Below are 109,162 nucleotides of genomic sequence, written 5' to 3' on the forward strand. Positions count from 1 at the left end.
AAGAAAATTGCCAGACGGAGGAAGCCTCGGAGTTGAAGGGTAGAATAGGGATTTCTACGAAAACTCTAGAAGGCTATGTCCGCATCTATAAAAGGGAGAAGCATGCAGGCTGGAGGGACCTTCTCGGTGGAGGCCTCACTAACAGCTCCTTGCTCGATTCACCTTTCCACACACTTGACTCCGAATTCGCGAGAGATTCCAGTTAACACTTGGCTGGTGGTTCACGTTTAGCTTTCCGACAATGGTTCGAGGGTTGTAACACCGTCCTAGTTCAAGGGCGAAGAAACAATTTACATTTCCGTTGCTATTTACACTGATTCCGCCGAGCTTCGCTGTTCGAAGCTCGGTTTTCTTTTGACAACCAATATTTCCGGTTTTATTCCAGATTTTACTTTCGCTTATGTCTATTGTGTTCATTTCTGGTTTGCTGGTTGAGTTCGATTGTTTTCGAGTTAGGATTGTCGGAGTTAGTTATTTTTGCAGTTGGTTCTGATTTATTGCCGAAACTTGTTGTTTGGATCTGAAGAATGGTTCTATTTTTTGGATGAATCGGAGGTTGGGTTTTGCTGGAGTTTGTGATTTGTTTGCAGATTGTTCATGATTGATTGAGATTGGAGTAGATCTGTGAAAATCGGGGTTATGGCGTTGGTTTTGCCGTTTGTTGGGTTCGGATGGCTTGGATCCGGAGTGGATTAAGCGTCCGACGTAATCTGATAAGGAGTACTTGATTTCCATGCCTAGTTTACGTATTTACATTTCATTTCGCCTAGTTTACGTAGATCTGTCGTATCTTCGAGTTATTGTAAGTTTCCGTCGACCAAATCTGTTTATTATGTTTGAATCTGGGCATTTCCTCTGTTTTCTCCATTTGCGCATCTGAATTAGTTAGAAAAGTGCATGAAGATTGTTAGCTGCAGCTTTACCGTACGTTGTCAGGCTTGGCTTTCATGGTCCCCACTGTTTATTTCCTTTGTCTAGTGGTTATCGGTAGTTATGTACTCGGTCTAGGAATTGTTTAACTTTTTCTGCCTGTTACTTGGTTTAAGAGTCCTTTGTTCTTCGGTCTAGTATTTACGTTTTGTGCCTAGGTCTAGTAGTAATTAAAATCTCAACCCCTTTTGCGTGGCAGCAGCCATTTTGTCCAAATTCTCTCAATACTAGCCTACGAATCCATCTCTGTGGGATCGACTCCACTTCCCTCTACTAATCCATAGTATTCGGGTTGAGGAAATTTAATTGTTGAAGGAGAGTCGTGAGTGCCCAACGACCGGAGCGCCATTCGATCCCTCGAGTTACTGGACCCTGTGATTCAGTTAATTCGGAGAAGCGTGGTGTTTCGACCTAGCAATTGCTTAGATCGAATTTTGCAAGCGCACACACTCATAAGACGCTCAAACTCTCTACTCCCTTCAATAATTCCGCAGCTGTCTTCTTCTCAAAGAACGATAAGTACTCGAAGGGTGCTAAGCACATGGAGTTGAAATACTTATCGGTTAAAGAAGAAGTGCAGAAACAAAGAGTGTACTTTGAGCATATTAGGACGGATATGATGATAGCGGATCCGTTAACTAAAGGACAACCACCCAATATGTTTATTGGCCATGTAGAGCGTATGGGTATTATAGATAAAGCCTTGCTATTTTAGATGTGTGCTCATGTATTGTAAAACACTCTTGTGAATTCAATAAAAGTTATGTTTCTGCTTGTTTATATGTTATCATTAAAGTTTGTATACAGTATGGATGTTTAGATAACATATGTTGAATTGAGAATTAAAGTTCATCTCAATGAAAGGTTTATTCATATAAAACATACACACACTATGTTGCGTCTGAATGCAGTTGTTCTAATTAAATTGTAATTAAAGGTTGATGACCCTTAAAACAAATTCGAGTATAGACAAAACTCATCTAGAAGCATTGCCTCTCTATTGAAATTCGAACACATTTTACACTTTGAAGTTATAAATTCAACTAATATAAGTCTAAAATATCATTTAATAGAGGAAGTCAACGGAATCTGCATACTTTTGTCACGACTTCACACATTAGAATTTCACAAGTACTCGGAATTTTAAAGTAAATTTAAGTCAATAAATAATTAATTTGCTTGAATTAGTTTAATATAATAGTAATATTGTAAAGTTTTAATCATGTTGCCACTTACCAGAGATCTACAGTGACTGAGTTAATCGTGGTTCGGGTAAATGAATGATAAGAGTAATAATAGTCTTGTGATTAAAAACTATTCATAAAGAAACTAGTGGTGCCTTAGTGGTATATTATATTCTTACTTTTTTGAGACAGATATTGTAGGAATATTTATTCCTATATGTGACCTATGTAGATATTGGTTTAATAATAAAGATCAAGTTCAAACATATCAGTTGGATTCTAATATAAAAGACGATACCGTGATGGATCGGTTTCGATTAAAGAATTAGAATCGGGTGTATTGATAACCCTCTTCTCTTGCCTTGCATAGATGATATAAATATGTGTATATTAATGTGTATAGAATATTAAAAGCTGTAGGATAAATCTGATGTTTATATGAAAAGGTGTGAACGAACGAACACGACTCTTCTTGAAAGGTTGTGTGTTGCCTATATATACAATCAGATTTTATAGCTTTAGAGACACAATTTTACTACAGAATTCTATATACAGAAAAGTCATATTGATATTGAATTCTTCTTCATCAAAAGAATTCATAAAGGAAAGGCCAAAGAGACGAAAAGATCAACCGCAACTTTTAGGGGAAACATCAACTCGTGGAATACAACCCTACATCAAATATAAGCTATGGATGGAGGTTGGTATATCATCTCTTTGATGTGTTATGTGTTATGGTTGAATTAATACGAATCTAGAATGTGATTTCGGTATAGAAATCGGTAAAGCATCAAAAGATGGCTAACAGATATTACTGCAGTCTACTCCTCTGTCAACCTTGGAATATGGGATGCATAAAATTTTCATATCTAATTATTTTGATTACATTTCTACAATCCTATTCTCATAAACTTTATCATAAACTTTCTTGATTATATACCATATAAGAACTGCTTCAACTCATCTTGACACATACTCCAAAACAAGCAAACTATACAAGTTTCTAAAAAACATAGCAAAATAGCCGATGGAATTTATCCTCCACACATAAAGTAATTATACCTCAATAATTCTAGTAATTGTGATCTCTTTCTTTTTAGAAATTCTTTTAGTTCGTTGATACTCACTGTCACTGTATTTGAAGTACAAATTAATTAGATATTGTGTCAGTAAATGGTGGGCCAGAAGAATAAGTATTACTCTCGAAGATCGTCAATAAGTTTGTCATATGATGAAGCAGTTGGCTGATTTTAGAGGTTGGATGAGACATTGCCATCATGGTTGGTGAGGTAGTAGCAAGAATGGTTATGTTATGGAGCTCATAATCCATGCTCTTATGGTTGAACAATATATTTTTTTGGATGGACTTAGTTATTTTGATCAGATATAGTGTTATTTTGTTGCCTATCTGTTTGGTGTTTATTTGATGTCTTAATTTAATTCAAGTTTAGTTATTTGCCGAAATTAAGGCGGATTTAATTCGCAAAATGTTTTTCAATTTAAGAAGTTAATGAATCGAGTTACATAGCTAAATGGTAAATCATTATTGAAATTTTTAGAAAAATGCGAATTTAATAGTACTATATTATTGTTATTTTTCAAAATTAATCCTTACAAACACAAGCGCTTGTACGATTGGAAGAATCAACCAAACTAATAAAAAATTAATTCGAACACCAGACTGAATAATAAAGCAAATCACTCAAGTCAAATAATAATAGTAATAACAATAACAATAAAAGCAAAAACACTAAAAAACTGTAGAAACAAAAAAACACATGCATGTAGGACTGGCAAATCGTGCGAATTGGGTCGTTATCGGGTCAACATGATAACGACCCAACCCAATAAGGCCTAACCCAAACCCGACCTGTTAAGGAAAACGTAAATCCGAACACGAACCCCGACCTGCTATCTTCAAATCCGAACACAACCCGCACCCGACACGAACCCGTTATCGACACGATATAATATGGGTTGACATGACACGATAACGACCCGGACCTGATATTACACTATTAAAATCTGATATTACACGATTAAACCTTAATTTTTAACCTAATTTACACAATTAAAATTCATTTTATACTATTTAAACCTAATTTATAAGAAATTAAAAAAATTAAAGTAACATATATTTTTTAAAATAATAATAAAAATAATAATATTATTTCTTAATGGGTTACCCGCATCCGACCCGAACCCAACCTGAAATTATCGGGTTCTTAATGGGTCAACTTGATAAGGACACGGACCCAATAAGACTTGACCTCAGCCCAATAATTTCGTACGGATTCATGTCGGATTATCGTGTCATATTGAAATTGTCAGCCCTACATGCATGTTAAATCGGACTAAAATCTAAATTTTGAAATTCACATAATTCTAGAATCTATAATAGTCACATAATTTGTCAATCGCTTCATTAAGTAAGACTATGATGCCAATAAATAATTTGATTTTATCTTTTCCGAGGAAAGACTACATAATTCCATTTGGAAGAAGGTGAAAACATAATAAGTTAAGAAAGTGAAGAGTGAAAATCGATTAATAAGTTAAGAAAGTGAAGAGTGAAAATCAAATAAAATGAAATTAAATTGACGCGCCATAGTTCGTACCATGGTAGTAGCACCGACACTTCGAGTTGAGAGAAAAAAAAAATAAATGAAATATAGTTTGGACAATGAACGTTGGAATATGTTAAGTGATCTTTGACTCATAATAATGTGGGGAATTTTCCAAAGTGTCTTTTCTACTCAACTATTCTATAAAATAATAGTAGTAGTAAATTATCATGTTTTTATTTTAAAATTACGTTATTCTTTTATGTCGACAGTGCCCCTCGCATAAATCTATCTACCAGTATTCTTTTTCTAGCTTTTCTAGTTTTAACGTTATAATAACTTTTGCTTTAAATGAACTTTACACTTGGTAACGTTGTCCTCTTTCAAGTTTCACCTAAAAATTTAGAGTGATGCTAAATGGCCATAATGTGACTAACCATAAACAATTTTTTTAGAAAAAATCGGACCAGTTCAATCACAATTAATGCACATGAAAAATATCAAATGTCTTAGGACGATTATATCCTTAAGCCTTAAGTCATAAATATTAAGCAAGGCTCTTAAATATTAAAACTGGAGACTCGAATACCAACTCAGTTTTCTTCGGATATATGATTACGAGACATGGTTTTAATCAAAATTCCCCACGACACAATATAGCCTGTCATTACATATTTTGTTTGAATTTTTACAGCAATATCCAAATTTATTTTATAAAAAAATATGTCTAAAAAAATCAAAACTAGACACCCCACTCATCGGCTCCCTCTACTTTCGTTACTTACTATCCTTCCTTTTTTTATCTTTTCAGATTTTTCATTTAAAAAAAACATTACACCATAATTGTAGCCCCTATTATAATCTTAAATTTTATATCATAGTTAATAACTAAATAGTACTATTAATTAATAATATTGTGATACCATGCAGTTATTGTATTTCATATGAGATTATTAATTTTTAACAATTCATAATATTATATATGTCAAATCATAATAATGCCTCATATTAAAAATTATAACAACATTTTAGTAGGAATTCTCAGTTGTTCAAATCAATTGAAAAGAGCAATTTAATTATCAACTATATATAAATCAATAGAAATATCTAAGTGATCGGTTGAGGTTAAAATCAAATAAAATTCTTAGTTGTATACTTCAGTCAAAGATTATTTGAATTGAAGATCAATTGGGACAAATTAAATCGGTAATCTATTGAAATCCTCAATTATCCAAATAAAGCAATAATCAATTTAAATTAATAGTATAAAATTAAATCATGAGACTAATTAGTGGGTGACTTTTTATTGATGATTATTAATATACATATATAGGTTTTAGATTTCAATTTCCAAATTAGTAACTGAAGTATTTTATTATTGTATGACTAGTTTAATAGTAGTAATACATATACTCCCTCTGTTCGTGAAGCCATTTGATGTGTCCATCTATAGATCTAGCTTATTTGCATGAAATTGGAATCGAATGCATAATCACCTAAATAGATCTGTAAGGACCTGTTTGTTTTCCGTGTCTTCCGCTGCGGTAGTTCCATAAACTACATACCTTATGTGAGCACCGCTCGACACATATTTAATGTTGTTTGTTTTGTTTTATGTATTTAGTTTAATCTAATATATTACAAAATGTTATTAAAATTTTAATTTCACAAATTTGTAAAATCAAAGTTCGAGTTGTTATTTTAATTTATTTGAAGTTACATAGAAAATGAACAAATTGAGCTTTGATTTTTATGAATTTTGCAAAATAAAAAAATTCAGTAATATTTTTTAATGTATTAGAATCAAGCCAAATACAGAACAAAACAAACAATGTTAAATTTTCGTCGAATGGAGCGGTGCTCACATATCTCGTGTAAGCATCATACTTATTTGATACTTCATATTTACGGTTATTTGTTTTGTTTTGTTTTATGTATTTAGTTTGATTCTGATACACTAAAAAATGTTATTGATATTTTTTTTATAAAATTTATAAAATTCAAATGCTCTGTTTATTTTCTTTATTATTTTATTCATCTATTTCAACTAATAGTGAAAACGATAAATCGAGATTTAAATTTTATTGCAGTGTAATGCGAGTAACTTCTCAAGAAGTTATCAAATTGTATAAAAAATGTTACTATAAAATGTTGTTCTAGTTAAACTTTAAGGATCAAATATATATTTAACGCCACATAATATAAACATAATTTTATAAATTTTATTATAAAATAAAAAATATCAATAATATTTTTAATGTATTAGAGTTGAACTAAATATATAAAATAAAACAAATAATGTTAAAAGTGAGTCGAACGAAAGTAGTGTTCACATATGTAGCATATCATTTTCCTTTAAATTATTAGATCATTTCTTAATTAAAATATGTAAGAATATTCTTTGTAAAATAAATATTCTTAAAAAAATTATACATCTAATTACTAGATTCTAACCAATTATAGATATTAACATTAAAATAGAGTTCTACTAATTCCTTTCATCAGGTTATTATCTTCTTTTTTTTGACTGATTTTAATAAATAGAATATTTTTTTAAAATTTATTTTATTTGAGTCTGTATAGTGAATTAGATATTAATTAACTTTATTTGATTGGGTTAGTTTAGAATTAGATGAATTGAAATTTAGCAGAAAGGAGAAAATGACTAAAAGTTGGGAATTTAGCAGATTGTTGGTTCATGGAAGGATATGTGAGAACATATAGTGGAGAAAACATTTTTTTTATTCTCCCGCAAAGAATTGAAAAGGAATTAATGAATAAAGACTTGTAGCGATTCAATATAGATTGGTTAATAAATGCATAAAAGAATCTAAAACAAAATTTTGCTGTAAAAGGGCTATTTAGTAAAACCACTACAGCACTCACAACTAAACTTATTATATTTAATGTTTTAGAAGCTGAAATTATTATTATACCCTTGTGTGGCTGGTCATAAACTTATTATATTTAATGTTTTAGAAGCTGAAATTATTATTATACCCTTGTGTGGCTGGTCATAATGTGGCTGCATAGTATTTCCCAAAAATTTAACATATGATAATTGATATGAGCCATCCCCAAAATAAAAAAATGATAATTACTAGTATGGATATGTTTTTTTTTGTATTCAAGTCAATTATCCAGAAATGAAATACTTGACCAATGAAGTGATATATATTTGGGAGAAGGAAAAATAATATTTTACTATTTTAATGGAAAAAATGTTAAATTTGAGATTAAATATATGTGGAGATATTTCATCTATCAATATTTTTATTAAAATATTAGCAAATAATATGATCCTATTATTTAATTACATGATTTTCTTTGGAGCGTCATTATGCTAGCTAAAATATCAATTACTTACAGATACTTCATGAATATTGTTACGTAGAATTTCATGCATGTGAAGGTGGCCAAAAACGACATGGCATTATTTTAAGATATGGGGACACTTTTTTAAATAAATTGCTGCTAAATAATTTGTTACTATATAAATAAAAAAACATTTTTAGTTGTTATGGAAAGAGAATGTGGACTGATTGTTACGTAAATAAATGAATAGTAGGAGAGTAGGAGAACTTAATAGCCAAGATGCACCTAATTAATGGAGGCCATTTTGTCTCTTCATTGGAACAGGAAAACCCAAATTGTGGCCGACAAAATTTAGTAGTAATAAACTACACCATATAGTTATTTATAAAGAAACGGTATCGATGCGCATTACCTCTTTTTCATAAAATACTAAAATAAAGAAAATACTAGTAAAATTTAAGAAACGATTCTAAATATAATATGTTCGGATGTTAGCTCTGTTAGGGTGAGGTTACTAATTTAGAACGCATTTGGGCTTTTACTTTAGTAGTATATTTAATTTATGTGAATATGGTCAAATAGTCACACAATTAATTTCAAACTATACACTAAATTAATAAAAAGGCACTGTTAAATTTCCGTAACATTTCGTTAAGCTAGATCAAATAAACAGATTCACTTTTTTAGGAGATATAATTTTAATACTTTAACATGCATGGAAACCGAACAAAAATTTTAGGCTATGTAAAAAAATGCAACTTTTTTTGTCAGACGAATAAAGTATATGTATAGTAAGATTTCATCTTGATGAGGATGCTTCGGATTGTGCATATTTCGAAGAATATACATATCCTTGATGAGAATGCTTCATGCTATCCTTGATGCATAAAATATTTGTATAATGCATGCCAATGTATTTGACTTATATATTTGTGGTCAACAATGAGAGGTTCATTAATAAGCAGTGGCGGATCCAGGACCCGAAAATGGCGGGGCGGAACTTATATTTAAATATTAAATATTTGATTTAATATTATTTTTAATAATAAAATAAATAAATATTATATTAATATTTAAGTAGCACTAGCTTCATTAATAAAATATAAACATGCTTCAGCTTGCAAATATGTATTATTCATTTTAAAATAAAAAAATATATAAATATAAACATGCTTTAGCTTGCAAATATGTATTATTCATTTTAAAATATAAAATTATTGTAAATATATGTACATTTTAAATCACTGTAAATATTATATACAAAAGTGATATAAGTAGAGCACTAAATATTTATATTTCAAAAATATTTAAAATGTTTATTTTGTTACATAGAGAATAATTAAGATGCATGGATCAAATTATAAGTACTATAGGATAAAAAAGACTTTAACACAAGATTAAAAATGATTTTAACTAAAGAATAAATATAACAACATAATATATGCAACTTAGTAAAAGTTTAGATTACATAAAGTATTTAAAGGTATTATTTTGATAATAAGAAGAAATATGAATGGATAAAATAAAAAATGAAAAATGAAAAAAAATATGTTTTTGTTGAGGATTGAACCCTAGACATCTTAGTTAAAAATCCAACAAACAAACCATTGAACTACTACATTTTATATGACATTTATTGAAAATAAAAATATTTCTACACTCTACAGAGGGGGGATATGCTATTTTCGGCTTGATTTAATGAAAAATTTAGGCTCTCCGGACGGTCGGGTAGGGGCGACCGCCCCCACCTGGATCCGCCACTGTTAATAAGCATATGTTAAAAATTTAACTTTTACACATTTCCAGTTGCAATTCATCAATCTTTTATGGGTAGGTGTTATAATTTTTTGGGGTGAAATTCCACCACAAGTCCAAAACTGCCGACATTTCACTGCTTTTCTATTTCGTTTTATATTTGTTAGTATTTTTTTAGGCTGCACTGACTGACAGAAGAATAGGTAGAATCAAATACTTTCTGGTTCAAAAATCTGCGAAATCCTTGTTATTGGATTCCAAACATATACAGGGATATATTGATATGGTGATTTTTGGTTAATCCATTTAAGGAAAATCAAATTTTAAGAATTAAAATAACGATGTGTTGATTTATTTTTCAAACACATACTCATAATAACGTAGGAAAGTGTGCCATTACAACATATAAATCAGATCATTATGATAGTAGTAAGGTCATTATAGTGAAAACCCGAATAAAGCTAATATAAATAGATTTAATGATGCATTAATTAGTTTCACTATTTGGTTATGCTAAATGCCTAAATTCGATTTTTGTTTTTTTAAAAAAATTTATTATATATTTGACGGAATCGAATAGACATATTCAATTTTCGATTATTTTGCTCATCGGGTGGTTTTGGTTTATTTATGTACGGATACAATAAATCTGCGAGTTACTGATACATATTACTCCTATACTACTCCATTATCACTGTGGTGGCATTGTTAAGTTCATGACCCACCAAATTTTAGCAATGACTAGAAAGCAAAGGGGCCCTGATTAATTTTAGTGTGATTTTACTTTTGCACTCAATCATAAAACCATATCTTTGCAAATCCGAGTACAATAATTACGATTATATATAATAAAAATGTCAATTAAGTAAGCTGTCCTAACGGAAGGGATGATTTAGTTCGGCATGTTAATTAATAAAGTCTAATCTGTTTTTAATAGACTAAATGTATGCTTTTGTACATTTCATTAATTTATCATAAATTGTTTCCCCTTCACGAACTATGGAGAAAATAGAGTTAATATTATATACCTTTTTAGTATTATGTCTATGAAAATTGAATATATTTGTTAGTTTTCAAATAATTCGTCATGATATTTTAGTTAAATGGCTAGCTAGTCAACGACGATATAAATTTACATTTTTCCCAAGTACTAATATTGGAAACATAGTCGATTTTTAAAAAAATTGTGACATTTAATCTTCTAATAGAAAACCTGAAAGTGACATTAATGATTAGTATACTTTTTATATCCGGCTTTATATGGCAGAGTAATTTTACGTTCACTTTTATTATATATGATTATTTCAGACGCATCATATTCATAATGATGGAACATTATTATAATCACGGTGAAATAATTGTCGCGCGCTAGTCAGCTTTCTATTATTAGAATAGAGAAAGAAGCCTTAAAACCAATTAGATCGATAATTTTCTTAGATACCTAACTACACCTACACGCAATAAATCGATAATCTTGACATCAAATCATATTAATATCATAATAAGTAGTTTAATTGACACTTCATAGTTCGTTGAATTTAGTGTTTCAATTTATAAAATACTTATATCCGCCCGTATGTTTCTATTTAAAAATACATAACAAAATTCGTGTATTAAATTACAACCATATTCATAGAATATGAATGTATATTATTTGATGCAGGTTGCTAACTAATAGTGTAACTCATGAATTGCAGCCAACATTATTTATCCTCCTTTTTTTTCTTTATTAACATTTTCATCGCCGAATCTGGACAGGATAATATTGCCAAACTTTTATGTCGCACCATATTTTTAAGATAATGTCTCAACGCAACTGACTTTTACTACACCTTTTCTAAAGAATTGCTGCACTTTTTCCTTTCGTTTACAAGCTAGTTTCATAAATACATATATAAAAAGGAAAAAAATTTGTTTTAGTTACATTTGACTCGTTTTATATCATAAAAGTGAGAGTATAGATTTGGATTAGAAGTTTAAAACCTTCAATTTCAACTCTATCTGTTACCACAAAATTGTTTAATTTAGAATTAAATTATAATTTAAAATTATAACTTCAACTTCAATTTCGAATTCCAATTTCAATATAGTTCCAATTTTAAGCTATCAAATGAAATTTAAATTCAGTTTTATAAAATTGTAATTCTAGTATAACTTTAATTCCAAGGTACCAAACGAACTTTAAATTTTTATAGAATTTCAATTCCACCAAAATTCTTATTCTATGTTACTTTGTCAAGGAATTTATAGGTTATAGCCTAAATAGTTAAATTCCATTGCATTTCAATAAATATAAACCGCAATTTGCAAAAAAAAAGTATAAAAATGAGTCTAAATGGAACAAATATAGGTATAATAATAGATAAGACAATTTTTCTTCTGCAACTTTAGATATATCGATAAAAAAAATCGGAACATGCATCAAATTGGACCATCGTGGCACCGCCATCTTATTCTTTCGCAAGGTTTATATGCCCTTTAGTAATATTATCCCTAAAATCATAAATTTTGACCAAATTTTGATATTTTCTACAAATTTTAAAACTAGTCTAAAATATTAAAAACTTTGCAGTTTGTTATTTTTCATGGCAGGTCAATCATCATATCCGACGAACTTACATGCATTTTTTATCCTACTTGGCACTGCTAAATCAACGTGGCTTCTACGTGACTTTTTATCATACTTACCATGAACTTAAAAAATGATCTAGATATCATAAATATTTCACGGTTGCCCACATAAAATAAGTTTTTTGCCGAAGATATCTTATTTGGGTTAGGCTGAGAAATAACAAACAAAATTCAAAGTTTGTGATATTTCAAACTAATTTTAAAATTTGTGAAAAATACTAAAATTTGGCTAAAGTTCATAAATTTAGAGACCAATATCCCTTTTAATATCGACAATAATTTCACTTCAATCCGAAAGTCAACATTAGCAAGGGGTGTTATTTATCATTATTGTCTATATTTATCATTAGCAAGAAGTTATTATATTCATAAGTTGGATTTTATATATTAAAAAAACAAAAATACTTGAGGAAGAATAAAATAAACTACTGAAATTATTGCCTGAATTCGGGGCCCTTCTGATTCCTTCAATAACCCTTCTCACCAACAAACTACTAGTACAATTTAATGTTGGAATCCGAATTTTAAAAATTTTAAACCTCTTTTACTATCAGTCCTAAATGTTTACTCAAAAGTCAAAAGATTTGAATTTCAGAAGATGTAACAGATATTCTCAACAAATTAAATGATAGTATTCTTTATCAGCTTAGAATTGCAAATATGACGGATATTCTATAAACAATACTACTCCTCAACACAAGACAAATATAATCCCTTCACACCCCAATACCATTGAAAGGAAAAAGGCTAACATTAATAAGGGTGTGTTTAAATCGTTTGTATCTGTCTAAACAATTAACTACTTACAGGTATAACCAATAAAACAAGGCATATGAGCATTGAACAAGTAGGCTATTAGATGTAATCAAGAAAGTAAGTATATAATCAAGACTCACTGTTAAAAATTCCATCTTGGAGATGTATGCACTGCGCTCTGCCTCGGCCTGCGTTTTTGCTGCTGCTCCATGTCATGCCTTTTCTTCATAATGGAGGAAACTGTTGGACTATAGTAGTCATTGCTCCTTTGAGATGTTGCACCTTGTGAGTACACCTTCCTCCCTTGAGTGAAGTTCTGGTGCTCCTCCAGATTCGAGCCGCGGGCAACTAAGTTTCTTGGGACAGGCCCCCATCTGTTGCGGCTCACACAGCTCTGGCTCCTTCCTACCTGATAGAACCTTCCCTCCCTAGGGCTTGTGTAGTTCCGGCTTTCAGCTGTTTCGGCCGAGTACATGGTGGTTTCTCCTTCGCTGCTGTATTCGTGTGGCAACTCCTGAAACTCAACGGGGGAAGAGCTCGACTGGACGCCAGTCTGGGCTCCATCGACAGACCCCGTTGACTCTACATCCAGGATGGGGCTTGAAGGTCCCTCGGGTGGTTTCTGAATCAGGAAATCCTTGACGTAGTTTTGATCGGAGCTTGGTGGCATCACTTTTCTTGATTGCTTAGGTGATGGTGCAGCTTTACTTACTCTTGGAGGGAAGTTGATGTCCAAAAGCTGGATTTGAGTAGTAGCAGTAGTAGCATCGTTGTTCCTAACTGGGCCTGAGGTCAGCATTGGGGATTCGTAAATCTCGGGAGTTGGGATTCCGGAACCTTGCCGATTGCCACTTGAGGTCTCATCTTGGACTTCCACTGTGTCAGTGTGGACAGCTGCTGAACTCGCTCCTGGTTGCTCTACTGGTTTGGAGGAAGATGGTGTCCCCTCATTCTCACCTTCGGCCAACTTAAAGACGCGCCTCATGGTGAACGATGCACAAGAATGCTCACTTTTCTGACCCGAGGACATCAACCGGATCAGAGGTAGTTTTGGTTTGTTGAGCTCATCAAGGTTCCCCTCCCAATGCTGATTTAGCCAATGACATATGACAGGTATAGGGATGCCAAATTGCATCGGGGTGTCTTTCTTCCACGACGACGTAGACGATGACGAAGTTGATGTGGATTTGGCATTTGGAGACGTTGCAAGCTTCATAGGATCGCAAACCATGAAGGAGAGATTTCCATGAGAATCAAAACCAGCAGAACCCGGGCTCCATGTTACTCCATCAGTAGATAACTTTATCAGATTATCGGTAGCTATCACTACCTTTCCTTCACCGACAGCCAACTCTGGTTTATCTATGTAACCTAAAAGATAAACTACAGTTCCCAGCTCCAGATTGGGTTTCGAGCAAGTCTTTAAGTAGTGAGGATGCTGCATGGGAGCATTTGACTCACCATCAAAAGCGTCAAGGCCTACCATCGTCAGGTCAAGAACAGAGCTAGTAATAAAGAACCTGGATCAAATATATCATCTTAGACAGGAAAATCGATTATTGGTAATAGCATTGGCTCTATCTTCCTTTTAATTAAAACACCAACTCTTATCAACATAATCAAATCAAGGTAAGGCATAAATCTCGCCATGACTAAGTTGAACTACCATCACTATAAAATAAATTACAGAGATGTGCAAACATAAATACACATAGACTAATAAATCAAGGCTTGATAATTGGTAACCATAAGCACGAGGAGGTTGAAAGTTGTCAGTTCAATTGCATTTCCAATTACCATAAATCAATGAAATGAATGTCTCCTCAAAAAGGAAATGAATAATATTTCATGTGTTTGGTGGAACTTATTCATTACAAAACAGTTGCAGACGAAGATACCAAGAGGCTGTGGCACCATCCATGATTGTTTTTACTGTTCTTGTTAGTTCCCATCATTGCAAAATGATAATTGTAATTGCTAACATTAACCATAATGTATCTTAACATCAATCCCATTGTTATGATCTCAAATAAGTGTAAATTAGAAACAAATCCAGATTAAAAATCATCATCTTTAGCTAACAACAATGGCGTTTACATCACAAACTTCAGATGAAGACTATCACATGAAAAAACAATCCATAATCAACTCGCACATCAACATCCAACCACATATCCACTTTTTGGGCAAATCAAACAAAAAGAAGAATCTCCAGTTACCACAAAGTCACACACTTAATACACATACATAAGGCCAAATAACAGTAGATAATGTGAAATTGTGAATAACACAATAGAAATATAATTACTTGAGAAAAATAGTAGATTAAGCATTTCAGATAAAAATCAAAACCAACCGGTGAGGAAACAGGGTAGCAGAGAGGCCATTGTGGAGGCGGATCTCGGCGGCTTCAGCGGCAGTTACAGAGGGAAGATTGGCGTGGGTAGTGAGCAGCAGATTGCGGTGGATCAAGAAGCCGGTGGCGGCGCCGTTGATTCTCGCCATTGCCGGAGCCTTGCCGGAGAAAATTGCGCCCTTCAATCTCTCCGACTTGCCCCCGCCGTTGCAGAAACACCACGAGTTCCCCAAAACCCTCATTTTCTCCCCAATAATTCCTCTACAATAGCGAAATTAGCACCCTCGAGAAACAACAAACCTTGGATCCACAATGTTGAGCTGCAAAAGGAAGCTCATTTCGCAGTTTTCCATCATCTCTCTCTATATATAAATCCAGCTGGATTTGATTAAATGAAGGTAGTAGTGATTAAATTATACAGTAGAGTAGATGAATTGGCAGTGCGAGGAAAGGGGGATTTTATTAGCGGAGAAAGTGGCTAGAATCCGAGCTCCATTGCAACGCCATGGATATGGAATTTGGGTAAAGGGAATGACGGCTGCGCTTCAGACTATTATCATCGCATTTTCACTAACAATTTTATTCTTTTTCTGCTTCTGACATTTGAGCCACCGTGTCTGCATTCATCTCTGTAATTTTAGTACTCCTATTAATTTTAGTCCGGCCTAAGGGCATCAGTAACCCCGTCCCCATTTCCGGCCCCAAGTCCCCTCCATGTCATCATTCCTTTACAGTTGCGGCCCAGGCCACAACTGCTGTAACCCTGCAGGTTGCGGCCCGGGCCGCAACTAATAAATGACACTATTCACAACTCCAACCTATTTTGAAAGTAAAATAAAAACGCTGTAAATTTATAACACGGAAAATTTAATTTCATCGAATACTGCAAAATTACAACATATAAATTTTCAAACTGAAAATAAAATACATGAAAACATAACGTCAATGCTGGAAAACGTTGTTGCGAGTCCAAATTTCTTCGATTAGATCGGCTTGGAGGCGAGTGTGTTGTTCCTCTTGGCGCATCGCACCTGAACGAGCCATGACATTGCGGATGTCGTGAGGAAGGCCCTGCACGGGCGGCTCGGTGACAACGTAGTTACTCCCGGTGCTGGCGAGCGGATCGTCGCTCCACAAAGTGACGTTATCTTGTTCGTCCTCAACAATCATGTTATGCATTATGATACATGCATACATTGTGTCGGCGATGTTTGACCGCTGCCAACCACGGGCCGCTCCCTTCACGATAGCCCACCGCGCTTGGAGGACTCCGAATGCACGCTCGACATCTTTTCGAGCCGCCTCTTGCCTTTGGGCAAACATTGCCCTCCGATCGGTTGTCGGAGCTGTGATAGTCTTCACGAACACGGGCCATCGAGGGTAGATCCCGTCTGCCAGATAGTACCCCATACTATACCGACGGTGGTTGGCCGTGAACTCTACGTTCAGTGCTCGCCCAGCACACAAGTCGTTGAACAATGGAGACTCGTTCAACACATTGAGGTCGTTGTTGGACCCCGCGACACCAAAGTAGGCATGCCAGATCCACAATCTGCAATCGGGAACGGCCTCCAACACAATCGTGGGATGTGTGCCCTTGTGCCCGCTAGTGTATTGTCCTCTCCAAGCCGTTGGACAATTCTTCCACTGCCAGTGCATACAGTCGATGCTTCCAAGCATCCCCGGGAAGCCGTGGGCCCGCTCGTGCATGTCGACCAACTTGCTAACGTCGTCGGTCGTTGGCTTTCTCAAGTACGTATCCTTGAATGCTTCGACGACTGCCCGACAGAATCTAGCGAGGGACTCCCGTCCAGTAGGCTCGCTTACATGGAGATACTCATCGAACATATCTGATGTAGTTCCGTAAGCGAGTTGACGAATGGCAGACGTGCATTTCTGCAACGTCGATATACTTTCCCGGCCCACAGCATCGGTAGTTTGGCAGAAATACGGGTCACGAGCTACAACGGCGTTGACAATGCGTATGAACAAAGGCCTCCGCATCCGGAACCGGCGACGGAACATCTGATCACTCCATCGCGGATCTCTAGAGAAATAATCCGTGAAAAGCCGCAAGGCAGCTTGTTCACGGTCTCGGTGAATATACATCCGGGTACGTGGTACCCGGGTTCGTTGTTCGTTCCGAGCTTGAATAGCAGCTTGGAAGCGTTCAACTTCGTTGTTCATTTCTTCTTGGATTGCCGGTACCGCCTCTCCTAACACTCGGGTCAATTGATCTTCGAATATTCTTTGACGATGAGGCATTTTTTCGAATTCTAGGAAGAGATTTGAAGTTGAATGTGAAGTTGAATGTGTATGAAAATGGTGTAGTATTTATAGAAAAAAATTTCGAATTTAAAATAAAAAAAAATATATTTGGTTGCGGCCCGGCCCGTCACCGTGCAACGCTGGGCCGGGACGCGGGACTTGCGGCCCGTCTCCGTGCAACCCCGTCCCGGGCCGGGACTCGGGACGCTCCCCAGGCCGGTCACGCGTCACCGGGACGGGCCTGAGCCGTGCCGCCCTTCCGTGTAATGCATGGGACGGGCCGGGACTCGCAATTTGCGGCCCGGCCCCAAGGGTTACAGATGCTCTAAATGGCATAACGTGGTCGGCCATAAAAAGTTAATTTAGTCCATTTACATGTATAAAAAAATTAGAATTACCGATATAAACTTATATGTGTGTGAATGGACTTGTGAGTTGATACTTATCTTTGAATTCCATCACGTAAAACACATTAATATCACGAATTACTGTATACGTTGAGCAACAATCAAGAAATGGCAGTAGTAGTAATAAGTTGAGCAAAAACTACGAAAGAGCAACACTAACATGTTGAGCAACATATAATGAACATGATATAAAAGTAAAATCAATTAGTATTAAACTAAAAATTTGAAAAAAAATCATTTTTTTTTTGTTATTTAATTAATTTATGGCCTGTCATAATGTGGACGCATAGCATTATTCTTAATTTTAACAGCAAAATAAAATCAAATTTTGGTACTACTATAATTTGTAATTTCAAAAAAAGTTTGGGAAAAAAGTTATTGCATTTCTAATCTCATTTAAAATCACATTTGCTTTTGTTGATGACTTTTTTAATTTCTATCTCGGTAACACTTCTACTTAAGCATGTTTATTGTGAATCAAACTGGGTGCTGGGGTGTGAAGATTCACAAGATCTTTCAACTGCTAAACGATATTCCAAGAAGTGTTGGTCATCCACATCAGCTAAATAAGATAGATGAGACTATTTCACAATATATTGCTGCCTAAGTATTTGTGTCCATAGAATATTGGCACTCCTATTATTATAACAAAGAAAAAAAAAAGGAGAGTTAGTACATTAAATTCAAAAAAGTCGTCATTTTTTAAAAAAATTACAGATTATCCTAAAATAATAGCACCCCTTTTAATGTACATTCCTAATCATCAAATAAAGCTAGAACAATAGATGTATAAAATGTTCATATTTGAAATTTATTTGTCGAAAAACAATAGGAGAAAGAAGGATTAAAATAAATTTAATATTTTAAAGTTTGAATTGGGTTATTTAAAATACAGAGAACCCATTGGAACGTAAAGCAATAATTAAATGCTCGTGGTTTTATTTGTTGAAAAAAACCTATCTAATTCACATAAAACAAATGAGTCCTTTTTCAAAAAGTCTTCTAAATATAGGCAGACACCATTTATGTTAATTTGATTTTACACCGAATTATTCCTCAGAATTAATCTGGACATATAACAAATTAATTTATTACTAGTATTAAACCAAAGGGTGTAACTTTTATTTGTCTATTAAAATCTATTGAAAATCGTAGTATAATTTAATTATCCATTATTGATGTGGGGTTGTAATTGGTTTCCAGATTTTGTGGCTATGGACAGGATTACAGCTTCATCAAACTTAGCTTTGGAGTTTGGACTTTGGAGTAACGCACATGCAATTAATAATTTGTTACATATAATATAATACTAGTATTATTTAATTTTTATAGTAAGACAAATTAGTTGGTGTTTTTTTACGATTTAATTTAAAAATTAACTGGAAACATTTGGAATTCAATAGAAATTGACTCTTAAGTCTTAACCTTATGATGATGATGACGACGGCCGATGAATTAACTATTACTTATGACTTCGACAATTACGTGCACGTCCAAGTAGTCCAACCAAATCTTGAAAATTAAAGAGAATAAATTGTGCGAAAACATTGGTCACTTACAAGCATGGCAAATTGGCAATAGACTTAATCAAAATTCATAACTAAAGTATTAAACAGGAGTATTAGTTAAATGAATTATTGCTAGTATATACGAGTATGAAATATTATTCATTTATTTTATATTAATGTTTATGAAGTAGTAGTTTTTAATACTATAAAAAATACTTGAATTTGCCAACTATGCACATGTACATTTTATCACTACTTTCAAAATTACGCCTTTTAATTGATTTAAATTTTATCCTCCTTAGTTCACTTACATCGAACAGTTTAGAGCATCTCCAATGGCGGATGTCCGACCGGGACGTCCGCCATTGTAACGAAGGCACTCGGATACGAATGTTCCGTATGGACGTCGCATGTCCTCGGACGGGCGGGTCGGACGTCCGGTATTTATTTATTTATTTAAAACTCTATATACACGGCTCGTTGAACTTCATTTCATTCGCAATTTTCCCGTATTCCGTGTCAAAATTATAATTTCGTTAAGTAATTAAATAATTGTGATTTTTTTTATTGCGGAAAGTCCTAGTGGGAAGGGCGATGGGAAGGGCGGATGCAGGGGAAGTCCTAGTGACGTGGCAGTGAGATGGGAAGTCCTAGTGACGTGGCAGGAGGTGTTTTTGGGAAGTCCTAGTGGATGTCCGAGTGGGACATCAGTGCATTGGAGATGCTCTTACTTCATAAACAAATCTTTCCCCACTTTTCGCCTTTTTATACTAATATCAAAATCTTTGATTATTATGAATTCCGTAATTGTAGGGATGGATTATAATACAATTATATTTAAAAACTAAAAATAATTGTTAATTGATTTATTTCTATTTAAAATATTTAAGGGTACATTAGTTAAAACATAAAATAAAGATATTATGTCATATAGTATATAAAAATAATGACATATAGATATTAATGACGAATTTTTCAAAAAAATTATAGTATATAAAAATAAAATTTACACTTACTTTTTTTCCATCGATTTTTCTCTATAATTTCTTAAATTTGCACAAAGATAAAAGAAGACTTTAAATAATGAATAAAATCAGTACATAGAACAATAAATAAGGATAAAAAGTTGTATAAAGTGGTTTTAACTTGTTAGATAGAAGAAGAATTGATAAAAATGGCAAATATTCATCAACTAAAAAAAGATTAAAAATTTTGTGGATTGTGTCCCGATTCCTGGAATCCAGCGTATGTTTAATTCGAAATTAAACAGTGGTGTTTACTTTAAGCGAAAGAAAAAGGAGAAAAACGCGTTTCTAGGCGACTTTGCCTTTAAAATAATGCAAATGTACCCATTTTGTTATCAATTCCATTTATGGGAAAAACGCCGATGAAGTTGGCGTGTTTATAAGTAAAAACGCCAGTGATATTGGCGTGTCTATACTGTAAAACGCCAACATAGTTGGCGTTTTACAATGGCACCGTATCTTGCTCGTATTTTTAACCAAAATACTTAAATTTGAACAAGTCAATCTTGATGGCGTCTTTACTAAATAAAACGCCAAAGTCATTGGCGTGTTTAACGTAAAAAACGCCAACCTGATCGGCGTCTTTACTAAAAGACGCCAACACCATTGGCGTCTTTGTTCAGAAACATATACTAGCAGCAGACAGTCGCGAAAAATTAACACCACAGACCCACTTCGCGATTTTCTCTAGCAGCGGCCAAATCCTTCGCAAATTCGTCCGTGTCTTTGTGATTTCGCCCTCCATTCATCAATCGGTGCTAGTTTTCCCCAAATTCGTCCAATTTATTCGGTTAGTATGCTTATCTTTTACATTATTAGAGTAATTGTTGGATACTTAGCTAGGGTTTATAATGTGTTGCGATTTGAGTTGAAATATTGTGCATATGGATTATTTGTATGACGTTAGTGTTGATTATTATGTTGGATTGTTTGGGTTAAGTGAATTTGTGTATAAATTTGATTATAAACCAAAATCGTAGGGTTTGATAGCTTAAAAATTGGGCAAATTGATTTGGTTTATGTGGGTTTTGGTTAATGTCTTTTTTTAGTTTGAAATGTTAATTTTGTGTACATTGTTAGGTTGAAATTGAAATTGTTAGGTTGGTTAAACTAAAATTGGGTAAGTTGAATTGGTGGAAAATTGATGTATATTGTTTATTTGAACTGTTACTTTTGTGTAGGTGAATTGTGTTATGATGTTGAAGTTGTGTATTGTGAATTGTTTGATATAGGTGTTCCATTTTGTGATATTGTATTAAATTGTTTGTAATTATTGAATTTGTTTAGGTTTGTTTGTTGTTTAATTTGGAATATGAATGTTGTGTAGGTGATTTATGGCATCTTCTTCAACTTCTCGTCGTCGGCTCTTATGTGGTCCTGAGGACCCCTCCGTATTATATCTGCAGAGACAACACGTCTCTAATAACATATGGGCAGGAGTGTCATCGGAAGACGTACGGTGTAGAAGATACGAAGGAATCATATGGGATGTTCCCATAAATCCTCGTGTTTTGGCGGTTATAGATGAGATGGGGTTCGGCGAGATGTTGAGGTGTGGTCAACCGAAAGACATTGACCACCATCTTATCACCGCTTTGATTGAACGTTGGAGGCCAGAGACTCACACGTTTCACTTTCCAGTCGGTGAAGCGACTGTGAGCTTAGAGGACGTGGAGGTCTTATGGGGCCTCAAAACTGACGGTGAGCCTCTGACGGGTTACATCCCCACTAAGGATGTCAACTATTGGAAGGATGTTTGTTTGGATTTTCTTGGCTTTATTCCAGATGCAGTAGATCTAAAAGAATTGAACTGGAAGCAGACAAGCTTATCAAATCAACTGCGGATTGAGTTGAGTGATGACCACGAGCAATACATGTACAATCAACGTGCTCGTGTGTATTGTCTGCTGTTACTGGGTGGTCTACTGATCCCGAACGCTACCGGTAATAAAATTCCATTCTTCTACCTTCAGTTTTTCATGGATATAGAACAATGTGCTAGCTATAGCTGGGGAGGTGCGACTCTTGCCTGCTTGTACCACAATCTATGTGAAGCTGCACTTGGTAAGAGCACCGATGTCGGGGGAGCTCTTACATTGTTACAGCTGTGGGCTTGGGAAAGAATCCCAATTATTAGACCGCAGATGCTGAACCCCACGCCCGTAGACTACTTACCATGTGCAGTCGCGTAAGTTGTCCACTAATTACTCTTTTAAGCATAATTTTTATTGATTTTTGTGTTGTTCGCTCATAATTTAATTTTTGTAGATGGACTGGTCGGGCCTCTTATGTAAAAGCACCGGGGCATTGCATTGAAACTTTCAGAGATCAGTTCTCAACAATGCATGCCAATCAGGTAATTTACGTAACCTAAATTGTTGCTAGTGTGTTGTTTTGATTGAACTTGTTTTGACTAAATAAGTTTCATATTTAGTTTATTTGGAGGCCGTATGAATCGCGAAATCTGCCGGATGTTTGTGTTGCAGGTCGTCCTATATAGACGTCGATGACAACACTAATCTGCTGGAATATGGTTGAGCCACACATGCCACAGCGGGCGTTGCGACAATTTGGGATTGTCCAACCTTATATCCCGATTGTCGACCGGTTCCACGGATCTGATTTTACGAAACAGGATCGACGTGGCAAAGCAGGTCGGAACTGGGTTCAGTGGCACGCCAATCATATACAAGATTGGCATAATAGGCACGACACGGTGTATGTTGATTTGGAGTACTCATTGGTGCCTGTTGCTACTGATGAGTACATGGATTGGTGTCGCCGGATAACCGTGGTGTACCTAACAAAACCTGGGGTGCATTCTCATGAGGGCTTCCATGAAACGGCTGCCTCTCATCACTACGCGGTAGATTTCAACAACTTTTCTTTGTTTATATTCATAAGATGAAATGTAATTAACACTGAAAATTGTAGGTGGAGACCCTTCACAAAATACGCCACTTTCTTAGGGAGCAAGACATGTCAGGACGGCCGGATTTATTCACCATTTCGAGAATGGTTGAAGATGGCCTCCAGATATGTGGGGAAGCTGAGACGATGGACCACCGTCCTTCACAGCGCTCTGAGCTGGACCTTGACATGCCCGTGCGGCAAAAAGCGAAGCGGCGTGGAAAGAAGAAAGTTGGGGGAGAGTCGTCATCATCAAGGATGGATACTCAGTTGGTTGATGATTCTGATGACGATTTTGTGGCTCCACCTCCACCAAGATCTGCCGTGCGGGGTCGTCACTCAGTCAGCCACACGGGTGGTACAGGAGAAGATTTCGGTCTCAGCGATCAACAATCTCCACCTCGGTCTTCTGCGAGAGACGACATTGATTTAGAGAATGCCGTCGTTGAAGATACTCCTCCGTCTAGAATCCCTAAGACCAGCATCGGGAAGGGAATCAGTAGTCTGTTTATGCGTAAAAGGCGAGACGAGTGAACGTTGCCCGAACTTTTTATATTGGTGTTTTTACATTGATTTGAACGCTTTATATAAGTAATTTGATATATTGTATTGATATTGGTGTTTTTTCATTCATTTGGCGTATGTATATTAGTAATTTGATAAATCCGCTTTTTATACGTGTGCATGTTGATAATTTGAACTCTTATAAGCTGGATTGGTACATTTTTTTGAAACACGCCACTCACGATTGCGTTTTTAACTTGAAACATTTTTCCAATTTTTTGCCACGCCAAGGCTGAGTTTCTGAACAAACACGCCAAGCTTACTAGGCGTTTTTTAAAACACGCCAACGTCGATGGCGTTTTTCCTATAAAACGCCATATTCAGTGGCGTTTTTTTAAACACGCCACTCAAGATGGCGTGTCTAAGTCCGAAATTTTTTTTGCAATTTTCTGCCACACCGAGGTTGAGGTTCTGAACAAACACGCCAAGCTTACTAGGCGTTTTTTAAAACACGCCAACGTCGATGGCGTTTTTCCTATAAAACGCCATATTCAGTGGCGTTTTTTTAAACACGCCACTCAAGATGGCGTGTCTAAGTCCGAAATTTTTTTTGCAATTTTCTGCCACACCGAGGTTGAGGTTCTGAACAAACACGCCAATTGGCGTTGGCGTCTTTAAAACACGCCAACGAAATAGGCGTTTCTAGATAAAAACGCCAACTTAGATGGCGTTTTTTAACACAAACCCGCCAACTTAGATGGCGTTTTTAGGAAAAACGCCATCTTGAGTGGCGTTTTTAATAAACTAAATTTTACGTTTTGCATATTCTATGACTCGCCAAAATATTAGTAAAACAGAACAATGTTCTATTCAATAAATAACTACGACGCCGCCAAAATATAAGTAAAACAGAACAAACAGAACAATGTTCAATTCAGCTAAATAGTTGTTACACATTCAATTGTCTCGCCTTCTCCGGGTAAAGAAGCTACGGATACCCTTCCCGATTCTGGCGGTGGAGAGTCTAGACGGAGGAGTATCTTGCACAACGACATTCTCTAAATCCACCCCGAAATAATCGTCTCGCACAGAAGACCTAGGTGGAGAATGTGGGATATCACTGAGACTGATGTCTTCGCCTGTACCACCAGTGTGGCTGACAGAATGCCGACCTCGAACTACAGATCTTGGTGGAGGTGGAGGCATAACATCATGATCGGCATCATCAGTGTGGCTGATAGAATGACGACCTCGAACTGCAGATCTTGATGGAGGTGGAGGCACAGCGGCATCATCTACCAACTGAGTATCCATCCTTGAAGAAGCATTCGGGCAGTTGCGTCTGTCGTGCCCTAGTTGACGGCAATGTTTACATCGGCGTCGGGCGCGTGGCTGGTCAACTTCACGGACATCCATCTGATTAGGAATCCTAGTAGTACGATATCGACCTCGACTTTTAGGCATTAACTGGGCTCGTGAACATTGCAAAGTCCATTCAGGCACAACCCAATAATCTTGGTGTCTGATTGGATTGAACACCGTAGAATACTGGTGTACCCAAACACTTGTGCGGTATACGTTATCAACAAGCGACAGCATGGGCTCGTTTCTAAACCGCGCAACTGCCGCTGCATGTGAACATGGAAGCCTCCACATCTGCCACTTTTGACATTTGCAGTTCGACTCCAAGTACTTTACCTTCCACTTATTACCGCCATTTCCACCAATTCGACGCTTTGTTCGAACCACGTAAAGCCCTGCAATTGTGTTTGGGACTCTCACATTATGTAATTGACCTTTTACATCATTTTTGCACACATTTTCATGGGCCCACGGGGTAAGTGGTGTGGCACACTGTGTTGATGCAATTGACCGCTCATTAAACCATTCTATTGTCCTCCAAAATATCAGATCAATGCAAGCTTTAATTGGGAGTTGTCTTGCGCCTCTCAACACATTGTTGTAAGATTCAACCATATTAGTGGTCATCTCACCCCATCTTTTGTGTTTGTCATACGCCAAACTCCATTTTTCTAACTCCACGGCATCAAGGTACTGCACAGCCTCGTTGTTGATGGTTCGAAGTAAACGACGTCTGATCTTAAACTTGCGTTTCTTTGTAGCAATACCAATTTTCCAAACAAGTTTTTTTACCATGATGCCTTTGTGATTCTGCAAAACATTTTTTCTAACATGTACCAAGCAAAATCTGTGATGCCCACATTGGGTTCTTCTTTCCATATGGGAGAATTCATTGCATCTATGATTCCCTCATGCCTATCAGATATTACACATATTTCATGCTTGGCTACGTGAATTCTAATACGTTCCATAAACCAATTCCAACTTTGTATGGTTTCCTCATCAACAATGGCATATGCAATAGGCAAACATTTCTTATTAGCATCAAATCCAACGGCAATAAGAATTTTACCTCGATATCGTCCACGTAGATGAGTTCCATCAACGGTTAAAACTGGTTTGCATAGTTGAAAAGCCTCCACAGCTGGACCAAAAGCCCAAAATACGTACTTGAAAACCTTGTTCATACCGTTGCTTAATCTTTCATCATGTAACCATTCGACAATTGTGCCAGGATTTTGTCTTTGCAACTCATTCAAATAACCTGGTAAAACTTTGAAATTCCACGCCCACGAACCATACACAAGCTCAATAGCTGTCCTCCGAGCATACCATGTTTTCTTGTAACTAACTTCACATGAAATCTATTTTCAATATCCGCCACAATTGCTTTTACCTTGTAGCAAGGATCGTTTTCTATCTGATGTCGAACACTCAACGCTATCATACCCGACGAAAGATTAGCGTGCCCATTATAATTACGATCCCCCATGCAAGTATGAGCAGTGCTAAACACTCTAATTTGCCAGTGTTCATCATGCTTCCTCAATGTTGCTCGGCACTCCCACAAACATGGCGGTAAGGACTTATCTTTCGGATTTCCTTGTGGCCACTTACAAACTGCATGCCATCTCTTTCCTTTACTTTCAACAACTGTATATTGTCGGATTTTTTCCAAATGCCAAAAAGTCACAGCTGACTTCAATTCCAATTTGGTTTTAAATTTAGTATGCAAACCGACATTGCTCGGATCTTTTTCACTCCAATAATGCACATTGAGATCATCAGACTCAAAGTTTTTTGGATCAAAACTATCATATGGACCTGGTAAGGTGCGAAAATAGTTCATACCAGGCTGTGGGAACTGTGGAACTACTCTTTCTAGTACTGCTCTTCCTCCAATTGATGTTTCGCCAACCACTGTTTCTCCAACCGGAATGGATGTTCTTGGAGCAACAAATTGGTCCTCATCCGACGAAGCACCATCTGAATCTGTACTATCCGGATCGACATCTTCAGAATCATAAGGTGATTGTGGATCAAGAAAGTCGGCTTTATCAAGACCAATTATGTCCTCAACCACAGCTGGGTTGTCACTGTCCCCTAAATGCACGGCTCCAATATCAAAATCTTGTGTTGTATCGAAGCATGGTTCTTGGCCTCTCGTAGACGTACCAACATCAAAATCTTGTGTTGCAGCGAAATATGGTTCTCGGCCTCTCGTAGACGTACCAACATCATTACTCATGAGATGATGACTATGTTGTTGAGTAATTGACGAATACTCAACATACAATTCAATTTGACCTCTGTAGTCATACTCTCACTAAACATTAGTGGCATGTATACTTCTTCTAGTAAAATACCTATATACGTGATTGAAGATCCATAGAATATATGACGTTTCCATACTATTTGAAGTTTGTTTTCAAATCTGTTTATCCCCATTTTTTCACAAATTGTTTCCACAAGCTTATCGTAGGAAATACTTTCATCCAACATAATCAATCCTTTTGCAAAAGGAGGATCATATGAAATAACTGTTCCGGGAATTATATTTCCACCCCAATATAAATGGACACACCACGTCATACTATCTGCATTAATGTCATACACAAATATTGGTCAAAAATATTTCTTTACAGTACACTACAATATATACTATCATAACAACCTATCAAATATGGGTAAAAAATTAGATACACTACAACATATAATACCATAACAATTGGTCAAAATATTTCAATTAATTACAATACAATTTATAATACTATAACAATCCATCAAATAATTATATAAATTACACTACAATATATACTATCATAATAATCCATCAAATATTGATATTGGTAGACTAATGTTTGGAAGAATGAGTTAAAAATTAGTTATACTAACCGATTGCGAGTACTAATATTTGGAAGAAATGAGCCAAAATAGAAATCTACACGCTTCAATCCACCACCGGGTTAACCCGACCAAGGCAAGCGTTTTCGCGTTTTTCAGCTTTGGGAAGGTTTTTCGCGTTTTGGGGAGGGAGGAAATGTGATTAGGGTCTGCGATTTTGGGGGAGATCTGAGATATATGGTTCAACCGAAAAACGCCGATCAGGTTGGCGTTTTTTACGTTAAACACGCCAATGACCTTGGCGTTTTATTTAGTAAAGACGCCATCAAGATTGGCGTGTTCAAATTTAAGTATTTTGGTTAAAAATACGAGCAAGATACGGTGCCATTGTAAAACGCCAACTTTGCGTATAGACACGCCAATATCACTGGCGTTTTTACTTATAAACACGCCAACTTCATCGGCGTTTTTCCCATAAATGGAATTGATAACAAAATGGGTACATTTACGTTATTTTAAAGGCAAAGTCGCCTAGAAACGCGTTTTTCTCAAGAAAAAGGTAAATCTTCAATATTCTTCTCTAGATCCGCTTATTGCGATTTCTACTACGATTCGATGGCTTCACTCCCCGCGCGCCTCAAAATTCAATGCATTGTCTTCGTAACTCTTTGGATTGGATCATCCAGTACTAGTTCGGATTTGGGGGAGTTGTTGGTGAAATCAAGCAATCAGCAGAGAGAATTTGATTTCTTCATGCTATCTTTTCTGTGGCCGGGAACAGCCTGCCTTTCGTCCCACGGTGAATGCTGCCCCTCCAATGCCTGCTGTCGCCGGTAAATTCAATTTTCTCTCCACCTTGTTATTAGACGTTTTTTCATGCAATGATATTACTACTCTTTAGAAATAAGTTCTAGATGATAAGAACTGAATTGAGGTAAATAGTTGTTGCTCTTTCTCAATAATCTCTGCTCAACTGTGGTTGGAATTGGTTCAGTTCAGTTGTTCCCTACTGCAACTTCTTGCGCATTAAATTAATGGATTAGAAAAACAATTGCCAGTATATGATCAAGCATTAGCACACTGATGTGTAAAGCCTAATTTTTGAAGGAAGACCTACTGTTTGCATGTTCGGTATGAAAGATTATATTCATGATTAAATATTGAGAGATGAAGATGACAGATAGACTCACCACCAGTCACCACCCACAAAAAACAATGAACCAAATAAGCTTTCTTGATAGGCAATTTTACGCGTCAAGAGATTTTAGCAGATAATGACATTAACTGTTTCACAAAAATAACTTAGCCTCTTCCATATTTGTTGATGAACGCATGTTTTGTTATTCTGACTGCTGCTTGAGCATTTTCTAATACTCTAAGAAGACTTACTAACGTTTCTGTTTAATTTGCTCCAGTTCAAGTGCCTTTACAGAATTTACTATCCGTAAGTGAAGCTATCTCATACTTGAACAAAACCATGTAGTGTTATGAGTTATCGGTAATCTGATATTTAGCAGATGCATGTCTATTTTTTTCATTCATGTTTATGTATGCAGCCGAGTGTTGCTTCCGTATTGAGATTAAGAAGGTCCTATTTCTGGTATATATTCTATGTCCATGTCTCTCCTTTCCATGCAGATGGACTTTGGCCTGATTATAATGACGGGACTTAGCCAGCATGCTGCCCTGGCAAAAGATTCAATATTAAAAAGGTAAGTTTCTAGTTTGCACTGGTTTGCTTATTTGGATGCTTTAGTAGAAGAAATATATTCTCAAGCATGTAGTAATTTCTCCTAGAATTTGATATGCTTCGTCCAATTAATTGATTTTTGTTATTTCAGATTTCGACATTGCTAAGCACCATGAAAAAGTACTGGCCGTCTTACAACTGTGAATCTTCTTCAAATTGCCATAATGGAACGGGGCTGTTCTGGGAACATGAGGTTTGTTGATGCACATTCCTTTAAAGCTGGTGATGCCAAGAGAAGAAACTAACGATTTTCCTTTGTTGCTGTTGTGTTTGGAATATTCGGATTGGAACACATCTGGAGACAGTGGGGTAAACTTCTTGAGAAATTTAGCTCTGCTTGGTCAATATCTTCCCTTTGTGTCTGAAATATTGATAATTTAGCATCTTGTGCACAAAGCAGTCTGATATTACTAAAGATGATTTAGTAGTGGTTTCAAATACTTCAACGGAAGGAACCTTATTTCATCTTCATTCATTGTTTTCCAGAAAAACATGGACCTTGTTCATTTCCAGTCATAAGAGATTAATATGATTACTTCAGGACAGTTCTTAACCTCTACTTCAAATATAATGTCACGGTAAGATAATGCTTTAACATTGAACTTTTCCTTTTCATGCATATATTTTATTTTCACAAGTGAAAAACTATGTTGTATTTTGATGAGTATCTAACCTGTTGAAGAGTGTGTTCATCTGATTACAAGAATGTATGTCATATGTAAAGTAAAATTAAAATGAAAGTCAGTTTAATAGTCACTAAATAGCATAGACTATTGTTGAACATATTAACTCCATGAATCCAGAGATTCTACTTCTACCTTCACATCTTTTCATATTGCCTATTGGTGGTATAGTCTTTACCATAAAAGGTTCAGTTAAAAGATGCAAGATCTCCAAATATGCATTGACCGTCTATAATGACTGTGTGCATGTGTATGTATAATTGCGCACTTTGTTCTGTACGTGGTTGATTGCCTGCTGGTTGATCATTAACTTGTATGACTTCAACTGGCTTATCGAACATTAAGTCGAACAAAGTCAGAAGAGCATCTGGAATATTCATCCTCTTGTATATGATATGCATATACACAAGCAGGAAGTTTTAAGAGAAGCTGTCTATGTAGCATCAAACTGTGAAAAGTATCCTCTTGGAGGCATTGTTTCAGCTATAGAAAAGGCTTACCATGCCACCCCAGCACTTGCATGTTCTGGTGATGCTGTCGAGGAACTTCGACTCTGCTTCAGCAAGGACTTCAAGGTCCGATGTTTTTGATATTGTAGCTTAATTATATATTCCATGTTTTTGTGATTTTTGTCTTTATCATTAGTTAGTTAGATCGATATACTAGGCCATCAGAGATATAATTTGCATTTTTGATACATCCTTTTTTTCTTGTTTCGAGAACTACTGCAGTTTCGGGATTGTGGCGTTGAAATCCCACCAGAAAGTTCATGCCCCGAATATGTCAGCTTACCGAAATTTATTTCATCGGGTGAGTTTTAACTTTTTTGAAGCTGCTTCTTGAACAAGTACGAGTTAAGTTAATCGTCAGATAAACAAATTCATTGCCTTCCTTAGTGTTCGTTCGTCTAATTTATTGCAGGTCTTGGGAACAAAAAAGCTAAAGCTTTAAAGTTGGAAACATGAACGATGATATCTTCTACTTTGAGAACCCAAAGATGTGATGATAAGGCGCAACTCAAAAGATGTTTTGTACTTGGACTGCACATGTGAGAATGTATTTTGTAGTACAAGGAGGCACGATTGAAAACATTTGTTATTTATTTCCATATACTCAGTCGTTACATCTTAGAGCATCCGCAGGGGTCGGATGATAATCCGTCCTAGTGTCCGCCACATCAGCATTTCTTAATCCGGCCTTTCCTTCTGCAGTGGTTCCGCCTTAGTGTTCGCCCTATCAATTAAAACCCATTTTGCATTTAATTCTTAATTTTTTTTCCGTTTTCAATTACTAAAATACCAAAATATATTCCAGTTTGGGAAATTGTCGGGATTCATACTTGATAGAGAAAAGAGAGGAGAAGAGAGTAGAGGAGTGAATTGTGTGTGTAAAAAAGTGAATAAGGGAGGGAGTTTATATAGAGTTTGGGAAAAAAAGGATAATAATTCGTTGAAATTGTCCGAGATCGTCCTCGTCCTCGTCCGCGGTCCTGCAATGGGCGGACGATCGGGTGGACGAGGGGTCGGGCATGTCCTCGACCGCGACCGAACTTTCAGTCTCCTGACTCGTACGTCCCTCTGCAATGAGCGGACGATCACAGACGAGGACGAAAAAAATGGATCGTCCGCCTGATCTTGAAACCATTGTGGATGCACTTACACTATTTTTTAATTTATTGCCAATGCTTAAAATGTGCGAAATACTAAATACTCAAGGCTATACACAATTTAATTCAACTTCTAGATTACTGAATAAATTGACAAAATAATATTCCCTTCGTCCCCCATTAATTGTCCACTTTTGTCATTTTCATCCGTCCTACATCAATTGCATATTTTCACTTTATACAATAAATGGAAATATGTCTCACATTCTATTAACTCATTTCACTCACATTTTATTATATATAAAAGTGGAACACATTCCAATAACTTTTTCAACTCACTTTCCATTACATTTCTTAAAACTCGTGCCAAAACTAAAGTGAACAGTTATTGAGGGACGAAGGGAGTAGGATACTAACCAAAATCCAATTATCTTATAACATACTACTAAGGTGTTGTTCGGTAGTCATGCCCAATTATCATATGGTAATTCATCTACGATTAAGTTGTGAGATTATTTTAGTTGGGGGAAGGTGATTATTCACATGATTATCCATCTAATAAGTTGTGAAATTCAATCTTATGAACCAAACATAATACATATTTAATCATGAGATAGAATCTTGAATACCGAACAACCCCTATGTTAAATTCTCTAAATTCTGTCCCTCATCGACTTGGTGAATATCTCATCTAATCTATATAAGTGTGGATTACCCTCCCCCCTTATAAGGTCTTTTAAGGGATGAGTGACTCATTTCTAATATGGTATCAGAGCGGACCTAAGTCGATGATGGATTTCTCTTTATCTCTTATCTATCTACCTCACGAGTGGAAGGCCGATGTTCTTTCTGGCCCACATTGATGATGGTTCTCTTATCTCTTGCATTGTCTACCCACGTGATGGAAGACCGATGTCCTTTCCGGCCCACACATAAGGGGGCATGTTAAACTCTCTAAATTTTATCTCATATCGACTTGGTGAAAATCTCATCTAATCTCTTGATGAAGATCTCATCTAATCAATTTACCCTCCCCTTATAAGGTCTTTTAAGGTGTGAGTGACTCATTTCTAATACCCTATATAATGCTAATAATATATTGAAAATGAATCTAAATATTCAAACGATTTCTTGTTGATAATCTATCAATATCTAAAGGGACAGTTTTTTGGAGTCTATGTGGCACACTTTTGAGCGGGAAGACTATCTATTGGGCAAACAAAAAGGCAGATATTATTGGATAAAAATTGGCCCAATGACATGTAGAAAAAATTGGCTTATACGACAAGTTTATGACATTTATAAAGACACAACATAATCTGCATATTTATGGACTAATTTCTCTCCCTCTCCCTTTCCCTCTCCCTCTATCCCGATCTTTCTTCACTCTATCCCTTAACCTCACTGATTCCTGCAACTCCACGTCTTCATCTGCAAAAAAAAGCTCGAATTATCAGTGGAGAAAAAGCGGAGCCGTCGATAAAAAAACGAGAAAAACCAACCTGGAGAGTCTCTGAGGCTGTTGGTTCGGTGGCGGCGGTTGCAGCCATTGGAGCCGACGATACTAGCTCTTCTGGCTTCTCTGTTTCTGTCCATCACTGGAATAGAATCAGAATTTCAGCTTGACCCAGATGAAGAAATCCAATCAGATATCTCATCAGAGGTCGGTACAGCATAACTTGCCGGAGAAGAAGAGGCTCGCCGGAAATCAAGATTCAGAATGAATCCAGCGGATAAAACAACAATCTTTTTCTCCAAATATCTTTTCCTCTCTCCAAATGGGCTCCTCCTCTTCCACAAATCCTCTAATTCAGCTCTTTCTCTCTGTCTGGCTACCCCTATAGATGAAGCTTTTTTATTCCTGCTGTCACGATCTCCTTCATCTATCATTTGTTAGAATAGAGTATTTGACATCTACAAAAGCCTTCGTGGAGAATCAGATGAGCTTGCTTTGTCACGCCAATCGATCTCAGCCGTTGAGATCGGTCTCATCTACGTCCACAGTCGCCAGCATGGCGGTATTTACTCTATGAAATCTCGAATACCACCGCTACGTGTCGGTTTCTGTCTTTGGATTCAAGCTTCCATTTTTTTTCGGAATGTATTTATATATTATATGGGAAAGCCATTTTGCTTACGTCTCTAGCATAATAAAATCAAATCCTATAAATATATATTTTTACTACTCCATATAAAATCTAAAATCAAGCATGGTAACACCCCTTACTTCAACTACTACTACTAATCTTGGTAATTAATCTTTTACAGTATTGTTAGTGAAGAAGAAATTTATCAAAGTAAAATTTGATTAATTTTTGTGACTGATCTTAATTCTTAAATGGAAAATAAAATACTCCAATAATATTTGTTTTTCTAAATGTCTAAGCAAATAAAAAGCCTTAATACACACATTGAATTTAATTAATTAATTAATTAATATCTAAATAAAATCAAGCATTAATTTTAATAATTAAAATTATTTTTATTCATAAGTAAATTTTTATATATATTTCATATTTAAGATAGTATATAATTCATAAATACAAATTTATTGAGGGAAAAGAAGTTGAAAGAGGTATGAAATATTAGAGGCATTAATGTGTGCTAGAACATAGGCCATGTTTGGTTGGCGGGAAAGTAAAGTTGGCAAGGAAATTGATTCATGGGAAAATGAATCCCGGGAATATGATTTCTAATAACTTTACTTTCCAGTGTTTGGAAAATATCAAGATTTGAAAGTATATATTTGATTTAAACACTAAACTAAAAATATACTTATCATTTTTATTTATAAAAAATAATACATACATATTATTTAATAAATTATTAATTACAAATGATAATAATTATATTATTTTATTTATTATTACGATGGATAATTTAAATATGGATTATACATCATAATATATAATAATATAATAATAAATAAGATTATTATTATTATCATTATATTTACTTAATTTTTAATTGAATAAATTTTATAATTTAAAATTTCACTACAATTTTATTGTTAATTACTAATTTATAAATTAATAATTATTATATTATTATATTTAATTATTTAATAAATTATTATTATTTTTATGATAATAAAAATAAAAATAAATATTAATAATATAGTTATAATTATGATAATTTGAATTATAGTTATTTATTATCCTAAAATTAAGTATGGTTTATACTTTTAAATTATTTTTAAAACATTGTAATAAATAATAACGATGATGATGATGATGATGATGATAATAGACTGTACTATATTGCATTAAATATGTAAGAATCCTAAAGCTTGGAAAAAGAATACCTAAGAAAAGTTAGGATTCAGAATCCTGGAAAGTTGTACTAACTTTCCTTGTTTCAGGATTTTGATTACTTTCCCAGTTTGATTAAAAACGGAAACAAACACATGAATTTAAAATTTAAGGAATCAGATTACTTTCCCAGACAAAATCCTGGCAACCAAACATGGCCATAGGGTATTCTACAGCCTAGATTTTTGTATACTACCGCCTAGATTTTGGTATTCTACATTTGTGCTTCAAAAATTGCTCTGGCATTTATGATTTTGTCTTGAAAATATGTGTGTTGGTGTTGTTCTCTTGAAAATATGTATGTTGCCTTTTTTCCAATGCTGGTATTTATATTTTTCTCTTTTTTCAGCAACTTTAATATGAAAATATAAATATATTTTACAACAAGTTAGTAATCTATCAATATATAAAGTGAAAGTTTTTTGAAACTTTTTTAAATACTAATTTTGCCCTTTTTGGTGGAAAACTGTGCATTATTTCTTGATTTTAGTGTGTTTTTTTCACCATTTTGAACCGTGTGTAAATCTGCAAATCTTGAACAGTACGCATGGGAGCAGATGCCAAAAATCTGCAGAGATTTTATAATTATTTTTATAGAGTTGGCTTCTCTAAGAAGTTTGTACTATTCCTGTTATATACACGGTCCTACAAACTTATTGAATAGTGAATACCATTTCAGTGTATTGTGCACCTCTCTCTCTGCCACTGCTCTCAAATCCTACCCATCCGCCTCCGCTTCCGCCGCCGATTCCAGTTGCTTTGATTTCAATTTCAATTTCTCAGCCACGCTGCCATCCACCGCCGCAAACTCGTCGGAACAGATGAGCTCCGCCGACGATTTGTTCTTCAACGGTCAGATCCGGCCGATATTAACTTATGATATGAGGGGAGTAAAAACTCATCTGAAATTGTAATTAAGCCCTTCTTTTTTGATGATATTCGAAGAAGAGAGAGATGAGAGAGCACAGAGACGGAAAATGGAGAAGAAGAATGAAGAAACGACTTACCTGATTATGGAGAGCTGTAGATGGTTGAAGAACTTGTGAAGAAAATGAGGAGATGCAGACGAGAAAATATAGAGAATGGGAAGAAGAAGAAGAAGAAGATAGAGAAGGGGAAAAGGAAGATTAAGAAGGGGAAGAAGAAGATAGCGGCGACGGGAGAGAGAAAATCAGGGTTTATGTCATTGTAACGCTAATGGGCTAATTAAATATATGTATTTGTTTTTTATTTGAAATGGGCTAAGAGCATCTCCAATGCACGGATGTCTTTGTCACTAAGACTTCACATCCCACTGCCACGTCACTAGGACTTCCCCTGCACAATCCGTCCTTCCCATCACCCTTCCCACTAGGACTTTCCGCAATATAAAAAATCACAAATTCACAAATAAAGCAATTTACGTTTACAGAAATAAAATTTCGCGGAAGTCCGACCGGACGTCCGCCATTGGAGATGCTCTAATTAGTTAAGACGGACTCTTTAATTATCATATGTATAATGTAATCATGCAGAGTATTTATTTGTTTTAAGATATAGACGATTTCATCATCAATATTTAGTGTATATTTTATTAAATGTATAATATATTTAAATATGTTAGGATTTTGTGTGATTTGTGAAATTATATTTCATATAATTTATTAAATAGTTTATTGAGTATTAGTTATTTTATTGAGTATGAATTGTAATATTAGTATTTAATATTGCAATTCATAATATATTTAATTTATGAATTGAATGTATTTTAATTTATGTTTGAATGTTATTATAGTACGTTTGATGTATTATAATTTGAAGTTAGTGTATATTTAATTGAATGCATAATATATTTAATATATATATATATAGTATCTATATAGGGTTGCGTTAAAGATAGAACCATTCTTACGTGTAGAACCTAGAACTCTACATATTTTATTCATTGGATGAGGAAAAAATGACGGTCAAGATTAAAAATCATACATATTAGACTATGTTTTCACAACATTCCGGACTCAACATGTGAAAAAACTCACATGTTGATGGAAGAATGAATGAAACGAAGAAGAGTCCATGCATGCTTTATTTTTTCACTTCTCTGCATTCACCCATTAATAATAGTTTTGGTTGTAATGGGAAGTTGTTGTGCAAATCAACACCATTGGATTAAAAGATCTAACGACCTCCGTTTGGCATTTGTTCTACGTTTAAGAATGGTTCTACGTTTAAGAATGGTTTTATCTTGATCACAATCATATATATATATATATATATATATATATATATATATATATATATATATATATATATATATATATTATAAATAATTGTAATAAATTATTTAATTATATTTGAAAAATTATTGACAGTGTTGTAGGGTGAATGTGTAATTTAAATAAATATGTAGTTAAGATTGAAAAGGTAAAAAAAGTAGGTTAATATGGAATATTCTTTTGAGTTTTGAGTTTGGTGTAAATAGTTGGAGTAGAATTACTGTTTGATGTAACAAAACTGGGAAAATGAGTTTGAGTTTGATGTAAATGGTTGGAGATGACCCAATAGGGATAGAAGGAAATGAAAAGTTTTCGATATATGTGTACATTTAGTATTTGTATTTCATTTTAGGGATATTGGTATCTAATATCATAAAACTTTAAAAAAGTTGAGTTTTTCCCACGAACTTTGAAATTGGCAAATAATACTACGAACTTTACCCTGAGTTTGTTATTTCCCACCAATAAAATTTATGGCTATATTAATGGATTGAAGAACAAATTTGGAGGGTGTGCTTTAAGAAAAACTATACTCAAGTATTAAAAAACTTGAAGCTCTCGAAGTTGTTGTCGAGAAATTACGAAAAAAATTCATATCATATTATTATTTTCTGTAATTTTTTCATTGGTGGGAAATAACAAACTCGGGGTAAATTTCGTGATATTATTTGCCAATTTCAAAGTTTGTGGGAAAACCCAACTTTTTGAAAGTTTTGTGATATTAAGAGCATCCACAACCGTGCTTTTGCCAACGAGTACGGTTGTGGGCCCGACCAAACTTTTTCTGTCTGCTATTAGGCAAGAGCACAACACCACATCCGTGCTCTTCCGCAAGGACGAGCACAAGGGTCTCACCATTCTATTATTGAATTTAAATAAAAATATTTCCACAATATTAAAATTCATTGAAAATAACCAAAATAATATTACAAATTACAAAAATAATAAGAATTACATAATTAAAATCATAAAATTTTAAAATTACATAATTAAAGTCTTAAAAATTAAAAATTAAAAAATTTAAATCCTAAAAATTAAAAATTACATAATTTAAATCCTAAAAATTAAAAATTACATAATTAAATTTATAAGTGGCCGAATTTCATTCAAATGGATGATGAATGTGTGTATTTATAGATGATTTTGGGATTAATTTTATAAAAAAATTTCAAAAAAAATCAAAAAAGATAATAAAACGGCTATATTTTTGGGAATCCGATTTTTTTTTAATTTTTTTGTATTATTTTCAATTTTTTAAAAAAAAAGAAAAAAAGAAAATACCAACGACCAATAGAAACACATCACGTCTCCCTCCTCGCTGGCACGGTTGCCGTTGGCAAGGACGGACGGTGAGCTTCTGCTTACCGGTGTGGATGCTCTAAGTGCCAATATCCCTTCATTTTAATGTTCAATCTGCCAATTTTGTTAGTTTGGTGATTATGCATTTTGTATTAATCCATAACTCATTTTTTATGGAATGGATCCTCTTCAGTTTCAAAAAACACAGCACCTCAGTGTTTAAAATTCAACTCAAATTGAATGGAACGCAGGAGATGTAAAAAATGGCCATCCTTTTCTGGAGTTTTATTTATACACTTCTTTACAAAATGAAACGCAGATATGAAATGTAGAGTTACTTTTTCTTTTTCTTTACACTATTTTATAGTATTTCATAGTAATATAGACATTTTTTTCAAACGCGGAGATTGAGAAAAAAATGTATAATATATTAAATAAAAACTATAATAAAATATGAAAAAATAGAGACAATAAAACAAAAGAGAGAAAAGAGTAAAAGTGAAAAATGTGTTATTTTTTACTAAAAAAAGAAAATGACTCTACTACGTAAATGGAGAAATAATTCTACTACTATGGAAAGACTTTTAAATTGTATACATGTAATCTTCACCGTGTCACAGTTTTGTCGGGAAACTGCATGTATAAGAAATCTGCAATTCTTTTGTATCTGCAACTTGCATACCTATGTTTCTCCTTGGTAAAACAAATCTTTTGTAGTTGCAGGCCAATTTTTTAAGCCTAATTCATGAACTACAAATTGCAAATTGTGAATTCTTTCAATTCTTCTACTGTTACCGATCCTCCTCTTTGCCTCTTTCAAAGAAACTTAACCTGAGATTTAAATTCATTTGCATAAGTGGTCAATTACACAAGTTATAGTTAAAACTTGAAGATAAAATAAAAATATATAAGTATATAGTACTATATGGGATTAAAATTGTTAAACAAAGTATCAGTACTATATTAATAAATCTAAACCCTAGATGTACTTTAAAGTCTGATATTTAGATTACCAAATATTCAATAGTAATTTAAAAAACTGCTTATAGGTTGATTTTGCTTTTTTCTAAAAATGTTATGTAACTCTTATATAAAAGAAAATCTGAAACTGCAATAGCTCTATTTGTTTTCAGAAAAAGTTTATTTGATTGAAATACGTTTAAAAGAAAATAGAAAATTCCAATACTTGTAAGCATTTTTAGAGAAGATTTATTTGTTTTTATTTATTTGTTTTTATTTATTTATTTATTTATTATTTTTTTGAGAAGATTTATTTGTTAAATGAAACTTGGAGTGTAAGAAATAAGTTTAATAGTAGTATATGTTTTAAAGAAGGAGCTTTGATTTGAATAAGACATTTTTTTGTTAGGTCCAAGAAGCTTCAAAATCGTACCACATGCCAATGGCGGATCCAAGAACAAAATATCGTGGGGTTGAACAAGATTTTAAATATTTATTTAAAATAACTATTTAAATTAATTATTTTTATAAATATATTTTTTAATATAAATAATTCATGCGAGTATCGATAATCTTAAAACAACACACTCCACTTTCTTCGTCCCGTTATAAGCGAGACGCTTCTTTTGGATACAGAATTTAGGAAAAAGACGTTTATGGAGCTAACTGAAGAAAGAATAAAATGTGATCTTAGATAAAACAAAGATGCAAATAAATAATAAAGTAAGAGAGAACAATTATGTTATACTACGTATTTTGACAAAAAAAAATGACATACACATAGCATAATTTTTCTGTAACATACCAAATTTTTAAAGATTTAAAAAATTGAATATGAATAATAAGGCTGAAAATTTAAATTATAAAACTAAGAGTTGAAGAAATTAAGAAATATTTACTTTATATAAGTAGGTGGTTAATTTAGATAAGTTGATTTTGATATACTGTAAAAAAATATTACTATAATATTAATTGATATTTTAAGATGAGAATATATTTTTAATGGACTTCTAAGAATTAATTCAAATAAAGAAAAATATTTCAAAGCCCATTTTACAATTAGATAACATATTTAAGATATTTAATCTTTTAAATTTAGTTAAGTTTATTGATGTCGGTTTATTCTAATTCACGAGTGAATATAGGGATGAGAAAACAATAATGACATCTCCAATACCATTCCTCTTTCTCTTCGAAAACAAAAACTGCGGAAGGAATCTTCCCCTCCAACAACTCCTTCGTTCTCGACAACAGTCTACCCATCCGACTGCCTCACTTCCTTCCTTTCTCTCCGATCAGTCTCCTCATCATCTCACACGGCGTGAGGACGTGAGGTGGGAGCGGACATGAACGCCGTAAGGTCGGAGGCCGAAGAAAGTAGCTTTCCGGTGCACTCCGGGGCAGGTGGTGGGGTCGGCCGACCCCGCCTGGATCCGCCAGTGCCACAGGCCATCAATATTGACTCCTTATGTTCTCCAAAACAGAGTTCTTTGAGATATGTGATGCTAATTTCCCTTCAAGATCTTCTCTTTTCAGCCTTTTGATGAGAAATCCAAGCTAAAGAATCTTGAAGGGGAAATTATGTTTGGTAATATCTTTAATTTATATTGATGCAGAATTGATCCCCTTTTATGTTTCGTATATACTAAATCTGTTCTATATTTTTAGGTATAATTGGAGTTTTTTAGGTATAATTGGAGTTTTATTTTTTAGGTATAATTGGAGTTTTATTTAGTCTAAATTAGAAATGGAGTTTTATTTAACATTAATTGATCTCATACTTTAGATGTAGTTTGATGAAGTTAATTAGTTTATAATCTTTTTGGATAAATATGATGTTCGTGTTTATTTGATTGAACTCTGATAGTATATCCAAGTTTGATACAATCTCTAATTATTTTGCTGAATAATTTGAAGTCGTTTGGTATTCCTAATCATGCATAGCTTTTGAAGATTGGTTTTCATGTTTTGTTGATAAGGAACATTGATCATTCTAATGAGTTGTGTAATGGAACTCTGTTGATAATCACACGTTTTGGTAATCATGTTTTTGAGGCGAAAGTTTTGATTGGTCATAACGTTGGTGAAAAAGTTTTGATTCCTATAATTTCTTTAACTTCTGATCCAAAATTGTCATTCAAGTTTTACGCACTGTCAATTCCCTTTGACTATTGTCTCATGGGTGATTTAATTTATAATATTTTAGTACGCAACCGTTGTGATTAAAGACATTAAGGTTACTATTGTTAATATTGTAATTATAATATCCGTGTTCCAAATTATTCATCATTTTGTATTACCATTTGCATTATGGGTATATAAAGAGGATAATCGTAAATATATATTTCCATGTGCATAGAATTTATTTTTTGAACACATATGTTTTGTTGATTAAAATTATTGAACTATTTATTTATTTAAATTATATGATTTTTTCGTCTCATATCCTCATTTGCACATATATTTTCTTTTATTTATATCTTATTCTAACTAACCCACTATTTATCATTAATCGCGTATCTCATATTTGTCATTTGTTTTATTTTATTTTACTCCACTCATATCATAAATTAATATTACATAAAATCGTTTGCCAAACATAAATGTTATATTTCTCCTTTTGTCACTATTTATAATATTTTTAATCCTTTATAATGTTATGAATACTTATTATAATTAACACATTTTTTCAATCATAAATATTATTAATTCTCTTTATCCATTTTTCAATCTCACTTTTTTTTTTATTTTTCTTATCTTAAAATTTAACTTCATTATTTAAAAATCTTATGTCCCGTGCATAGCACGGGTGATAACACTAGTTTGATATAAATATGGAGTATAAAAGAATGCTGATAATATTACGGATACAAAGTAACTTTATATTCAAACGATTTTTCATTGACATAAAACAGACACATGGAATTAAATAAGACAAAAAGACGTGAAAAAAATCAGTACATGAATCCTCTACAATCAATAGGTTAGAAGTTTGTGTCACCAATCACTATTGATCCTCTAAAAAAATTTATTTACGCAATTACAATTATGTTAATGCTTAATGACACTAATTGTAATTTTATATCCACCAATAGTAAACATAGTACAATATAGTGTTCAAGAATAATACTCTAACAAACTTCAAAAGAAAAAAATTATGGGTGGGAAAACAGAGTTTTTTACTACTACATATTTTCTGGAGTATCATTGGAATTGGATTTAGAATATACCAATTCCCAAAGACAAATAAGGTGCAACTCATACTTCATGAAACATTCAGACATAATTTCATTAGGAAATTTATGTTAATGAATTTAAAACTAAGAGATCTTCAAATGTACATAGGCCCAACGAAATGGCCACCATAATTTTTTCTTCTCAAGCACGTGATCATAAACTCCCACTTCCCAAAGAGAGCACACTATTAACACTTAAAATCTTTAGACCAATATGTGATAGAGAAGACGAGCATATACTTCAACTCTCACTTTCAAGAGGCAGCTACTGGCAAGTCATTGATCGACGAAGGAGCCAAATGGGGCTTGTTCTTTAAGTTCTCATTGCTAATTACATATCCAACATTTTATCAGGATTTCTGTCTTAGTTGTATTATGATAAAAATTCAAGAAAGTAGTGTAACTGAACAAGACAGAACCTGGACATTTCTGCGGTCAATGCAAATCCTCCTGACTTTCAATACACCGGACAAGACAAATAGGTTTCTACCGCTTTCCTGTTTCGTGCGGTAGTGCAACTTCACTGATAAAACCATAGGTGGTCCTGGGAAATAATCTCTCATTTAAGCAAATTCATGAAATATTCTGACAATTTCTAAAAAATGATGGAAGTGTTTTCAATATCAAGAATCGGTTTCCCCACGAACCTTGAAACATTTTAACAAGGAGCTCTCTCTGTCAAAAGGGAAATATCATGATATTTCCACTAGAAATTTGCCGAATAGTCCTAGACCAAAAAATTAAGGCACCATCTCGCTCTTGGCAAACACCCACTTCAGCCACACAATAAAGCAATGCCTTGAAAGGTGCTCTGGCAGATCCACCTGCAAAACAGCATGAGAAATCACTTTGAATTCAAACATTCTCTATATGAATACAGTCATACATTTTGTGGGTATAACACGTGAAGTTGGAAGAAAGAAAAACACATATATAACATGATATCTAATCATCTAAGACTAGAAGAAAGCCTGGGACCAAATTTTTTACCTAACACATTTTACCATTCTAAAGCAGAGCAACCTGTGGTGTCATTAACAAATAGAATTTTCATCTCAGATGTGATTTTATGGTCTCAGAAACTTTATGCTTCCCAACTTTTATCATCCAACATGAGTCTATGAGTTGATAAAAGTAGTTTCTACATCTTTTTATACATATATAATAATCATGTGATAAAGAATTTGGCAACTATTAAGTACTTGAGCATCTACAAAATATAGATGAACTGAACAACTTGAAGACTGGATGTGGATTGCAGCAACAAAAAAAGAGAGTTTTTGGACTTACACTGCTCCATACAGAAGAATAGCCATCAGTTGAGAGCAACCAATCACCCACCTTGGATTGCAGATCTAGCCTGTTATTCAATATATCATGTCCAACCAACTCATCTTCATAATCTTCAGTAGGATTGAAATTTCGCTGTCTTCTTCTTTTGTGTTTTCTATGCTTCTTGCGCTTGAGGCTTACTCTAGATCCTCTATCATACTCTGATCCATCTTCCGGAAAGTCATCATCATGTAGCATAGCATACTTGTCAGACTGGCGAAATTTTATTCCATTGTTGACAAACAAAGACTCCCAGGATTCAGTCTTGTGAAATTCTCGTGATAGCCAATAATATATCGCCCAGGACTGCACACCCAACCTTTTTATGACGACTAAGGGGTTGCTATTTAGGCCTTCTTTCAATATTATTGCCAAATCATTGGCATGATTTGACAGTTCACAAAGCTGAGAAACCACATCCTTTATCTTTTGTTTTTGTTCCTCGCTACCTTCTTCCTGAACAAGCCTCAGGAGATGGCGACCTTGACTAGTCACAGCAGTAAGCAGAAGTAGCTGATCTATGGTAGTAGACGCACTGTATTTTGAAAGTATCGCTTCAAACCATTCAGATGCACTGCCAAGCCCAACTGTTTCTGATTTTTGTGTAAGATATTTTGGTACCAGATCCAGGAAATGACACAAATCATGCTCTTCGAGAATGATCAGAAGGTGATGGCATAAGAATGAGAAAGATTGCTCCATGAGGAATTCATCAATAACTTCCCAAACTTCTTCTAGTTCCTCCTCATACATCAGGTCAGTAAACAAGTCAACAAAATATTGTGTATCACTCAGCAAAATGCTACCATCCTTTAACGACTCGGAGAACTCGCGGGATGACCAGAATTCAGGTACATACTCAAGAAAATTATCAACAGTTCGCAGAACATCTAAATCAAGGAAATAATGGGGCTTCGTTGCAACCATGGCAGGAGACTGCCCATGTTTACCTTTCCACTCCAGCTCCTCCCAACAAATATCTCGGTTTACAAAAGCAAACTGGGATAATGCTTTAGCACCTTTTCCATGATCTGAGCCACCAGTACCAGCAAAATTAGAGAACCACTGTAGGATGCGCCTAGAATTTCCTGGAGACATAAATGGGTTAGGATTCATAACAATGAGCCAGCCAATTGAAAATTTGTATAAGAGTAGTACCAACAATTTAATTAACAATAAATATGTAAATTTAACTATATACGACATGCCATTTAAAATTGCTATGAATGTCTAAGGATCCTGACAAAATGCCGTTTTGATCTGATCAACTAAACATACTACACATGTGCACTCAAGGACTGAAAATGGAAGAAAACTATAGATTATTTCTAATTGTTGGCATTTACATATGGATGCGATTATAAACATCAAACTGTTTCTTTGTAGTTAGGGGGTAATACAACATAATGTCTGAATTCAGACAATCAGCGGGGAAGTCATAAATAGCAGGTCAATGCCATCCAAACAATTTAAGCTTCCATAATTAGAACCCTTAAACAGAATCCAGCTGTTTGCCATTCAGATAACCACAATTAGAACCCTTAAAAAGAATCCAGTTTTTTCCCATTCAGATAATGATAGTCATAGTCGACATGGAAAAACTGAGTATAAACTATAATGCCATAGAGAAAAACAGTCATCAGTTGTTCATCAAATAAAAATAATTACCAATCAATATAATCATTAATCAAAGATCATTGAAGTAGCCCTAAAATACTTCTTCATGTATATCTTTATAAATTAAAATGTTATGCATGCCACTGAAATTCCAGTTAACACTCCTGAGATACAATGCATCCTAATATATCAAAGATGGGCTCAGTAAATAATCCGTGGAAGATTTATTAGAAAATTTATATCAATCCAATGTCGCAAGAAATTTATAGTCAAAATCAGCACTTGCCTTTAAAAAAATTCTCCAGCTTGCAGCATTTCCTTGCTATTATAGGCCCCATCTTTTGTGGTTGTTTCTGAAAGATCAATTGCAGAAGTTGTGATGCTAAGTTCCACTTAATTGGCTTGGATCTCAATAGGCTCAGAAATAAGTCTCGTTGGTGGTGGGGGCGGATGGAGTTTATGCCTGATATTGTGTTACAGAGCCACAGCCGAGATTCTGATCGGCTTCCTGATGAAATAAATGACCAGATTGATTGTTCTAATTCATCAAGAAGTGATATTCTCTGCTTACTATATTCATCATTCCTGGTGTCATGGTCCCAGGCAGGCTCGCAAAGGAAAAGCTGAAGCATTTCTGCAGCATCACAAACTATAAAAATTAAAAACCTCCTTACTAAATACTAATCCAGCAAACAAAATCAAGGCATTTATCAAGCCATGCTCAAGTATCGAGCATAAGCATGATATTGTGACATAACTCCATCCAACAACAAGAAAGTTAATTCATAAATCTACGATTCTGAATGGTCGCGTAAATGCTTAGATGAGAAGGCCTTAAGCATAAAATTTTACTCACTAACAAACACAGCACCTCGCGAGTATACAACTTTTCACTTCCTAGGCAGCAAAGAATCATAAACAAAAGGTTTCAACAATAATTCCTTACTTGGTGGGGGCAAAAATAACGAAAACAAACTCCATGCGAATTACCACAACTATCCTACAATTTTACTGCAGTTGCAGTTGGAGTATATATCCACACAGTCACAATCACAGAAATCTCCGTAGAAATTAGTCAATTACCACTGTCCTTGCACCCCGAATGAACATAGACACCAAATTCGAAGAAAAAAAGTCGAGCGCAATTCAAAATGGATGGTTAATAGATCAATCCGCGGGAAAAAAGAAGAAGAAAATTAGCAATATAGCAATAATGACAACACATACCTGGAAATGTGGAAGCCCTTGCACAAGAATTTCGGCTGAATTTAGGGTGGAGAATTAGGAAAGGGAGAGAGCAGAATCGCAAGCACAGGTGCAGTTTCTAGCTCCACGAATAGATTAATGAAGTTAATAATCCGGCCAATTGGATCTATTGACCGGCCACCGCCATGAATGGTGGCTGTAACCTCGAACTAAATGGGTTTTGGGGTTAGCTTGAATTTTTCATGGACACACATAGACGCGATACCCATAATTCAATATTCTTTCTCTTGACAAATTACACTTATTAATATTTTAATCCATAATTGACTCATTTAGTCCGATTTTATTCAATTTTTTTGTCTTTTCTCTTTTGCTTTATTTATTTATTCTTTTCTTATTCGCAATCTTATTCTATTAATTTCTCATTAAAATTATATTAATTTATGAGACTATTATTGAGCATCCACAATAGCGGACGTCCCGGCGAGGGGGTCGTCCGTCCGGGATGTCCACTATTGGGGCGGACGTCAGGTCGACAGACGTCCGGGACGGATGAGAGGTCGTCTGCGGTCATGCGTGGACGTCTGTCGAGATGTCCGTCTCTCGTCCGCTATTGTGGTGACTCGACGGACGTCCCGGCGGACATCCCAATTTTCGTTTTTTTTTCATAATTCTATATTGGCTCGTTGCACTTCGTTTCATTTGCCCTACGGACGAGCGACCGGCTAACGCATGTATTATCATGCACAACATGATCGTCGAAAATGAAGGCCTAAAACAAAAACATAACATACCGTCGGGCCCCATTCGGCTAGCGGCAAACTATATAGACTCAAGGCATACTAACTACTTTGTTTGAATCGTTTTTTTTATATAATGAAATTATTATTGCACTTTCTTCATCCGTATTCGTGTCGAAATTTTAATTCCGTAATTGCATATTTGTGAATTTGTGAATTTTTATTATTGTGTTTGTCGGCCAGGATGTCCTTGGGGATGTCTGCTATTGTGCAGTGGGATGTCCTTATGACGTGGCAGTGCTGTGGGATGTCCTTAGAGCATCCATAGTGGTGCGGATGTCCCTGCGGACATCCCAAAAACACCTCATGTCACGTCTTAAGGACCTCCCACTGCACTGACACGTCATAAGGACATCTCATTGCACAATGGCGGACATCCACAATAAAAAAAAAATTTCAAATTCACCAAATTAAACAATTTACGGAATTAAAATTTCGACACGAATACGGACAGAGAAAGTGCAATGATAATTTCATTAAATAAAAAAATAAAAAATTGCATTTCAACAAAAAAAATACTAAACAAATTACATTATAAACATCAACGACGACCTATCCACGTCCATAGCTCTTCAATTATATCATTCTGAAGTTGAATATGGGCATGTCGTTGGCGCATGTCGGCAAATGCACGGACCCGATCGGCCTCTTCATGGGGTATCCCCATACGTACATTGGCGGTGGCCACGTCGTGGCTTGGACCGGCAGCATCAACATTATCATTGGCCCAATCAGTCAATGCTGAACCTTCGTCTTCGACAATCATGTTGTGCATGATAATACATGCGTACATGACATCAGCGATGTTGTCAATATACCACAGCCGTGATGGACCCTTCACTGCCGCCCATCGAGCCTGGAGCACACCAAATGGCCGCTTCACATCCTTGGGCGCTGCCTTCTGACGACCGGCAAAATAGATCTTCTTTTCGTCTGTTGCGCATCTGATCGTCTTCACAAAGACGGGTCACATAGGGTATATCCCATCCGCCAAATAATAGCTCATATTGTGCTGGTTGCTGTTGGCGACAAAACTGACGGCCAGACCAACGCCCATGCACTGCTCGTTGAAAAGAGGCGACGACTGGAGGACGTTGATGTCGTTGTTCGACCCGGCTACTCAAAAATACGCATGTCAAATCCATAGCCGGTAGTCAGCTACCGCTTCAAGGATCATCGTGGGATTCTTGCCCTTGAAACCGGTAGTGTACACCCCTTTCAAGGCGACGGGGCAGTTCTTCCACTCCCAATGCATACAATCTATGCTGCCCAACATTCCCGGAAACCCGTGCTGACTCCCGTGTATATCCATCAGAGCCTGGAAATCTTCGGGGGTAGGCTTCCGAAGATACCTATCCCCGAATATCTCCCTAACGCCTCACAAAAATACTGCAGGAATTCGCAGGCAGTCGTCTCGCGATGTGGAGGTACTCATCGAACATGTCGGTCGCGCCTCCGTATGCCAGCTGCCTGATTGCGGCAGTGCACTTCTGTATGGGCGTGTGGCCGGGTTTACCAACCGCATTCTCCATCATCCTGAAATACTCGTATCGACGCTCTAAAGCGCCCACGATACGCAAAAATAACAGACGACGCATCCTAAAACGTGTCCGGAACATGTTCTCCCCAAACCGCGGCTCCGGAGTGAAGTAGTCCTCATACAACCGACGGTGTGCAACGATGTGGTCCCAGGGTACTATAGCTCGACGATGGATGGTCGAGGTACCGCCGGTTGCTGCTACTGCACGGCCGCTTGTATCAAACTATTTATCTCCCTGGACGTAATGACTCGCGCCTCTTCTTTAATTCGCCGGCGTAAGTCATCAGCACCCCCACCATTACCACCCGCACCACTACCACTAGCCATTTTGGATATACTAAAAGAAACGGAGAGAGAGAGAGAAACTTGTTAAAACAAGTGGTGCGAAGGAAATGAAGTTCAACGAGCCGTATATATAGAGTTTTTTTTAAATTAAAAATCGGGAAGTCATCGGAAAGCCGCGGAACTCCGATGTCCGCAAGCGACGTCCGCGTCCGCCGGTCGCACGCCTATGGCGGACGTCCCGCGCAGGTCCGACGTCCGCTGCTGCGGATGCTCTTATGAGGTGACAAGAGGTGTTTATGAGATGTCCTTGGGCTTGTCCGCCGGGATGTCCGCGGCTATTGTGGATGCTCACGGAAAGAGTATTTTATACTTTATTTATATCAATTTAGTTACAATACAAAATTCAGTAAAAACATAAAATTAGATTTTATTGAAACTCAAAAAATACATAATTGAGAGTTAGTATATTTTGAAAGCGATTTCAATAGACGCCACATTAGTGAGAGAACTCATTTACTTCCTCTAATTTTTTAGAGAATCTGATTAGTTCAACATGATTTGTTGTATAGGCTTGTATCTCTATATTCTTGATATCTAAAGAGACAAAAAATCATAATTGGATGATGAGCTATAACTGCTAGAATATAGCGTGATTATTAAAACAAAAGTTCAGAAAAAAGGTGTGGATAAATGGAAGGATGAGAGAGAATATCAATGACATAGAATTCCACTATATCAATGACATAGAATTCCACTATGGAAGGTCTCTGAGTCATCTTATAAAATAGTGTAAATACTAATTGAGGATGAGAGAGAATATCAATGACATAGAATTCCAGTATGGAAGGTGAGTCATCTTATAAAATAGTGTAATTACTAATTGATTCATAACCACACTTAGTTGAAAAATATTCACTACTCCAAGCATACCACTAGTCCAAGCATACCGTATGGCAAAATGAGTTGGTGTGTATAAGCAATGAGTTCCTAACAACAAGTATAAACTACTACCTCCGTCCCAGATTAGGAGTCATGTTCACTTTTCTACACTCATTTTATAAAAATAATAATAATAATAATAATAAATAGTTAAAATAAAAATAATAATAAAATAAGAGCGGAGATAATATAGAGAAAAGTTGTGACTCCTAAATTGAGGCGGAGGTAGTTTAGGCTCCCTAGTTTAGAGAATAAATTAGTTGTACTTAGAGCATCTCCAATGGCGGACGTCCGGTCGGACATCCGGTCGGACATCGCGACGGGCGACCGGGACGTCCGCCATTGTGGCGTTTAGGGTCGGATACGGACGTCCCGTGAGGACGTCGGGTGTCCTCAGACGTCCCTGCGACGGGCGGGCGGACGTCCGCCACTGTGGCAAGGGTCGGACGTCCCGCTCGGATGTCCGAATTTTTTTTTTTAAACTCTATATATACGGCTCGTTGAACTTCATTTCATTTGCACCACTTGTTGTTAATAAGTTTCTCTCTTCTTTTACTACAAATTTCATTTCTACTTTTAATGGAGAACGATAGGAACTCCCCGGCCACGAGCGAGTCGCAGACTCCGGCGTTTCCCATCGACCTGGAGGGAAACGTCAGCGGAAATGCGACAACGGTTCCGGCAATGGGACAAATGGGTGGAATGGGTGGGATGATGTCCCCTTATATGTACAATTGGATGGGACAGATGGGTGGTATGAGTGGTATGATGCCCAGGGCAGCCGGGATGGGGGGCATGACCTCAAATATGATGATGCCGGGGATGGGGATGGGGGGCATGACCCCAAATATGATGGGGATGGGTGGGATGATGCAGGGGATGATGCCGGGGATGATGGCGGGGATGATGCCGCGGATGATGCATGTGGGAGGGGGTGGCAGGGGCCCTGAACCACTAGCGGACGATGTCTATCGGCCGGTTGTGGATACGCAGTCTACTGATACCCCTTCCACTTATGTTCCGGATACTCAGTTCACCAGCATAGAAACTTTCTCTTTTGAGGAGTTGGGGATATCTCCAGTCAGGCAGACGCCCGATGATGTGGGCGGGGGCAGGGGGAAGGGACGTGGCAAGGGCAAGGGGAAAGCCCCAGGGTCTTCCTCACGAACGGTGGCAGATGAGGAGGATGAGGAGGAGACGGGAAAGAGGACGATCTGGAGCCAGTGGGAAAACGTCGCGCTTGCGAAGGCTTGGGTTGCAATAGTCGAGGATCCTTATGTCGGTGCCAACCAGCATATTGACAGACTGTGGCATCGGATCGCTGAAGCCTACCACACACACAAACCGGCTGGGGCGAAGCGTCGCGTTCCCGAACAGTGCCGGAAACAGTGGGAGCGGTTGAGGCCTAAGCTTAGTCGATTTGCTGGCCTCTACCAAAACAACCTCCGCCAGGCAAGCAGCGGTATGTCCGAGGAGGATGTCCGGAACCGTGCCTTTGCTCAGTACCCTGACAGAGCCTTGAAACTCAAACAATTCGACCAGTGGGAGGCCTTTCTCGTGGTGAAGGATTCCCCAGTTTTGTGGGGGGAGTCGAATCGGGCTGGGCGAAGCGGACGAAGATCAACGCTTCCGGTGAATACAGCAGCAGTGCTGGTTCGCACGAGCTCCCGGAAGCCGACGAAGTGTCCCCGCTACCGCAATCAGACTCTCGCCGTCTCCGTCGTCGTCGCCCGGTTGGGCAAAAGGCTGCGCAGCGGAGGGCTAGGGGAACCAGCAGCGGTAGCGGGTCGTTCGAGGTCGAATCAGAGGCCCCTGCTCCCCAAGAAGATATCGACCGCCTCGCCCGCGCGCAGTTAACGACAAGCTTGGTCCGGACCATGCATAGGTGGCATAGCACGACCGATCCGCTGTACAAGAGGATGCTGAAGGATGTCATCGATGGATGTCGGCGCGATTTGGGGATGCCCCCCATTGGAGATGATGGCGCCGAGATTAGCGGAGGGGACGACGGGGGCGGCACGGGCGACGGTGACGGCACGGGCGACGGGGGCGGCACGGGCGACGAGGACAGCGCGGAGTGAGCCGGGGATGTTTTTTTTTTTTTTTTTTTTATTACCTCCATCCATTAGTGAGCCGGGGATGTTGGATTATGTATTTTTCTTTTTTTGAATGACTATGTATTTTGCTTTTTTTCTAACTATGTTTTTTTTTATGTTTTATGAATATGTATTTTTGCCCGTATTTTGCTTTCCCGTATTCCGTGTCAAAATTATATTTCCGTTTTTACGTAATTAAATTATTGTGATTTTTTTTATTGCGGGATGTCCTAGTGGGAAGGGCGATGAGAAGGGCGAATTGTGCAGGGGATGTCCTAGTGACGTGGCAGTGGGATGAGAAGTTCTAGTGACGTGGCAGGAGGTGTTTTTGGAATGTCCTAGTGGGATGTCCGTCCACCGGAGATGCTCTTAGAAAATAAAACACCCTTCGTATCAACGCGCTTTGGGCAACTATTATTATTATTATTATTATTATACTCTCTCTTTTAAATAAGACCCTTCGTGCTTTTCTCCAGAAGCTAAGTTAGAGAATTTGGGTTCTCTGTCCTTCTCTATTTGGGTAATTTCTCCCCCTATCTTGGTTTGATTTTGACCACACAATCCAGAATAGTTCATGGAATTGGTGTTTTCAGCATTCATTATGTGTTTAGTAGTAGTTTTTTTTTATTATTATACGTTTACTGGGTGATAAAGGGGAAAGGGGAATCGCAGAGAAGATAAGTGATTTTTGTATGTATGTCTTCTAAATGTACTATTTGCTAGTTTCGGGGGATTTGTTTTGACTTTGAGCGAGTGAATGGTTGAACAACTGATGCGTCTGTTTTGTTTATTCTCCTGTTACTCGGTGTTGGCGCTGAAGAGAAAGTTTTCATACTTGTTAGGATGTTTTATTACTACTGATGGAGTTGAAGCTACTTGGCGAAAAAGTGTAGCTCTAAGGGATAGATATAATTCTGGTTTAATGTATTGTATTTGTACTGTAGTTTCTCTTTTATGTGTTATTCTTGTATTCTGAATGGAAGATTTTCTGTATGTTGTTAAAATTATGACTGGGGCATATTATATCTTTCATATTTGTGTTAAGGTTGTATGCATACCTTATTGATTGCTCGTGTTTTATGAATGAGAACAATTTGAATTGTTTTCTGTACTAATCCGATTTTCTTTTTTGTCCATTTTTGGTGTGGCTGGTTATTCAAGGCGGTGTAATAATGCTTTCACTTAGTGACATTACTTTATGGGCCTCTCTGATGCACTGAGCTTATTGTTTGCGGCTGCTGTTTGGTTCGCTAGTTACGCATTGGTTGCACTTCTTGGAGTCTTTCAAGCCCTTGATTTTCTCCGAACCTCCATTTCCAACTAACAGTAAAAAACCTGCAAATAGACAGGAGAAAAACAAATAGGAAACTATCATGGGTTACGCACAATTAGTCATTGGCCCTGCTGGCAGTGGAAAGGTTATTAACAAATATTATATCTTACAAGTTCATCTATATTTTAGCATTTGGCACATATATTTGTCCTGATGGTGGTGGTGATTTGGATTTATTATTTTGTTTATTTTCTTGTTTACTATGATGAGTAATGCTCTCAATTAAGATGCACTATATCTGGTTGTTGCAGTCTACCTATTGTTCTAGCTTGTCCCAACATTGCGAAACTATTGGCCGATCAATTAATATTGTAAACTTAGATCCTGCTGCTGAGAATTTCAACTATCCTGTTGCAATGGGTGAGACCCTGCAACTTTTGGTTTATTGATTGCTGTTAGTACTGTGGCATATTCCACTTTGCATGTTCTTAATCTGGACACTTGTTTTCAGATATTAGGGAACTCATTTCATTGGAGGATGTCATGGAGGAGCTTGGATTGGGGCCAAATGGTGGCCTTATTTACTGCATGGAGTATCCTTTACTATATACGATTCCATTCAATTCTTCATACTGTTAATTTATGATTTGGTGCTGTCTCAGTATAACTGTCTTTTACCAAAGCGAAGCTGTGATTATCAGTTCAATGGCACGTCCGTCTTTCATTACGCTGTATGAAATTTTGTACAGCCTTAACTACCACATGCACCTGGAAGAAAATCTGGATGAGTGGCTGACAGAAGAATTGGATAATTATTTGGATGATGATTATTTAGTTTTTGACTGCCCAGGTAGCACGACTGTTTCCTGACATTGTTGTCTATTTGTTCAAGATTTATGTTATGATAACATTAATTGTCATGGAGTATCTTATGTGATATAATACTATGACACTAGAGCCACTCATTATGATTGCTGAGATGTTTTGTTGCTCATCTAAGATTAAGCCGAAACTCTTAGTCCCTTTTCCTTTAGTGTCTTTATCCTTCAGAGTGTTTCTTAGTCTGTACTGGTACATCTAAAATATTGATGATCACCTCGGAATGCCAGGTTCCTTAGCAATCATTCTTGTAAACCTTATCACATGGTAAACTCTAGTACAACTGCATTCCCCTTCCAAATTAGTGATGACTTCACTGACATAAATGGCTATCAATACTCATTGCAGGGCCTTGTCAGTTAAATCCTTAGTTTTTTGCACAGTTGAATTGTCTTTATCCTCTATGCCCATTGCTCTCCCCCCTGAAGAAACATAATTATCCAACTGATATTTTCTCTCTCTTAGAATAACCATCATGTGCATTTATTTATCTTCTAGTGCTGAGATTCTGATGCCAATTTCTTTTGTCATTTAAGGCCAGATAGAACTCTTCTCTCATGTACCAGTGCTTAAGAACTTTGTGGAGCACTTAAAGCGGAAAAATTTCAATGTCTGTGTTGTGTACTTACTTGATTCACAGGTACTTATTCTAGCAAACTTATTTGAATGTATATCCATTTCAATTGTATTTATTCTGAAATTCTATCTTGTATTCTTTATTAGTTTATAACAGATGTCACCAAGTTCATAAGTGGCTGTATGGCCTCACTATCTGCTATGGTTCAACTGGAGCTACCTCATGTTAATATTCTCTCCAAAATGGACCTTGTGAGAAACAAGAGGGACATTGAGAAGTCAGTGCTGCTTACATTAAATAAATCTTGTTTGTCATTTGAGGCGCTTGTTCTGTTATTTATCTTGGCTTAATATTTTTTTTAGCTGATAAGCCTGATATCGCTTGTTGTGCTGTCTCAGTTACTTGAATCCAGAACCTCAGACTCTGTTGGCTGAGTTGAATCAGCGTATGGCTCCACAGTTTGGGAAACTTAATAAGAGTTTGATTGAACTGGTATGTTTAGATATAATTGTTTTATTTTGGCATTCACAGTAAATAAATTATATGAATGCCAAGCTTGCTTCTCATAATGGAAGTGTTACTAAACTATATTGAACCAGTATATGGAAGGAGAATGCCTCTAAATGTATCTTCTTAATGAGAGATCCGTTTGTCTTAGCATCAAAAGAGAATTGGTTGCATATTCTTGTCTGTCATTTACCTGTTTATAATAGTGAGCCGATGCTTCTGGGAAGTATTTGCTATTGTTTTCGCCATGTGCATGGATATTTATAAGAGCTACAAAATTTTGTGGCCTCAGGTGGACCAGTACAGCATGGTGAGCTTCTTTCCTCTTGATCTGAGAAAAGAGAGCAGGTATAATATCCAATTGTGCATCTTGGGGCATGGTATTTTTATAGTACTCCCTCCGTCCCCAAAGAATATGCACTTTGAGTTCGGCACGGTTTTTAATGTAAAATTGGTAAAGTAAGAGGGAGGTAGAGAGAAAAAGTAATTAAAGTATTGTTAGTGGAGAATGGGTCCCACCTCATTAGAGAGAAAAGACTCCAAAATTAGAAAGTGCATATTTTTGTGGGACAAACTAAAAAGGAAAGAATGCATATTCTTGTGGGACGGAGGGAGTAGTACTTAATAAGAATATAATATGCTGCGTTACATTTTCTAATATTCTTTTGAGGTTGTAGTTTAACCTCAGTGTCTTAAGCACAATTCTCATGATGACCTATAGTGTCGGTAGTTTAGCTTGTTAAATGAATAATGAGTTTATAATAGCAAATTTGTTTGAGATGTAGTTGGAACTAATAATACATTTGGTGATGCAGCATTCAGTACATTCTGTCGCAAATTGACATGTCTATTCAGTATGGGGAAGATGCAGATGTGAAGATCAAGGATTTTGATCCCGAAGACGACTGAACAAGAATTTTGAGTTCAACGTAAAAGCAATACAATTTTCAGGGTTGCATTCGTTTTGCCAATGTGGACTACTCTAATGCAAGAAAAGACATTGCATTTTTTTTTTACTTGGAATTGGTTCCTACATGTTGGGACGAGACGGTTTGTCTGATAATGGGTTGATGGTGATGAGTGTGTGGAACATCTCAGATAGCTTTCTTTTTGGAGCAATTGTGTATTTTGGACATGTGAAAGAAAGGAAGTGACTATTGGTTACAAATGTTAGCAGTAATACCGTGAAATCTTCAGGCTTCTTTGGGTCTTTAGCCATAACAATCATATCTACTGACTTCATTTGAAGAAAAAAGAATTAGATTAAACAAAAATGTTTTTGATCATATTGAAACTATTGTGGTAATACTCCCTCCATTCCATAGTAGTTGGGATATTTTTTTCCACTAAGAAAAAATGACTCTACTACTACGGAACGTATTAAAATGGCAAAATGACTCAATTAATAATGGAAGAGGGAGTAATAGGTACTATACACTTCTTAATTTGGACTGACGTAATTTAATAAAACGTGATAAATAGGGAAAACTGACCAAGCACGCCCAATTTTCAAAGTTGATTGCCGTCAGTTGTGTTGTTTTAGATATACATCATAACAACGATGGTATATTTAATTAATTTCACAATCATTTCAGCCTGCCTAATGTATAGAGTTTTGGTAAAGAATGTTTGTTTGGTAACAAAAGATGTTCGTACCAATATAATGATAGCACTCAAAGAACCAAGAACAAAATCAAAAATGGACACGGCAAACTCGATACCCAAATAAAGTACTCCATAAGAAGTCAGGTTAAGACAAAAGTTCAAACTCATAGAGAAGAACTACTCCAGAACATACTAGTAGTATAATTGAGAGTTCAATTCAGGTAATGAAATATTGTCAAGAAACTCAACAATCAATTGTCATACACCTACGATAATTTAAGCATCTGTCTGGATTACAGCAACAAAGCAAAATTGTAATTGGAAATTAAACACTATATGGCTATCAATGAAGTTCACTCATCGTCTCCCTCATCCTCATCGTCATCATTACCAGCAGCAGCATTCAGAGCATTTAACCTCTCAATCAACTTGTTCTTCCTCTCCTCATAAGTTAGTTTCTTAAGGTTGTACCTGAAATAATGTTATCCAAAATTCATGAACAGAAGTTTAATATGCCCCAAAATATAGTTGGAAATAATCAGATTGTGTTTTCTGCTAAAAGTTTCTTGTAGTCAAAACTAATTTAGCTAGCAGGGAATGCATAGACATAAGTCATACCTTTTGTGCTCGGTTGGCTGCTTCTTTTCAGATTTCTTAGCTGTAGGATCAGCACGAATTGCAGCATGAACCTTCTTGTACACCTCTGCAATGTTATCTGCATCAATACCCCTCTTAATGTACTCACTGAAGTGAGACTGGTACTTCTCAGGCTCATCTTCTATCAGAGTCTGCAAATCCATTCACTAGTTAAATTAATTTTAAAGGCAAAGGAAAAAATAAAGCTAGTTTAGAATGTTCCAAATTAGCCATCTGTGAAAAAGGAAAACAAACATACCTGCATGTAAGAAGCAATGTGTCCACCATAGATATACTTACGGTGCACTTCAGCATCAAGCTGCTTGGTGTCCTTGCTAAATCCAGCAAATCTCTTGTCACTGTGTGGGATGTCAAGTCCACCATCCAGAGCTCCCTATGAGACAACAAATCAAACTAATGAAGCTCAAGAACAAGTTAGTAAGCATACAACACAAGCAGACTACCTAGTTCAAACAAAGCAGACAGTAACCTCATTCTTGAGAAAATTTATACGATAATTGTAACCTCTTGCAGGTGAAAATAATCTGCTCGAGTACCATATAAACAATTGTCAAAAATTATATCCAGCTTAATACCTTGAGGGCACCAAAAACACGGTTTCCAGTAGTAGTTTTGATTAGGCCAACATCCAATAGGGCACGGAAAGGCCTTCTGGTTTCTGCAGGCTCAACTGAATAATCTTCCCCGGTTGCCTGAAAGGACAAAATTGAAGTACAACTAAGAAACAAAGTAATAAAAAAGCAACTCTCTGAACCACAAAGACATGCGATGCGACCATTGAGTATAAAAAGGTTACCTCCACATTTCCTTCATACTCCTCATCCAACTCAAGAGTCTTCAGGACTCGGCGACTTAAAAGAAGTCCGGTGCAGTAAGCTACCACATACAAACTTTTCAGATAATTCTTATCACTAAGAGATAATAGATTGTTCAAGATATATACTAACCTGCAGCATAGTTTGTGAGTCCAACTTCTAGGCCATAACGAGGCAGCTCATGTGCATATGCAGCAGCAAGAACATGATCACCAGCAATGCTCGAAGACAAAATCTGGCAAATTATGTCCTTGTTGGTCTAATAAAGATGTTAAGGCCAGCAATGCATCCATAACCAATCACAATCAACAGGCACAATCATACGAATATAATAAATATAGTATTAGTGCGGCCAAAGAGAGCACAAATCTTAGTTTTTGGAAATAAATGCACACATCAAGATATAGATGAAACTGTGTAGTGTTGTACTTATTATTATCAATCACTAAATGGGAAATTTAATAACTACAGTGTCAGGATACAAATCGCACAACAAAGCGAAACTTTGGAGTGTTGTACTTATTCTTATCCTGGTTGATCATGCGAATCCTTGCTCGATAATCAGTCTTCCCCTCTAGATTAAAAAACACAATGAGAAAATTAATACAAAAGAATACGGAACCATAGAATCAGTTGAAATAAACTTATAGCTGGTTGCTTACCTCTTCTTCTCTTGTACTTAACTTGGAAACGCTTGAAATAGGCCTTAGATTTTTGGGCTTTGACGAAAACCTTCAATTAGCATATAACACATTAGCAAATACAATAACATAAATAAAACATTGACAGGTATCTAATTCCAGGACTCCAATCATATTCTAACAGTATCAATAACCGTAAAGCACAATTAGATTTCATCCATTGTCAGCAAACTGTACAATAAGCTTTAAAACTACATGCCAAATACTCAGATTTCAGTGTAATAAAACAAAGATTTACATGTGAGAATATTCGATCAATGACTCAGCCCATATCACATCATAGATAGTTCCAATCCAGAACTAAAGCTAACCAAATCATAACAATTGCAAGCAATTAAACTATACGCTAAACTGAAATGCCTACTAAACAAAAGTCTAGTATCAAATCTTGACCTAGAACTAACAAGCCGTCTAAGTAAAAATGAGCTTGTTCCTTGCAAGAAACAAAATAGCCTAAAAGAGTTTAGGCCATACTGGAAAACTATAAAGACGACAAAACAACATGAAAAATAATTCCACCGGAATGCCCTTGAGTTCAACATAAAACTTACCATTTTCACGAATTATCTGGTGCGCTCCACAGGAGAGATTCCGCGGGGTGATGAAGGAAGAAGGGGGGCAGGAATAATAGGGAAGCCGAAAATGAAGATATAATAGGGCAAAACCCTAGACCAAACAAATATGGGCCCATAAAATTAGTATTGGGCTCTACACTCTGCAGGATATGACTATTGGGCTTTTTGCAATATTCCTTAAGCCTCTTTTTATGGAAGTTTTGTTAAAAAAGTACTTCATTCTGCAGGAGTAAATAAATTGTACTGTAGTAGTAACCTGAGATTCTACGTAAAAATATTATATATCGTGATTATATTAGTTTTATAATTTTATTATTATAAGGTAATATTAGACCGAAGTAAAAAAAATTTAGATATGTATATTTATAAATTACTCCATAAACAAATCTATATATATGGTGTGTTATAATGTTAACTTTTCTTAAATTACGAACTTGATAACAATGTACTCCCTCCGTTCTTTCATAGTTGAGGCGAAACTTTTTGTATCACGTAGTTTAAGAAAATGATGTTGAATGTGTTAAACAAATATATAAAAAAGTAAAAGAGGTAAAAAGTTGAGAGAGTAGAGTGAAAATGAATAAAGTAGAGAAAAATAAAATAAAAAGAGAGTAAAGTAAGAAAGATAAAAAAATTGATTATACTATACATGAAAATTAACTTCTCAAAATGGATAAATAACTCAACTATAAGGGAATGAAAGAAGTATTAAAAATATTAACAATAGCATATTAAAATGTCAACATAAATTTAAAATACCAACTAAATTTTATGTTAATATTTGAATGTTAGTATTATTTTTTGGTGTGAACTTTAGAGTATAGGGTTCGTTAATACAGTTTATTAAAAATAATATAAATCGTCATATATCATCAACTACCATAGTTAAAAGAGTTAAAAGCCTGTTCCGTACATGTTTTGTCTTCCTCAACGTAATACAACTTCGTTTTACTGATTGCCTTGCATCAATCCTAAATATCTCTGTCTAGCCCTAGAATTTAGCTGCAATCTCCCCAAAGCTGGGCACTGAATCTCTTCATCACCTCATCAAATTCCCAAATATTCTTAAATTGAGTTGGAAATTCAGCTGTTAAGTGTAGATTTCACCTGTCTCATCGATGGCCGCGAGTGCTAATAATCCTTCAGGCACTCAGAGAGATGGCAACACCAACAATAATAATAACGGCACTGTTCCGGAAAATACCAGCGGCAGCGGCGTGTCAGCCCAAACCTCACTCCGCCATAACCCGGGCATATCGCTTGATTGGACGCCAGAGGAACAATCGACGCTAGAAGATTTACTTACCAAGTCTGCCTAATTTTACAATTCTACTGTTTAATTAAGCTGTTAAGGATTTATGCAGTTTGCTGTTGTGCCTTTTTCTGTCTTTTGATTATTTCTGATTGAACTCTGGAAATAGGCAGGATGCACTCGCAAATGAATAAGATATAGAGAGTTGACGTAAAGCTTGTGCATTTATATAGAATTTAGGCCATAATTGTAGTTTCTTAAGAATTTGAAGCTTGACCTCCAGTAGTTCAATTTATAACAAAGTTTCTCTTGATCTTATGCCAATTTTTAATTGCTTATATTAGAGTTCTTTGAAAATGTATTTGAGTCAGTTAATCACTGATCAATTTTAAACATCTATTAACTGGTATTGAAGATTTGGCTTGCATTGCTTATTTAAGAGTGATAGAACATGTGTAGGAATATGCTCTTTAACTTACTAATATTCAGACAATTTAATACACATAAGACAAGCTTTAGAAAGCGAATACAGTGATTAAAAATGAACTGGTTCTGATTACCTTGATTGCTTGGTTGTTTGTAACCTAAACTGCCATACTCCATGCAAAATTACCGAGTTATTTTGTCCTTGCAAAAGTTGAGAAAGTGATATCCATTTGTATGATGTATTTTGATATATTCCATAGCCGAACTTTACAGAATAAGTTATGTTCAGTAGTATTATATTCATCTAATGGTTCAACTCTGAAACCCTATGTAAGCTAACTTGGTCAAATTGATTAAGTGGCCTGGATATCCATTTGTATGATGTATTTTGATCTATTCCATAGACAAAGGCTTCAAATTCTTGTCCCTTGAGCCTTACAGAATAAGTTATGTTCGGTTATTATATTCATCTCACGGTTCAACTCTGAAACCCTAAATAAGCTAACTTGGTCAAATTGATGAAGTGAACTTATGATTGTAATTTATAATAGGTTTGAATAGGAATGCTCCTAATTCATACCCCAGTTATCTTTTTCTAATTCAGATTTTAATATATGTTCATTTATTGGACCTCTTTTGCCAGTGTTTCTGTTAATTTTCTGAATTGATTTTGTTCTTAGCCTATTTGCATTAGTTGTTTCAATATGTTTTCTGGTGAAGTTCTTGAGATCTAGCTTTGTATTACATCTTGTAGATAATATTTCCCTTCTGCAGATATGCCTCTGAACCCAACATTATTCGGTATACCAAGATTGCTCAGGCATTAAAAGACAAGACAGTCCGTGATATTGCATTGCGTTGCAGATGGATGAATGTGAGCTTCTATATTTTGATGTACAAGCTTGAACATTTCTGAACTTCGTTGTGACTATTTAATTATTAACATTTCTGAACATTCAGTCATTAAGCTTCACTCAATTATTTATAATGACTATTTAATTATTAACATGAACACTGATCAAATTCTGTAACACCAGAAAATTACTCGCATTCACTGTCATTTCAATTAATTTTTAGTTTTAAATCGCTTAATGCAATCAATGAGGTTTATCCAAAGACCATAATGTTTAATTCTTGTTTCCCCTGAATTTTGAGATGGTGAAAAAAATTGTTTAACTTAAACATTTCAATAACTGATTATTAAATCCTTGAGAAATAGGACAATAATAATTGTGATTTAATGCATCTCGATTTAAATGTTTAGGTTTGTGGTTGTAAAAGTGGGCCTCACCTTCATTCATGGCCTCAGATTATTAAGACTAAGGAAATTAGAAGGGATATTCCAGAATGTATTTGAACTATAAAACTAAAGAGATTAGAATGCATATTCTAGAAATCCAAATTTTAAGCCATTGTAAATTTTGGTAGTTTGGATTATGAAGACATGAAGTTGTAGGAATCATTGCCCATTTCAGAGACACCCTCTTGGTTGTATATTTGTGTATATGGATGGTGGATGCTACATAACCAACATGTTCCTGTATTTTAATAAGCAAGAAGCATTCACCAAATTCTGATTTTTGTTGACTTGAATGGCTCACTTTTTTTTCAGAAAAAGGAAAACGGCAAGAGAAGAAAAGATGATAACAATTCGAGGAGAAGTAAAGACAAAAAGGTACATGCAGTAGTTTGTGCTACCACGATCCTCAGATATGTGTTAAATTGTTAAATATAACATAAATACTGTTTTATTATGGTCTTCTTTCCACTGTCTTATTTGTCCGGCAATATGGTGCTTTTCTTGCCATTTCTCAAGTACCAGTAATCAGGTTCTTAAACTTGGAAATTAGTGATATATAGCCTTTCTCAAGAGCTGCTTCTGAGTGAACCATTTGAGAATTATTTTATTTAAAAAAGTTGAGCTGACCAAATTAGAAATATATACTGAACAGGAGAACTGTATTTCCTGGGTTTGAGCGACTCTGATTCATCATATACAGAATGTTGTGTGTTTATATAGCTATGGGTAGCACGTGGACTTGAACAGTTTTAGGTTTGATAAATGATGCTTGTCAGTGTTTCAAGATGAGATTATTGTTAATCATGTTGAAACATTACTGATCTCTGATGCTTCTTAGTTTTGCAGTCAAGTTAATCAACATAATCTTGGAGGCTTATTACCTGAATCTCATTTTCCACATAGTAATATTGTTTAATTCTTCTGATTAATATGTGGCATTTCTAGTTAGATTATTATTTATTGTTTTAAGGACAATCGTTTTTTGAAGGTATGCGACCATGAACTATATTTGTTGCAACTAGTCTGGTGTTAGAGTTAAACATGGCCAAAAGTTTCTTGTTCTTTTTTCTTGTCGGAATTGACAATTTGTTGAGTTCATCTAATGTCTGACATTTATTGCAATATGATTTTGACTCCACCTTGATGTTTCAGGAAAAAGCAATAGATTCATTGCCAAAATCTTCTCAAGTAGCAAACCACACAAATGACCTGCCATATGTTCAGCCGATATTGACGGAAAGTGATGATGGAATTTCATATACTGGTTAGTCCTTGCTCTAACATATGATATTATGATGTATTCATTGGGAAGATCAAACAGTTTTTTCGGGGATGTCATGACATCGCGTAGATATTGTGTTCAGTTAGGTTTTATGTTTTCACAAATTTGCATTTCCAAAATATTTACTACCCTCCTCTTGATAGACCTTGAATGTGTTAGATTTTTCACAACCCTCCTCTGCTGTACCATCATTCCCTGGAGTTTGATGTTTCAAAGACAACTTAGTAGGATTTGTAACTTCTTGGTCTAGATATACTTGCTTCGAGTAACTTAGAGCTGAATATATTTCCCATGCCTTTGAGACTCTTGAATACTTTCTGGATTTGAGTTTTGATTCTATCTGGTGTATGTCAGGATCATACAAAGTTTTCAACTATTTGTCAGTAGTGCAAGAAGCATCCCAACTAACAGAATGATGCCATTGACTTTATTAGCCTTTACAGTCAATTTTATCTTTTCTAAAGAACAGATTGTTTGAGTATTATCAAAAGATACGTGTTTATCTTGTCATAGATATGTGCCACAGTGTATACCTAAGTACTGTTAATTTGGTTAATTTCAGCTATTGGTGGAGTCACTGGACAGCTTCTTGAGCAAAGTGCTAAAGTCTTGGATCAAATTTCTGCCAATTTTTCTGCTTTTAAGGTAAAGTGAATTTACAGTAAGATTCCCAATTTCCAGAAGTATTCTTTGTTCATGGCTAAAGCTTGATGCCTTGATTTGTTATCTGACAATTATTCTGCAAGTCCAATTAGTTTGGCAGGACATTATGTGGCTCATCGTTCTTTAATCATGGAATAGGTTGTCCAATATACAAAGTTATATGCTGTGGACCTAAACAAATCCTATTAATTTTGTGCTTCCAATAAACAATAAATGGTGTCTGGTTGATGTACCATGGGAAGTTGTCATAATCGTCTATATCAATATGAGGCAAATGATCAGCAAATAGATTGCTCTGAAGTTTTTGGATGAAAATTGAAGCACATGCTGTTAAAATAATGTGTTATGAGTTGTTCAAAGCTCTAGCTGTACAGCCTGTACCTATATTATAGATAAACTAAGTGCATGTAAACAGTGCTTATAACTGTTTTGAGGCTATTTTAACTAACTTATAGCTTCTGCCTTCTAACTTTCCCTCACTGAGTTAGTATCACCTCTGTTATACGGACTGTCCTTCATTTCTCTTTCTCACTTGCTTTGCCAAATTGCCATTACATTACAGTTTTATTGTTTCTTCTCAATAACAGTGAGTACTAATTTTTAAACGACTAACTCTACAAAATGAATAAATATAATACTTGCTCTGTCCCACAAAATAGTGCGCACTTTGCCATTTTCGGGTATCCTCAAAATAGTGCACACTTCTTTACTTTTCATTTTTGGACACAATTTCTTTACACTTTAGCCTCATTTTGTACTACTCCATTTACAAAAACAAAACAAACATGTCCCACTATTTTCTACACCAACTAACACGAAAACAACAAATTGGGCCCTTTCACCACTCACAAAACACTACTTAACTTTTCTTAAAATCCGTGCCACGCTTGGGCGTGCACTATTTTTTGGGACAGAGGGAGTATATTCTAATTAAAAAAATTAACTTCCAAAAGTTTGATCAAATTGTAGACTGCTGGACTTATGATTCATTAACGAGAATCTGATTTGGATAATATAGAGCTGCTGCACAAATCTCTGTCTTTTATTTTTCTTATACTGCTTACCTTTGTTGAGGAGATGGTTTGCTTTTCAACCATATGATGGGATATTATATCTGTTCTTTTCTCTTTTTTTTTGAATTTTTCCTACAGGTCCATGAGAACATCAACCTCTTCTGTCAAGCTCGGACAAATATCCTTTCAATCTTAAATGAGTACGTCCTAGATACTTTATGTATTCCTTTTCAAAGCACGACCATTTTCTGAGGCATCCGTGTGAGATTAAACTTGTTCTCTGCAGTTGACAAGACTGTTCTTTTCATGTGCTTTTTATTGTCTACCTGTTCTAACCATGCCTCGAATGATAGTGAGAACAAATTATAACAGTGCAAACAATGAAAAACAGTGCAAATAACAATGAAAAACAATTATCATAAAATAATACTCCGTACAAACTAAACTGTCACCATCAATGTGGTTATTTGGTCTTTCCTATTTCAAAGTATAAATTGTCGGATATTACTGTTACAATTTTGACAAAATAAGGGATTGATCTGATTTCTCCAATGCAGCTTCAATGACTTGCCAGAAATAATGAAGCAAATGCCACCACTTCCTGTCAAGCTGAACGTAGATCTGGCCAACTCCATTCTTCCTCAAGCACCCATGGTCAATAACTCTTGAGATGCATCCGTTTCTGACTCTCTGAAGTTATGGTGCCATGTGAGAAAAAAAAATTCTGTCAGTCAACTCTGTTCTAGATGGAAGTCCCCAGATTTTCATTCTTTAGAGCCTAGTGATTGTCGCTGTGACTTGTCATTTGTAGTTGAATTCCCTTGATTTTCTTCCGTCTATCTGAAGTTACACGCACTGTGAATATTTCTAGTAAAAGAAATAGTTATGGAAGTCCCAGGTGTTCGTTCAATCTCCAGAGCGCAGTTGCAACTTGTCATTTGTGGATTTTCCTTTCGGATTCCTCTCTGTTTAGAGATATAGTTGTTATAGTGTACTATAATAGAACTCTTTTTTAGGTTTGTAAATAACCGTGGGATAAGTTAATGAAATATGTTCTCTTCATTTTAAGGGCATTTGGTGTGGTTTAAGGTATGTCAGTGTTGTATTTGTTTGTGTACTAGTTTAAAGTTTAGTAGGGTAGGGGCATAATATGCATTACTTATTTCTGAAGCTGACAAGAATTTTCAATTTATTTATGAGGAAAGCCACGTATTTTATCGCTACGCTATTCTTTTGCATTTAAGAGCATCCACAACCGTGCTCTTGCCAGCGGCACGGTTGTGGGCCCGACCCCACTTTTTCTGTCTGCTCTCTGGCAAGAGCACAACACCCACAGCTGTGCTCTTCCGCAAGGACGAGCACAATTAATTTAAAATTCAATTACACAAAAACATTTCCATAATACTAAAATTCATTAAAAAACCACAATAAATATTATAAATTACAAATAAAATAAAAAAGACATAATTAAAATCCTAAAAATTAAAAATTACATAATTAAAATCATAAAAATTAAAAATTACATAATTAAAAAACTAAAAATTAAAAATTACATAATTAAACTCCTAAAAATTAAAAATTACATGATTATTGGCTAATATTACCCGAGGAAGACTACGCATCCGGCTGCACCAACCCCAATTGATTTTTGAGACCCAATATCATGTCCTCGTGCGTTTGAAGTTGCGTGGGGGTCATAGTTGACCTATCGGCCATATTGAGTTGGGCCAAAAGGGCCACAACGAGTTGTTCGGTGGTGGAGGTGGAACATAGGGTGCGTGTTCGGGGGCGGGGGCAGATGGAGTCGCGGCGCGACGGCGTTCGGCCGCCGCCTTCTTCTTCCTTCATTGTGGTCGGCGTCGGGAACCGCTTGGTCCGGCGTCGGGGCTACCCAAGTTAGCTTCGGCGAGTTGGCTAGCCACTTCTTCGCCGGCGTCAGATAGGGATGCCGACCGTGACCGTTTGGAGGAGCCGCTAGAGGAGGATGTTACGCCTCCCAGATACTTCGGGTGCGTCCTCGTTTCCTGCCAAACATTTAGGTACTTGAACGACTTACCGTTCATGGATTGGTAGGTGCTCAGTGCCGCAGTGATGATGTCGACCTCGCTCCGGCCGCTCCCGGCATTCCGCTACTCCTGGAGGAAATAGCCATTGAACTTGCCAATTTCGTCGTTGGCTCAGCCGATGCAGTTGCGCACCATACTCTCGTTGCGCTCGATCGTTCCCGGCGGCTGGTTTACATTGTACCGCCGAGAGACGCGCCACCAAAAGTGATCGCCGGATTGGTTCGTGCCAACCACCGCATCTTCGGAGATTTCCAAGTACGCATTGAACAATCTATCCATCTCCGCCGGTGAGTACGGTGTGCGGACACCGACGCGAGATGGAGGAGTCGGAGTTTGGGAAGGGACGGGAGGCCTAGGCTCCGGTGTCCACCCGTACCGCCCATCGGAGGCACCTTGCTCGTCGACCGGGTATGGCCGGTAGCCACCCGGAACGCCCGAATCTTGGGTGAGAGGAGGGGCCGAATAGTCCGTTTCCGGACTAGGAAATGGTTGTGAACCGAACCATTCGGGGTTCCAACCGTGGGAGCCCGTAGGGTTATCGTCTTGGCCGGACATAGTGATGTTGTAGGGTATGAGAGAATGAAGATGAAAATGGATATGAGAGATTGAAGATGAAAATGGATATGAGAGAATGAAGATGAGAATTGTGTAGTTTGATGTGAATTTTTGGGAGTGAGATTGAGGGTATTTATAGATGAAAGTGTGTATTTTTGGGGTAAAAAAATGAAAAAAAAATTAAAAAGTTGAAAAAAACGGTTATAAACGGATATATTTTTTTTGGGAAGTGAATTTTTTTTATCGGTTTTTTTAATTAAAAACCGTTTTTTTAATTAATTTTTTTTTTAAACACAACGACTATGCCGTTGACGAATCCCAGCGCGCTACATTAGCTGCTCGATGCATCGAGCAGCGCCGTGCCAGCGGCGGCGGGTAGCGTCCGTGCCAGCGGCGCGGACGGCCGTGGGCCCGTGGCGACGGACGCCACCGTTGTGGATGCTCTAATAATTTTCTGGAAAAATATTCTTTTGCAGTACTATCTATGTACGGACTCATAATGTAAATTTGATGGAAATGCAATACAAGTGAAGCAAACTAGAAAGAAAGAGCAGAGCCTTGTTGTTGGAAGCTTGGCACTTACATTGGGCATCTCCATTTCCAGAGTAGTCAAGATCGATCCTCGCCAAACCTTCTAAAGCAATTCTCCCGAAGCTACACTCGTCTATCATAATCAAATCCTGCAATACTTTACGTTGTTTTCCCATTTTAGGTAGTTATTGAAGGCTGTTGTGGTTTTTTTCCTCGTTGTCTCCCGCCATTTTTTAACCAGCATCAACCAAAGAAGTAAGTTCGAGTGTTTTGAGTTTTCCATCGCGTCAAGGTGCAATTGAATGAGAAATTATATAAATTTAAGAGGACAAAAAATAACAATAGCCATATTTTAGGGGTCGCTAGTAATTTCCCGTACTTGAGGGGCACTTAGCAAAATAAAAAAAGAGGTAAATCCGTGGTTGAAAGAAACGCTGTTCAGTCAGCTAAACGAATAATCAACGTAGAAATCTGCGTACCAAATTTGTCAATCGAAACCCTTGTTTCTTCGCTCTCCAGCTCGGCGCGGGAAGGCGCAAATAAAGTTATCCGGTCGCTTTCTTCTGGATCAATTTGCATTCCCGGAGCCGAGCAATCAATTTTTTAGCTATAAAAAGAATAATTATCAACTTAGAGCTCACCTACCGCCGTGGTGGTGACGGTGAACTGTAAAATCAATCCACAATGCTGGAAAACCCTAGTTCAGATGCACCAGCTGCCACCGTCAAGCGATACGCTCCTCCGAATCAACGGTATTGTGATGGTTATGTTAAAAAAATATATTTACATATTTGTTCTTGCGAAATTTGGGGATGATTATGATAGGTTGATTGGTTGATTGTTGCATGCAGGAACCGATCACTTGGCAGGCGTAAATCTGGTGGAGGTAATTTCATCTGAAGTGCAAATTAGGTTTTCTTGATTCTCCTGATTTTAGCAAGTTTTGATTCTGAATTTGCTATTCATAGTTCATCCCTAATGGTTTGATTGCAGTGATCTACATATTTGTTACTGCCGTTTGTTGGAATAGTTATCTCATTTAGCTTTCTTCTAGTATAATAGGCACATGTTCTTTTTATTTATGCAGTAAACAATTTATGTTTCTTCTGTTATTAATACGCCATCTTAATGAAAATGTGGAACCTTTAGAGTTTGGACAGAGGTTTAATATTGTTGAGATAAACCTTTCTCTCTGTGTGTCTAAAGCCTAAATGGTACATCAAAATCTTTCTTCTTCTAACACACTTCACCTTTCTTCGGCCGAACTTGGTCACTTGAAGAACTTTGACTTCCATCTCTTCTGCGAATTCATGAAACCATCATTAGGTTAAAATTGATCGGAATGGAAGTTTTATCTCATATTTATAATACCCCTCCAATTATTTCACATAAACATATCGTTATAAAACTCATCCATGTAGAAATGCTTAAAGGGTCCTGTAGATGAATCTTTTTTTTTGATGATCTTGTCTCCATTCTCTTGTTTTTGTGTCAATGGTGCAGATCGACTAGAACGGGCAAACAGCTATGTGAATGATGTAGATAGGAACCCAGTTGGTGCCACCAAAGGTGGTGGTCTAGCAGATCATGGGGATTTAGGCTACAATGCTCGTGCAAAGTTAATACCTTTACAGGGGTGTTGCAACAGTGAAGCATCTCAGCTGCTGAACAACCGTATGTTTCATATTTTCCTTTCTATTTGAGTTTATATACTACTTGTTTAGTATTTTTTTGATGTCCCTCATGTAGATGAACTGATAACCTCTGTTAATCTTGACTCTTGTGACAACTGGAGCTCTTTTGTGCTTTAGAAAAGCGATATATATATGAGAAAGAAGCATTGATAACCTCAGAGAATTGAGAGCAACTTCATTTTATGAATCATAGTATTATTTTGGGTCTCATATTATTCTCAAGAATATGTGCCTAATGCTTATTGAGGTTTTATTTGAATATAAACCTTCTCTTGTGCAGTCTGAGAAGTAGAAAACAGACCCGAGCCTATGTATGGTATCCGAATACTAATACTGTTACCTGTAAATATGGGTTGATCACAATGCCACTGCATGATATTATTTGCTCTAGCATGTCTCTTTATGAATTGCTGTTGTGTTAGGAGTATAAAGTTGTAAATTAATTTTATTTGATTTTTATTTCTTTTCTTTAGGTTTCCCTATGTGCAATAATATCTAGATGTGGAGAGAATTTTCTGGGTTAATGCATTTCAGTGCTGTATTTTGTTTTGAAGGTTGGGCAGCTGCCATGAATGCACATAACAGTTTGCCAGAAGATTCACCTGGTGAGTATAACAAGGGTCAAATATATCAATATTGGTATTGCTCTAGTCTACCTTGAATTCCATCGTATACTCATCTTACCATTAAATAACTGTCTTACAATTGTGAAGTACATTCGAATCTATAACGCTGAAGTGTTAGAAAATATAGTACTCCCTCCATTCCAACTAAGTTGAGTCGTATTCCATTTTGGGACGTCCCAACAAAGTTGAGTCATTTCTTTTTTGGACAAAAAACAAAACATCCAATCACTCTTTACTTTATTTCATCACCTAATTTACTCTCTCTTATCTATCCTACTTTTTTCTCTCTCCTATTTTATTTTACTTTCATTTAATCTATTCAGTACAATTTCTTAATGTTCGTGCCCAAAAGTTTTGTACCAACTTAGTTGGAACTGAGGGAGTATGTCAGTCTGACAGTTCAGTAAACTTGGATCTCTGGATGTGAGATGCCAAAAGTAATTTATCTATGTTTTGAGATGTGTGGCTTGGTTTGTGTTAATGGTATTCTTGTGTTTTTCAGAAAGGCCAGTTGTGTATGCAAGGAAGAGTGCTGCACCATGGGGTCACACTATTCTTCCACATCTGGTGGTATGGTTGATTTCTTCTTCCATTTTCTTAACATGAAAATGCCAAAAAACTGGAAAAATAAGAAGAGAAGTAATTGTAAAAACAGTAATTTAAAATTTTACCCTAAACAAGGTTTCCAAAGTTTGCCATTTGTTATCTCCCTGATATTAAGTTTTGGTTAATGCATTCAGCTTGTTCAACCTACCGGTGGGGCCTCTGCTGGGTTGCAGGGAGATTTCTTAAATGAACTCCAAAAGGCAATGGATAATGCTAGTCCCTTCTCCTAATCCGTTGCTCACCACCTATGTGCGATTAACTTTGCATTTGGTGGATTTAATCTTTGAGCTGTATGACTAGGATTTGTTGTATGTGCTTTATGCCATGTGCTATGCTACTCCTTCCAATGTAATCTATTTGTGTATCACAGGATGCTATATTGCTGTTAAACGTCCATTTAGGACTATACTTCACCTTGTAAGACAACCAGATCTTGTCTTGTTCGGTAGCACTTGTTCTGTTAACGTTTGATTAAAATATTTTTCATCTTAATTATTTCCTATGTTTTGGGCGGAAAATGAATGGTGGTGGATGTGCTTTGTTGTCTATGTTGTATGATGTCTTAGATTGTTAGTATATGTCTATGTTGAGTTGTGTCTACTGCTAAAGAGATGAGCTCTAACATACAGGTTATCAGTCCAAAATCGGAACCAAGAAAAAGGCTGTGCCAAAATAACAAGTGAGGAACCCAATCCTTATTTTCTTCAAACAATAGTTGAATTAACCAAACCACCTTCACAATGGCTTAATACTTTGGAAAACATCGAAGTAATTCCAAAAAATTCAAGCTGATTGCACTCTTCAACCAAAGCTGGATGCAAAAACAACCAACAATATCATGTCTCAAAACCAAGTAAACGAAATTTTGACATTAAACTATAAATAATTCAATATATTGGTGTTTCACAAACCAAATCAAGTTGAATAAAAACAATAACAAAAGTGGAAGCGTATTTGTGTTTATTTTGTTGATGAATCCAACATAGGATTGGTCGTCTTCCGAGTGATACGCATGAAATCTTAGAGAAAAAACACATGTTTCTTGTTTGTTACTTTTGATTTATTGGAACCTATTATTAAGCTAATTCATATGAATTCACGAGTCAATAAATTTACCATACTAATTGGGTCATTCTATGAATTTTGAGACATCCCTCCCTCCAATGAACAATACAAATCAGAAAAAATGAACTCAAGCAGTTGGGTGGTAATATGAAAATTACATTTTTTTGCATAATTTCAGAGAGTTCCCTTTATTAGTTTTGGATTCGTCCCCTACAACAGCGGAAAAGGGCCCACCGGTGGTGAGCACACCAATCAGATAACATAACCCAACGAGTGGAAGACACAAGAGATGACGTGTCGAGAGTCTGTGGGTCCCCTCATCAACTCTTCAACCAATCACCTCAGCACAACTCAACTATGATAAAAATAGATTTTTACTACTAAAATAAGCCGATTTCAGTAGAAAATTAAATAATTTCACGAATTTGTGCAGGCTGCTGAACGACAATATACGTATATATGTATTTGATTCTGGTGAGAAGCGACGAGTGTGGAAGTGAGAGAGATGGAAGAGATTGGTTTTTTGGGGTTGGGTATAATGGGCAAAGCCATGTCTATGAATTTGTTGAGCCACGGCTTTAAGGTTACTGTATGGAACCGCACTCTCTCGCGGGTAAAAACCACTTCCTCTTGTTTAGATTTAAAAGTGGAGTGACATCGTTCGCTACTTTGTTCTAATTTTACTTTTTGATGCAATGGTTATGTGATGTGATTTGATAGCATTTCGGTGTTTGTTTAGTTTGATATCTACTTATGATTAATTGCAATTTTGAATACATTGGATTTTGTGTAATTAATCTGTATAACGACTAAGTTGGAGAGCTGGGACTTTGATGGAATTTAATTGGTTTATATCTCTGCCAAATGAAAAGGAATTTTAGTATGAATGGTATTTCCTTTTGTTGATTTCCATTGGTTTGCTCATTGCAGAGATATCTCCTATGAGCCTATTAGTTGTGTATTCCTGTAGTGTTGATGAATCTCAATTAATGAGCTCCACACATAGTTTCACTTTTGCCATTGATGGAGAGGGAACATGAACCGAGTAAGCGAATAATAGCTTCACGGAGAGTTGGTTTAATCCGATCACTGCAGTTTAGTACTTTTCTATGTAGATTGGAATTTCCTGTAGGAAGTAAAGCGGGCTAGTTTTATATGCTAGTTCTCTACATGACAGATGAATCTTATTTTATATGCTGTTATAGAAAAATTATGTTCTTTTCCAATTTTGTTTTGTTGTATGCATCATGTTCAGCTTCTTATTCCTTAAAGCTTATACGCAGAATGTGGAGAAATGCAATAATTAGTTGGTTTACTTCCAATATTGCAAGGCAGTTTAAGTGCTAAGACATAACTTGTGTTACAGTGTGACGAGTTAGTCGAGCATGGAGCAACTATAGGAGAAACTCCTGCAGCAGTAATTAAGAAATGCAAGTACACCATAGCAATGCTGTCTGATCCTGCTGCAGCTCTATCAGTTAGTCAAATATGCTCTTGTATTCTTGGGTTGTTGCTATTTCATGTCGACTATCTTAGTTGATAATCCCTGTCAAACAGGTGGTTTTTGATAAAGATGGTGTTCTAGAGCAAATTGGTACCGGAAAAAACTACATTGACATGTCAACTGTTGATGCTGAGACTTCGTCCAAAATTAGTGAGGTTTGAATTGCCAGCCTTTCATATTTTTTCTTTTTTTGTATAATTAAAGATGAAATATTCGTTTACTCTTACTTCCATAATACAGTTCATTAAACCTTAGAAACTTTGCATTACAATATGAAGCATTATGACCTACAACACTTGAAATGAAGCACAAACTAGCTACATGCAAGACATTGTGTGAAACCTGAACCACTCCCTTCATTTGATTATCAAACATTCAGCATTTTTCAAGAATCAAGTTTGGGGTTATGAATCATACGACTTATCAATTTTAGTCGCTTAGAATGAGGATTACCATCTTTGAGCTAGCAAAGAAAATACTAAGGTATGTTAGAAATACCATTAAAGTACATCTTATGAATTGTTTAAATGAGAAATAGAAGCCATTGGTGTAGCTCCATAACTTTTGGAATGCACTCATATTCAATGTACAAAAGTAGAAATAGGAAGAAAAAAAAGGTTCATCCTCTCATCTCTCATTGTTTGGTGGTACTTTCCAGGCAATTACATCAAAGGGCGGTTGCTTCCTGGAAGCTCCAGTATCAGGTAGCAAAAAGCCTGCTGAGGATGGTCAGCTGGTAATCCTTGCTGCTGGAGAAAGGGTGAGAAATATTTTGTTGAGTGCGTCGGCTAGAACTATATGCCCTCTGCTACTTTATGTTCTCTGATACCACAGGGCAGAACAATTTATGTTCTGTGGTGAATATTACATTTCATCTGCCATTTGTTCAAAATTGTAGGCGTTATATGATGCAGCCCTGCCTGTATTCGACGTATTGGGGAAAAAATCTTTTTTCCTAGGGCAAGTCGGCAATGGAGCTAAAATGAAGCTTGTTGTCAACATGACTATGGGCAGGTACAATGGTTCTTTCACCTCCTGATAGCATTACTAGCATTTTTCCATTATTTTTATTGTTCCATTAATACTGCAGATAATATCCTTGAACTAACTCCATTACAGATAATATCTGCCTGATTTCACGTCTAATTTTGTATCTTCTGTGTATGGCTTTATATTGGTATTGAGAAGTATAGACTGAAAGAAAGAGATTATCAGATAACTAAAACCGTAGTACATATTCTTCTAGTTAAACATCAAATAAGGTAAGGTCAAAATTGCAAGATAATATGTTTCAAGAAACTGAAAAAATGTACCCCAAGTACATCTTGCCTAATTGTACGCTGCATATTTATAGATGATTAGCTGGATAAATCACACTCTATTTCTTCAACGCAGCATGATGAATGCATTTTCTGAAGGAATTGTCTTGGCCGACAAAAGTGGACTGAACCCTCAAACTCTTCTTGACGTATTGGTGAGGCAAAGAAAGATAAATACATCTCGGAACATCTTTCTCATATACTACTGGAGCACGTCTTTAAGGAGACTTCTTTAGCTTTAACTTTTTCGTGGCATTCTCTGGCAGGATCTCGGTGCTATTGCGAACCCCATGTTCAAAATGAAGGGACCATCTATGATTCAGGGCAGTTACCCCCCTGCATTCCCTCTGAAACATCAGCAGAAAGATATGAGGTTAGCTCTCGCCCTTGGGGACGAAAACTCAGTTGCGATGCCAGTGGCAGCTGCTTCTAATGAGGTACATGAAACTAGTTAACCTGCATTCTTGTGAGTATTCTAACTGTTCATTGTCGCAGTATTAACTAACACTAAACAGTTTTGTTATATAACAGCGGTATGCATTCCTATATACATGTATTCTGTCTTTCTAAATATTTTTCTGGGTGATCAGGCATTCAAGAAGGCTAGAAGCATGGGACTAGGCGACCTTGACTTCTCCGCTGTGCATGAGACTGTTGCTTCTGGCAAAGGCTCATCATAATTCTATCATATAATCTGCATTCGCCTCAAACTTCACTGCTGCTGGTTTTGTCAATTGGTCGTGGAATAATTTGCAGAATGTCAGACGATGCTTAGAAGCAGTGACCATGTTAGTACTGATGTTTGCAGTTTATCAATTTAAGATTAAGATGATGGAAACATTTAAGATTTGCTTTGATACATCGAAAAGAGCTTGTGAGAAATTGGTGCAATTGTTCAGGTCTTTGTGCGAGTGATTCTTGCTTTTTCCTTTCGTTTTTCAGGCAGGGGAGTTTTTTTAGTATTAAAGTAGGCGTTTGCTAAAGTAAAATAACACTGATCTATCATCCAAAAAATTAACACCACAAGAGGTCTCAAACTGATATTACAGTTGTAGAATACAAGATAAAGCAGAAACGTCACGAGTCTGGATTACCTATGTCGAGCCAAACCACTTTTGTACATAACAATGCAATACACGGTCCATAAAAGAGTGCAGATTTTCCCTTGTCTAATCAGAGAGCTTTAGTAGCTGATCCTTATCTAGTAATCTCCTCATTTCCTCAGACTTCTTCGGTTTGAATATATTCTCCTTGTAGAATTTAAGTTCTGCTATGCTTTCCTTGATGTCATCCATTGCTCTGTGTTTATTTTCCTTTTGAGGAGCCTTTCTACGGTCTAGCAAAACATATAAGGTATTGCACATTGAGTTGGAGGGAATCAAGTCGTCTCTTAAGTAAAAGTAAAAATGCAACTAAAAAAAGTAGAAATTTGCATCTCCTGTCCTCATAGGATTGGAGGGTAATTTTGAAGGAGTCATTATACAAACACCAGAGTGGAATGATAGTTGGGTGCAGGTGCGAAAATAAAAAAGAAATTCATGCTGTTATTTGGTAGAATTAGAGATAATTGAGATACCTCTTGGGTACCATCGAAGACATAATGCCTTGATACTGCTGACATCAACAAGATTGTGAGAGAAAAGGGCAGCCAAATCTGGCATGTATTTCTACAACAGCAAAATATGATAATGAGAGTTGTAACAAAAAATAATTCAAAAGGTCAAATAAGCGAGAAAGGCATTACATTAGCAAGTTAACATGTACAATCCAACTATAGTACTTTAGAATACTATTAAATAATTATGACGCTAAAAAGCCAATTGAATTTTCCTTACCCTTAAGAATATAAGATCCATGTAGACAGAATTTCCAGCAAGCAGAGGTGTATATGCTGTGCCGGTGTGTCTCTTCACAAATTCAATGACCTATAGAGAGGGGGGGGGGGGATGAAAAGAGAGAACAAAACAAAAGACACACAGAGACAATTAGTTTCATAAGAAAAATGAAACATAATTAGACTATCCAGATTCCATGACAAATGTTAAAAAAAACAAAGACACGGTAAAAATAGTGTATTGTCAGATTACATTGGGTAGTTGCACAGGAGATGCTGAAGAAGTCATATAGATCTCTTTTTTTGAAGTATTAACTCCCTCCATCCCATTTTAAATGTCTCACTTCTGATATGGGTCGTCGCATTTCGTTTTTTAAGTAAGAATTTTGTGGGCCATATCCACTTTTTAACACTACACATGGCCCATGGGTGGGTGGAGCAGTATCACTTAAAATTTAAAAAACGTTCTCTTAAATCGTGTCCAAAACAATTAGATGTAAAAATGGGACAAATGGAATGTTTGAGATGTGAAGAATGAAGTTAAAGCACAAACACTTGCAGATTGTAATGCTGGTATAAGTGTTTTGGGATCAGATACTGATGCTGCTAGCTAGCTAGCCACAGTTTATATCAGAAGCAGAGAACAATAATGTGCTGCGTAGAACAATAAAATAGTCATATGTGGAAAAGTACACATATATATAAGAGAAAAATAGTAGGTATGTTTCATTACTTAACAAAGCACATATATATAGTACAAGAGACTAAGCAAGTCTAGGACACATAACCAACGTGGGATAGTTATTCTATAACAAGCTGCATAAAAGATGATGTCTAGTTCATTTCTCCTACATACTTGGGTGGGGTCAGACACCCACATAACTTTTTGGGTGGATATAATCGTAGAGTAAGCAAACCCCTATGAGAGTGCAACTTGAATTCTTGCACACTTCTTGCATAATATGTCAATGTCAAGTATGGCAATGATATAAGATCTGTTTATCGAATAAGAGTTAACAAAGTGATACCTGATTTTCAGCTTCTTGTTCGCTTATTGTACTTTGAAGGACCCTCTCGGTCAAACCTAAGCAACAAGAGAGATTGTGTAACTAGCAATGGAGCTTCAGATCAATCATATATGCAACTTCAGAAATCAGACAACAGATACCATTTTGGTCTAAGAGCCCACTTTCAGAAATAGAGTACAAATTAATGCTAATCTTTGTGTAGTTCATTTTCAAAAATGACACCAAAAACCAGTAAATGAATGTCATATCTGAACACATTCATTGGCTTAAACTATTACTATGCCTATTTTCACAACAAAAAATGGTCACAGTGAGCAGAAAAGATAACCCAGATAAATGGAGCAGTGTTTAAGAAGAATATAAGTTGTTGAAGTTTTAGTCAGGATGTTTCAGTTTCAAGGTTAGAACAAGTTACATACCACTCTCTCCATGGTGTTCTTGGCACCATTCTCCCATTTTATCAAGACACTCCTTTGGTTGATGAATAACTAAATCTGGACCCTTTTGAAAGAAAAATAGAAACAATTAGTAATGCAATGCAGGTGTGTGAACAATTGGCTATATCACAAAGATAAGACATCAGCTTTAAGGAAAACAAGCAATAAAAGAGATAAATTCATCTATGAAAAGAATATCACTAGTAAGTACTAGTATCCTTCACCTCTTGGGAGCCTTACCTCAATGGACTTGGTCAAATTTCCATTTGTAATAATGCAAGCAATCTCCAGGATCCTATCAACTTCAATGTTTAAACCTACATATCACCAAAAAGAGAGAAGTTCTCAGCCAATATCTATAAGCATCTTCCTCTTTTATTATGGTACACCTTTATGCCTGTTCAAAAAATAAGAGCATGGCAATCAGGCAAATACACAAAGTAAACCAGAAAGTTTTTTCTACAGTTGCTGAAAACATTACCAGCATAACTCGGGGTCAGATTCCTATAAAATGATGATTTAGAGATGTATATGAGATGCCGAACCAGTGCAATAAAGTATAAACAGATATAAACACAGTACGTTCTCTATAGTGTCTATGTAAAATTTGATACCACTTGTTGGCATGACGAAAGATCCGGGGGCAGAATCGACAAGACTGAACATGAAAAATGGCCATGGGAAAGAGATGTGTACTGTACAGAGATGGAAGCTACAGACTAAATGAAGGAATAAGGTAAAAAGGGAACATCAGGAGGAGGCAGGTTAAAAAAAACTAACCTGGGGGATTGAGAGACGAACATCTAACTGAGGTAATTTTTTCTTATACACTCGGGAGTCATCACTCAAGCATCTTCACCAAAACCTAGGCCAAATATGAACTCTAAGTTGCCATTTCAAAAAGAAGTTAACACCAAATCTATTAATCCAAAGGACTAACTTTAGTTGTTGAATCAACTTTCCATTCAAGAGTTGTGACAATGACCTGAGTGCTTTTAGACCACATAAGATAGATCTTAACCAAAATGTGAATCAATATGGTAGGCATCCCCATTAATAAGAAAGTAGGACACAAAACCAAAGTATGATACTGAATTTCTAAGTCCCTTCTTGGTATGATGGAAATGAAAAGTAATTCCTACTTCCATTCTATTCATTTGCTTGGTATGATGGAATGAAAATGCAAAGGAAATGGAAAAAAATTGTCATTTCATTCCTATCTTCATTCCATTCCATCATACCAAGAAGGGCTTAAGACTTTCACTAGAAGATCAGCTCCCTGGTTCAGTTTAATTTAATCAAATTCAAATCATACCCGTGCAAAATCTGTAAATAAATACAAGTCCAAAAAAAACGAACAATTATTCGTTTGAATCTCACCAGTCATTTCCAGGTCAATCCACACGAGTGGCATCTTGTAATCTCCCACAATACTTTCTGAGCTTTGTTGATACACACTCTCTTTTTCCAACAGTGTTCCATCTTCTAAGCCATTGTCTACTCCCTTCCCACTATCTGCATCACAAAGTGGCTCTAATCGACAATTTATACGACAAACACAATGTGTTACAGCTGCATCTTGCTATGTTTTAAGTAATTTTACACAATTCAAAACTATGCACTTATTTCAATCAGCTTAAAGGAAAAACTTTTGTGTAGCTTCGGTTACTAAAACCTTCCAAGATGAAACGACAAAACAACTACGGGGAAAATCAAACCTCTCGTTTCACAACCATCAGCGGCGATGGTGGCAGTTAGATTGTGTTCCTTAGCATCTTCTGCGTCCAGCTCAAGCAGTGAAAATGAATTCGAGAGCCTGTCCATCTTACTTTTGATGATAACTGGTTGTTAATCGAGCCACCGCGGAAACAAATAACGAAAATAAATAAATAAATAATTAGTGAGTAAACCTAATGCAGACGCAGTAGAGAACTTCGTGTTAAGAGATCACGAAGAAGACATGCATTGGGTAATAGAAACAGTAAATCCAGCCCTAAATTAGATATTTTCATCAAGTTAAAGTGAGTGATAATGTCAAAATATTTTGATATTTCAGCGACGAAGAAAGATGGTGAAGAAAACCTGATTGGATTTGGCTTGATACGGCGGCGGTGGCCAAGTGATGAAGAATCGATAGTCGACTGTGATGATGGGGCGAATTTTTTATGGTGACAAATGCGGGTAAAAGAAAATATAGATCACGACACAAGGAATTACGTGGTTCGATTTACTGAGGTAAATCTACGTCCACGGGAAGAAAGGAGGGCAAGATTGTATTGCTTGATCTGGTTTACAGCTTACAAATACAGACTTGCTATATGATCTTTGATGTCTAGAGAGCTTTTTTTCTCCCCTGTCTATCTGATCTAAGTTCTATTTATACATTGAACTAAGATCGTGGCTTGCATCACCACTAACTAGGTCGTGGCTTACATCATCACTAATTAGGTCGTGGCTTACATCATCACTAATTAGGTCGTGGCTTACATCATCACTAATTAGGTCGTGGATGTCGTGGAGGTCATGAGATCCTGCATGGGTCCACTATCTCCCAGTTCGGTTGAATACTGAGACCGAACTGCTGAACTATTGCCGAGCAGCTTTTGCCGATCTGAGAGTAGAGCTTGATTGGTCGGCTTTTACCGAGCTGTAGGCTGGGGCCGAACTCTTTGGTAATGCCGAACTGATACTCTTCCTTGGGCTTTGGGCTGATGGGCCGTCACTGCTATTGGGCTTGTTTAGTATGTACCCCATCACTACCCCCCCGAAAAGTGAAGTGAATCACTTCGGCGAAGCGAGTCACTTCGGCATTCTGGATAAAGGTACGGGGGAGGCTGACGTCAGGGGACGTGCCTTGCGCGTGACTGCATTAAATGCGACAGTAAAAACCGGCCGTTGAATCCTGAAAAGGTGGGAGTCGAAACGGTGCGATGATTTTGAAATCTTCTCCGAATCTGATAAATACGTCCTTTCTTCATCATTTGAACACTTTTGCTATTGCTTCTTCTGCATTCTCTCTCTTTTGCGTAAAAATTTCCTTCCGCTTTCAAGAATTTCTTCAGAATTTCTTCAGACTTTCAAAGAGTAAGAACCATGTCTTCTTCTTCTTCTTCTGAGTCAGGTAGCGGTAGGAAAGGGGGTAAGGGGTCTTCTAGCCGGAAAGAATCCGGGGAGAAGACCGTAGAGTATTTTCACAGCATCTTGAGTAAGGATACTGTGATATCCTTACACGAAAAATATTTTTTTCCTGGGGGGAAGGTTGCGATTCCCGACGACCTTCATAGGGCTGACTCGCCGCCGGAGGGTTACGCCACCGTTTATGAAGCCGGCTTGGAATGCGGGCTTCGTTTCCCTCTTCCCCCTGCCTTTGTAGAGCTGCTAGATTTTTTTCAACTCCCTTTAGGTCAGGTGACTCCGAACTCTTGGAGGCACTTATCGGCCTTTGCTGCCGAACTGCGTAGGCTAGATAAGGATCTGTCTCTGAGGGCAATCCTTAATTTCTTCCAGTTTAAGAGGAAGGGATCTTGGTTTTACTTGATCCCTTTACAGCCCTTTAGAGCCTTTTGTAAAACCAAATGGCCGAAATGGCAAAATCGCTTCTTTTTTTATAATAGGACAGCGGCTCCGGGCTTTCCCTGGAGAGGGCCGAAGTCCGTGATTCCTCATCCTCGGTTAGAACCGTTGGACGAGCTCGAGGGCGAGCTCAATAAGATTCCTATGATTAGGAAGCAGTACCTGGAGTCTGAGCTCGTCAAGGGCGACTTCGTGTTCGACTCCTCGTCTTCGGACGAAGAGACTGAGGGTGAGGAATTCTTTTTTATGCATTACTGCCTTGACGACGAAAACTAACCTTGTTTTCTTGCTTTTTGGCAGTGAACTTGCTAAACAAGCTCGGTCGCAAATCCTCCGAATCTAAGGAACCGGAGAGGCCGAAAACCACCAGCTCGGCGTCTGATGCCGAGAAGAATCCGAAGAGGCAAAAGACCTCTTCGGATCCAAAGAAGCCGGAGTCGACTTCGGCAAGGGGGAAGGGGAGGATTCAGAAACCCCCAAGAGCGCCAGAGAAAGACGTGGTCTTGGCGCCTCCTTCGGAACATATCTGTGAGTCCTTTTTATGGCCCACGGACTTCGCCGAGGTGAATTCTCTTTTTGATTTTCTGGCCTTGCTTTTTTCCTGTATTTTTTGTGGCCCCTCGGTTGACTTTTTCCTTTTTCCATTTTCAGAGGAACGATATGCTCTCCAAGCTCGTCGCCGTTGAACTCTCCAAAGCGTCCAACGATTATGCTGAGATGCAGAGGAAGTTGGCGGCTGCTCGTCACCAGGCCGAACAGGCTAAGGCAGACTTTGAGAAGGCCAGAGCTGCTAGGATCTCGGCCCAGGATGAAGCCCAGTTTGCCAAAAACCAGCTCGTCATCCAGCGAGAGCAGACGAAACGGAGGGATGCTGCCGCCGTGGTTGCCCAAGGGGAGGTTCTCCGTGCTTTCGCGGAGAAACTCTTTCTGAGCAATCAATTTTCGGCCTTTGTCGGTGATCTGCTGAAACTGATGACCGATAATGCCGAGCAGGGGCCCGAAGTCGTCCTGCCGCTGTACGGCCGAGAGATAGCAGCTCGTCTCCAGAGTCTGCCGCTCCTTGAGGAGCTTGCTTCGTCCTCAGTCCTGCTTTCTGCTGACCGAGTTCGTAGTTGCCGAGCTGACCGGGACGAGAATATGGAGGCTATCTTTGCCTCCTTAGGGCCAGTTTCACCCGCTCCAATTTTCCACGGAGAGGGTGAGACCGAGCAGCTTGATCAGCAGACCGGAGACAGGCAGGCCGAGCAAGAGGTGCTGCTGATCGGTGATGGGGGCACCGAGCAGGCTGGGGGGAGCAGGGAGGCCGAGGCTGAAGCTGAGGCAGACAAGGAGAAGGAAGCTGAACCTCACCGAGGAGCCGGAGACGAAGCTGGCGGAGTATGATTTCGTCTCCCTTCTCTTAGTTTAGTTTCTTCCTTCTTGTAAAATGGCCTTGAAGCCCTCCTTGTGTAAAAAATTTTTTTCTTATGAATGAAAAAATTCTTCTTTCTACACTTGTGTCTTCGTATAGCTTTTCGTACTCTCTTTTACTCCTGTTGTGGTTTACTACCTGCTCAGTAAAATGAAATGCCGAACTGACATAGCTGCTTTGTATTCTTAACTCTTAAGGAGCTGGAGGTACTTCACTGGAAGCGGCTGTACTCTTCCGCTTTAGACGAAGCTGAGAAAAAAGCCATAGCTGACCAGATGAAGAATGACGAACTCTTGGCTTGTTTAGTGAAGCTGGAGGCCGACAATAAGGACTTAGAGTCCGAAAAGAAAGATCTGGAGGCCGAGCTGAACACTGCCGTCGCTGAGAGGACTGCGTATGAGGATTTCATCTGCAGGCGCGGGGGAATGACCATCTCTGAAGTTCAGGAACGAGTTGACGAACTGTGGGAGGAATATCATGTACTCCGGAGGAACAATGCGCTGGAGAGCTCGGCTTGCCAACAAGTCGTGAAACCATTGCGGCGCTGGGCTTCTCGGTACGACATCATTCTTTCCCGGCGTCCCTCAATCGAGAGATTCCTTAGGCATTTCCCGCCAACAGATGGTCGCACTCCAGCTCAAACCCCTGATTCACTTGCTCAAAACCCTACTCCAAGTCAGCAACGAACTCAGGAACAGCCGGAGACGTCAAGACGAGGACGGACTGAAGTTCGCAGAGGAGCGGTGACTATGAGTGAGCAAGATCGGCAAATGATTCGTGAAGAGACTCTTCGCCGCCGAGGTGCTAGAGCTTCCCGGGCTCAGGGAAGAGGCGGTAGGTCGATTAGAGCATCTCGTCGACCTGCTTATTCTTCAGCTGCCCGGAATGGCCGAACTCGGCTTCACGAGGATTTTGTGAATAGATGGCTCAACTTTAGCAACCATGGACAGTAGAATAGTCCTTTGTAATGGTGTAACGCCTTCTCGTAGGGCAGCAGAATTATATGCCGAACAAGATTTAATAAATGAAATTTTCATTTCGCTTCTATCACTGCGTATTTACAGCTCAGCGAAAAAATTTCATCGTGCTCGTCCTCGGTCTTATGAAGTAAACTTCTTTGACCGAACTCGTCCTCAGTCTTATGAAGTAAGCTTCTTTGACCGGACTCGTCTTTGGTCTTATGAAGTAAACTTCTTTGACCGGACTTGGTCCTCGGTCTTATGAAATAAACTTCTTTGACCGGACTCGTCTTTGGTCTTATGAAGTAAACTTCTTTGACCGGACTTGGTCCTCGGTCTTATGAAATAAACTTCTTTGACCGGACTCGTCTTTGGTCTTATGAAGTAAATTTCTTTGACCGGACTTGGTCCTCGGTCTTATGAAATAAACTTCTTTGACCGGACTCGTCTTTGGTCTTATGAAGTAAACTTCTTTGACCGGACTTGGTCCTCGGTCTTATGAAATAAACTTCTTTGACCGGACTCGTCTTTGGTCTTATGAAGTAAACTTCTTTGACCGGACTTGGTCCTCGGTCTTATGAAATAAACTTCTTTGACCGGACTCGTCTTTGGTCTTATGAAGTAAACTTCTTTGACCGGACTCGTCTTTGGTCTTATGAAGTAAATTTCTTTGACCGGACTAAGCTTGTGTCCTAATTTGGCGAGTTTTATCGCTCGGATCGGACTTTCCCTTGTCCTAATTTGGGGATCGGACTTTCCCTTGTCCTAATTCGGCGAGTTTTATCGCGTGGATCGGACTTTCCCTTGTCCTAATTCGGCGAGTTTTATCGCGTGGATCGGACTTTCCCTTTGTTGCAGTTCGTTTCAGACGAACTGCTTGTTTCTTAAGCTGAATTGTGGTCTTGTATCCTCCTTAGAAGCTTGGACTCACAATCGTTGGCTTATATATGTTCTAAAAAGGGGATCAGCCTTCGAAGAACAAGATACCTCAGTAACATTTGTAAGAGACGACACGCACATAGACAGACAAAACGCACATAGACAAATAAAAAGGACGAACAAGATTTTAAACTTTTATAAAACAAGCACAAAGAACAAGTAAAAAACAAAGAAAGCACATACCTCTAGGACCGAACTAGACACAAGACTGACTGACCGGACTGTCTCTTACAAATGGAACTTCTTAAGGTTGGAAATGTGCCATGTTCGGGGTACTTGTTCTCCTGACACGTGAGTCAATTTGTAAGACCCTTTGCCGAGGACTTCTGACACCCGATATGGACCTTCCCATGTGGGTTCGAGTTTGCCCAGCTTTTCTGCTCGGCTTACTTCGTTGTTTCTCAAGACGAGATCTCCCACTTGAAATTGCAGCTTTTTCACCCTTTGGTTATAATACCGGGCTACTTGCTCCTTGTACTTGGCTGCTTTTATGCAGGCCAATTCTCTTCTTTCTTCGGTCAGATCTAGTTCGGCTCTCAGTCCGTCATCATTCATTTCTGAGGAGAAATTTAGAGTTCGGGGACTGGGTACGCCGATCTCAACCGGAATCACGGCTTCAGTGCCGTACACCAGACTGTACGGAGTTTTACCGTTGGAGGTTTTGGGTGTAATTCGGTAGGACCATAGGACTTGAGGGAGATTTTCTACCCATTGTCCTTTGGCTTGTTCTAACCGAGCTTTTAACCCTTTCACCAAGATACGGTTTGTTACCTCCGTTTGTCCGTTTGCTTGTGGGTGGGAGACCGAAGTGAACCGCTGTTGAATATTCAGCTCTTGGCACCAATTCTTGAATGTCTTGTCGGTGAACTGAGTCCCATTATCCGAAATGAGGATGTGGGGTATGCCAAATCGGCACACTATGTTCTTCCAGACGAAATCCAATGCCTTCGAGCTCGTTATCGTAGCTAATGGTTCAGCCTCCACCCACTTCGTGAAGTAATCCACGGCAACGATAAGGAATTTCATTTGCCGAGGAGCTTGTGGTAGTGGTCCTACTATGTCTATGCCCCATTGCATAAAAGGCCAAGGGCTTTGCATAGCACATAGATCGGTCTGCGGCATCCTTGGGATATTTGCATGGATTTGGCACTTCGTACATGTTTTGACGAGCTGCACTGCTTCTTGTACCAAAGTTGGCCAATAATATCCCCATCTCAGAACTTTTTTAGCTAAAGCTCTAGCTCCGATGTGGCTACCGCAAGATCCTTCATGAACTTCTCTAAGGATGTAGTCCGTCTCTTCTGGTCCTACACATCGCAATAACGGTTGAAGGTAGGACTTTCTGTATAGGACTCCTTCATGAAGTTCATACCGAAGTGCTCGGCATGTGATTTTCCGAGCTTCTCTCTTATCCTCGGGCAGTTGTCCTTGATCTAGATACTGTAAGATCGGCGTCATCCAGTTCGGCGAGCTGGTTACTGAATGTACCTCAGCTTCATCAATGCTTCGGTGTAGTAATTCCTCCACCTTTGAGCTCGGATATGAGGCCAACTTACTTAAAGTATCTGCTCGGCTGTTTTCCGCTCTGGGAATGCGGATTATCCGAAAATAAGAGAAACTTCGGCTAATGCTTTGCGCTTTGTCCAAGTATTTTTTATCCTCTCATCTCGGGCTTCACTTGTACCCAGCATGTGATTCACTATGACTTGTGAATCACAATGGATTTTGAGAGATTTGACAAATAGACTTTGCGCTAATTGAAGTCCGGCAAGGAGGGCTTCGTATTCGGCTTCGTTATTAGTAGTTGGGAATAAGAACCGAAGTGAATAAGTTACCTCGTGTCCGTCGGGAGCGATAAGTAGAATACCAGCTCCACTTCCCGTCTTATTCGAAGCTCCATCTACGAATCCACTCCAGCAGTCCGGCGGTTCTACTTCGGATTCCTGGGGCTGTGTTAGTTCGTCATTGGCAGGATTTTTCTGTTCGGCAATAACAGGGATTGCTTGATCGAACTTTGCCTCTGCAAGAAAATCTGCCAAGGCTTGTCCCTTGATGGCTTTCCGAGGTAGATATTCTATTGAGTGTTCTCCCAACTCTATGGCCCATTTGGCGATTCTGCCTGATGCTTCTGGCTTGGTCAAAACTTGCCGAAGTGGCAGATCGGTTAAGACGCATACCTTGTGAGCATAGAAGTATGGCCGCAGTCTCCTTGCTGCATTTACTAACGCCAGAGCAATTTTTTCCAGAGGTTGATACCTTGTTTCTGGACCTCTTAATGCTCGGCTTGTAAAGTAGATGGGAAGCTGCTTTAGGCCTTCTTCTCGTACAAGCACCGCGCTAATGGTTTGATCTGATGCCGCTAAGTATAAGAATATCACTTCGGCATCTGTTGAAGCAGAGAGAATTGGAAGCTTGGCTAAATAACTTTTGAGCTCGTCAAAAGCCTTTTTCTGCTCGGCTCCCCACTCAAACTTTGGTGCCTTTTTCAACACTTTGAAGAACGGCAGTTGCTTTTCGGCTGCTTGGGAAAGGAATCTATTCAGTGCGGCTAGACATCCAGTTAGTCTTTGCACATCATGTATGGACTTCGGCATCGCCATGTTCTGAACAACTTGAACTTTTGAGGGATTTGCCTTGAGTCCGTCCTTTGAAACCCAACAACCCAGAAACTTTCCCGAATCTACCAAAAAGGTACATTTTTGGGGATTGAGTTTGAGGTTGGCTTTTTTGAGCACGTCGAGGGTGGATTTGAGGTTGTCTTCGTACTCTGAAGTGCTTCTGCTTTTGACGACTATGTCGTCAACATACACTTCAACCTCTTTTCCGATCAAATGCCGAAAAAGCTTATCTACCATCCTTTGATATGTGGCTCCGGCATTCTTTAAACCGAATGGCATCTTTTTATAAGCAAAGATGCCGAAGTCAGTAATGAAAGCCGTTTTTGAAGCATCATTCTCATCCATTAAAACTTGGTGGTAGCCTTTGTATAAATCAAGAAAACAGAAAATTTCGAAGCCGATCAAAGCTTCTACTTTTTTATCTATGTTCGGAAGGGGATAGCAATCTTTAGGACAGTGCTTGTTTAGATCGGTAAAATCTATGCACATCCGCCATCCTCCTTCTTTTTTCTTGATCATCACAGGATTGGCCACCCAAGAAGGATATTTCACCTCGAATAATACATCCGCTTTCAGTAATTGGCGGACTTCGTCATGGATGACTTGATTTCTTTCTGCCGCAAAGAGTCTTTGCTTCTGTTTTATAGGCCGGACTGAAGGATCAATATTTAACCGATGAGTGATTACCTCAGGGGGCACTCCGGTCATGTCCAACGGAGACCATGCAAAGACATCTTTGTACTCCTTGAGGAGCTGGATGGTCTTTTCCCGGAGTAGAGGCGTTCCCGCGAAACCGATCTTGACGGTTCTGGATGGATCATCTTCGTATAACTGAACGGTCATTGAGTTCGACTCTGGTGTGACTTCGGTCATTTCGCTTGCCTCTGACTCCGGCTGCTGTGATTGCTATGCTTGATGATGCCGATCTGATTGCTCGGCACTTTTAAGCGCAATCTGCAGACACTCTTTTGCTCTCTTTTGATCACCTCGGATGACCGCTATCCCACCTTTAGTGGGAATCTTGATGGTGAGGTGATAAGTAGAGCAAACGGCCCGAACTGCGTTGAGCCAGTCTCTTCCCAAGATGATGTTGTACGGGGACCGAGCTTTTACCACAAAGAACTCGATCATCGTACTGGAGCTTGTAGGCGCTTTTCCCACCGTGATCGGAAGGCTGATAATACCTTCAGGGCGGGTGTCCTCCTGGGCGAAACTTTTCAGAGGAAGTGGAGCCGGACTGAGCCGAGCTGGATCTACTTCTAGTTTATCGAAACATTCTTTAAAAAGAATGCTGACTGACGCTCCGGTATCCACAAACACTCTGTGGATCAGTTTGTTTGCCACTCCGGCTTGGATGACAATAGCGTCTTGATGAGGAGAGATGGCCGGGACGGGATCTGCATCTGAAAATGTAATCACTTCGTCCTGCTTCAGCCTTTTATGCGTTGGCTCCTCTCGATTGAAACCTCTGCGCTCTGACTTCAAGGACGATTTAGTCTTCCCGACAGGGAGAGCATCAATAGTCAGGATTACTCCATCATATTGCAGCTCGTCATCATCTTCGGGGTCCTGTTGCTTTTTCGGATCCTGAGGAGCGCAGTTCGCACCTCTCTGCTTTTTGTTCTTTTTCGGCTGCTTGCTTTGGTATTTTTTTAATGTCCCTGCTTTCACAAGAGCATCAATACCTGCAGCCAAATGTCGGCACTCCTCGGTATCGTGACCGTGGTCTTGATGGAAGGAGCAATATTGATCCTGAGGTCGACGCGCGGCCGATTTCGCCATCCGCTTTGGTTTTTCGAACATATCGGAATGCAGTTCGAAAATTTCCGCTCTCGACTTGTTCAATGGTACGAACTGAGCGGGCGGCTTCTCAGGATTGAGACGTGGCCCCAATCGGTCTTGCACCGGAGTCCTTTGAATCCTTTCAAAATGAGTTCGGCGAGGATGTCCCTGATCGCCAAAAGGAGTTCGGCGAGGATGTCCCTGATCGCTATGATCGGGCTTCCTCCTGTCTCCTCGGGATGAGCTGTCTAAAGACCGTTTGCGACGGTCTGCCTCATCGGCACGGGAGAACTGGTCCGCAATGTCCCACATCTCTTGAGCTGTTTGCGGACTGCATTCCACGAGCTTTCTGTAGAGAGCTCCGGGCAGGATTCCATTTTGTAATGCCGAAATGACAAGTAGATCATTGAGATCATCTACTTGTAGGCATTCCTTGTGGAATCTCGTCATAAAGTCGCTGATCTTTTCGTCGCGACCTTGACGTATAGAAAGCAGCTGAGCCGAAGTGATTCGGGCTTCCGCTTTCTGAAAGAACCTCCTGTGGAAAGCATCCATTAGATCTCGGTAAGATCTAATGCTGCCTTGGGGGAGGCTATCGAACCACCTTCTTGCGTTCCCGATAAGCAGCTCGGGAAACAGCTTGCACATATGGACCTCATTGAGACCCTGGTTCGCCATGTTATACTGATAGCGTCCCAGGAAGTCATGAGGATTCACTAACCCGTCATAAGTCATCGACGGAGTTCGGTAGTTCTGTGGCAAGGGAGTTCGGGTGATATCGTCCGAGAACGGAGTCTTCAATGCTCCGTACATGGCGAACCCGACATCTCTTCGGTATGGAGGAGATGGAGTTCTCCTGTGATTCCGGTACCGAGGAGGAACAGGAACATGTCGGGGTTGAGGATTCTTCTTCTTGGAAGACACGGCACTACTGCGGTAGTGACTTTCATGTCTGGATGAGGAGGGAGAATCCACCGTTTTCGTCTCCGGCTTTTGGCCCTTTTGCAGGAAAATTAAGAATTCTTCCTGCTTCTCGGCCAAAAACAACTTGACAGCCTCGTTCAAATCGGGCTGCTGGGAAGACTCGGTGCGATGAGTCTTTGAGCGGCTTGTTCCTTCTCCGTGAGAACTGGAAGTAGATTTCTCCCGAGGCTGTTTTCCAGACCTGCGGGCTGGACTAGCTTCCTCATGGTTATCACGAACGGTATTATGGGTGTTATGTGATCTGGTATGCATTTTTTTGGTGGAAGAGGATCAAAAACTCGCTTTTATCACAGATTTGGTTCTCTGGTTCCCACAGACGGCGCCAGTGATGATTGGGCGAATTTTTGATGGTGACAAATGCGGGTAAAAGAAAATATAGATCACGACACAAGGAATTACGTGGTTCGATTTACTGAGGTAAATCTACGTCCACGGGAAGAAAGGAGGGCAAGATTGTATTGCTTGATCTAGTTTACAGCTTACAAATACAGACTTGCTATATGATCTTTGATGTCTAGAGAGCTTTTTTTCTCCCCTGTCTATCTGATCTAAGTTCTATTTATACATTGAACTAAGATCGTGGCTTGCATCACCACTAACTAGGTCGTGGCTTACATCATCACTAATTAGGTCGTGGCTTACATCATCACTAATTAGGTCGTGGCTTACATCATCACTAATTAGGTCGTGGATGTCGTGGAGGTCATGAGATCCTGCATGGGTCCACTATCTCCCAGTTCGGTTGAATACTGAGACCGAACTGCTGAACTATTGCCGAGCAGCTTTTGCCGATCTGAGAGTAGAGCTTGATTGGTCGGCTTTTACCGAGCTGTAGGCTGGGGCCGAACTCTTTGGTAATGCCGAACTGATACTCTTCCTTGGGCTTTGGGCTGATGGGCCGTCACTGCTATTGGGCTTGTTTAGTACGTACCCCATCAGACTGATTGCAGAGCAAGGTGCCGCTGAAACGGGGAATGGATCCCTGCTGTGATGGGTTTCTGAGGAACAAAACGCAGCCTCTTGAACATTAAACCTAGATAACTCTTTTCTTTTATTTTTTTATTAAGCATAGCCAATATCATTTTCTGTTAAGCATATTATTCTTTGCGTTAAATATATTTTGAATATTAGAAATCTATTTACATTCTTTTGCTTTTGGTTCTGTCTTTGACTATATTTTTCAACATTTTTATTCTATCTTTTTTTTTTATTTTTGAATATTAGAAAACATAAAAAAAAATAAACACTTAATAGAAAATGAAAGAAGAAGGGAGGAGAAGAAGTTTACCTGCGTTTAATGATCAAGAGGCCGCGTTTTGTTCCACAGCAACCCCTGCCGTGATTTTGTCACAGCAGGGGATCCATTCCCGCTGAAACGTACGAATTAAAATGCAATTACAAACGGGTTTGGATCCCCTGCTATGGCTATAGCACAGCAGGGATTGCTATTCCACCCATTATATTATTTTATTATTAAATTATAATATTAAATACAAACAGTGGTATACGGTACGGTTTTTTTTAAATTGAAAATATTGGTACTATATACTAGTATTCTTTATTAATTTATATATTCAATGTTGTTATAGAAATAGGGGTGACCAAAATAACCAAAATCGAATATCCGATCCGAATCAATTCGAAATTTAAAATTGGTTCAGTTTTTCGATTCGGTTCAGATTAAAAAATGCAAAAACTATATTTCTTTTTAATAAACATTATTTGTGTTAATTTTTTGTATTAATAAATGCAATACTAATATTTAGATATAAAGATTGTAATTATTTGGATATGTTAATGGTTGTATAATTTTTGTGTTAATTACATAAACTTAATTTTTGAATTTCACTTTTTTTAGATATACAATATTGGTTTTCCGGGTTCTGATTTTTGTTAGGATTTTGATTTTTCAAATTTTGTGGATATATTTATGAAATTTTGGTTTTTATAATTCCGGTTTAGATTTCACAGGATTTCAGTTTTTTTTTGGTTTGGTTCACTTTTGCCAAAAAATGAACTGAAAATCGACCCATGCATATAAATTTATACGGAGTAAAAAGTATGGATAAGCCAGAATTAAAAAATATAATCATTAACAAGGTGTTAAAGCACAACAACATTTAAATATAACCGTCTTTCAAATCGAAATTATCAATTACACAAAGCATTAAATTATTTTGACGATAATTATTGCCGCACCGCCCTATGTGTCGCCATCGCTGCTTCGCGGAGCCAAGCTGTGATGTCGCTTATAGACTCTGTTGATTGGATATTTTTTCTCTGTCATATTTAATAACTTGAGTAATTATTTTTGTTTTAATTATTTATTTTATTTAGTTAAAAACTAAATCAATTATGAGATTTATTCAAATAATATAACATCTGACTACTATACACTTTGACTGTTAGTCCTTATCATTGAATACTCGCACTTATTTTTAGCTATACTACGATAGCATGTACATTGTACACTTAGGGCATTAGCAATGGGGCGCCCTAAGGCGCGCCCTAAGGCGCGCCCTATGGCGCGCCACGTCAGCAGTTTTATCCTCCTACCTCCCCACCTGCAGTGGGGCGCCCTAAGGCGCGCCCTAAGGCGCGCCCTATGGCGCGCCACATCATCATTTTATTTATTTGTTTAATTGATTTAAATGTTTTCAACTAACAATTAATAACGAGTAAATAAAAAGGTCGAAATAACAATCGGGGACACATTAATAAAAAAAGAAGTTACACCGTTCAACTTACAAAAAAAAAAACTAACGATATTGGGCGTTGGTGTCGAACGAACGATATTGGCCGGGTTCTGTACCCGGCCAACGCGCATGAAATGTAAAACGAATGAACTCTATTTATAAAACAACCAAACCGCGTGCCATCGTCCGCGACCTATCGTCCGTGTACGCCACAATGGGGAGGACGATGGCGCGCCCTTAGTATCGGCCGCGACGATCGTCCGCGACCTATCGTCCGTATCCGCAATGGGCGCGGACGATCGATGGCGCGGACGATGCGCGCCATCGGGCGTGCCATCGTCCGCCCATTGCGGATGGCCTTACATTTTAATTTTAGTACTAGTATAAAAAAAGGGCATTATTATCAAAGAGGGTGATGAATATGGCCATATGGGGAAAGAATTAAGTCATTGACAAACTTTTGTTTTCACATCCAAGAAAGGGAAAGATGCGAGTAAATTTTGCCGTCTCCAAATAATAGCACGTCTTTAAAAAATGAATTGTTTGAATGTTTAAGTGGTTGGAGAAGCAAACTTAAGGGTCTATGCTATTAATAAATTTTGTCTCCTGGAATATTCAAATATAAATGATGTGAATATTCCAGGAGACAAAATTTATTTTTTATTAATCATTTAGGTAGCATATGAAAAATATTTTTTTATTTTGCTGGTATATTTTTTTGAAATGCATTATATTTTAATAATTATTTTTATTTATATATTATACTCCATCCGTCCATCAATAATAGTCTCATCGGTGGACGATAAAAGTTTTAGTCTAGAATTGATAAAGTATAAGAAGGAAAAATATAAAGTTGGTATAGTCGGGGAGAGAAAGAAAATGTGGACAAAAGTAGGAGAACTCAAGATTAAAGAAATGAGTAAAAAATTGTGAGAATAACTTTCCTTTTTTAAGTAGTATGAGACTAATTTTAACGAATGAAAATTCAAAGACGAGACTACTTTTTGTGGATGAAAGAAGTATTTATTTTCCTCCTTCCATAAGGAGAAAACATTTTTATTCAATTAATAAAACATAAAACTATTGTCTCATTTATGCGCCTTTATTAAGACGCAAAATAAACACACGTGTCTCATTTGGAGACGCGAAAGTGAGTTTTGTCTTTCCCTTTCTTAGATGAAGATGATCTCTGCCTTCGGTCACCATCAATGAGAGTTCTGCGGCGCCTCCGATAGGTGTGGACGACAAGGATGAAGCTTTGGTCGACGAAGAGGGTGCTAATGGTGTTGTACAGTATATGGTGAATGTGTTAGATGGAGAGGAGTTAAGTGGTGACAATCTCTTTGAAATCAAGGTCGACATTGTCTATCTGTTAGCCAATATTCTCGATATAAACAAAGATTAACATTTGGTTATATGCGTCTTCGGTCACCACCGGTGAAAGTTCCACCGACACGAGCTCCACGATGAAGGACAAGGATAATGTGCCTCAAGTTGAGTCTGTGGCGGACGACGAAGATGGCGTGCCTTCGGTCGTGTCACGATCACACTTCCTAATGTTATTCCACAGTTTTTTCCCTCCCCTGCTTCTTAAAAGAGAGATTTCGGAATAAGGGATTAATTTCGCTGACCTTTCGAAATTTAGGATTAAATTAGTAGACCTTTCTAAATTTGGGATCGTGGCATGATTATTTTTCAGAATAAGAGATTTCTGATTTTTTTTATCCTTTTTCTATTATTTTTTATTATTATTTCTCTTCTACCATTTATCAATTGCCTAAATTACCCCTCAAATATTTTACCTAATTTCTGCAAAATCAGCGCCGTTTTTGTGAAACTATGATTTTAAATCCATGTTTTTGTGGAAGTAATCACGGAAGAGTAGTTTTAATGGTTGCTCTTCTATATAAATATGTTCTTTTTTGGATTTAAAAAAATACTCGTAAGTAGTATATGTTTCTGGATGGTATACGATTAAAAGTTGTCTATTTTTTTCACTTAGCATAGCTTGTTAGTTGTTAGTTAAAGGTGATTGATAAATTGTCCTGAACAAAATTATTATTTGAAGGGACTAAAAAATTTTCTTCTCCATAGATGTAATAATCAATTTTAAAATATTAAACTATTTTTATATAGGAGAAAGATTAAAAAAAAGGCTGGACAAATCTTTGTAGAAATGGCTGGATCTATGATTTTGTAGAAATTAGGTAAAATATTTGAGGGGTAATTGTTGGGTTACAAACTTATCTCACATCGGATGAGTGAGGGAAGTTGGAAGGTGTATATAATTCATGTACAACCCCAATTAGTTTGAGACCTTTTGGGAGTGACCCAAAAACAAATCCGTACGGGCTTGACCCAAAGCGGACAATATCAAACTAATGTTGCAGTCGACGATCCTAACAAGGGGTATCAGAGCCCAGGTGGCTATGGGTTGTGCCTGGATGAGCCCCGGTTAGGGTCGGGCCCTGAAGGACTCGGGTTAGAGTCGGGCCCAGGATGACCCAGGGGCCAGGGTTGGAACGACCCATGTTTGTGTCGATTGCGTTCCCGATGTGGTCTCGGTTTGAGGGGAGGTTTGTTGGGTTACAAACCTATCCCGCATCGGATGAGTGAGGGAAGTTTGAAGGTGTATATAATTTTTGTCCAACCCCAATTAGTTTGAGGCCTTTTGGGAGTGACCCAAAAACAAATCCGTGCGGGCTAGACCCAAAGCGGATAATATCAAACTAATGTTGCAGTCGACGATCCTACCAGTAATTTAGGCAACTGATAAATGGCTGGGGGAAATAATATTAAAAAGAATAGAAAAAGGATTAAAAAAATCAGAAATCCCTTATTCTGAAAAATAAGCATGCCAAGATCTCAAATTTCGAAAGATCAGCGAATTTAATCCCTTATTCCGAAATCTCTCATTCTTAAACCCTCCCAGGTCACGATCAACCATGGATAAAAAATGGAGTTTGGTGAACAAGATCGACACTGATTTGAATGCGGAACCAACCGAAGCTCTCATAACAGCAACGGATGCATCATCTCTCACCCCTTGAGTGCAACTGTACAACCCCCAACAAATTATCAGAATTCTAGTGTCGTGGTCATTAAAATTGCTCTCGAAAGTGGGGAGGGAGGAAATAAGGAAATAAATGAGAAATCCGGGAATGAGAAGAGGGTGTTTGTGAAAACAAATGAAATCCTTTCTGTTAATAAAGTCGAGCAAGTGACGAAGGGCTTCAGGAGGAAATACCGATGTAGGTGATCAAATATAAGTTGAGTAACGACAACACATGGACAGTGTATCAGAAAATACTCCAATATACTCCAAGGGTGGAAATTGGAAGGAGGTTTCTGAACACCAAGTGGAAATATTTGGGGGAGAAGGAGACAAGTCATTGGAAAACTTTGGAAATGTTTAGACAAGCATGCCTCATGAGAAAGAGCAAGATAGAGTTTCAGAATAAGTTCTAAGAGTGTCCACAATGGGGGAGCCGCGACCCGCGGCTCGGTGCGCGGCCTCCCATTGCAGAGAGCCGAGAGACGGGGCGCAGGGCCGAGAGCCGAGGGCGAGCCGCGGCCGCGGCCTTCACGCGGCTAAGCCGTGTGAGCCGCGGCCCTCCACTGCAGCGGGCCGCGTTTCGCGGCTGGGCGCCGAATTTTTTATTTTTATTTTTTTATTTCGAACATTTTTTATAAATATGAACTTCCATTTCCATTTTTTTCACTTCTTTCTATACTTCCAATCCCTTCATTACACTTCCAATCCCTACAAAAAATGCAAGGTGGAGATGGTGATTCCCCGAGGTACGGAGACTCGGGATACGGCAACTTCCCCAATCGATGTGGAGTCCGCAATCGCCCCAATTCCGGGGCCAGTCATCCCAGCAGAGGAACATAGTTCACCAACCATCGGGGTTCGGCTTCTCCGATGGGTCAGAGACGGGCGAAGCTAGCGGCAGTGGGGGCGGTGGCGGCGGGCGAGAAGGTGGTGAAGAAGATGTGCCGGATTCCGATGACGCCACCGAGTAGGAAGCGGTGGCGTTTTTTAATCTTTTTATGTTGTGTTTTTTAAAAAATTTCGTTGTAGAATTTTCCCCTATCAATAGTACGACGAAAATTTGACTCTAATTCGTAACTTTATTAAATTATGTTTATTTCCCAATTTATTAGTCTACTAAAATTTAACATAGTTAAATTAAAAATAACAATAAAAAAGAAAACAAATTAATTTTTTTTATAGAGGGCCACATTTGGTGGCCCTTGTTAATTTTGTTAATTTTGTTACTTTACCATTGCGGAGGGCCACATGAGAGCCACGAATGGTGGCCGGGCCACATTTGGTGGCCTTCAAGGGCCACCATTGTGGACACCCTAACTATTAGCTTTTCCGCATTGTCTGTTTGGAGATGCGTCGGAATGGTTCAAGAACCTTCGGATTGGGTCGATTGCTGGGTGGAATGAATTAAAATTGGAAATTTTAAGAAGTTCGTCATTCCTAACGAAGTGGATGCTCCAACAGAATTGTGGTTAAGATGGAATATTAGGCATGAGAAGTGGAAAATCGACGACTTCAGCAATTTTTAGAGCATCCACATTCGTGCTCTTGCCAACGAGTACGGATGTGGGCCCGACCCCACTTTTACTCTCTGCTCTTAGGCAAGAGCACAACACCCACATGCTCTTCCGCAAGGACGAGCACAATGACCCACCATTCCATTATTCAATTTAAATAAAAAAAAATTTCACAAAATTAAAATTCATTAAAAATAACTGAAATAATATTACAAATTACAAAAAAATTAAAAATTACATAATTAAAATCCTAAAAATTAAAAATTACATAATTAAAGTCTTAAAATTAAAAATTACATAATTTAAATCCTAAAAATTTAAAATTACATAATTAAATTCATAAAATAAAAAAAACCCACTACTCGTGGCCGAATTTCGCCCAAATGGATGATGAATGTGTGTATTTATATATGATTTTGGGATTAAATTTTTTTTAAAAATCTTCAAATTTTTTTTTAAAAAAATGGTAATAAAATCTGTATATTTTTGGGAATCCGAAAATATTTATTTTTTTAATTTTTGGTATTATTTTCGATTTAAAAAAAAGAAAAAGAAAATGCAAACGTCAATAGAAACGTGTCACGTCGCCCTGCTCGCCGGCACGAACGTGCTCTTAGCTAAGAGCACGTCCGTGCCAGCGGCAAGAGCGCAGCGGCGGACAAGCGTGTCCTTGCCAGCGGCACGGACGGACGGACGGAGCCTGCTTTCCGGTGTGGATGCTCTTAGACAAATACCAACTATGGATAAGGAAGTCAGAAAATGGGCGCAGAAGAAGAGAGCTGACGCTCAGAGACAGGACGAAATTGAGCAACCCAACATTTCCTAGGAAAGCAATAGTATATCGCACCAAGATCACAATGAGCCAAGGAGGGAAGTAATTTACAAATTCGACAAGTTAGTTTCTTTCTTTTAGTATGTCGTTTAAACTTTGAGATTGGTTTTTATTTTTATTTTTTTGTTTATGTGTCGATTTGTGTTTTGGATTTTGTTTTTGTGTGGCATGCACTTTCTTTCTCCCAATTAGCCTATTGTATAGTCTAAGTATGAGTTTTTTTATCTATGCTATGATTTCTATTGGTTATATGCGTTGATCTCTATGTCTTCTCCCACTTAGCCTATTGCATAGTCCAAATATGATAAGTTTTGTATATATAGTCTTATTTTGCCATTTCGTGATGTCCGCAAAGAATAGTCTCATTTCTAAAAATAGAAAGTTTATATTTTATACTTTACTAATTTTTCTCCTATCTCATACTTTATCTACTTATCTCTCCTACTTTATCAATTTTTTTCTCCATCTCTCTTACTTTACTAATTTATCATTACAACTCATGTCGTCTACAAATAAGACTATTTTTTGTGGTCGGAGGGAGTAATTAAAATAGAAAGAATTAAAAAATCTAAAATAAAAATAAACATTGGTTCACCGTCAGTATAATAGTTTCACATTACTGTTCTCAAACATATACGTTATGATAGATTTTTAAAAAAATCCCCATTTTAATTATAAACGGGTCGGGTCAAAACCGATTAGGTGGGTTTAAGGGTTTTACGTTTTGGGGAAAAAGTATTTTAGCTCATGTACGCATTTAAATAGCCGCTTTCTCGCTGAGCAAGAAGGAGAAGTAGTAGCACCGCTCTTCTTCTACTCCTGTTTCAATCCCTTCAATCGGAGAAAGGAACTCCACTTCGCCGGCATCGGATCATATTAGCTGGAAATGGCAGCGTTCGTTCCTCCGTCCCCCGCCGCGCCAGCGGCCGCCGCTTCCAGTTCAGATGCGGAGCAGCCTAAAGTTGATTACCTTAATCTTCCTTGCCCCATTCCCTACGAAGAAATTCATCGCGAGGCACTCAGTTAGTGCTTCTTATCATTTCTCTATTTCTTTTATTTGAGATTTGATGGACTGGGTTTTGCAAAATGGCTGCATCATGTGTTTGAATGTTAGTTCTATTGTCTGCTTTTATTGTCCTTGATTCTGTTGCTGGTTGTAAATTAATGTTGACATGTATTAGTGTGAGGAAGTGGTCTATTCTCTTATTTTGGGGCTGTGCTAAAACCCTAGCTTAGTAGTCCAGTTTCATTGGTAAACTCATTGGCTTTAAAGTGCTTGTTGAAGAAGCATCTAACAAAAAATGCGAGCAGCCAGACCATTCACAATAGCTTGATGCAAGAGCATAGTTCTTGCTATGTTATTAATATCGCTTTAGATTCATAAGTTAAATTGCATGTTGCTTAATTTTGTAAAGAGGTACATACCGTGTTATTCATTGTGACCTTCCACTCTAAGGTTGCAATTTGCAATGGCATATAACTTGTAGTTCAGAGTCAGACCCATTACCGATGCCACTGGCAGAACAGAGCCCTTGGCATAGGCATCATGCATGGTCATTGATTGACATATTACACGTACCAATTCATTATTACCTCTTTTTCCAGTTGTGGTTCTGCTTGTATCTGAAAATTAATGGGAATGTACGGTTAAAGTTCACTGCCTAGATAGGGACTTCCATAGGAAATTACTTTCCATTTCTATAATAAAGCCAGGTTGTATTCATTCTTGTGATGATGTGATATAATTAAATTTTGTATGGAACTTGTAAATGCCAGTGTCGTTGAAGCCAGAACTCTTTGAAGGATTGCGATTTGATTTTACAAAAGGACTCAATCAAAAATTTTCTCTCAGCCACAGGTGAAACTATTGTTCTTATGCTGTACAATTTGAGTGCATTTTCTTTATATTAGATATGTGTATTGTTCGTTGCCATCCATTTTCTCCTTAGTTTATTATTGTTTTAAGAGCTAATTCATCTCCCTTCAGTGTGATGATGGGACCTACTGAGATTCCTGCTCAATCTGCCGAGACAATTAAAATCCCCACTGCTAATTATGAATTTGGGACCAACTTTATAGACCCAAAGGTAATCATTGTCTGCTATGTTTTTTTACTTACGAAAGGTCTAGTTTGGCTAATAAAGGGTCATTACTTTTCCTGCAGTTGATGCTTTTTGGGAGGGTGATGACAGATGGCAGGCTAAATGCAAGACTAAAATGCGATTTGTCTGATAATCTTACTTTGAAGGGCAATGCTCAAGTAGGCATATTTGTTAATTCGTCCACAGTGTTTTAAGTTGGCAGCTGTCCAAGGGTTATCCGTATTTCTTATTTTATACGATGAAACTAGATTATAATAACTGTTTTCTTTTTTGTAGCTTACCAACGAGCCTCATATGTCTCATGGCATGTTCAATTTTGATTATAAGGTAATTATTGTGTGTTTAATCGTTTGATGTGTTATCATTCCTCATTCTCTTCCTTGAGGTTGTCACAGTGGTACTCAGTAATCATAATATTGATGCAGGGTTCGGATTATAGGACTCAGTTTCAAGTAGGAAATGGAGCCCTACTTGGTGCAAGTTACATACAGGTAAACAGTCTGACTCTGTTTCGGAAGGCATTTACTTAGCTTATCAATCAAACTATTAAAGCAGTAGACGCTTGAAGCTTGTGTATTTGTACTAACCTTTTGAAATCTGAGAACATCAATACCCGAGGTATACTTTCCATTATTCCAGCAGATTACAATTTTATCATAATTTTATCATGCTTTAAAATCTCTTTGTGTGAGTTATTGGCCTAAACTCTAAAGCGTTAGCTGATCTAGCAAGTGTCTGGTATGGGGGGTTAGATCATTATATAGGCCTGCTCAGTTTTATAGTTAGAATCAGTGTTGTCAAAATGTCGCCTGGGTCGAGACCATCACTGCCCAAACATGGGTGGGTTGATCGAGATACAGGGTCGCCGCTGGGTCGCCTGGGTCGAGTGGGTCGCCTGGGTCGCCTGGGTCGAGTGAGTCGCCTGGGTCGCCCTAAACACATGCTATCTCTGATTTCTCAAATCTCTCACATGTTTTCTGACTCTCTCAATCACAATTCTCTATATATATGCATGCACCACATCAAACTTTTCAAACCTACTTTCTACACTTTAGAATTCGGCCTCTTCACTCCTAAACAAATAAACAATTCAAAGATCTTTTGCTGCCACCCTTCATATATTCCTTTGTTTTGATATTTTCAGACAATGGTTTCAATTATTTATTGTGTTATGACTTATGAATTGTTTTGATATTTTGATCATTTCTATTTTCCATTTTATCTCTATTCACATGAATTGCGTCTACATTTATATTATTTGATATATTATAAACATTAGAGCAATATATTTATTTTATTTAATATTAAAAGGCAAAAAAATTAACCTAGCTTTGTGGGTCTCTCGACCCCGTCGACTCGTCGACCCGCGACCCGAATTTTCACCTCATCGACCCGGTGCGCCCCTCGACCCTAACAACACTGGTTAGAATATGCTACAGTTATTGCTTTATGCCATACTTTGCTTCTGGATTTGTGGAAGACTTGGGGAGTTTATTCATACTTAATCTCAACAATCCAGTAGAGATGGAAACATAGTTTAATAGTCTGAAGAACCAATATGTAGTTTATCATTCAGGACATTTGCACTAATTCTATGGGAAATATTATGGAGATTGGAGATAATTTATGCTTCATTGGGCTAAATTATCTTTCACATTTTTTTCGTAGTTGTTTTTCAGCATATGGAACTAATATAGCGGATGGATCTTATATTAAAATATATATGCTGGTAATAGGGATTTATGAGTAGATCAATTAAATAATAAGCTATTAATTAGTTTTTCAGTACCCTGGACTATGACACTACCTTAAGAAGTAATGCTGCTTTCAATAAATGTATCAAAAGCAACAAATCCGTGATTATGTAAAGTTAGAGAAGACCTATTGGCTAACCAACAGACATCAATAGTTCCATTGCTGTGACCGAGAAAGTGAAAAATGATCTACAAACGTGGAAATATATCTACCAGATCAAAAATCCCTCCACCCATCTGTCCAAAGGTGGACAGATGAAATCTGAATGATTTTTGAAGTTCCTTCCATTCTGACCAAAACATTGATGGCTGTAGAACTCCTTCATAAGCATGTGTTCTAGCAACTGAGATACTTTCCAGTATCTACATGTTTTCTCTCTCAGAACCCAGTGAATTTACAGTAATTGATCGACTAAATGCGTTTTTGGCTATGAAGATCGTCATTCTTATATTAGTGTCGTAATACATTTTTTTCAGCTACAGTTAATTCTATAAATGGCTTGAGAATATGAAGTCACATTGCTGTTATAATGACCGATTCTTCTCATGTTTGCTTGCAGAGCGTGACCCGTAATTTGTCTTTAGGTGGTGAAGTATTCTGGGCTGGTCAACACCGGAAGTCTGGCATTGGCTATGCGGCACGTTATAACACTGACAAGATGGTAACTTTTTTTATGTGCAATATTGTTCTCTTCACAGTTCACACACATTTAATTGTGAACTATCATTTTTTGTCTGCATACATATGTTTGATGTGCTTCATCTGTGTCCTCCCAAGGAGCTAAGCACAGAAATCCTTTGTTAGTGGTGATTATATCAACTGAGATATGGAAAGACTGGGTAGCATCCTTGAAACTTATTCATATGCGACCTTCACGTGGCTGTGGCCATATTGAAACTTGCGTTTTGCATATTTTGTGGGGGTAGTGGCTCTAGCTGCACATTTTAGAGGCTGAACTGGTGATGAGTTTTTCTAATCATATGAAAAAATAAAGTCATCTAAAAAGTAGTCTGTATTGCCATTATTTTACTTTACTTCTGCAGAACAATGAGATATCGTCTCTATTCGTATCTGTTTGCGGAAGTAGATCTAGCTGGACCTTTTAGCAGGCCAAGTCGATCAAGAGTTCCTTTTGTGAACTTCTGAATATCATAACAAATTTTCTATATATTCATTTTTTTTTGTTTTGGGCCAAGTTGTAGGACTAAAAAGCCTTAAGCAAAGGCTCAACTTTTGAGAATGTGTAACGACTTTATTTTGGTTGTGAGGATCACCGATCACCCATGGAAAAGACATAATCTGACCCGCATATTGTGAATGATTGAAGTATTTGCTCAATTGTGAAATGTAGCTTGAAAAATAACTGCGTTAGCTACCCCTAACTTTTCCTCCCCTGAGAGTAGTTACAACTTTGACCAGCGACTCCTACAATTTCCTCTTTGTTGGGCCATATATGATTACTTATGGTTTAAAAGATGTAAATTAATATTCCTGTTTCAATTTCAGGTCGCAAGTGGGCAAGTTGCCAGCACTGGGATGGTAGCCCTTAGCTATGTTCAGAAAGTATCTGACAAGGTCATCTGAGTTTATTCTTTGTTAGTGAATATGGTGATTCCATTTCTTTTTTTCCATGTTTGCATACTTAATGTCAAATTATTTTTCCTTCAGGTTTCTCTGGCAACTGACTTAATGTATAACTATATGTCTGGGGATGTCACATCCAGTGTTGGTTATGATTACATTCTTCGGCAGGTAACATTTGTTTCAATAATAAAAGTTTAATTTTGATGTAATAATAAACAGGTTAGTGGTTGGATAGCTGCATTCATTTTATTATTGCAATACCCTTTGTTGTGGGGTCTAATAATCATTTATAGCTGTAGAAATCATATGTATGAAGAGACCAACTTATAATTCTTTTATCAGATGTACATAAACTTTATCCTAAGAGTGCTCATGTATAAACTTTAATGTTGGTGGTTAGTGGGTATCGATGCTGTTAGATCATAATGCCATTCCCTCTAATGCATTTATCATCAAGCTGAGAGTTTTCTAGGTGTAATTGACCATCAAATTTCAATAGGATAGCTTAAGCTGAATGTTGTGTTTGTTGTTACAGGTATAGTTATCAATTGACTGCTATCCCTCTTTCGTTAATGATCCTGCTTTGGATTTATTCCACTTGCACATATTGCTTGTTGAAATGGCTCTTATTTCCATTAAAATACATCCCTGATTTTGCTTAATCTGATAAACCAACTTGTCAGATGTGCTTTTCTGAAACTCAATATTTGCCTGAAATTTCTAATTAGCTTAGTGTGACATTGTTCAAATAGAGATGGCATCTAACCGGCTCTTTTTCTTGGCAGTGCCGCCTGCGAGGAAAGATTGACTCCAACGGTTCAGTGTCTGCTTTCCTCGAAGAGAGACTCAATATGGGCCTCAATTTTCTTCTTTCTGCAGAGGTGAGTATAACGGGATAAACAAGCTCCCCCACTCCCTCCAGACTCTCTCATACTCTTGACTTCTATGTCCCAATATAAGCTTTTCTTAATGTTTTAAAAAATTGTCTCTTGCAGATAGATCACCGAAAGAAGGATTACAAGTTTGGCTTCGGCTTGACAGTGGGAGAATAGGACATGAACCATATTCGTTATCGAGTCTCAAATTAAGCTGATAATTACAAGGTGAGCAGGAGGAGTTAGGCAATCCCTCTCCTCTTAAAACTGGAGTCAGTTTTGTATGCTCAAATGACCTTATTCATTAGCAGTGAGATCTGCTGCAGCGCATTTGCTAGTAGATGGTTTTTGCAGGTTTGCGGTATTACTTTTATTCGAGACAACTTTGTTCTATAGCTAATGAATGAGAGAACGATTTTCTTCTGTGGTTGGATTGAAGTACTACATCATAAATCATTGCCTTGTATTTGCTCTATGGGGCTAAGGTGATACTACTAGTTATACACATTTGAGTATTTCGATCTAAATTGGAATCTCTTCATCGTGGAGCCTGTGTGGTTTGATTTTATTTCATTTATTGTGTTATATTTTGCCTATATTTGATAACTAATGTGGTAGAAATATTAGTCATGACATTAGGTATGTGATTACATCAACAACAGTTGAAACCAGCAAAATATGTAATTCTATTACCTGGGGACCACTCGTTGCCTTGCCAAATGGGAGCAGTGTGTTCTGTTAATGGATAAGATTCGTTAGATATACTACTACTATACCAGTAAATCGCATGATTTTAAATACTTGTGTCCCAACTTAGGTTTGATTTTAAATACTTGTGTCCCAACTTAGGTTTGATTTTAAATGAGTTTTAAGGAATTGATGGAATATAGTATAACAAGTGACATACGTATATGAATGTACAAAGTTAATGGAATATGAATTTTTTTTATATATGATGGGAATGACTTAGTGCAAATGTGGAATTTGTGGTTTAATTCTAAAGAATAGTTTAGACTGAGGCTTTTAAGTTGAGATGGAACAAATTATAAATTGTGATTTCTTAGTGCATGTTTGGTAGACATGTTAAATTAATACAAGATAATTAATTAAGATGAGCTTTAAGATAAAAATATGTTATCTCACTCTTTTGGGTCGTTAAAGAATTCACCTTTTAAAACTAACTTGCTTCGGGCCTTAGCGGACCGAGATGGACTTTGATGATCTAACATGACCTTAGTTTATCTATCAAACAATTAAATAACTCATATATCTTGGTCTTATCTATGCTACCAAATAAGCACTTAAAAGTGGGAGTGGGACGAAGAGAGTATATATTTATGCACTTGATGTGATCTATAGATATATTGTGAATAGAAGATGACTTGTTCAAAACCAATGGTGTGTGTTTGTGGTCCGTGCCCAAAATGTTGTTCCCCTGAATTTCATCCCACCAAAATTATAACCATTAATTGTCCTTGTCAACAATGAAATTTGATTGGACACCACATAATGATATTGCTTTATCTCAGTTAAAATAAAATGCTACTCGTATTATCGATAATTTACAGCCAATCTTATTCTTATAAATGGATAATAATTGTTACAAGATATTATTAATACCTCATTTTAATGATACAAAAACGTGTTTATGACCTTATGATGCCAGCAACATATCTCTAAAATGGAAAATGCCAATTTGATTAAGTTATAGTTCAGTAACATAATTATCCTCCCAATGGCCAAGACAATGAAATACTCCACCAATTATAATGGCATCACGTAGTAAGAAAAGTAAAAAAGATGTGACAATATATAATAATGAAACGTAAAAAAGGGGTCTATCTAAAATAAACTTGTTTGCCTGTTTGTTGGCAACTTGTCACTATATTTAATTGCAAGGCAGTCCCAATCTTAATCCTATTGTAGGTAATATTCTGGAATCACAAAATATGTGGGTCCCTTTGAATCTGCGAGTCGTCTCTATGGCTGATCATGGACAGTTGAAGAATTCACTCAATGTAGATAGGTTTTATATTACTGCTCCCTTTGTTAGGAACATGCATTCTTTCTTCTTAGTCCATCCCACAAGAATATGCATTTCTAATTTTGAAAACTCTTTTCTTTTTAATGAGGTGAGACTCATTACCCACTAACAATACTTTAATTATTTTTTTTCTCTACCTCTCTTTTACTTTACTAATTTTACATTAAAACATGTGCCGAACTTAAAATGCATATTCTTTGGAGACGAAGGGAGTATTATAAAACCTAGTAGTATTTTTATATCACCCTTTTTCATTTTAGTTCATTCAATTACATTTCTTTTTTTTTCAAAAAAATAATATATAAAAATATATTTTTTCTTTTATTCAGCGCATAAAATAACATCTTATAAATCTTATGTCATCATGTGACATTTGCTTTGGCTATTGAGATAGAGGGAGTATAATACTACTCCC

General features: G+C 37.2%; 10 protein-coding genes, 1 long non-coding RNA gene and 1 pseudogene across 13 annotated transcripts; 8 read left to right on the forward strand and 4 right to left on the reverse strand.

The window, feature by feature from the left end:
- Window positions 1-13,111: 13,111 nt before the first annotated feature.
- On the reverse strand, window positions 13,112-16,118 carry LOC121742107. Its single transcript, XM_042135146.1, has 2 exons — window positions 15,492-16,118; window positions 13,112-14,655 (listed from the first exon to the last, which is right to left on the reverse strand). Exons 1-2 carry the CDS (start codon window positions 15,731-15,733, stop codon window positions 13,278-13,280), a joined length of 1,620 nt encoding a protein of 539 aa, XP_041991080.1. The 5' UTR covers window positions 15,734-16,118; the 3' UTR covers window positions 13,112-13,277.
- A 6,726-nt stretch (window positions 16,119-22,844) lies between these two features.
- Window positions 22,845-23,199, forward strand: LOC121740817. Its single transcript, XR_006037679.1, has 3 exons — window positions 22,845-22,887; window positions 22,968-23,055; window positions 23,134-23,199. It is a non-coding gene; the product is annotated as an uncharacterized LOC121740817 (long non-coding RNA).
- Window positions 23,200-23,205: 6 nt separating this feature from the next.
- Window positions 23,206-24,143, forward strand: LOC121810367. The gene is made up of 2 exons (XM_042211159.1): window positions 23,206-23,565; window positions 23,634-24,143. The coding sequence occupies exons 1-2, from the start codon at window positions 23,206-23,208 to the stop codon at window positions 24,141-24,143; spliced, it is 870 nt and encodes a 289-aa protein (XP_042067093.1).
- A 4,791-nt stretch (window positions 24,144-28,934) lies between these two features.
- LOC121810369 lies at window positions 28,935-31,820 on the forward strand (annotated as a pseudogene).
- Window positions 31,821-43,234: 11,414 nt separating this feature from the next.
- On the reverse strand, window positions 43,235-47,832 carry LOC121810302. Its single transcript, XM_042211100.1, has 6 exons — window positions 47,596-47,832; window positions 46,655-47,002; window positions 44,710-45,839; window positions 44,067-44,243; window positions 43,839-43,963; window positions 43,235-43,746 (listed from the first exon to the last, which is right to left on the reverse strand). Exons 2-4 carry the CDS (start codon window positions 46,998-47,000, stop codon window positions 44,160-44,162), a joined length of 1,560 nt encoding a protein of 519 aa, XP_042067034.1. The 5' UTR covers window positions 47,001-47,002; window positions 47,596-47,832; the 3' UTR covers window positions 43,235-43,746; window positions 43,839-43,963; window positions 44,067-44,159.
- Window positions 47,833-53,778: 5,946 nt separating this feature from the next.
- Window positions 53,779-57,670, forward strand: LOC121811143 (GPN-loop GTPase 3-like). The gene is made up of 9 exons (XM_042211940.1): window positions 53,779-54,652; window positions 54,819-54,927; window positions 55,019-55,100; window positions 55,272-55,357; window positions 55,923-56,026; window positions 56,110-56,240; window positions 56,362-56,455; window positions 56,763-56,818; window positions 57,286-57,670. The coding sequence occupies exons 1-9, from the start codon at window positions 54,608-54,610 to the stop codon at window positions 57,377-57,379; spliced, it is 801 nt and encodes a 266-aa protein (XP_042067874.1). The 5' UTR covers window positions 53,779-54,607; the 3' UTR covers window positions 57,380-57,670.
- Window positions 57,671-58,253: 583 nt separating this feature from the next.
- LOC121742376 (60S ribosomal protein L5-like) lies at window positions 58,254-60,897 on the reverse strand. Its single transcript, XM_042135500.1, has 9 exons — window positions 60,800-60,897; window positions 60,210-60,279; window positions 60,030-60,121; window positions 59,680-59,806; window positions 59,529-59,608; window positions 59,308-59,424; window positions 58,971-59,105; window positions 58,694-58,863; window positions 58,254-58,546 (listed from the first exon to the last, which is right to left on the reverse strand). Exons 1-9 carry the CDS (start codon window positions 60,800-60,802, stop codon window positions 58,429-58,431), a joined length of 912 nt encoding a protein of 303 aa, XP_041991434.1. The 5' UTR covers window positions 60,803-60,897; the 3' UTR covers window positions 58,254-58,428.
- An 822-nt stretch (window positions 60,898-61,719) lies between these two features.
- Window positions 61,720-67,827, forward strand: LOC121742652. Its single transcript, XM_042135856.1, has 7 exons — window positions 61,720-62,132; window positions 63,276-63,375; window positions 64,114-64,176; window positions 64,954-65,065; window positions 65,646-65,728; window positions 66,898-66,959; window positions 67,317-67,827. Exons 1-7 carry the CDS (start codon window positions 61,942-61,944, stop codon window positions 67,426-67,428), a joined length of 723 nt encoding a protein of 240 aa, XP_041991790.1. The 5' UTR covers window positions 61,720-61,941; the 3' UTR covers window positions 67,429-67,827.
- A 2,513-nt stretch (window positions 67,828-70,340) lies between these two features.
- Window positions 70,341-73,332, forward strand: LOC121740976. The gene is made up of 6 exons (XM_042133649.1): window positions 70,341-70,663; window positions 70,763-70,797; window positions 71,415-71,585; window positions 72,160-72,210; window positions 72,734-72,801; window positions 72,972-73,332. The coding sequence occupies exons 1-6, from the start codon at window positions 70,596-70,598 to the stop codon at window positions 73,065-73,067; spliced, it is 489 nt and encodes a 162-aa protein (XP_041989583.1). The 5' UTR covers window positions 70,341-70,595; the 3' UTR covers window positions 73,068-73,332.
- A 977-nt stretch (window positions 73,333-74,309) lies between these two features.
- Window positions 74,310-77,607, forward strand: LOC121741852 (glyoxylate/succinic semialdehyde reductase 1-like). Its single transcript, XM_042134781.1, has 8 exons — window positions 74,310-74,515; window positions 75,269-75,379; window positions 75,460-75,561; window positions 76,065-76,166; window positions 76,305-76,420; window positions 76,802-76,880; window positions 76,992-77,162; window positions 77,316-77,607. The coding sequence occupies exons 1-8, from the start codon at window positions 74,408-74,410 to the stop codon at window positions 77,403-77,405; spliced, it is 879 nt and encodes a 292-aa protein (XP_041990715.1). The 5' UTR covers window positions 74,310-74,407; the 3' UTR covers window positions 77,406-77,607.
- A 97-nt stretch (window positions 77,608-77,704) lies between these two features.
- LOC121741853 (oligoribonuclease-like) lies at window positions 77,705-82,183 on the reverse strand. Of its 3 annotated transcripts, none has more exons than XM_042134782.1 (9): window positions 82,107-82,183; window positions 81,743-81,865; window positions 81,405-81,539; window positions 80,265-80,341; window positions 80,007-80,088; window positions 79,588-79,643; window positions 78,561-78,650; window positions 78,302-78,392; window positions 77,705-78,061 (listed from the first exon to the last, which is right to left on the reverse strand). In XM_042134782.1, exons 2-9 carry the CDS (start codon window positions 81,846-81,848, stop codon window positions 77,895-77,897), a joined length of 804 nt encoding a protein of 267 aa, XP_041990716.1. In that variant the 5' UTR covers window positions 81,849-81,865; window positions 82,107-82,183; the 3' UTR covers window positions 77,705-77,894. The 3 variants fall into 3 exon arrangements, with proteins under 3 accessions (XP_041990716.1, XP_041990718.1, XP_041990717.1); XM_042134784.1 differs by lacking the exon at window positions 82,107-82,183 and adding an exon at window positions 81,935-82,100 and having other exon boundaries at window positions 81,743-81,848; XM_042134783.1 differs by lacking the exon at window positions 82,107-82,183 and adding an exon at window positions 81,935-82,100 and having other exon boundaries at window positions 81,743-81,852.
- Window positions 82,184-101,148: 18,965 nt separating this feature from the next.
- Window positions 101,149-107,251, forward strand: LOC121740927 (mitochondrial import receptor subunit TOM40-1-like). Its single transcript, XM_042133586.1, has 11 exons — window positions 101,149-101,409; window positions 102,164-102,245; window positions 102,375-102,474; window positions 102,552-102,647; window positions 102,766-102,816; window positions 102,915-102,980; window positions 104,804-104,905; window positions 105,751-105,819; window positions 105,913-105,996; window positions 106,614-106,709; window positions 106,824-107,251. The coding sequence occupies exons 1-11, from the start codon at window positions 101,274-101,276 to the stop codon at window positions 106,878-106,880; spliced, it is 939 nt and encodes a 312-aa protein (XP_041989520.1). The 5' UTR covers window positions 101,149-101,273; the 3' UTR covers window positions 106,881-107,251.
- Window positions 107,252-109,162: the final 1,911 nt, after the last annotated feature.

The sequence above is a fragment of the Salvia splendens genome, chromosome 7 (assembly GCF_004379255.2).
Source record: "Salvia splendens isolate huo1 chromosome 7, SspV2, whole genome shotgun sequence".
Lineage (NCBI taxonomy): Eukaryota > Viridiplantae > Streptophyta > Magnoliopsida > Lamiales > Lamiaceae > Salvia > Salvia splendens.

Bases quoted from the DNA above. Each gene is read 5' to 3' on its own strand.
- LOC121742107 (XM_042135146.1), bottom strand. From the start codon at position 15,733: ATGAGGGTTTTGGGGAACTCGTGGTGTTTCTGCAACGGCGGGGGCAAG. The intron at 14,656-15,491 runs GTTGGTTTTGAT...TATTTGATCCAG, and splicing joins GCTACCCTGTTTCCTCACCG to GTTCTTTATTACTAGCTCTG.
- LOC121810367 (XM_042211159.1), top strand. From the start codon at position 23,206: ATGACAACACTAATCTGCTGGAATATGGTTGAGCCACACATGCCACAG. The intron at 23,566-23,633 runs GTAGATTTCAAC...TGAAAATTGTAG, and splicing joins CTGCCTCTCATCACTACGCG to GTGGAGACCCTTCACAAAAT.
- LOC121810302 (XM_042211100.1), bottom strand. From the start codon at position 47,000: ATGCTTCAGCTTTTCCTTTGCGAGCCTGCCTGGGACCATGACACCAGG. The intron at 45,840-46,654 runs GCAAGTGCTGAT...TTATGTCTCCAG, and splicing joins GCTGGAGAATTTTTTTAAAG to GAAATTCTAGGCGCATCCTA. The intron at 44,244-44,709 runs GTAAGTCCAAAA...GCTGTTTTGCAG, and splicing joins ATTCTTCTGTATGGAGCAGT to GTGGATCTGCCAGAGCACCT.
- LOC121811143 (XM_042211940.1), top strand. From the start codon at position 54,608: ATGGGTTACGCACAATTAGTCATTGGCCCTGCTGGCAGTGGAAAG. The intron at 55,101-55,271 runs GTATCCTTTACT...TAACTACCACAT, and splicing joins GGCCTTATTTACTGCATGGA to GCACCTGGAAGAAAATCTGG. The intron at 56,819-57,285 runs GTATAATATCCA...TTGGTGATGCAG, and splicing joins GATCTGAGAAAAGAGAGCAG to CATTCAGTACATTCTGTCGC.
- LOC121742376 (XM_042135500.1), bottom strand. The intron at 60,122-60,209 runs GTAAGCAACCAG...TTTTTAATCTAG, and splicing joins TAAGTACAAGAGAAGAAGAG to AGGGGAAGACTGATTATCGA. The intron at 58,864-58,970 runs GTATGTTTGTTT...ATGGATTTGCAG, and splicing joins ACATTGCTTCTTACATGCAG to ACTCTGATAGAAGATGAGCC.
- LOC121742652 (XM_042135856.1), top strand. From the start codon at position 61,942: ATGGCCGCGAGTGCTAATAATCCTTCAGGCACTCAGAGAGATGGCAAC. The intron at 63,376-64,113 runs GTGAGCTTCTAT...CTTTTTTTTCAG, and splicing joins TGCGTTGCAGATGGATGAAT to AAAAAGGAAAACGGCAAGAG. The intron at 66,960-67,316 runs GTACGTCCTAGA...TCTCCAATGCAG, and splicing joins ATCCTTTCAATCTTAAATGA to CTTCAATGACTTGCCAGAAA.
- LOC121740976 (XM_042133649.1), top strand. From the start codon at position 70,596: ATGCTGGAAAACCCTAGTTCAGATGCACCAGCTGCCACCGTCAAGCGA. The intron at 70,798-71,414 runs GTAATTTCATCT...TCAATGGTGCAG, and splicing joins CAGGCGTAAATCTGGTGGAG to ATCGACTAGAACGGGCAAAC. The intron at 72,211-72,733 runs GTGAGTATAACA...TGTGTTTTTCAG, and splicing joins TTTGCCAGAAGATTCACCTG to AAAGGCCAGTTGTGTATGCA.
- LOC121741852 (XM_042134781.1), top strand. From the start codon at position 74,408: ATGGAAGAGATTGGTTTTTTGGGGTTGGGTATAATGGGCAAAGCCATG. The intron at 76,421-76,801 runs GTACAATGGTTC...TCTTCAACGCAG, and splicing joins GTCAACATGACTATGGGCAG to CATGATGAATGCATTTTCTG. The intron at 76,881-76,991 runs GTGAGGCAAAGA...ATTCTCTGGCAG, and splicing joins AAACTCTTCTTGACGTATTG to GATCTCGGTGCTATTGCGAA.
- LOC121741853 (XM_042134782.1), bottom strand. From the start codon at position 81,848: ATGGACAGGCTCTCGAATTCATTTTCACTGCTTGAGCTGGACGCAGAA. The intron at 80,089-80,264 runs GTAAGGCTCCCA...TTCTTTCAAAAG, and splicing joins ATTTGACCAAGTCCATTGAG to GGTCCAGATTTAGTTATTCA. The intron at 78,651-79,587 runs GTATCACTTTGT...CCCTCTCTATAG, and splicing joins AACAAGAAGCTGAAAATCAG to GTCATTGAATTTGTGAAGAG.
- LOC121740927 (XM_042133586.1), top strand. From the start codon at position 101,274: ATGGCAGCGTTCGTTCCTCCGTCCCCCGCCGCGCCAGCGGCCGCCGCT. The intron at 102,475-102,551 runs GTAATCATTGTC...CTTTTCCTGCAG, and splicing joins CCAACTTTATAGACCCAAAG to TTGATGCTTTTTGGGAGGGT. The intron at 106,710-106,823 runs GTGAGTATAACG...TGTCTCTTGCAG, and splicing joins ATTTTCTTCTTTCTGCAGAG to ATAGATCACCGAAAGAAGGA.